Genomic DNA, 113,593 nt, shown 5'->3' on the forward strand with positions numbered 1-113,593 from the left:
TCCTTGCTTGGAAAAGAGCCCAGGAGGCCACCCCTAATTAATTCTGATTTCTAAAAGAAAAGCAGACAGAAGCCAATGAAGGGAGCTTTCAGGGTAAGGACCTGCTGGGCCGCGGTGCTCAGCCCCTGCCTTATCCCAGCTGGTGCTGGGAGAGGGCAGCCTGGCAGCCTGTGAGACCCAGGGTGGCAATGACCTTGTCAAGGATGAGGGAGTTCCTGGCAGGGAGCTGAGATGTTTCTCACTTGACTGTGGCCACGTTACCAGGAAGCAGGCACCCATGAACAGGCATGCTGTAACAAATCCCCAAAGAGCCTTGGCAACCGAGAGCTTTTATTTTAGAAGCAAAGGCTTATCAGGATTCTTGGTTGTTGGCTAGGATTGAAGCATTGAGCAACTTCCTTAAACTCTTTGCAGTCTCACCGTCGTATCTTTCATGTTGCAAAATGGAACAAGAATGACCTACGTGAATCAAAAAGATGTGTGAGGATTAAAACAACTCTCTGTTTTAAAAATTCACAATTACAGGAAAAGAATTATTTTAAGATTTATTTTAAAGGCAGAGTTAACAGAGACAGAGAGAGGGAGAGACAGAGAGAGAGATGATTCACTACCCAAATGGCTGCAATGGCCAAGGCTGCGCTGGGCCAAAGCCAAGAGCCTGGCACTCCATCCGAGTCTCCCATGTGGTACAGAGGCCAAGGACTTGGGCCATCTTCTGCTGCTTTCTCATGTGCATTAGTAGGAGGCTGGATTGGAAGCGGAACATGGGGAACTGAACAAGCTCTCATATGGGATGTGGGCACCAGCTTAACCAGCAGCTCTGCAACACTGGCCCCTTAAGAGAAAGAATTAAATATTTAAGATACCTTCCCAGTGGGGAATGATGCTTACAGTAACTGTATACGAAGGCAGTCCAAGAAGTTTGTGGAAAAATGGGATTTTTTAACTCCAAGTTTATTCGGGTACAAAATTTTAAAATTCATGCATACTTTTTTTCATAAAATGCATGTTCCTTTTTTTTTAAAAGGTTTATTTGAAAGGCAGACTTACAGAGAGAAAGGAAGACACCCACCTCTGTGGGAGACCAGGATGGGTTCCTGGCTTTGGTCTGGCTCAGATCTGGCTGTTGCAGGAATTTGGGAAGTTAACCAGCAGATGTGGGTGTTGCTGTAAAGGTGTTACACATGTAAAGGTCATTATCAGTTGACTTTAAGTAAGGAAGGTTATCCAGCCAGAGCGGGCTAATTCAGTCCATGGAAAGGTTTAAAAGCAAAGCTGGGCTTTCCGGAGAAGAAATGCTGCCTGTGGATGGTAGCATCAGTCTCTGCCAGAGGGTTCCAGGCTGCCCCTCCTGGTGGCCGCATCAACCTCACAAACACAAAAGCCAATTCCTGGCCGGCGCCGCGGCTCAATAGGCCATTCCTCCACCTAGCGGCGCCGGCATTCTTTCCCGGTTGCCCCTCTTCCAGGCCAGCTCTCTGCTGTGGCCAGGGAGTGCAGTGGAGGATGGCCCAAGAGCTTGGGCCCTGCACCCCCATGGGAGACCAGGATAAGCACCTGGCTCCTGCCTTCAGATCAGCGCGGTGCACCCGCCGCAGCGCGGCAAAAGGAAGACCTTTCTCTCTGTCTCTCTCTCTCTCACTGTCCACTCTGCCTGTAAAAAAAAAAAAAAAGCTAGAAAAGCCTAGTTTACCTTAAACAGACTATTGGTTGAAATATGGATGTCAAAAACCCAGAGGGAAGTGAGGAGTGTGGTAGAGAAGATATCTATTGCCTTAGCGAATACCTAAATCATTAAACCAGACGGTCAGAAAAATGCATCTGGAAGGCTCATTCTGAGTCCTTACCTCCCAATGGGACATGTTATTGGAAGCTAGCAGAAAGGCAATGTCTGTCCTATAGTGACAGAAAGTGGTAAAATCATGGTTACTGTCACATGGAAAACAAATGATGAATTTGGATATTTAGCGGAGGAAATTTCTAAGCGAAGTGTTGAGATGTGGCCTGGCTTCTTTCTGCTTACAGTAAAATTTGAGAGAAAAGAGAAAATTGGGAAAAAGAATTGTTAAGCAGAAAGGTGCTAGGATTTGATAATCTGGAGAATTATCAGTGTAGCTCCAGGGCAAAAGAGGCCAAAATTAAGAGAATCATGGTCAGGAAAGCATAATGTAAACAAAAAGCAGTATAGCCTATCATAATAGCTTAGAAAGGTCAAAAGGTCATTGTGCCCCCCCCATACCCCCTGTGCTGTGACATAGCAGGTAAAGCCGCTGCCTGCCCAGTCAGCACCCCATATGGGCGTCGGTTCAAATCTCGGCTGCTCCACTTCCTATCCAGCTCCCTGCTAATGCGCCTGGGAAAACAGCGGAAGATGCTCCAAGTCCTTGGGCCCCTGCACCCATGTGAGAGATCCAGAAGAAGCTCCTGGCTTCTGGTTAGCTTAGCTCCAGCCTCTGTGGCCATTTGGGGAGTGAACCAGCAGATGGAAGATTCTCCCTCCCTGCCTCTGCCTCTCCCTCTCCATAACTCCACCTTTCAAATAAATAAATAAATCTTTAAAAAAGGAAAAAGGTCATTGGGGTGCAGCTGGTCAGGCTGCCATTTCGGATGCCCACAGCCCACCTTGGAGTGCCAGGTCCCAGCTGTTCTGCTTACAATTAAGCTTCTTATGCACCTGGTAGCAGGTGATTTCTTGGGTGCCTGGGTCTTTTTCCACCCACATGGGAGACCCAGAAGGAGTTCCAGGCTCCCGACTTTGACCCAGCCAAGCCCTTGCCATTGCAGGCATTTGGGGAATGAACCAAAGGATAGAGGGTTTCTTTCTCTCTCTCCCCACCATGCTCAGCCTTTCAGATAAATAAATAAACTTTTATAAAAAAAGGTCAGAGCATTCATTCACACAAAACACACTCTGTAGAGATTAAGAGTTTGGCAGAGGGGCCGGCATTGTAGCATAAGCTACCACTTGTGAAGCAAGTTTGGGTGCTGGTTTGTGTCCCAGCTGTTCCACTTCTGATCCAGCTCCCTGCTAACAGCCTGGGAAAGTAATAGAAGATGATCCTTGGCTGGTGCCATGGCTCAATAAGCTAATCCTCCGCCTGTGGCACACCAGGTTCTAGTCCCTGTCAGGGTGCCGGATTCTGTCCCGGTTGCCCCTCTTCCAGGCCAGCTCTCTGCTGTGGCCAGGGAGTGCAGTGGAGGATGGCCCAAGTGCTTGGGCCCTGCACCCCATGGGAGACCAGGAGAAGTACCTGGCTCCTGCCATCGGATCAGCGCAGTGCGCCGGCTGCAGCATGCTGGCTGGGTGGCCATTGGAGGGTGAACCAACGGCAAAAAGGAAGACCTTTCTCTCTCTCTCTCTCTCACTATCCACTCTGCCTTTCAAAAAAAAAAAAAAAAAAAAAAGAAAAGAAAAGAAAAGAAAATGATCCTAGTGTTTGGGCCCTTGATAACCACAGAAAGACCTGGAAGAGGCTCCTGACTCCTGGCTTCAGCTTGGTCCAGTGCTGGCCATTGCAGCCATCTGGGGAGCAAACTAGTGAATGGAAAATCTCTCTCTGTCTCTAACTCTGACTTTCACCCTCCAATGGCCGGTGCACCGCACTGATCCGAAGACAGGAAACAGGTACTTATCCTGGTCTCCCATGGGGTGCAGGGCCCAAGCACTTGGGCCATCCTCCACTGCACTCCCTGGCCACAGCAGAGAGCTGGCCTGGAAGAGGGGCAACCGGGACAGAATCCGGCACCCCGACCGGGACTAGAACCCGGTGTGCCAGCACCGCAGGCGGAGGATTAGCCTATTGAGCCGCAGCGCCAGCCTAACTCTGACTTTCAAAATAAATAAATCTTAAAAAAAAAAAAATTTGACTGGGGCCTGCACTGTGGCGTAGCAGGTAAAGCTGCCACCTGCAGTGTCAGCATCCCATATGAGCGCCAGTTCAAGACCCAGCTGCTCCACTTCCAATCCAGCTCCCTGTTGGTGGCCTGGGAAAAGGTGGCCCAAATGCTTGGGCCCCTGCACCCATGTGGGAGACATGGAAGAAGCTCCAGGCTCCTGGCCTTTGTGTCCATTTGGGGAGTGAACCAGCAGATAGATGACCTCTCTCTCTCTCTCTCTCTCTCTCTCTGCCTCTGCCTCTGCCTCTGCTTCTCTGTAACTCTGCCTTTCAAATAAATGAATAAATCTTAAAGAATTTGGCTGATGGATTTCCTCCACTGTCTCCGCAGAAGTGAAAAACAGTGATGGGATAGCCTGGGAAAGAAAGACATGAGGAAGAGCCTTTTGTCTGCTGGACACGATATGTACAGGAGATTCACAAGGGCCTGAGAACTTTATTGCTGTACTTATTTAAAAGATTTATTTATGTTATTAATTTATGTATTTGAATGGCAGAGTTACAGAGAGAAAGGGAGAGAGAGAGAGAGAGAGAGAGAGAGATCTTCCATCTGCAGTTCACTCCCCAATGGCCACAGTGGACGAGCGTAGACCAGACTGAAGCTAAGGGCCTAGAACTCCATTTAGGGTCCAGGCACTCTGCCGCTTTCCCAGGCACACGAACAGGGAGTTGGGTCAGAACTGGAGCGGCTGGGACTTGAGCTGGCGCTCATGTGGGATGTCAGCTTTACAGGCGATGGCTAACCCCCTGTGCCATAATGTTGGCCCCTAATTTTTTGCTTTTTTGGAGAGACTTATTTGAAAGGTAGAGTTACAGAGAAAGAAGGAGAAACAGAAAAAGAGGAAGGTCTTCCGTCTGCTGGTTTACGCCCCAAATGGCCACAACAGCTAGGACTGGGCCAGGCCAAAGCCAAGAACGAGGAACCCCTTTCTGGTTCTCCCATGAAGGCGGTAGAGGCCCAAGTACTTGGGCCATCTTCTGCTGCTTTCCCAGGTGCATTAGCAGAGAGCTTGATAGGAAGTGGAGCAGCCTGGACTAAAAACTGGTGCTTACATGGGCTGCCCGAGTCACAGGTGGCAGCTGGACCTGTAGCCAATGCTGAACAGTGCTGGCCCTTATTTGAAATGCAGACGGAAACAGAGCTCTCCTATCTGCTGATTTACTCTCCAAATGCTCCCAACAGCCAATACTGGACTAGGCCGAAGCCAGCAGTCAGGAACTCAATTCCATCTGGGTGGCTGGATCCCATCATTGAGCCACTATCCGCTGCATCTCAGGGTACACATTAGCAAGCCGCTGGAATTGGAAGCAGAGCTCAGACTTAAACCCTGCTACCTGGACATGGGACATGGATATCCCAAGCAGCCTCTTTTTTTTTTTTTTTTTTTTTTTTTTTTTGACAGGCAGAGTTAGACAGTGAATGACAGAGAGACAGAGAGAAAGGTCTTCCTTCCCAAATGGTTGCTACGGCCAGCGTGCTGCGCCAATCCAAAGCCAGGAGCCAGGTGCTTCCTCCTGGTCTCCCATGCGGGTGCAGGGCCCAAGCACTTGGACCATCCTCCACTGCCTTCCTGGGCCACAGCAGAGAGCTGGACTGGAAAAGGAGCAACCAGGACAGAATCCGACACCGCGACCAGGACTAGAACCCGGGGTGCCGGTGCCGCAGGCGGAGGATTAGCCTAGTGAGCCACGGCGCCGGCCCCAAGCAGCCTCTTAATCACTGCACCAAACGCCTGTGCCCTGAGACTGTGCTAGCAGAACCCCCGACACCTTGGACTGAAAAGCATAGGCAGAAGATGACGTGAGAGAAGCCTGTCAGATCCCCAAAGAGGCAGGCTGATGAGAAAACTACTCAGCCACAAACATGTGCACCTCTCTTCTAGCCTCATGCTAAGACTCTGATTAGCACACCCTTACCCCGCATCAGGGTATCTGGTTTGGTTCCCAGCTCCGGCTACTGACTGCAGCCTCCTGCGGATGCAGATGTGGGAGGCATGGTGACGACTCAAGTAATATTGAGTTCCTTTCTGCCACCCATGTGGGAGACCTGGATTCTGACTTTGACCTGGTCCAGCCCTGGGTATCGCAGGCATTTCGGGAGTAAACCAGCAAATGGGAGATTTGTGTCTGTCTGTCTGCCTCTCTGCTTTTCAAATTAAACAAAAGGGGTGTGTGTGTGAAGGGGGTGACCAAGGAAGACAGATTTTTGTGTTACATCAGCACCATAATTTTCTGGGAGGCTCATTAAGAATGCAGACCCTCAGGCCCCCACAGACCAACTCAATGGAACCTTCATGAGCCAGCCCAGGAAGCTGCATTTCAATGAGGTATCTGGGATCTTGTAAGCATGAAAATTCCAAATTATTGCTTGAAAAAAGAAAAGACCCTAACAGAAGGGCCTAGTACAAAGTTCATGGACTAGGCACTAATAAGAGATTGTTGTAAACAGAAAACTTCAATTTCAAGTCAGTGTTTAAGCAAGGTTCCAAAAAGCATGATATAGACAAAAATTATTTCATCAGTTCGTTTAAACCTCAGCTCTCCCTGGGGTCCAATTATTTTTGTTTCTTCAAACTATCTCTCCAGAGAGAAGCCTAACTGAGAATAAGAAACAGAACATTGAAAAACAAAGGCAGATGGAGAGAGTATCATGGGAGGGAGTTGTAGGCAGGGACCTGCAAAAATCAGATTCCCACTGTGTGAATGTCAATAAGAAAAAATAGATATAACCAAGTAAGTCATTTAAATCTTTCTCAGTCAGCCAAAAGAAGGTGGATTTCAAGGTGCATTTTGGCACTGAGAGAGAACAGCTAGACAGACTCCTTCCTGGCCATGTCAAGTTCTTAGTCACCAACAGGCAGTCACTGCACTTGTTGTTCTGCTGTGTCCGTGGGGATTACCTAAAAGAAAGAGGCCCCTGGGGTTGCATTCCTGCCCCTAGAGAACCAGCAATATTTGCAGAAAAGTGTGTGTCACTTTATATTCCTGTTTTGTGTGTGTGTGTTTTACAAATTTATTTATTTACTTGAGAGGCAGAGTTACAGACAGAGAGAGATACAGAAAAAGGGGTCTCCCATCTGCAGGTTCATTCCCCAAGTGGCTGCAACGGCCAGAGCTGGGCCAATCTGAAGCCAGGAGCCAGGAGCTTCTTCTGGGTCTCCCATGTGGGTGCAGGGGCCAGGGACTTGGGCCATCTTCTACTGCTTTCCCAGGCCACAGCAGAGTTGGATTGGAAGTGGAGCAGCCAGGACATGAACCAGTATCCGTATGGGATGCCGGCACCACAGGCAGATGCTTAACCTACCACGCCACAGTGTCGGTCTCTGCCCCTTGTGTTTTACATTCTCCTTCCAGGATATGAGATTCCTCTTTAAAAAACAAAAAGATTGAAAATTAGAGAGAGAGAGAGAGAGAGAGAGAAATCCCATCCACTGATTCACTCCTCAAAATCAACATCTAGGAATGTAATCCAGTTCTCCTGTGGGAGGGGCAGGAGACCAACTCCTTGAGCCATTGCTGCTGCCTCCCAGGGTTAGCTTTAGCAGGGAGCTGGGAGCTGGAGTCGGAAGTCAGAGCCAGATATCAAACTGGTGTCTTTTTTTTTTTTTTTACTTGAAAGTCAGAGTTAGAGAGAGAGAGAGAGAGAGAGAGAGATTCTCCATCCAATGGTTCATTCCCCAATTGGCCGCAATGGCCAGAGCTGCGCTGATCCAAAGCCAGGAGCTTCTTCCGGGTCTCCCACACAGGCACAGGGGCCCAAGGACTTGGGCCATCTTCTGCTACTTTCCCAGGAGAGAGCTGGATAGGAAGTGGAACAGCCAGGTCTCGAACCAGTGCCCATATGGGATGCCAGCACTTCAGGTCAGGGTATTAACCCACTGCACCACAGCACCGGCCCCTGAACTGGTGTCTTAATCAGTAGACCAAATGCTCACTCCTTGAGAGTCTCAAAAAGGAGATGTTTTACTATAGATGATCAGGAAATATGATAGGGGTCTTTCTCAAACATGTGGCTTCTCTTGGTTTTCTGTGGGCTTTGTGTTTCATTTAGATAATAAACAACAAATGAGGATATGTGGGATAAGGAAGACCAAAAGATGGGGCGGCGTCCTGGTACGGGAGGTTAGGCCATGATGCCAGCATCCCATGTCAGAATGCTGATTTAATGGGGTTCCTCCACTTCCATTCCAGCTCCCTGCTAATGCACCTGAGAGAGCAGCAGAAGATGGCCCCAGTACCTGGGCCCCTGCCACCCATGTGAGGCCTGAACAGAATTCTGGGCACTTGAACAGAGATCTGGACTCCCAGCTTTCTCCTGGCCCAGCTTTGGCCGTTGTGGTCACTTGGGGAGTGAACTAACTAGGAGAGAGAGATCTCTCCCTGTTCCTCTGCCTTTCTAATAAATAAGTAAATAAGTCTAATCTTTTTAAAGGCCCAGAGGATGGTAGGAGGTAATTAGATTAATTAAGCAGTTAAGGGGAGCCATGTGGGCGATTGCCAACTTCATTGCTGGTGACATTAGGCACAAGTACGTGTCTTGTTGTTGTTAATATTTACAAATGCCTCCTACCCATTGCTCTTCCAAAGCCACAGAATCTTCCCATTTCCCCCCAGAAATTCCTCTGTGTCACGCTGAAGAGGAAAGAGGCCTGCCTTATCTGCTTTCTTGCAAAATGATTCTCTTTCCTTCCCAGGACATCACACAGTCTTAGATTCAGCCCTAAATGGGTCCCTGTGTTCCCAGTGTCCCCAGCACCGGGTCAGGAACAGTCACTGAGGGTCTTCATCACCAGGGTTTGCTTTTCTCCTCTGCCTTACCCCATTTAGGGAACTAAATCTTCACTGTCTTGACTTAGGGAAGATTTATTTTGTTTATCTTAAGATTTATTTGTGGGGCTGGCGCTGGGGTGTAGTAGGTTAAGCCCCATCTGCAGTGCTGGCATCCCATATGGGCATTGGTTCGAGTCTGGACTGCTCTACTTCTGATCCAGCTCTCTGCTGTGGCCTGGGAAAGCAGTAGAAGATGGCCCAAGTCCCTGGGCCCCTGCACCTATGTGGGAGACCAGGAAAAAGCTCCAGGTTCCTTGATTCAGATTGGCCCAGCTCCAGCTGTTGTGGCCATTTGGGGAGTAAACCAGTGGATGGAAGACCCCCCCACACACCCCCTCTCTCCCTCTCTTTGTTAGTAATTCTACCTCTCAAATAAATAAATAAATCTTTTTTTAAAAAAGATTTTTTTTAGGCCAGCGCCGCAGCTCACTAGGCTAATCCTCCGCCTTGCGGCGCCGGCACACCGGGTTCTAGTCCCGGTCGGGGCGCCGGATTCTGTCCCTCTTCCAGGCCAGCTCTCTGCTGTGGCCAGGGAGTGCAGTGGAGGATGGCCCAAGTGCTTGGGCCCTGCACCCCATGGGAGACCAGGATAAGCACCTGGCTCCTGCCATCGGATCAGCACAGTGCGCCGGCCGCGGCGCGGCGGCCATTGGAGGGTGAACCAACGGCAAAGGAAGACCTTTCTCTCTGTCTCTCTCTCTCACTGTCCACTCTGCCTGTCAAATAAATAAATAAAAATAAAAAATAAAGATTTTTTTTTGTTTATTTGAAAGTCTGAGTTACACAGAGAGAGGAGAGGCAGAGAGAGAGAGAGAGAGAGAGAGAGAGAGAGAGAGAAACATCTTCCATCCGATGGTTCACTCCCCAGATGGCCACACTCATCAGGCCTGGGCCAGGCTAAAGCCAGGAGCCAGGAGCTTCCTCCAGGTCTCCCATGTGGGTGCAGGGGACCAAGGACCTGGGCCATCTTCTACTGCTTTTCCAGGCCACAGCAGAGAGCAGGATCGGAAGAGGAGCATCCAGGACTAGAACTGGCGCCCATATGGGATGCCGTTGGTTCAGGCCAGGGCGTTAACCTGCTGTGCCACAGAGCTGGCCCCAATATATAAATCGTTTTAAAACTTTTATTTTATTGGGACTGGCTCTGTGGCGTAGCGGGTAAAGCCGCCTCCTGCAGTGCCAGCATTCTATATGGGCATCGGTTTGAGACCTGGCTGCTCCATTTCCGATCCAGCTCTTTGCTGTGGCCTGGGAAATCAGTAGAAGATTGCCCAAGTCCTTGGGCCCCTGCACCCGCGTGGGATCCCTGGAAGAAGCTCCTGACTCCTAGCTTCAGATCAGTGCAGCTCCGGCCATTGCAGCCATCTGGGAAGTGAACCAGCAGGTGGAAGATCTCTCTCTCTCTCTCTCTCTCTCTCTCTCTTTCTCTCTCTCTCCCTCTCCCTCTCCCTCCCCTTCTCTCTCTGTATAATTGTGACTTTCAAGTAAAATAAATAATAAATCTTAAAAAATATTTTATTTATTATTTGAAAGGTGGAGTTACAGACAGAGGAGGAGAGACACAGAGATCTTTCAGCCTTTGGTTCACTTCCCAAACACTGCAATGGCTGGGGCTGGGGCTGGGTCAGGCTGAGGTCGGGACCCAGAAGCTTCATCCGAGTCTCCCATGTTAGTACAGAGGACCAAGCACTCTGGCCATCTTCTGCTGCTTTCCTAGGCACATATTAGCAGGGAAGTGGATTGGAAATGGAGCAGCTGGAACTTGAACCTGCACCCAAATGGGATGCCAGCATTGCAGGTGGCAGCTTTACCCGTGTCACCAGAATGCCGGCCCCTTATTGAACCATGATACTGCACCACACAGAAAGGAAGCACACGCAGAGACAGGTGTGCACAGTTCAGGAGAGCCCACTGTACCTCCACTTGAGATCAGGACCTCAAACTGAGAACTCAGAAGCTCGTGCTTTTTTGTTTTTGTTTTTTAAGGTTTATTTATTTATTGAAAGGCAGAGTTACAGTGAGAGAGAGAGCGAGAGAGCGCTTCCATCTGCTGGTTCACTCCCCAAAACTGTCTGCAACTGTCGGGGCTGGGCTGGTCTGAAGCCAGGAGCCAGGAGCCTCCTCTGGGTCTCTTATGTGGATGCAGAGGCCCAAGCACTTGGGCCATCCTCTGCTGCTTTCCCGGGTGCATTAGCAGGGAGCTAGGTGGGAAGTGGAGTAGTGGGGACTCGAGCAACCACCCATATGGGTTACCAGCAGTGGCCTAACCCCCTATGCACAGCGCCGGCCCCCAGAAGCTTGTGTTCTCCAGGCCCTGTGCTCTGTCCCCTACACTGGCCCAAGCTTTACGGGAGTGGGAATTAGAAATGTAGATCAGAGGAGCTTCTTATCCACTCTGGTGTATTCTGGGGTTGCTAGGTGGAATTTCGTACAAAGAGGCCAGCCTACCCTTCATCATGTGCAATGATCGCTTTTGACAGCATCTGGAAAAACACAGAGAAAGCCTTAGAGCCGTGAGGAGAATGAAGAGGGTGATGGGATCAGGTGCCGCCAGTGGGCAGGGGGCGGGTGAGCTCCCAGCGCAGGTGGGTCGCGTCAGCGTGACAGATGACACCGGGGAGCAGGAAGTCCCTCCCCCAAGCCTTGCTGTCACAGCAGTCCCTGGAAATGAGACCAGCCCAGGGGAAGAGCCGGGTGCAGCACGACTCCACATCTCATTGCACGCTGGGGGAATTGGCAGGGCAAGGCTTGCAGACGGGGCTCGGGGACAGGGAAGGGCTCCCCCAGCGCAAACCTGAAGAGGGAGGTGGCCAAAACTGGGCGTTGGGGAGGGTGGAAAGGAAATCCTGGCCCTGCACTGGCAATTACCCAGCAAGCCACCCGGAGCTGTTTACAAAGCGTTGTCGGGAAGAAGATGGCAAGGAGACGTGGTTCTTCGAGAAGCCACTGCTCAGGGCAGCAAACGCCACAGAGGTGCCAAGGCCTCCCACCCCCCAGAATAAGAAAAGCCCGTTGGATTAAACAATGTTTTCAAAACGTATTTATTTTATTTGAAAGACAGAGTTACCAAGAGAGAGGGAGAGACAGAGAGAACTTTCATGTGCTATTCACTCCCCAAATAGCCACAACAGCAGGGCTGGGCCAGGCTGAAGCCAAGAGCCTGGAAATCCATTTGGGTCTCTCACATGGGTGAGCCATCATCTGCTACTTTCCCAGATGCATCAGCAGAGAGCTGGATCAAAAGTGGAGCAGGGGCCAGCGCTGTGGCATAGCAGGTAAAGCCACTGCCTGCAGTGCCGCCATCCCATATGGGTGCCATTTGGAGTCCTGGCTGCTCCACTTCCGATCTAGCTTTCTGCTATGGCCTGGGAAAGCAGTAGAAGATGACCCAAGTCCTTGGGCCTCTGCACCCTCATGGGAGACTCGGAAGAAGCTCCTGGCTCCTGGCCTTGGGTCAGCACAGCTCCAGCCATTGCACCATCTGGGAAGTAAGCCAGTAGATGGAAGACCTCTCTCTCTCTCTCTCTCTCTCTCTCTCTCTTTCTCTCTCTCTCTCTGCCTTTCTAATAGATAAATAAATCTTAAAAAAAAAAAAAAGTGGAGTACCTGGGACTCGAACTGGTGCCCATATGGGATGTTGGCATTGCAGGCAGTGGCTTATCCATCGCACCTGGATTAAATAATATTAAGCAATTAAAGTCCACTGAATGGGAGGACATTGCTGCTAACTTTGACAAGAATAGTTTAAGCCAGGTTGTGGGAAGAAAGCAAAATTGCAGGAGATTGAGACACAGAAAATACAGACAGCTAGATGGAAAATGGAGACAACTCTTTCGAGAAATGTGGTTGTGAAGGAAATGGGAGATGGCACTTGTGGGGGCTGGACATGGGGGTCACAGGAAGAGACTAAAACAGAGAGGCTTTGGAGAAGTATCCACGCCGGTGAGCAGCACCAAACACGGAGCAGGCACTTGGCCTAGCAGTGAAGACTCTGGTAAAGGCAGGGTGTCTGTGTGCCTTTCTTCCACGCCCACCTCTGGTGCCTGACTCCAGCTTCCTGCTACCGCAGACCTGGAAGGCAATGGTGATGGCTTAAGTAGATGGGCTGTTGCCACCCAATGGGAGACCTGGATGGAGTTCCTGGCTCTTGGTTTTGGCCTCTGCCCAGCCAGCGTTTGGGGAGTGAACCAGTAGATGAGTTCTTCTCTCTGTCTCTATCTCCGTCTAATCAATTAAAGGAGCAAAAGAGGAAGGCTGCACCAGAGAGACCAGGTGAGAGAGAAAGGATGGGGACCCCTAAAGAGCCAGAAAGCACCATAGGAAATTGGCCTAAACATGGGGACTGAGCCTGAGGGTGGACGCGGATGCCTATAATTTGGTGGCAGAAGGTGAGAAAACACTCTGAGGCCCCGCCTCTGTGTGAAGTGCGAGGTTGTAGAATCTGCTGATTGGTGGCACTGGGGCAGCAGTGGCCAGGGGCTGGGGGTGGGGTGGTGGGTGGGGGGAGGGTAGACAAAATCAAAGAATTAAAGAAGGTAAAAAAGACTTGAAGTAGCCACTAGAGTAGGTACAAATTCCAGGGTGCAAGAGCACCTTGACATTGAACACTTTTATTTCTGTTTCAAGCTCTCATTCCCCCAGGGGTCTGATGTTGCATCCCCAGCAATTCATGAAGAAGGGACAGAGAGGCAGGTGGATACCTGGGTCTGGAGCTCAGAGGAAGGGTATGGGCTGGAAACACCCATTAGGAATTCATCAGAAAAGAGTTTGTCCCTGGACTTCCAGAAAGTATTCATTCATTTATTTATTTATAATTCAGAGAGAGAGAGAGAGAGACATAGAGAGAGAGAGACACATAGAGAGAGAGATCTTCCATCTGCTGGTTCACTCCCCAGATAGGCTGCACCGGCTTATCCCGCTGCACCTCAGCGCTGGCCCCTCCGGGAAGTACTTCTGCTTGGTTCGAGAGGCAGAAGAGACCAAAGAGCCAAAAGTGGAAAAACCGTAGCCTGAAAGGCCCAGTGGAGGAAGAAGAATCCGTAAAGAAGAGTCCCAAGGTGGGGAAAAAAAAAGCGGGCCAGCGTCTTCTCTCAGAACCTAGGCCAGCGAATGTTTCATGCGAAGTGGACATAAGCCAGCTAGCGTGGGGATTATCAGACACCCGTGGGACGTCACGGATTCTTTCTTTGGGTTGAGGTACAAAGAACCCTGAGAAGATGCAGTCATGAGAATAATCCTGTCTTCTATTGATTGATTGTCCTGTGCGGCTGGCGCCTCAGGCAGCCCATCACGCATGCGCTAAAATCCCTGCACCTTAGGTGAAGCTCCAGGCTTCTTTGTGGTGCCCGAGGGGACCCCCTCAATTTTTTCTTTTTTTTTTTTTTTTGCTGTCGCACATAAAAAATGATAATATTTGTACATCTGCTGGGGTGAGTGGATGATGAGGCCACTGGAGGTTGCCTGGCTCCCTTGGCCACTCTGAGGGCTGGGATACTAATGGCTCACCCTCCCCTGTCTCTAGGACCAAAAATCCTTCCGATTCCTACATTGAGCAGGTCTGTGGAGGGCTTTGCTGTGCAGGCAGAGCTGGGGACCATGGCAGGGTAAGAGCTCCTGCTGGTCTTCAGAAGGTTGGTAAAAGCCTCGGAGAAAAGAGACAGTTTTCTTTTTTCTTTTTCTTTCTTTTTTTTTTTTTTTTTTGACAGGCAGAGTGGATAGTGAGAGAGAGAGAGACAGAGAGAAAGGTCTTCCTTGCCATTGGTTCACCCTCCAATGGCTGCCACGGCTGGCACGCTGCGGCCGGCGCACCGCGCTGATCTGAAGGCAGGAGCCAGGTGCTTCTCCTGGTCTCCCATGGGGTGCAGGGCCCAAGCACTTGGGCCATCCTCCACTGCACTCCCTGGCCACAGCAGAGAGCTGGCCTGGAAGAGGGGCAACCAGGACAGAATCCGGCGCCCCGACCGGGACTAGAACCCGGTGTGCCGGCGCCACAAGGCGGAGGATTAGCCTATTGAGTCGCGGTGCCGGCCAGAGACAGTTTTCAAAAGCTTGCTGCTTGAAAGAGAGACAGACAGAAGAAAAAAAGTCTACATTAGGTTGTTCAACTTTGGATAACGAGTGGAGAGAGGGAACATAGAACAACATAGGAAAAGGAAGAAGTTCTAAAAAGTTGGATTACACTGAAGACCTTGAAGTTGTCTGAAATTCAACACTGAGAGTTAGGAGCTAGGAAACACTGAATTTCTGTGCTGCACATACAGACCGCGTTGGAAACGCCCTGAGAGCATCTTGTCCTACAACTGAGTGTGATTGAAGACAGGACTGCGGCGATCCAGTCAGATTGACAGTGGATAATGGAGCTCACCGTGACAAAAGTCTTCTTTTAGGCAAGATTCTTATGTGTGTCTCCATTAATGAAAAATCATACGGTCCTTTCCAAAAATAAAAATAAAAAGGCTGAGGCTGTTCTGTCTTGATATGGAAGACTCTCCAAGATATGTTTTTCAGCAAAAAATAACAAAGGGTTGGGTTGGCTGGTTGGGCACTAGCTCCTGTCCCAGCTGTTCCTCTTCCAATCCAGCTCTCTGCTATGATCTGGGAAAGTAGTGGAAGATGGCCTACGTGCTTGGGCCCCTGCACCCATGTGGGAGACCAGGAAGAAGCTCCTGGCTTCGGATTGGCCCAGCTCCGGCCATTGCAGCCGTTTGGGGAGTGAACCAGCAGATGGAAGACATTTCTGTCTCTCCCTCTCAAATAAATAAAATCTTTTTTTTTTTTTTTTTTTTTTGATAGGCAGAGTGGACAGTGAGAGAGAGAGACAGAGAGAGAAAGGTCTTCCTTTGCCGTTGGTTCACCCTCCAATGGCCGCCGCTGCAGCCGGCGCACCGCGCTGATCCGATGGCAGGAGCCAGGATCCAGGTGCTTTTCCTGGTCTCCCATGGGGTGCAGGGCCCAAGCACCTGGGCCATCCTCCACTGCACTCCCTGGCCATAGCAGAGAGCTGGCCTGGAAGAGGGGCAACCGGGACAGAATCCGGCGCCCCGACCGGGACTAGAACCCGGTGTGCCGGCGCCGCAAGGTGGAGGATTAGCCTATTGAGCCACAGCGCCGGCTAATAAATAAAATCTTAAAAAAAAATAACAAAGGGCAAAGACAGGACTTTAGAGTGCTGTTTTTGTAAAAGGATATATGTGGATCTGTTTGCATATGCAAAGGCTATGGATGGATACTGGTTGTTGCCCTGCCCACGGGGAGTGGGGTCCTGCGGGCGCTGGGGACCAAGGTGGAGCATTTTCATTGTACATGCTTTTCAATTTTGTACCAAGCATAAGTATTATTTATTAAATAAATAAACATATGTAAATACATTCTCAAAAAGCCTTTGGTGAATCATTTTTACAAGGTTCATTTGTAATGCAAACAACCGCTCCCACATTTGCTTTGGAAATGTTGACATTTGTGTACTGGCTCTTCTTAAGGCGTGAAATACCAGCGTCTGTAAACCACACCCTGAGTGCTCAAATTTGAGGTCACTGACAAAACCAGCCGTGCAAGTGCGACTTTCCAAAAAACCCAAACGGCAGGGGTCTGGATGAGTCCCAGCCTCGGAGGATGTGGGAGGGGAGGACTCCGGGAGAGAGATGGTGTGGTTCCCTCTATTCACCAATCAGGAAAAAGGCCCAATAGGCAAGGACCTAATAAAAACCGTATCATTTTGTATAAGACAAAGGAAGAGAAATAAATCTCCTTATCCACATCTGCTTCCATTTGCATAAAGAACTCCTGAAGGGGCCACAAAATGCTAATTAATACAAATGGCTAACTTGGAGGGGGAAGGAGTCATAGGCAGGAAGGAGATTTTCACTTTGAATTTTTTTTATTATCCTTGGCCTATTCTTTAAAACATACACAGTTTTTAGGACAGTGCCATCCACATGACCTACAGCTCAGTTTCAAGCAGGTTGTAGGTTCAGAGGTAAATCAAGAATCCAAGGCCAGCGCCATGGCTCAATAGGCTAATCCTCCACCTTGCGGCGCCAGCACACCAGGTTCTAGTCCCGGTCGGGGCACTAGATTCTGTCCTGGTTGCCCCTCTTCCAGGCCAGCTCTCTGCTGTGGCCTGGGAGTGCAGTGGAGGATGGCCCAAGTGCTTGGGCCCTGCACCCCATAGGAGACCAGGAGAAGCACCTGGCTCCTGGCTTCGGATCAGCGCGATGTGCAGGCTGCAGCTCGCCGGCCACAGCGGCCATTGGAGGGTGAACCAACTGCAAAAGGAAGACCTTTCTCTCTGTCTCTCTCTCTCTCTCACTGTCCACTCTGCCTGTCCAAAAAAAAAAAAAAAAAAAAAAGAATCCAGTGGTGGGTGTTTGGCACAAGGGTAACCAGATGCCATTGAGATGCCCACATCACAGTGTCTGGGTTCAAATCCTGGCTCCACTTCCAATTCCAGCTTCCTGCTAATGTGCGCCCCAGGAGGCAGCCGATGGTGGCTCAAGTAGTTGGTTCCTGCTGCCCATATGAGAGACCTGGATTTAGCTTCTGGCTCTCAGCTTCAGTCTGGCCCAGCCTTGACTGTTGCAGGCATTTAGGGAATGAACCAGCAGAAGGGAATTCTCTCTTTCTCTGTCTTTCAAATAAATTTAAAAATTTTAAAAAAGGAATCCAGGAGCCAGCATTGTAGCATAGCAGGTTAAACCTCTGCCAGTGACGTTGGCATCCAATATGAACGCCAGTTTGAGACCCAGCTGCTCCACTTCTGATCCAGCTTCCTGCTAATGCTCCTGGGAAAACAGTAGAACAGGGCCCCAAGTCCTTGGGCCCCTGCACCCACTTGGGAGACCCAGAAGAAGCTCTGGGCACATGGCTTTGACCTAGTCCAGTCCTGGTCATTGTGGCAGTTTGGGGGGGGGGGTGAACCACCAGATGGAAGATCTCTCTTTCTCTCTCTCTCTCTCTCTCTCTCTCTGTCTCTCTCTTCCTCTCTGTAACTGACTTTCAAATAAATAAAAAATAAAATCTAAAAATGAAAAAAGTAATCCACTGTTGAAATAACAGATCATATCTTGCTTCAAGCTCCAATGACTGAATTATTTTACCTTATGGAAATTTTGTCCTATGGAGATGTGTTTGGGATGACGTGGGCCGTCAGTCAGGCTCATTTTTGACTATAGGCAGACGTGTCAAAATCACACTAGTGCTAGTCAGTGAATTCAGCCATCTGGGAAGGTACTGTGGCAGTGGACAGGGAATTCTACAATTTAATTACAGGGATCTCAATGTTCCCTGTGAGCTCTGATGTTACTGGATTCTGAGACGGTTAGCCACAATTCGGCGTGAAAAGGGAATTTATGAAGTCGTCTTTCGCTTCCAGGGGATGGCAATGGGCTAACAGGCCTCCTTGGGCTCCTTTGGCCTGAAGCTGCCCGGGAGCTAGCCAGTGATCTTCTGGACCCCTATCTCGTGCTCACCTCAATGGTGACCATCCAGACCTGTGTTCCGTGAGCTAGGAAAATGTTAATTAGTGCTCCACAAAGCATCTCAAATAACTGTGAGAAATCCGATAAAATTAATGTTTCAGATGGAGAGTAAAAATGCTATTAAAGGGGGCCGTTGGTGTGGTGCAGCGGGTTAAGCCCTGGCCTGCAGCACCAGCATCCCATATGGCCACCGGTTCGAGTCCTGGCTGGTCCACTTCCTATCCAGCTCCCGGCTAATATGCCTGGGAAAGCAACGAAGGATGGCCCAAGTCCTTGGGCCCCTGCACACGTGTGGGAAACGCAGAAAAAGCTCCTGGCTACAGGTTGGCTTAGCTCCAGCTGTTGCTGCCATTTGGGGAGTGAATCAGTGGTTGGAAGACCTTTAGCTCTGTGTGTGTCTCTTCCTTTCTCTCTAACTCTGTCTTTCAGGTAAATAAAATAAATCTTTTAAAAAACGCTATTAAAGGTACTGAGAAGTCCTGAAATAAATAAGACCACATAACTTTACTTAATCCGACATTTTCCAGATTTATGGATATGGAACACTTTTTTTTGGAGGGGGAGGTTTGTCCTATTATCTCTATTTGGAAGAAATGGGGCAGGCATTGTGGCACAGCGGGTTAAGGCCATGCTTGGGACACTGGCATCCCACGTAAGAATGCTGGCTTGTCTGTGCTTCCGATCCAGTTTCCTGCTAATGCACCTGGGAGGTAGCAGATGATGGCTCAAATACTTGGTTTCCTGCCACCCATCTGGGAGACCCGGATGAAGTTCCTGGCTCCTGGCTTTGACTTGGCCCAGCCTTGGCTGTTGTGGCGATTTGGGGAGTGAACCAGTGGGTAAAAATGTCTCTCTCTCTCTCTCTCTCTCTCTCTCTCTCTCTCTGCTTTTCAAATAAATAAATACATACATCTTTTTCACAAATGGGATTTAGAGAATTTCTGAGACGGCCTCTCAGTTGGCAGTTCCAGGACCTTTGCAAATAGCAGATCAGCCCCAAGGAGGGGCCTTAGCTTCTGGGGATCTGCGTAGCCCTGTGCCGGCAGCCAAAGGAAAACTTTTCAACCATGGCGGTGTGGCAGCTCCCTTATTTTCCAAGAGGTTCCCATCTACACTGGGTGAGGTCAGTGCACACCTTCTCGCTTTCGCTTCTAGATTTCAGATTTGTTTTTGCTTTGAGGAAAAGGTTTCCTGCATTCTTTTTGTTTGGAAATCCTGGTTCCCCTCCTCTCCTTCTCCCAGGAGACCTCAGGCCACAGTTGCTTGCATGTTCCTCTCCACTCCCATATGGGCAGGCGGGAAAAGTTTATCCATTGGTTGGATGTGAAGTGTGTGGCACTGGACTTGCCACACCTCGCATTCTTCACTGGTTTCTGAGATTTTTCACCCTCATTTCCCAAAGAAACATTGACTCATCATGACACACACCCACAGTCATTTGGAAAAAATTAAAGTCTGTATCTCCAAAGACTTCTCAATTATTTTGACTGGTTTATTAAGCATGCACTTGAAAGTAAAAAAAAAAAAAAAAAATCTCCAAGCAGGAAAAAGCATACAATCAAAACATCTCATTGCTTCACCTGTCCATCTGAGTCCAAGAAACCACATGAAAAGTTACTTTTGCCTTTAGAGCTTTCTTGACTTTGAGGTTTTCAGGTTTGCAATTTAAGCATCAGGATAAAAATGATCAGTGAGGCAGCTGTTGTAGACCCAACTAATCCGACTAATACTGCCCGGAACGACTGGAGCTGTGCATAAATTCTCTTTCTCCTCGCCTGGCTTGGTTATTGGCAGTTACCATGGAGTCCGTGCTGCCCGAGTTCAGCACCCACCCAGCAGCTGGGGGGAGGGGTGCCCTTGAGTCACCTCTTCGCCGTGTGTGTGTGTGTGTGTGTGTGTGTGTGTAACACTTTGTGTACCTTAGCCCAGTTCCCTGATGGCTTGTTTCCATGCACCTGAGAAATATTTGCTGTAGGCTATGGATGGTGTTTAAAGGGAATAGGAGTACTCTAAAGAGAATCATGTATGATTGGGGAGGGATTCTTTGGGGGGTGAGAGGGTGTGATGGTTAATTCTTTGTGTCAGCTTGGCTAGACCATGGTGCCCAGGAGTATTGTTAAAGACCAGTCCAGGGGCTGGTGCTGTGGCATAGCAGGTGGGGAGACCGCCTGCAGTGCCAGTTCGAGTCCCGGCTGCTCCACTTTTTTTTTTCTTTTTTGACAGGCAGAGTGGACAGTGAGAGAGAGAGACAGAGAGAAAGGTCTTCTTTTGCCAATGGTTCACCCTCCAATGGCCGCCGTGGCCAGCACACTGCGGCCGGCGCACCGCGCTGATCCGATGGCAGGAGCCAGGTACTTATCCTGGTCTCCCATGGGGTGCAGGGCCCAAGGACTTGGGCCATCCTCCACTGCACTCTGGGGCCACAGCAGAGAGCTGGCCTGGAAGAGGGGCAACTGGGACAGAATCCAGTGCCCCGACCGGGACTAGAACCCGGTGTGCCGGCGCCACAAGGCGGAGGATTAGCCTAGTGAGCCATGGCGCTGGCCGGCTGCTCCACTTTTGATCCAGCTCTCTGCTATAGCCTGAGAAAGCAGCAGAAGATGGCCCAAGTGCTTGGGCCCCTCCACCCACGTGGGCGATCAGGAAGAAGCTCCTGGCTCCAGATCTACCCAGCTCTGGCCATTGCGGCCATCTGGGGAGTGAACCAGTGGATGGAAGGCCCCCCTTCTCTCTTTCTCTCTCTGCCTCTGCCTCTCTGTAGCTATGCCTTTCAAATAAATAAATAAATCTCTCTAAAAAAAAAAAAAAAGACCAGTCTAGATGTTGCTGATTAGGTCTATTTTAGGTGTGATTAACACGTACAGTCGCTTGACTTGAAGTTAATGAGCCTTCATCATCTAAAATGGCTTCTTCCAATTGGTTGAAGACCATCAGAACAAAACTGAGGTTTTATTTTTCTTAGGATTTATGTACTTATTTTTAAAGATTTATTTGTTTGTTTGAGAAGCAGAGTTACAGAAAGAGAGGGAGAGACAGTGAGAGAGCTTTTCTATCTGCTAGTTCACTCCCCAGATGGCTGCAACGCCACAGCCAGGAGTCAGGAGCTCCGGCAGGCTCTCCCACACAGGTGTGGAGGCTCAGCACTTGGGCCACTAGTAGGGATCAGGAGTGGAGCAGCCAGGACTCGAGCCGGTGCCCATATGGGTTGCTGGCGCTGCAGGCGGAGGGTTCGCCTGCTACTCCACAGTGCCGGCCCCAAGGCTGAAGTTTTCCGAGGAAGAAGGAATGCTGTCTCACGGCAGCAACACAGAGCCCTCAACCGAGTTTCCAGTCTGCAGGTGAGGATTCCGGAGTGTGGACGGCAGCCTGAGTGTCCAGCCTGCCCTGCGAACTCAGACTTTCCATTGCTCAGAATCACACGAGCCAGGTCCCTAACACACGGCTCTGTCTCCACAGTCCTCTGTATAACCCTATGCAGGGGGGCCCCCTTCTCTGCGACTTTGCTTTCCACAGGTTCAGTTATCCATGGTAACCTGCAGTCTGGAAATATTAAATTAAATATCCCATATTTTGACAGAGAAACCACACTCATATAACTTTTATTACAGCATATTGTTATTTTATTGTTGTTAATCTCTTACTGTGCCTCATTTATAAATTAAACTTTATTATGTATATGTAGGTATAGGGAAAAAACATAGCATACACAAGGGGACTTTGAAAAGCTCATGGAATGTGTGTGGTATGAAAAAGTATACATGGGGGGCCGGCGCCGCGGCTCACTAGGCTAATCCTCCGCCTAGCGGCGCCGGCACACCGGGTTCTAGTCCCGGTTGGGGCGCCGGATTCTGTCCCGGTTGCCCCTCTTCCAGGCCAGCCCTCTGCTGTGGCCCGGGAGTGCAGTGGAGGATGGCCCAGGTGCTTGGGCCCTGCACCCCATGGGAGACCAGGAAAAGCACCTGGCTCCTGGCTCCTGCCATCGGATCAGCGCGGTGCGCCGGCCGCAGCGCGCCAACCGCGGCGGCCATTGGAGGGTGAACCAACGGCAAAGGAAGACCTTTCTCTCTGTCTCTCTCTCTCTCACTGTCCACTCTGCCTGTCAAAAATAAAAAAAAAAATAAAAAAAAAAAGTATACATGGGTTTCAAGATTTTTTGCATCCAAATATGCTTGCCTTTTAATTCTATTTTCCACAAATGTTTTGAAGCAGGGTTCAGTACTATACAATATTTCAGGCATCCACTGAGGGTCTTAGAATGTATCTCCCTAGGATAAAGAGGGCAGACTATTGTTGTCGCCTACTGGATCTCAAGAAACTTGACTTTTTTTGTGGCTGGTGCTGTGGCATAGCAGGTAAAACCTCCATTCGCAGTGCCAGCATTTCATATGGGTGCTGGTTCAAATCCTGGCTGCTCCACGTCCAATCCAGATCCCTGCTATGGCCTGGGAAAGCAGTGGAAGATGGTCCAAGTGCTTAAGCCCATGCACCCAAGTGGGAGGCCCAGAAGAAGCTCCTGGCTTCTGGCTTTGGCCTGGCCCAGCAATCTCCAGCTGTTGCGACCATGTAGGGAGTGAACCAGTGGATGGAAGACCTCTCTCTCTCTCTCTCTGCCTCTGCTTCTCTGTAACTCTGCCTTTCAGATAAATAAACAAATCTCAAAGAAGGAGGAGGAGGAGGAAGAGAAACCTGACTTGTACAGAGGGCTCCAGGGAGGGAGACCCTATGGACAAAAAATGCAGCTGATAAATTAATGGCGAGTTTGACCATAAGTGGAGTGTTGGCAGGGAGCTCGCAGCAATACTATTTAACAGAACTGTGCAAGATATAAAACGTCGAGTCAATTCATTCCGCGGCAGGAGAGAGTTGTATAAGAAGGCAAGTTGGCTCAATTGTAAACGCTACCACTGACGTAAGAGGGATGGAGGTGGTGGAAGAAGTTGCGGCATGAGTTAAATGCTCACCTCCACTGAGGAATCTAACAGCTTAAATAACAATGTGCAAGAAAAGGAACCCTTGGAAGCACTGACAGCAGCTGCTTCTGCCGAGTGACTCTGGAAGCATCGGGGGCGGGGGGGGGGGGGGGGGGAGCAGCGTCGGGGGCGGGGCGGGGGGCAGGTAAGTGCTGTTTACCAAGTCCCGTAGCTCACCTGACCTTGTTCAGGTCTATACAGGTGCTGCTCTGATAAAAATAAGAATGAAATTGGAAAGTTGTGTAGGGCCAATGTGGACAATTTGGCTTTACCCACTATGTCACAGTGCCGGTTCCTTAGTGTGGACAATCTGGAAAACACAGGAAAATATAAAGAAGATAGACCACTCACAATTCCTGCACTCAGAGAAAACCATGTGTGCATTTCGGAGGACCAGGATTAGTAAATGAATTTGCAAGATTCAGGATTTAAAATTTTGTAACTGGGGCGGGCGTTTTGGTGCAGTGTGATAAGCTACCACTTGGGATGCTCATATCCAATACTGGAGTGGCCAGGTCTGAAGCCCATCTCTGCCTCTGATCCAGCTTCCTGCTATTATGCACCCTAGGAGGGCAGGTGATGGCTCAAGGAGTTAAATTGTCGCCATCCACATAAGAGACTCACATGGACTTCCTGGATGCTGGCTTCAGCCTGACCTAGCTCCAACTGTTGCAGGTATCTGGGGGGAGTGAACCAGCAGATAAAAGATCTCTCCTTCTCTGTCTCTATCTCTCTGCCTTTAAAATAGAATAAATAAATACAAATAAAAAAAATTAAGCATTGCAACTTAGATATAAATGAGCAAATAAGTACAGCATAATAGGGGCCGGTGCTGTGGCACAGTAAGTTGAGCTTCTGCCCGCAGTGCTGTATCCCACGTGGGTGCCGGTTCGAGTCCTGGCTGCTCTATTTCTGATCCAGCTCCCTGCTGATGGCCTGGGAGGGCAGTGAAAGATGGTCCAGGTGCTTGGACCCCTGTACCCACGTGGGAGACCCGGAGAAGGCTCCTCTCTTGGGATCGGCTCAGCTTTGGTCATTGTAGCCATTTGGGGAGTGAACCATGGATGGAAGATCTCTCTATCTGTCTCTCCCTCTCTCAGTCTGTTACTCTGCCTTTCAAGCAAATACGTAAATCTTTTAAAAAGTACATAATATTGTGTGTGTAATCTTGTAGGTATTCTTATATACAATATAATCACATACAGTAGGATTCCATATGTGTTCATCAATGTTATTAGAAAGTAGTGTGGAGGGATACTCACCAAATGCCCCTCAGTGGATGGTTTGTCAGAACTAGAAGATTTTCAGTACAAGGATGCCCTCACTCTCAGGGTTATTCAAGTGCAGGGAACATGATAGCGAGTGTCTCCTTAATTGTGCCCTTGGGGCCCCCATGGGTCCCTCTAGTCTTGGCCATAGAAGAGACTGAGGGTTCCCGGCCCATGGGCAGGTTCTCCTTCTCATTTTCCACTCAGTTATCTGGTGGAGTTCCTTGCAACTCCAAGAGTGGTATGTGGACCAGGAGAGTTAGCACCTCTAGGGACTTGTTTGAAATGCAGAATCTCTGGGCTCTGCCCCAGACCTTCTGAACCAGAATTTGCATTTTAACCAAATCCCAGGAGATCTGTGTGCACATTAAAGCTTGAAAAACACTGGGTTAGCAGGCACCAAGCATAGTTCCTGCTCTTTAAAAAAAAAAAAAAGATTTTATTTTGTTTACTTGGAAGGCAGTTACAGAGAGAGAGGGGGAAAAAAAGACAGAGAAACAGAGAGAGAAATCGTCCATCAGCTGATTCACTCTCCAAATGGCCACAATGGCAGCCAGGCCTGGGCCGAGTCAAAGCCAGGAAACTGGAACCCTACCCGGGTCTCCCACGTGAGTGGCAGGGGTCCAGGACTTGGGCCATCTTCTGCTGCTTTCCCTGGCACATCAGCAGAGAGCTGGATCACCAGGTCTGGGACTCAGACCTGTGCTCATATGGGATGCCAGCATTGCAGGCAGCGGCTTACTCTGTTACACAACAGTGCCAGCCCTCCTGCTCTCCTGTGGAAGGAATAGTCAGAGGTAACTGATGTCATTACCCTTTTTTAAATGAAAGATTTTATTTTTATTATTTATTTTTTATAGGTAGAGTTACAGTGAGAGGGAAAGACAGAAAGAAAGGTCTCCCATCCACTGGTTCACTCCCCAGATGGCTGCAATGGCCACAGCGACTCGATCTGAAGCCAGGAGCCAGGAGCTTCTCATGGGTCTCTGAGAGGGGTACAGGGGCCCAAGCATTCAGGTCATCTTCCGCTGCTTTCCCAGGCCACAGCAGAGATCTGGATCAGAAGAGGAGCAGCAGGGACTAGAACCAGCACTGTTACGGGATGCCGGAGTCACAGGCGGAGGATTAACCTATTGCGCCACAGCGCGGAAGGCGCACACACTGCCTGTGTCCAGGATGGTTGCACTTCTTGCCAAGAGGTTGAGTTCCAGTTGGTGGAGGAATCACAGCTCAGCCTGAGGGAAGGAAGCAACTAATTCCCTTGGGACAAAGAATAATTTAGGGCAACACTTAAAGAGAAGGGAAACATTATTTATTGTGTTTGAAACTGGGGAAATAAACAAAAAAGCTAACAGGGCCTGGTGTTGTGGTGTAGCAGGTAAAGCCACCACCTATAACACTGGCATCCCAAATGGGCGCCGGTTCGTGTCCCACCTGTTCCACTTCCGATTCAGCTCTCTGCTAATGACCTGGGAAAGCAGCAGAAGATGGTCCAAGTGCTTGGACCCCTGCCACCCACGTGGGAGACCCAGAAGAAGCTCCTGCCTCCTGGCTTTGACTTGGCCCAGGCCCCGCTGCCATTGTGGCCATCTGGGGAATGAACCAGCTCACTTGCTCTCTGTCTCTAACTGCCTCTGACTTTCAAATAAATAAATAAATATTTTAAAGATGCTAATCAAGTAACTCAATCCCCTGCAGATGAGTAAAAATTTAGTAGGCTATGCCTTTTTCTTCTCCCCGGGAGTTTTAGAGAAACCTGTTAGCAAACTGAGAAGCTTGATGGAGTGAACTATGTTATGATAGCCATTATTGCGAGGGCAGAGGCAATACAACATGAAGAGGTTGCTTGAGTTCCCAGGCCGATTAATGGTCCTGCCATGTCTCGGTTCTCCATACAGACTGGTGGGTTAGACTAAAAGATTAAAAGTCATAGGAATATACACGATTGTGGTAGACATTACTGGCTGGCTAACCTAGCATCCATGCCTGACTCTTCTCTCCCTATCCCGGTCACAGGGCCTACGCAAGCACAGTGCTCGTTTTCCCAGGAATGGTGGCCTCATGAGAGCCTGAAGCCTGCTGGCACCCGCGGAGAAGCCTCTTGCTCTCTTGATGAAAGGGACAGACACAGCTGATGGTGCTCTAGCTTCCTTGGTCCCTTTTTGAATGTAGACAAGATGCCTGGAGCTACGGCTGTCAACTCCGGTCCACGAGGCTAAAGCTAAGAAAATTAGAAGAGACAGTCCTGACACCATGGAGCCGCATACCTCCAGGATTCTTTGCACGTGAGGAAAGCAAAGCCTATTTGCTGCAGTCACTGGGAATCTAGTTAGTTGTTACTTCCAGAGGAGTGAGCTTCTCAGAGATCTAACTGCCGATAAATATTAGGCTCTTTCGAAGTTGCTCAAACCTACAGAGATTTTCTATGATATTTGCAGGAATTTTTTTTTTTTGACAGGCAGAGTTAGTGAGAGAGGGAGAGAGAGAGACAGAGAGAAAGGTCTTCCTTTTTCCATTGGTTCACCCCCGCAAGCGGCTGCTACGGTTGGCTGCTGCACCGATCCGAAGCCAGGAGCCAGGTGCCTCCTCCTGGTCTCCCATGCGGGTGCAGGGCCCAAGTACTTGGGCCATCCTCCACTGCCTTCCCGGGCCACAGCAGAGAGCTGGACTGGAAGAGGAGCAACTGGGACAGAATCCGGCACCCCAACCGGGACTAGAACCCGGGGTGCCGGCACCACAGGCGGAGGATTAGCCTAGTGAGCTGCGGCGCCAGCCTGGAATTCTATTTTTTTATTTTTATTTTATTTTTTTTTATTTATTTATTTATTTATTTATTTTTTTTGACAGGCAGAGTGGACAGTGAGAGAGAGAGACAGAGAGAAAGGTCTTCCTTTTGCCGTTGGTTCACCCTCCAATGGCCGCCGCGGCCCGCGCGCTGCAGCCGGCGCACCGCGCTGATCCGATGGCAGGAGCCAGGAGCCAGGTGCTTTTCCTGGTCTCCCATGGGGTGCAGGGCCCAAGCACCTGGGCCATCCTCCACTGCACTCCCTGGCCACAGCAGAGGGCTGGCCTGGAAGAGGGGCAACCGGGACAGAATCCGGCGCCCCGACCGGGACTAGAACCCGGTGTGCCGGCGCCGCAAGGCGGAGGATTAGCCTAGTGAGCCGTGGCGCCGGCCAAGCCTGGAATTCTAAACTGGTGAGAATCTATCCTCAGTTTGGTGGGTCTGTAAATCCTGTGATTCAGCAAGAGACACAAGGTGTGGCTGATATCACCCCACAAACCATGCGGCAGGAAATAAGGCAGTAAAGTGTGATGTTTCCATAAACGTATACAACGTATACTAAGCAAATCAGGGTGATGGACATTTCCTTCTTCTGGTCTTTTTTTTTTTTTTAAGATTAATTTTATTTATTTGAAAGGCAAAGTTAGAGAGAGAGAAAGAAAGAGAGAAAGAGAGAGAGAGAATTCTTCCATCCACTGGTTCGCTCCCCGAAAGGCTGCAACAGCTGGGAGGGGTCAGGCTGAACCCAGGAGCCAGGATTTTCATCCAGGTCTCCCATGTGGGTACAGGGGCCCAAGCTCTTGGTTCCTCCTCTATTGCCTTCCCAGGCACATCAGCAGGGAGCTGAATCGGAAGTGGAGCAGCTGGGACTTGAAGCAGCGCCCATATCGGATGCTGGCGCAGCAGGAGGTGGCCGAACCCACTGCATCCCAACACTGGCCCCTCTCCTTGTTTCTTTTTGTTTGAAGCATTCATGGTCAGAGTTTTTGTTGTTTTATTTTTTGAAGATTTATTTATTCAGAAGGCAGAGTGACAGAGAGAGAGAGAGAGAGTCTTCCATCCACTGGTTCACTCACCAAATGCCTGCAACAGCCAAGGCTGGGCCCGGCTGAAGCTAGGAACCAGGAACTCTACCCTTGTCTCCCACATGCTCAACCATTTTTGGGCCATCATCTGCTGCCTTCCCAGGCGCATTAGCAGAGAGCTGGATTAGAAGTGGAGCAGCTGAAAGGGCTGGCGCTGTGGAGCAGCAGGTTAAAGACCTGGCCTGTAGCGCCGGCATCCCATATAAGCGCCAATTTGAGTTCAGGCTGCTCCACTTCCAATCCAGCTCTCTGCTATGGCCTGGGAAAACAGTAGAAGATGGCCCAGGTCCTTGGGCCCCTGCACCACTCCAGGTGGGAGACCCAGAAAAAGCTCCTGGCATCAGATCAGCTCAGCTCTGGCCTTTGTGATCATCTGGAGAGTGAACCAGTGGATGGAAGACCTCTCTCTCTCTCTCTCTGGCTCTACTTTTCTCTGTAACTCTGTCTTTCAAATAAATAAAATAAACCTTAAAAAAAAAAGTGGAGCAGCTGGGCCTGGAACGGGCTCTCAGCTGTGGGATGCCAGCGCCACAAGTGGCGGCTTAACCTGCTGCCCCACAACACCAGCCCTGGCACTTGGAATTTTTAAGTGCAAATCATAGAGCCTAACTCTGGCCAATGGATGCAGCAAAAGTCTTTACTAACAAGATATTGAAAAAGGAAAAAAAAAGCTGAGTGGTGTAAAGAATTCTGGGGATAGGCAGAGAGGCAGGATTAGCAACAAACTGTGCAAAGAGGCAGCTTAAAATCACACTGAAGGGGGCCAGTGCTGTGGCGTAGCAGGTAAAGCATATGGGGTGCCGGTCCTAGCGCTGGCTGTTCCACTTCTGATTGAGCTCCCTGCTCACGGCCTGGGAAAAGCAGCGGAAGACTGCTCAAGTGTTTGGGCCCCTGCTACCCATGTGGGAGAACTGATAAAGCTCCTGGCTCTTGGCTTCAGCTTGGCCTGGCCCAGCTCTGCCCATCTGGGCAGTGAAGGAGTGGATGGAGGCCCGTGTGCGCTCGCTCGCTCTCTGGGTTTCCATCTCTCAGACTGTCAAATAAATTAATTAATCTTAAAAAAGAATCACACTGAACACCTGATCTATTCCCATTGCTGGGCCAGATCTTGATGCTGGTGTGGCTGACACTACTGATGATGAATTCTTACCAGAACGGATTTAGAATGATCTTTCCAGGGCCTGGACTAAGGTGAGGTGAACAGGTAAGCAAGAACCTCACCTTGGGTACAAGATTTAAGAGGGCAGCAAAAAGCTTAATAATCAAGATGAATATTTTAATGTAATACATATTTTAAAGATTATTTATTTGAAAGGCAGAATAACAGAGATCTTCCATCTGCTGGTTCACTTCCCAAATAGCCTCAACGGCCAGAGCTGGGTAAGGCAGAAGCCAGGAGCCTAGAACTCCATCCACGTCCCGGCCCAAGCACTAGGGCTGTTCTCTGCTGCAGCTTGGGCCCTGCCACCCATGTGGGAGACCTGGATGAAGTTCCTGGCTCCTGCCTTTGGCCTGGCCCAGCCCTGACCACTGTGACTATTTGGGGAGTGGACCAGTAGATAGAAGATCTCTCTAGCTCTCTCTCCCTCTTTAACTCTGCCTTTCAAATATCAACATGAGTAAAAAAATTTGTTAAAGAAAACACAAACAGGCTGGCGCTGCAGCTCAATAGGCTAATCCTCCACCTGCAGCGCCGGCACACTGGGTTCTAGTCCCGGTCGGGGCACTGGATTCTGTCCCGGTTGCTCCTCTTCCAGTCCAGCTCTTTGCTGTGGCCTGGGAGTGCAGTGGAGGATGGCCCAGGTCCTTGGGCCCTGCACCCGCATGGGAGACCTGGAGAAGCACCTGGCTCCTGGCTTTGGATCAGCGCAGTGCACCGGCCCCAGCGCACCGGCCACAGCAGCCATTGGAGGGTGAACCAACGGCAAAGGAAGACCTTTCTCTCTCTCTCTCTCACTGTCCACTCTGCCTGTAAAAAAAAAAATAAATAAAAAATAAAATAAAATAAATAAAGAAAACACAAACAAGAAAGTGAATGAGTAGGAGCATGTTTCTTTGGTTCCCTAGGAAGCCCCTTGGAAGGCAGGCAGGAACAATGTCTTATGCATCTAATTCCAGGGACCTGACACTTTGTAGTTGGGAGCAATTTGCTCCATTTTGAAGCAATAAGGGCCCAAGGGCTAGTAAACTTGGGACCTCTACCCGAAAAGTGGAATAGGCTAAGTGGTTGGGCAGCTTTGGAAAACAGATTCTCTGTTTGCATTGGGATGCCCTCCAGGTAGCCAATGCCCAAACCTAGCAGTGCTCACCTGGTCCCAGGTTAGAAGTGTTAATCCTGGGGCCAGCTCTGTGACATAGTGGGCTAAGCCTCCACCTACAGCACTGGCATCTCATGTGGGTGCTAGTTCAAGTCCTGGCTGCTCCTCCTCCTATCCATCTCTCTGCTTATGGCCTGAGAAAGCAGTGGAAGATGGCCCAATTGCTTGGGACTCTGCATCCACATAGGAGACCTGGAAGCAGCTCCTGGCTCCTGCCTTTGGATTGGCTGAGCTCCAGCTGTTGTGGCCATTTGGTGAGTGAATCAGCGAATGGAAGACCTTTCTCTCTGTAACTCTACCTCTCGAACTAATAAATAACATCTTTAAAAGAAAATAAAAAAGAAGCATTAATCCTTACTGGAACAAAGAGTAGGTGGGGTGGAGGGCTCCATCAAACCTATGACTACAATGATGGAAAATCAGAAAGGGTGGAGAAACCATACAAATGATTCAATTTCATAGAACACACACACACCCGAAAACAGTGCACGCCAAACTGGTTAAATCCGAGCAAAGTCTGTAATCTAATTAACCGCATTGCTTCAGTTAACTGATTTGTGCTAATGTCAATTTCCTGGTTTTGATAACGCTGAAGCTTATATAAAGACCTAAGGGGGGCAAATGGGCATGGGTATAGGGCACTTCTCTGTACTAATTTTGCAACAGCTTGTGAGTCCATAATTATTTCAAAATAATCTGTAAAAACAAAGCAAGGGGAACTTCCCCCTAGCCCAGCCCCGCCCCAGGCCCGGCCCACCTCGACACCGCCCCACAGCTCAGCAGCCCGGCCCCACCCGCTCCTCGATCGCCCGGGGCCCGAGGGGAGGGGCGTGGCGCATGGGGGCGGGGCTACGCACGCGCAGTTCCGCCGTCTCGGCGCCGCCGCTGGGGAGTCGCGCACGCGCAGTCCCGGCCCCGGGCCGCCACTCCAGCCCCTCTCCGCTGCCGGGGGGACCCGGTTACCTTGGCCCCTTCGCGCTGCCGTCTTTTCCGGCAGTTGGGGAGTTTCCTGTAGTCCTCACCCGCAACCGCTTCTCGGCCGCTACCTCAGAGCCCCTCACGCGTCCGCGTCCCTCTGCTGGCAGCTGGCTGCCGCCGCCGGGGCTTCGCCTGTCTGCACGTCGAGACCGCTGACCGGGCGGGCGTCTGCGGCTGTCCGCCGCCCACAGCCCTGCCTCCCCCGGGGCTCTGGTGAGTGTCTCGCTGCCGCTGTCTCCACTCCGTCCCCGGTTTCCCCCTCATCTCTTGTTTCCCCGACTCCTGGGGCTGCCCCTCTCTCTGGTTGGCGCCCCCCTCCTAGCCTTGTCCCCTCTCGGCCCTCGGCCCCTCTCCCCAGCCTCCTGTCAGCCCCCTGGGGCCCCGGCTCCCAGGCTCCGGGTTGGCCCTCTCCCACATTCCCCCGGTGCCAGCCTCCCCGCCCCGTCCTTTCTCTGTGTGTGTGCAGCTGGGGCGGGGAGCCAGGCTCTCCTCTCCGTGTCGCCAGCTTTGTCTGCTCGCTGCCAGCAGGCAGTCCCCGTCGGGATCCTGGTCATCGTCCGTTTTCCTTTATCTGGGTCTGAGAACGCGAGGGCCGTTGTCTGAGGGTCGGAGGTGCCCGCAGCCCAGCGTGGGGTGTGTGCTACGTTTGCGTCTCCCCTTCCCCGCCGTGGTGGCCGGGCTTAGGGTCCTGGGCTGCAGGTCGTCTTAAACTCACAGGAGTGGGAAAGACATAGAGCGGGGGTGGGGGGTAGGAAAAAGTCGCTCAGGACCAGGAGGCAAGCTGGCACAAAGCCTGCAGGACGTCTGGGAACGCGTCCCAGCGGCACAACAGAACGACTCAAAGAAGCGTTCTTTTTGCCATCCCCAGAGGAAGACTGGGGGCGAAGTAGGCCCTGTGCCTCCTCTCCCTAGCAGCCCGCCTTGGCTCCAAGCTAGCCAGCCGTTAGGTGCGGGTTTCCTGAAACATAAAATAATCACCGCCGCAGTAACAGGCTGCCCTCCCCGCCCAAACGGTAGACAGCAGCTTCCTGGTGAGGGAGAACTCTACCCTCCCGGGCGGTACAGAGGGCCAGGGCACGGCCCGACCCTGCCCCCATCGCACCGGGGAGGACGCCAACCAGGAGCGTTGTCTTGGTTAATCTTTCCCAGGAAGAACATTAGAGCGGGTTGTAAGACGTGCTGCCTGCTTCCAGTGGCTTGCAGTTGAGTGGGAGAGATGTGGCTCTTACGGAGTAGACTAGGTCTCAAGGTTGAATTGCCCAAATGGAAGATAGCTGGGTTGGCAGTCACAAAGGCATGAGCTATTGGTGAGAGACAAGAGGATTTTTTTTTTTTTTTTTTTTTTTTTTTAGACAGAGTACCGTTGTAAAGTCAGTCATCCAGGCCTGACTGTCTAGATGAATAAAATAATGGTTTTCCTTTGCGATCCTTAGCCCTGACTTTTTGGAGTATCACATCCTTTTGTTAATTTAAAAAAACCTTCTAAGAAGGTCTCACCTACCTATTGTTTCTAATTCTGCAGGATTTAAGGAGAATGAAACAGGGCAGTGGGCCTCCAACGGCTTGTAGGTCAGAACAGGAAAGCTTGAATTATCAAAAGCACGAGAGAAAATCTTGTCTCACAAAAGCACATGGGTGTCGCAGTGAACCCATGAATTGCTAGAGGGCCGTGTTAACCGTGTCTTTTGATGAAAGGTCATTAGGGTTTGAGGAAAGGTCAAAGGGGAGGGCAGTGCGACCTTTACCATTGCGTTAGAGACCGCGTGTGGAAGCCAAGAGCCTGGCCCATTGTGGCATCTTTAGTGCGCTTACTGCCCTGTTGATCTTTTTAAGCAGCAGCTTGGAAGGTAATGCTTGTGATTTTAAACGAGTCAAAACTTCTTTTTCCCCCAAGTTTTTTATATGCCCATCGGTGTAAATGTACTCTGTACTTTAGCTTTGTTGACAACTAAAAATCACGAACTTACCCAGCTTGCATTTATCAGTCGCCTATCATAAGGCCTGTGTTGTCTGTCTAAATACTCTGGAATTGTGTGTTTATGCTGAAGTGACTTCAGCTGTTAAAATGAGACTACATGTGTGAAGAGCCTCCAGAAATATTCAGTCTCTCCCTTGCTTTTGTCTTGTTTTTAGGTCTGGTTTTCAGATTTCTTCAGACACACTTGGAGTGCATGTGGTTTTCATTGTGGGTGGAGGGGGTACAGACTGACAAATAAGGAACCACACCCAAGCTTCATAAATGAAACAGAGGTTTTAAAAACATTCCTCTGCTGATATATGAAAAACATTTGGGTTTGCTTTGGTAGTCGTAGAAACTTCCTTGTAAAACATAACATATTTTGTAATAAGATGGCTCTGAGTGTAGTGTCTTGAATTTGTGATTTTGGCACATCATGAATCAAAATGTTTGCCTCTTAAGTAGACCCCTGATTTTTTTTCCCCTGAAATTTATTTAATTGAAAGGCAGAGTTAGAGAGAGAGAGAGAGAGAGAGATATTCTGTCTGCTGGTTACTCTGCCCCCGCCCCATGGCTGCAGTGGCCAGGGTTAGTGTCAGGAGCCTGGGAATGCTATCTGGGTCTCCCACGTGGGTGGCAGGGGCCCAAGCACTTTGGCCATCTTCTGCCACTTACTCAGGCACATTAGCTGGGAGCTGGATCTAAGTAGAGCCTCCAGGACTCGAACTGTTTTGGTTGGTTTTTTAAAGATTTATTTATTTACTTGAGAGGCAGTTATAGACAGACAGAGGTCTTCCATCCACTGGTTCACTCCCCAAATGGCTGCAATGGCTGGAGCCGCGCCGATCCGAAGCCAGGAGCTTTTTCCAGGTCTCTCCCCAAGACACTTGGGGTATCTTCTACTGCTTTCCCAGGGCATTAGCAGAGAGCTGGATTGGAAGAGGAGGAGGCCAGGACATGAACTGGCGCCCATATGGGATGCCTATGCCACAGCACTGGCCTCCAAGAGCCTGGGTTTTGAATCTCTCCACTGAAGGGATTATGTGATTTATGCCTGGGGATTTTTTTAAATTTCTATTTTATGATTTATTTATTTATTTGAAAGTCAGAGTTACACAGAGGGAAGGAGACATAGAGAGGGGGAGAGATCTTGTATCTGCTGGTTCACTCCCCGATGGCTCCAATAGCCAGGGTTGGACCAATCCAAAGCCAGCAGCCAGGAGCTTCTTCAGGGTCTTCCACGTGGATGCAGGGGCCCAAGCATTTGGGCCATCTTCTGCTGTTTTCTCAGGCCTTTAGCAGGGAGCTGGATCAAAGTGGAGCAGCCAGGACTTGAACCAGTGCCCACATGGAATGCCAGTATTGCAACCTGCATGCAGCCTTGCCTGATATGCTACCATGCCAGCTCCCTAAAAATTTCTTTTTCTTTTTTTTTTTAAGATTTATTTATGTATTTGAGAGGCAGAGTTACAGACACAGAGAGGGAGAGACAGAGAGAGAGAGGTCTTCCATCTGCTGGTTCACTCCCCAGATGGCTACAGTGGCTGAAGATGGGCCGATCTGAAGCCAGGAGCATCTTCAGGGGCTCCCACATGGGTGCAGGGGCCCAAGGACTTGGGCCATCTTCTACTTTCCCAGGCCATCAACAGAGAGCAGGATCAGAAGTGGAGCAGCCGGGACTTGAACCTGTGCCCATATGGGATGCCAGTGCCTCTGGTGGATACTTAACCTACTGCACCACAGCGCCTCCCCGCCCCCCAGTTTCTTAATGTTAAACCTTGTTTGTTAACAGTAACAAATGTTTATATATTAATTTAATCCACAAACAGTTAAAAAGCTGTTAAGTACTAAGAAGGGAAAAAACTTAAGAAAACTTCATAAAATACACTATCTTTGAAAATGGCCCTTAACCCCTCCTGCATTTTACTCTGTTTTTTTGTGGAGATGAACAGTCAGAAGCATATGGAAGGAAAGTATAAATAGAAAACACTGAGCGCTATTGCCAGTGCTGGAGCTGTCAGTTTTGGTGAACAGTTTGGCCAAGTGTGATAATATAAGTTAGCTAAAATATCGAGGGCAAAATGAGATTTCAATCTTAGGAAAAGACTGTTCTATAAACGATCTAAACCTTTTTGAATTTTTTTTTTTGTTCTGCAAAATGAGGAAGTTAGGATCCTGTGTGTGTGTGTGTGTTTAAAGATTTACTTATTTTTTTTGAAAGTCAGAATTACAGAGAGATAGGTAGAGAAAGAGAAAGAGACGAAGAGAGAGAGAGACAGAGAGATCTTCCATCCACTGGTTCACTCCCCATATGGGTGCAAAGGCTGGGGCTGGAGCCTCCTCTGGGTTTCCCAGGTGGGTGCAGGGGCCCAGGGACTTGGGCCATCCTCTGCTGCTTTCCCAGGTGCATTAGTAGGGAGGTGGATTGGAAGTGGAGCTGCTGGGACTCGAACAGTACCCACATAGGGTGCTAGCACCACAGGCAGAGGCTTAACCTTCTCTGCCACAGTGTCAGCCCCAGGACCCCTTGTTTTTGAGGTATTTACCATCACTAGAAATGTGATTAAGGTTTTCTTCTTTGACATATTGTTTCCTTTATAGATCCTTATTGTAACTTGAAAATTCAGTTAATCTGAAAAAATTTATTAAACACCTTAATGCACATATATACCTAAAGATCAACATTTTAGTCATAGATTTTTATTTATTTACTTAAAGATTTATTTGTTTATTGGAAAGGCAGAGTTAGAGAGGGGAGGGAGATCATCTCCCAAGTGGCTGGCCAAGCCAAAGCCAGAAGCCAGGAACTCCATCCAGGTCTCCAACGTGGGTGGCAGTACTTAGGCCTTCGTCCTCTGATTTCTGAGGAGTGTTAGCAGGGAGCTGGATTGGAAGTAGAACATCTGGGACTTGAATTGGCGCTCTTATGGGATGCATGTGTTGCAGGTGGCAGCTTAAGCTTCTGTGTCCCAGTGCCAGCCCCTGGATTTTCTTTTTTTTGGCAGGCAGAGTGGACAGTGAGAGAGACAGAGAGAAAGGTCTTCCTTTTCTGTTGGTTCACCCCCCACAATGGCTGCTGCAGCTGGCACGCTGCGGCCGGCGCACCATGCTGATCCGAAGCCAGGAGCCAGGTGCTTCTCCTGGTCTCCCATGCAGGTGCAGGGCCCAAGCACTTGGGCCATCCTCCACTGCACTCCCTGGCCACAGCAGAGAGCTGGCCTGGAAGAGGAGCTACTGGGACAGAATCCGGCGTCCCAAACGGGACTAGAACCTGGTGTGCCGGCACTGCAGGTGGATTAGCCTAGTGAGCCGCGGTGCCGGCTGGATTTTCTTTTCACTGTGGAAATAAGCCCACAAGTTCCTGGGGGCCAAACACTGATTAAGATGCCCATGTCTGGCATCCCAGAGTGTGAGTTCAACCCAGAGTGTGAGTTCAACTCCTGACTCTTGCTTTTTTTTTTTGGACAGGCAGAGTGGACAGTGAGAGAGAGAGACAGAAAGAAAAGTCTTCCTTTGCCGTTGGTTCACCATCCAATGGCCGCCACGGCTGGCTGTGCTGCGGCCGGCGCACCGCGCTGATCCGATGGCAGGAGGAGCCAGGTACTTCTCCTGGTCTCCCATGGGGTGCAGGGCCCAAGCACTTGGGACATCCTCCACTGCACTCCCTGGCCACAGCAGAGAGCTGGCCTGGAAGAGGGGCAACCGGGACAGAATCTGGCGCCCCGACCGGGACTAGAACCCGGTGTGCTGGCGCCGCAAGGCGGAGGATTAGCCTAGTGAGCCACGGCGCCGGCCCTGACTCTTGCTCTTGATCCCAGCTTCTTGCAGATGCAGACCCTGGAAACCAGTGATGATGGCTCAGGTGATTAGGTTTCTGCCACCCATTTATGAGACCTGAATTGAGTTCCCAGCTCCTGGTTTTGGTGCTTGCCTAGCCCTAGCTGTTGTGAGCATTTGAGGAATGAACCAGTGGGTGGGAGCTGTCTTTCTCTCCCTGCCTCTCAAATATATAAATAAATAAAATTTTTTTGTTTTTGTTATTTTTTTATTTCAAAGACAGAATTACAGAGAGAGGCAGAGAGAGAGGTCTTCCATCTGCTGGTTCACTCCCCAGATGGCCACAACAGCTGGAGCTGCACCGATCAGGAGCCAGGAGCTTCTTCCTGGTCTCCCACGTGGGTGCAGGGGCCCAAGGACTTGGGCCACCTTCCACTGCTTTTCCAGATTATAGCAGAGAGCTAGATTGGAAGAGGAGCAGCCGGGACTAGAACTGGCGGCCATACGGGATGCCAGCATTTCAGGCCAGGGCGTTAACCCACTGTACCACAGCACTGGCCCCAATAAATAAATTTTGAAAGTTACTAGTAATAGTACATGTTCATTAAAGAAAATATAGAAAAACATGGAAAAGCAGAAGCCAGAATGAAACTATTATATTCTGACTGCTAAACTAATAACATTTTGATTATCTATTTCTAGTATTTCTGTACACATGTAGTAAATACATAAACAAAATTGAGATTGTAATATTTACTCTTTTTTTTTAAAGATTTATTTTATTTATTTGAAAGGCAGTTACAGAGACAGGGGAGATAGAGAGAGATTGTCCATCTGCTGGTTCTCTCCCCAAATGGCTGTGATGACCAGGGCTGGGCCAGGCCAGAGCCAGGAGCCAGGAGCTTCATCCAGGTCTCTCACGTGGGTATTGAGGCTCAAGGACTTGGACCATCCTCCACTGTTTTCCCAGGTGCATTAGCAGGGAGCTGGATCAGAAGTGGAGCAGCCGGGACTTCAACCAGCTGCAGCTTAACTCATGCCACAACGCTGGCCTTGTGTGTGTGTGTGTTTTAAGATTTATTTATTTATTTGAAAGAGTTACACAGAGAGAGAAGGAGAGAGAAAGGGAGAGAGAGAAGGGGAGAGAGAGAGAAAGAAAGAGAGAGGTCTTCCATCCACTGGTTCACTCCCCAGTTGGCTGCCATGGCCGGAGCTGGGCCGATCTGAAGCCAGGAGCTTCTTACTGGTCTCCCACACGGGTGCAGGGACATAAGGACTTGGGCCATCTTCCACTGCTTTCACAGGCCATAGCAGAGAGCTGTGGGTTGGAAGTGGAGCAGCCGGGACTTGAATCGGTGCCCATGTGGGATGCCGGCACTGCAGGTGGCAGCTTTACTTGTATGCCACAGCACCTTGCCTGTGTTTTATAATCTGTTCTTTTTACTTAGATTAGAAACATTTTCCCATGACATCAAATATTTGAACATATTTTCATTGTTTCAATGTCTGTACATTTTTTTTAAGATTTATTTATTTATTTGAAATCAGAGTTAAACACAGAGAGGAGAGGCAGAGAAAGAGAGGTCTTCCATCCGCTGGTTCACTCCTCAATTGGCCATAATGGCTGGAGCTATGTCGATCCAAAGCCAGGAGCCAGGAGCTTCCTCCAGGTCTTCCCATGCGGGTGCAGGGGCCCAAGCACTTGGGCCATCCTCCACTGCTTTTGCAGGGCATAGCAGAGAGCTAGATCGGAAGTGGTGCATCTGGGACTTGATCTGGTGCGATATGGGATGCCAGCACTGCAGGTGGCAGCTTTTATCCACAATGCCATAGCACCAGCCCCACATTATTTTTTTATAGAGCTTTTTCACACTTAATTGGATCTGTTGTATATTCAAGCTATTTCTAGTTTTCCTTGGTCATTACAATGCTGTATTTAACCTCCTCAAGTGTGACTCTGTATGGGTTTTTGATTTCTTTAAGGAAGATTCCTAGATGGCAAAGAATTCTACTGTGTTTTTATTTTTGGTTTAAGGAAATTTCAGTTTATTTTCTTTAAGGTTTAATTATTTATTTGAAAAACAGAGTTACAGAGAGAGGTAGAGACAGAGAGAGAGGTCCTCCATCCACTTGTTCACTCCCCAGATGGCCGCAATGACCAGAGCTGTGCTGATCCAAAGCTAGGAGCCAGGTGCTTCTTCCAGGTCTCCCACCTGGGTGCAGGGGCCCAAGGATTTGAACCATCTTTACTGCTTTCTCAGGCCACAGCAGAGAGCTGGATGGGAGGTGGAGCAGCCAGGACTTGAATCGTCGCCCATACGGGGTGCCGGCACTGCAGGCAGTGGCTTTACCCACCATGCCACAGCTCTGGCTCCTCTACTGTGTGTTCTTAATTTACACATATGGTATTGTGATCTTGTTCTTTTTTAAAAACTTCAACACTATGCTTTTTTTTTTTTTAATATTTTTATTTGTTTATTTGAGAGTTAGAGTTAACAGGGGTAGAGGCTGAGAGAAAGGTCTTCCATCTGCTGGTTCACCTCCTAAATGGCCACAGTGGTTGGAGCTGGGCTGATCAGAAGCCAGGAGCTTTTTCCTGGTCTCCTACAACAGTTGCAGGTGGCCAAGCACTTAGGCCATCTTTCTTTTTTTTTTAATGATTTATTTTATTTATTATTTGAAAGTAGAGTTACAGAGATGCAGAGAGAGAGAGAGAGAGAGAGAGAGAGTGAGAGTGAGTCTTCCATCTCTTGGTTCATTCCCCAAATGACCGCAATGGCTAGAGTTTTGCCAGTCCGAAGCCAGGAGCCAGGACCTTCTTCCGGGTCTCCCATGTGAGTGCAGGGGCCCAAGGACTTGGGCCATCTTCTACTGCTTTCCTAGGCCATAGCGGAGAGCTGGATCGGAAGTGGAGCAGCCAGACATGATCTGGCATCATATGGGATGCCAGCTCTGCAGGTGGTGGCTTTACCCACTACCCATAGCATTGGCCCTAATGGACCATCTTCTGGTTTCCCAGGCTGTAGTAGAGAACTGGATCAGAAGAGGAGCAGCCAGGACTAGAACTAGTGCCCATATAGGATGCCAGTGCCACAGGTAGAGATTTTGCCCACTGCCACAATGCTGGCCCCAACACTATGGTTTTTTTTTGTTTGTTTGTTTGTTTTTGACAGGCAGAGTGGACAGTGAGAGAGAGAGAGACAGAGAAAGGTCTTCTTTTGCCGTTGGTTCACCCTCCAATGGCCGCCACGGCCTGTGCACTGCGGCCGGCGCACCGCGCTGATCCGATGGCAGGAGCCAGGTGCTTCTCCTGGTCTCCCATGGGGTGCAGGGCCCAAGTACTTGGGCCATCCTCCACTGCACTCCCTGGCCACAGCAGAGAGCTGGCCTGGAAGAGGGGCAACTGGGACAGAATCCGGCGCCCCGACCGGGACTAGAACCCGGTGTGCGGGTGCCACAAGGCGGAGGATTAGCCTAGTGAGCCGCGGCGCCGGCCCCCCAACACTATGTTAAAGATACATTCCTGTGAAGTTGCTTCTGACTACTACATGGTGACTTCTTGTTTGCACTCAAAGTATTTTACTTATTTATTTCCTTACTGAATTGCTTCAACTTCCCATAACACAAATGATGGCAAAATGAACATTCTGAATAGACTGCACATCCTATATGTGCTCCCTTTAAAAGCCTGTATGATAATTTCTCTAGTGTTTATACTTGGAAGTGGGATTTCTGGGTCAAAGGACATTAATATACTCCTATACTATTTTCACCCAGTATTCTGTTTGTGTGGCCTTTGTTGTGTATTATGTGTGTCCTCTAGAATTTTTTTTTTTTTTTTTTTTAAGATTTATTTGTTTATTTGAGAGGCAGCGTTAAAGAGGGAGAGACAGAAAGAGGTCTTCCATCCTCTGGTTTACTCCTCAAATGGCTGCAGTGATGGGGGCTGGACCAGGCTGAAGCCAGGAGCTTCTTCTGTGTACAGGGGCCCATGCCCATGGACCATTCTCCACTGCTTTCCCAGGTGTGTTAGCAGGGAGCTATACGGAAGTGAGGCAGCTGGGACTTGAACCAGACCCCAGATAGGATGCTGGCACTGCAGGTCACAGCTTTAATCCACTGAGCCACAGTGGATTAAACCCTTCCAGGATTCTTATACCAATATACATTCCTATCTGAAGGGAAGGAGAAGGCATAATTGGTGGATTCTAACTCTAAAACTAATACCTCCTCTTGTCTTTGTTTTTAGCAGCCATGGCAATGACAGGCTCAACACCTTGCTCGTCTATGAGTAATCACACAAAGGAAAGGGTGACGATGACCAAAGTGACATTGGAGAATTTTTATAGTAACCTTATCGCTCAACATGAAGAACGAGAAATGAGGTAAATAATTTTGCTTGAAAAAATTATCATGGCTATGGCATTCATGTCTGGTGTAATAAAACATATTGATAATATTGCTGAAAAAAGACAAGAATAGTAGTAACTATGTAATAGACTGTCCCATTGCAGTGGAATGACGGTATAACAAATTCCCAAAGTCCCTGTTATTAACCATTTATTTCTGTTAGTCAATAACGTAAGGTTCTGTTGAAATATATTTAAAAAATGGAGCTAGATAATTGAAGTTCATTTTACAAATTATTTATTTATTTATTCTTTGAGAGACAAAGACCAAGAGAACTCCATTCTGCTGGAGCAGTCCCAGCAGCTTGGACTGGGCCTGGTAGAAACCAGGAGCCAGGAACTCAGTCTAAGTCTCCAGGTCAGTGGCAGGGGCCCAGTTACTTGAGCCATCACTTGCTGTTTCCCTGTGTGAGCAGGAAGCTGGAGTCAAGAGCCAGAGCTGGGACTCAAACATAAGCACTCTGATAGAGGATGCAGCAACTTGACTGCAGGCCCAGCCCTTGCCCTGGGAGTTCATTTTTAAAGCCGTGTGATAGTGCGGAAAGATCAGCTCCTTTGGCGTCAGACCTGGGCTTGGAATTCTGCTTGTACCATTTAGTAGCTCTATGAACCTGGCACAAGTTCCGTAGTCTTTTCTCAGTTTCCCCATCCAGAAAATAGGCATAATTCTCCTTGCCTTGCAGGATTGTTGTGGGGATTAGATATAACATATGTAGGTACCCACTGTAAGCTTCATGGATAGCGAGCACTTAGTTAATGGTGATGCTAGCAGCTATTGTTATTACTGATCTGGTATACACTTTTTTTTTTTTTTAATTTTTGACAGGTAGAGTGGACAGTGAGAGAGATAGAGAGAAAGGTCTTCCTTTTGCCGTTGGTTCACCCTCCAATGGCCGCTGTGGCCGGCGCACCGCGCTGATCCGAAGGCAGAAGCCAGGTGCTTCTCCTGGTCTCCCATGCGGGTGCAGGGCCCAAGCACTTGGGCCATCCTCCACTGCACTCCCTGGCCACAGCAGAGAGCTGGCCTGGAAGAGGGGCAACTGGGACAGAATCCGGCGCCCCGACCGGGACTAGAACCCGGTGTGCGGCGCTGCAGGCGGAGGATTAGCCTAGTGAGCCACGGCGCCAGCCTGGTATACACTTTTTATGTAGTAATTAATAATTAAAATTTTTTTTCAAACACTCTGTTGTGAAAGTACTCAGAAGTATAGAAAGGTTAAAAGAATTATACAGTAAATACATGTATACGTGTTATCTAGAGTCTACAATTATGATTTATTGTATTTGTGTTACCCATCTCTATGTCTATTCATTAATCTAAATTTTTTAAAAGTTTATTTATTTTTTATTTATTTGGAAGGCAGAGAGAAAGAAAAAATTTTCCATCCACTGGTTCACTCCCAAATACCTGCAACAGCCAGAGCTGCAGCAGGCTGAAGCCAGGAGCTTGGAACTCAGTCTCAATCTCTCATGTGGGTGGCAGGGACTCAACTACTTGAGCCATTACCAATTGCCTCCCAAGGTGTGCATTAGCAGGAAGCTGGAAGGGGAAGCGGAGCTGGGACTCAAACCCAGATACTGCAAGATGCAGTGGAGGCATCCCTAGCAGGTTCTTAACCTCTGTGCCAGTTGCCTGCCCTGCCTCCATCTTAGATTTTTGCTGTGCTTACAAGTTTGCTGCAGATGTCAGGGTACTTTTGAGTATTTCTGCTTATATAACATTAAGTAGAAGGGTGGACCTTTGGTGCCTTGGCTGAAGTTGCTGCTTGGGTTGCCTGTATCCCATCTGGTGTCTGGTTTGAGTCCTAGCTACTGTGCATCCCATCCAGCTTCCTGCTGATGTGAATCTGAGAGGCAGTAGAAGGTGGCTCAGGTGGTTGGGTCCCTGCCACCCATATGGGAGCCCAGGATAGAGCTCTGGGCTCCCAGCTTTGCCCTGATCCAGCCCTGGCTGTTGCATGCATGAGGGGAGTGGACAGTGAATGAATGCTTACTCTCTGTCTTTGTCTCTCTGCCTTACAAATAAAATGAAAATAAAATTTTAAAATATTAACTAGAGTCGAACATTTATATTTTTAGGAGAGTGTAAAATTTGTGCGTTTTAACAGATGAGTATAGCTGTATAAGTGAAACTTGTTTGATGAGTTTTAACAAACACACATATCTGTATAAGTTAAAACCCAAATCAAGATGTAGAACATTACAGTCCTTCCAGAAAGTTCTTTCATGCCTCTTGCTCCTTCAGCCTTGGGAATTCCACTGTTGTGATTTTTTTTCTAGTGTAGATTCATCTTGTCTATTCCATACAAGTAGAACATATAATTGAAATCATAGAGTAAATAATTCATTTGAGGACAACATCTTTCATTCAGCATGTTTTTGAGGTTGATCCATTTTTTGTTGTTGTCATTGTTGTTAAAGATTTATTTATTGGAAAGGCAAAATGACAAGAGAGTGAAGGGTGGTGAGAGAAAGAGAAATAGATCTTTGATCCACTGGTTAACTCTCCAAATGCCTACAACAGGCAGGCCTGGGCCAGGCCGAAGCCAGACTTCAGGAACTCCTCCATCCACGTCTCTCGAGGCTGTGTCAGAAGCAGGGGAGCTGGGGCTTGAACCAGGCCCTGTCACATGGGATGCGCGGACATCCCTAGGGGCGCTGTGCCGAAGCTGCCCCTGTGCTCTGACCCTTCTTACTGTTCCCTACTTTAATTATCCAGCCATTGAAATGGAATTCATTTACACCCTTGAAATTTTCGACAGCGGAATCTTCTCCTTCTAATACTTGTGAACACATGGGTGAATATCCCAAAGTATTCTGGGAATTTAAAGAAGAAAATTGGGGAAGTTGGGTAGGTGACCCATTAAGATTAGAGTAAATCCTCCCAAGTTTGGATGCAAATTCTTATTTTTTGTTTCATCCTGTGGATTTCTAATAAAATTCCTCAACAAAACATTCACTTTAACTTAATACTGTTACTGAAATAAATATTCATTGACCAAAATCAAACTAATTTTCTTTCTGTGTTCCTCTCTCTCTGTTTCTTTGTTCATACATCATTGTCTATCCCCCACCCACCAGACAAGACATTTTAAGATGTTTCCTTTGATTCCTACTTACAATTGGTTTTCTTTGCAATGACAAGGCACTTCATTGCAGTAGGAGATCTTTGCTGTGTGACTGAATTAGGACAGTAGCTGTCAATGGCCTCAGTCTCTTCTCAGTTGATTTGCCTGCCTGCCAGTCTGTTAGATCTTTTTTTTTTTTTTCTTTTTTTGACAGGCAGAGTGGACAGTGAGAGAGAGAGAGAGAGACAGAGAGAAAGGTCTTCCTTTTGCCGTTGGTTCACCCTCCAATGGCCGCCGCGGCCAGTGCACTGTGGCCGGCGCATCGCGCTGATCCGAAGCTAGGAGCCAGGTGTTTCTCCTGGTCTCCCATGGGGTGCAGGGCCCAAGCACTTGGGCCATCCTCCACTGCACTCCCAGCCCATAGCAGAGAGCTGGCCTGGAAGAGGGGCAACCGGGACTAGAACCTGGTGTGCCGGCGCGCAAGGAAGAGGATTAGCCTAGTGAGCCATGGCACCGGCCTAGTCTGTTAGATCTTCATTATTGCTGGTTACCATTCTGAAAGAAAAGTCTTGTCGCATCATTCTGCTTAAAAGCCTCTATGAGTTCTCATTGTCCTCAGAGTGAGACCTACACTTCTTGGTTCTATGTGTATCAGCCTTACTAGACTCCAAGCTGTTTCTTCTTCAGTGTACCCTGTGCTTTGATTTTTTTCCCACCCTGCTCAGGTCGCCTATTTATCTGGAAAGCCGATAAGTAGTGGAGGAGAGGTTCTAGCCCGTGTGTTTTCTTTTATTATGATGAATAAATAAAGATTTGCTCTTCAGGGTGTTTTACTTGTTCTTTTTAGTTGTATCAAATCAGTGTGAGATTGTCGATCAGAAGTATCCAGTTTCTAAACTGAAGTTTGGTATTCCAGGGGTTTGGCGTCTTAAGTTTTGATAGTGGTGCCACTCCCCTTTCTCATCACTCCCCCCACCCTTGAATCTCTAAATTCTTCCTGTACCTTTGCCATGCGTCACTCTGCTCATAGCAGGGAGGAGGAAGAAGATGTGAAAATAAAGGGTGTATATTTTGGTCAGAGAGGGAGAGAAACATCCTGATATAAGAGGTCATCAAATACCAGCTGTTTTGTGGTTAGGTAAGGAGGAAATAGCTGGGAGAGAGGGGGGAGGAAGGGAAGGAACGAGAGAAAACATTTAATTTTGAAACAAGATTCACTGTTAACATTAAAATCTTATACAGTCTTTACATAAATATAGACCTAAGGATAGGAATATTTTCATTTGTCTTAGCCATTGCAAAATTTTTTTTTGTTTTTATGAGGTATTTTTGATTTACTTTTATCATTTTTCAAAAACCAACTGTATGTGTGTATGGAGTTTTCAGAAAGTCTACCATTCTATATATTTTTTGTTGTTTGTTTTAGACAAAAGAAGTTAGAAAAAGTGATGGAAGAAGAGGGCCTAAAAGATGAAGAGGTAATTAATGCTGGGAATCTCCCTTGAATTCCAGCACGGCAGGCTGAGTCTTGCCCGTGGAGTTAACCTGGGTGCGTAGGGGAAGGGTATTGGCTCAGAAACAGGAACTTGAGAGGTGGCATGTTTCTGCGTTTGGGTTTTATTTGGAGGGAGAAGTTATTTGTTAAATATCCAGCAGAGAAAGGCCTCTTGGCACATTTCAATAATTAATTAGATTTAAAATTGCAAGAAAAAGGATGAAATCATATTAAAATTTAAGAGAAGAAAGGTGTAGCATTCTTACAGCATTCAGTGAAACAAAATTCAGTGGGACAAATTTCTGAAATCATTATTAAGGTGAAATAGATCTTAAGTCAGCCCTTCAGCCTAATGTGCACAGATATGGTAGGGGGTGGAAATAATCCCGGGCAACAAACTGAATGAAGTGGAAATGCCTTGAAAAAAAGAAACGAACCACAGCAGAACCCAGGACCATGGTGAAAAAGACCCAGTACTTACATCAGTGATAGTTGGAGGGATACAGTGAGCTGCAAGGAGTAAAAAAACTAGAAGGAAATTTAAAAAAAAAAAAACAAAGAACACTTTTATTTGATAAGAAATGTGAAAGGAGCATGTTGTTGATTGTTTGTCCCCCTTCAGTGGAAGTGTTAGGGTACTGGACTGCTCCAGGGAGCACCCACCTGTCCCGGATGGGTGCTGTGTGTGCCTTGGTTGTTACATCTGAAAGTCAAGGATAGGAGAGGTGACCTCGTATGCATCCTTTTGCTGTGATTACCCAGAGTCCAGTGCAGTCCTGTTTTCCAGCTCAGTGAGTCAGAAATACGATATATTACAGAGTTTCAGAATTTCAGCTCCTTCTCTTCCTGCTCTGTATTTGGACATTAGAAACGGCTCAGGAGATCAGCGCATGCTCGGAAGGAGACTGAGTTTCTGCGTTTGAAGAGAACAAGACTTGGATTGGAAGATTTTGAGTCCTTAAAAGTCATAGGCAGAGGAGCATTTGGTGAGGTAAGAACCACAGCTACTTGTCAAGAACAAAAGTACTGTAGAACTTTGAAAATTATAACATAGCATGAGCTCATGATTGTGAATATAAGCAAAATGTTTGGAGTTAGATGGATCAGGCATGCCAGCCCCACATCCTAACTACCTTGTCTGTCCTGTTTCCTCTTTCCTCCTCTTTCCGCTGTCCCAGTTATCAATTTTGGCAGAAATGATATTGGTGCGTTAAATATTGATCTAGAGGGAGAATTGAAAATTGGGAGGGAATCAATATTAATTATTTACTCCGTGCTTTTCTCCTGTAATCGTGACAATAGCCTGTTTTGTAGATGATGCAGTTAAGATTCCACAGGTATATGTAAAGTCCCAGTGTCACGTAGCCATTGAGCATTAGATCAGAGATGTTTTTTTTTAAGATTTATTTTTTATTTGTTTGAAAGGCAGAGTTAGAGTGAGAGTGAGAGTGAGAGTGAGAGAGAGAGAGAGAGAGAGGGAGATTTTCCATCTGCTGATCCTCTCCCCAAATGGCCACAACAGCCAAGGCTGGACCAGGCTGAAGCCAGGAGCCTGGAGCTTCTTCCGGGTCTCCCACATGGGCCCAAGTACTTGGGCCATATTCTGCTGCTTTCTCAGGCATATTAGCGGGGAGCTGAATTGAAAGTGGAGCAGCCAGTTCTTGAATCGACACCCATATGGGATGCCAGCATCGCAGGCGGAGGCTTACCATGCTACACCACAGTGCAGACCCCCTGGATCAGAAGTTGAACCCAAATCTTCCTGACCTTAAAGTTCTTGATTTTTCTTCTTCTTCTTCTCCTCCTCCCCCTCTTTCCTTCCTCCTCCTCCTCCTCCTCTTCTTCTTCTTCTTCTTTTTTTTTTTTTTTTAAGATTTATTTTATTTGTTTGAAAGGTAGCGTTACAGAGAGAGGGAGAGATAGAGAGATCTACCATCTGCTGGTTCACTCCCCACATGGCCACAATGGCCAGCGCTGGGCCAGGAGCCAAGAGCTTCATCCAGGTCTCCCACCTAGGTGCAGGGGTCCAAGAACTTGGGCCATCTTCTGCTGCTTTCCTAGGTACATTAGCAGTGAGCTGGATCAGAAGTGGAACAGCCAGGACTCCCAACTGGTACCCACATGGTATGCCAGTGTAATAGGCTGCAGCGTAACTCATTACATCACAATACTGGTCCCAAGTTCTTATCATGTCTACACCCTTTATTTCTGCCAGATTGGTATCACTCTGAAAAAATGGCCTCGGAGCCAGAACTTCCAGAAAGGAGCTCTGAGAGATTAGTAGTAGAGAGTGGAAAGCTTTGGCAGCTTTATCCCTTCTGTTCTCACAAACGACTTGTGCTTGGCAGTGAGCAATCTGATGGAGGCAATTTGAATGAGCCTTTGCAAGGTCATTTGCATTGCTGCAAAATGCCCAAAGTGCACAAAAAGCACACTGCAGTAGTTATATTACCTTTGTACAGAGGGGGCAGCATATTGCTACAGATGAGTACCTGGGGAGTAGAATGCTCAAAGTACAATTGAATGACAAGCCTGATCCTCTGTGCTCAGAGTCACTGTTGGGGTCTGTGAGGGAGGGAAAGGTACAGCACTGCCGCTACTTTCTGTTCGGGGAGGACTCGCTGTGGGGCTCCATTAGGAAAGATATGAGGTGAGGCACAGAGAGAAGAAAATGCATTTACCTGGAGAGAGGAGAGGAGGATGTATAAGAACTGGCCAGGAAGTTTTCCTTTTGGTTTACATGTAGGCCATCAACTTTGTTTTCATTGTCAAATTATTTGTTCTCTTCAAAAACATTGAAAATATATATGAAAAAGGAGAACTGTATTAAATCCCATTTTCCTGATTTCTCTGTGCATAAACTTATTTTCAACCTGTAATCGTGTACTTAGGTTTTCTGAGCTGACTGGCTTACAGATGTCAGAGGGTTAACGAGTCCTGAAAGCTTTCATTAGATTGGTTTGTTCACTTACAGAGCTAAAGCTGCTCAGATATAGAGTATTTGAGGATGTTTCCAGCCTGAATTCACTGTGTTAATATATTTATTTTTTATCATTCTTCTGCTTTGTCACTGCTACTTGATTACATTAAAATTATCGTGCTTCAGTTTAAATATTTCTGTGCCACATGAAAGTGTTGCTCGACAGTGTTAATATTTGATTTGGCATTTCTTGATAACTTCTTAGGTGCGGCTTGTTCAAAAGAAAGATACGGGGCACGTGTATGCCATGAAAATACTCCGTAAAGCAGATATGCTTGAAAAAGAGCAGGTAAGGCACAGTTGGAGTGGTACTTTCAGTCAGCTTGTGAAGTTGTGTCTCCTAAAGCCATTCTTTTTGCTTAGTTAAAAATGCGTATTTTTGTTAGTTTTCCTTAGTTCTGTTGTGTGTGTACATGTATTATTGCCTCCCCCCCCCAGAAGGAAGCACATATTGAAAAGCGCAAATAATGCATGTAGGTTATATGTCATCTTTGAAAAGCTGAAAACCTGTTAGAGCAGCAGCTGCAGCTGGAGTCTCCCAGTTGGTCACAAGATGTCCTCGTCGTGACAGCCTTTCTGGGAGGACAACATACTCAGTGTGGCAGTGTGTTTTTAGTAGTCAACCTTGGACCGGAAGCCCAGAATTAGAATTTAGAATTTACAATCTAAAACGTGTTTTAATATGTTTCATTCTGCACACTTATCTCAAAGTTGGGTCTTCTGAGGGACTCGTTGCTATCTGAGAGACCAGTGCTCCATTTTCTGAGTGGATTTGTTCAATATAATGCAAATGAAAGGAGAATGCTAATTCTCCTTTAATGATTAAGAATATGTTTTAATAACCAAACCAACTTTTCAAATAGATCTGCAAAATGCATAAGTACTTTATGCAGAGTAAATAAGGTTTTAAATATTGCAGCATATTTTAAAAAGCAAGAATGCAGGCTTTTTGTAAATCTAATTTAGCAGGGTGCTTAAGAGCAGATTGCAGTGGGTGACAACTGCAGATGTCCTGTGACAGATCCGATGTTACAGGGGCGAGTTTAAGAACAAGGGTGGAAGTTAGCCCCAAAGCTAGCTCTTGCTGCTGCTCAGGGGAGGCGTAGGCACTGAGCCTTCTCCGCCTTCATTTAAGTGCCAGCTCAAGTGTGGGTCGCCGTCCCCTCCTTAGTTTTCACGTGTGACCCAGAGGATAGAGACTCAGAGGAGTTTCAGTGGAGAGGGTCAGACCCCGGTGCAGTGAATCTTCAGATGCTATAGGTCATGCTGACACTAACTTGGTTCAGATTCAGTAGTCCTGCTTTTTGTATGGACGTGTAGGCACCAACAGAGTTTGAGTTCATCTTGAGGAGGAAAATAAAAAGCTGTATTGATTGGTCAGTATATTTGCGTTTCATGATTAAGTTTTATTTTTACAAGACACATTTCCTACAGTTTCAACCGAGGCTTAAAACCTCTCTTAAGGTAATTAGCAGTCAGAGTAAGATTATAAAGCTAGTACATATTATGACTTTCAGGTTATTAATTCTACATAGTCTATGCCAGGTACCCACTGTGGTGACAGAGGATGTTCCCAGCATGTTGTGTAAAAACCTCTTCTCAAAATGTGCCTTCTTCAAAATCAGCGTCTAAATTTTTCCAAAGAAAAATGTCTGTTAGGACTTTAATGGATTAACTTATGCATTAAAGGGTACGTTAGCTTAATTGTTTAGCTCACCTTTGGTGCTAGATTTAATTCACTGGGTTTAATCTCATAATGGGGCCGCCCACTGCCTGGGTCAGCCATCCTGAAGAAGCGTGCGGCGTTTGTGCTAGGTGAAGATCAGAAGCAGGAGCATGCAAGCCCATCACTTTTGGGTAGAGCTGATAGAGTTCACATCCTGAGCCTGACGTTTTGTAGTTACGGGTGCCTTTATCCAGAGGAATGCTTATCTTTTTTGTTTGCTTTTTCTGAACTGAGCAAGAATTAAAGCTACCTACTGCAGAATGGTTAATTTCCAAAGGGTAGAAATTTCTGATCCCTGGAAATACTTAAAAAATAAGATGCCAGCATTTAGCTGGTTTCTGACATTTCTCCTCCGCCGCAAAAGGAAAACCTTGCATTGTGATGCCAGGATACAGTTTTGATGGGACAAAAGACTGGCTTTTATCTTTACTTTCTAAATGCCTGGGTTAGCTAGCACCCGCACCTCATTAAATATTTATGGAATGAGAAAGACTTTTGGTATGAGTTGTACCCTTGGCTCTTCCTTCGTTTACCCAAAACTCAGTTGAGCTCACTCTTAGATCTTGAGGTTGTTCCTAGTTGCTGTTTCAGTCTCAGGAGAAGGGCAAGTTGTATTCAGACTGTTTGTAGTCTTCCAGTTGACAAACAGGAAGTATTGCAGTCATCACACTGTCCTCTGAGGTGAGGACAGCTGGTAATAGTGGTACCTTCCCTTTTCTCTGGCTCCCTGCACTTGGCAGGGCTTCAACAGGAGCCAGGGGCAACCTGCAGGTGAAAGCTGCCTCCTTGGGTCTAGTGTTTGATAGCAACTGAGTCTTGGCCACTACTGAAGGTGAGCAAGTAGTGTCAGTTTCCTCAGAGCTTTGCTTCTGTTTTAAGGTCAAGCATGCCTTCCTCGGCTTTTTGTGGTTTCATAGCCCTGTTCCTTATCACCCTACTGTCCATCCCCCCGCCCCATACCATTAGTACTGATGTAAAAATGTAAGTTTTCCGCAATATTGAAGTTACTTAAAAGTTCCCCAAAGAACACTTTTAGTAGAGACTGGAAACTCAGATCTGTAAACTGGAATGCCTGCAGGGCCCTGAGAGTTGCAGGGAAGGATGAGGCAGGGGAGGTGAGAGACCGGCGAGAGCGAGGGGTCTGTGTCCCACTGGAAGAGTGGCAGAAGAGCGTCTTCCTGTGAAACAAGCAAGCATCTGAAAGGTGTCTCAAACAGAACAGCAGCCACGGGCTGAATTTGCCAGCAGACATGCCATTTCTTCACTCTCGGTACACACTTTACTTGAGAACATGTTGTAAAAACTCAAGATCTGTAGCATGTATGAAGACCAAAACTTCTATTCAAGGATTGGACTTGGTTTTAATGGATTTAGATCTGATTCAACTCAACTTTGGATCTTGTGACACTTAATAAAGAGGGGAGGGGTAGAAGTTGATAATGTGCAGTGATGTTTACTATTATATATTTAAAGAAAATAAGGTAAATTTGATAGTAAAGCTTTATTTTAACAAAGTTCTTTTACCAGTTCTTCTAAACCTTATGCAATTGGGTCTCCTTAGCTATGTATTTTAGTAAAAGTAAGAATTGGAAGTGTCATTAATTTGAGTCTATTAATTTTCTTAGGTGTTCTTATATTTCAATTTGGTAAGAATTGAGTGAGCACACTGTGTGCACAATAGTGAACTGAATGCTGTGGCATCACAGTGTTCTAGAATTGTCCACTGGAGCACTGTCGTTGCAGACCCCAGGGTAGGACTTGTTCAGAGAATCTTACCTTGGCGGCTTATTTTCTGTCATAAATGATTATTAGAACAAAAATGGGTGCCAAAGAGTGGTGATTTTAACTAATCAGAGATTCAGTTTATAACACTGGTAAAGTTGCTGTTTCCATAAAGCCATTCATTTTGCCACATTTGAAAGCCTTTCATCACTCAAGTTTTCATCACCAAGTACCATCTAGTCGAATGTCAATTTTGAATTAATAGGTTTATCTAAGTAGAAATTAGATCTTATGCATCATTACAATTAAATACTCAAAACAGTATTTAAATTGTTTAAACAAATATACAGTAGAAGCAGAGCAAGGCTTGTCATTAATCCAATGCGTATACCTCCAGGTTGGCCACATTCGTGCGGAGCGCGACATTCTAGTGGAGGCAGACAGTTTGTGGGTTGTGAAAATGTTCTATAGTTTTCAGGATAAGCTAAACCTCTACCTAATCATGGAGTTCCTGCCTGGAGGTAATTACTGACGATGAAAGGTCATTTTTCCTTTTTGTTCTATGGTTTCTCTCTCTCACCTCGACAGTTAACCCTCCTTTCTACTTGATTGTGCTTACAGAGTTGCTTTCTATATCTCTCTTCAGGTCTGTAAAGAAAGTCAGTAACCTGTCTTGTGCTGGGGTGCATTTCTACAGTCTTAGTGCCAAAAAAGTAACCGTTTTGTTCATTCTCAAGATTGCAGATGGAGATTTCTCTATTTTCTTTTTCTTCTAAAAATATGTAGGAATAAACCAGGTAGCTCTGCCTGTTCTCTTACCCGTGGAAATCATGTATAAGAAGTTACCTAACTGATAAAATTGAAGCTGTAACATTCTTTGCTTCAACTTTTTGTTTCTTTCTCCCTGCTTGTGTTAGTAGTCAGAATCAGTTTTCACACTCAAGATAGCAAGTTTTACAGAACTCAGCATGTGCATCTCTTAAGACATGAGACAGTTCCCGAGTCAACCCAGAACAGACCATACGTCCGTTCTGAGGAACTCCGGCTGTTTCCCAGTGAGCACATGAACGCTAAACAAACTGTTGGTGAAATTTTTTTCTTTTAATTTCCATTTTGGTTCTTAGCAAAGCAAATATAACTGTGGCATAAGATTTTGATCTTGTGGCAACCCTTAATTTAGATTTAGGGTCGCCAGTACTTTTTATTCACTGTTGATCAAAGTTAAGAAACAGTGTGGTAGAATGAGGAGAAACTTTTTTTCTTTTTCTTTTTTTTTAAACCTGAGAGAGAGATAAAGAGATAGCTTGCTCCCATCTGCTGGTTCACTCACTAAAGACCTACAACAGCTGAAGCTGTGCTGGGCAGAAACCGGAAGCTTGAAACGCATTCCAGGTCCCCCTTGTGGGTGGCCAGAACCCAATTACTTGAGCCCTTGCCGTAGGAAGCTGCAGTCAGGAGGTGGAGCTGGGTGTTGAACCTAGGTACTCTGGTGTTGGATGCTGGTGTCTTAACTGCTAGGCTAAACACCTGCCGGTGGGATAAATTTTTAAACATTTGGATGCTAGTTCTTGAGTAGGAGTAAGAACCAGCTTGATCACCAGTCCCTTGACATGCATCTCCTCATTCCTTACCCGCATTTTCTTCATGGCTTCTCACATCTCCTGGACTCTGCCCTTTGCACTCCGTGGAGCTGGCCTGAGCTGTCTGATCATTTGGGCATACTTGCACAGGTGACGCCATTGGCTGCTCTCCTGGGCCACACAGCTACCTTAGAATTGGCCTGAGTGCACTGTCCCCACGTCTGCACTGTGCTTGCACACTGAATGGCTGCCAGGAGTGATTAGGGAATCATGTTTTTCAAGTCTTGGACCAAAAAAAGAGCTTTTAATAAGTGGTGTAATTTTTGCCTGAGGTAAAAATAATCCAATTTTGTCCAAGAATACAAAAAATAAAATTATAAGTGAAATGAAATTTATAAAAAGTATGATACTCTATTAAAATCAGAGGTTTTCTTTTCCCTGTTTTCTAACAAGTGGCTTTATGTGGGGTCTAAACTGAATCTTTCCTATTTCTCTTGGCTTTAAACTACTTGTACATGTTTTCTTTGCTTTTGTCTAACTGTTGAATTAGGATCTGAATCTTTTTCTGCTATTTGATGTTGCTGATATTAAGCAGAAATGAAGTTTGCTGAAAACTAAGGCGGTTACCCTTTAACTGCTAAAATCCTGATAATTGTGTTTTAAAAGTTACGTAAAGACTTGGCACACATTTAAATACTTGTGGTAAAACACTAAAGAGAAACAAAATCACTGATTGTGAGAGGTGTTCAGTGTGCACTTCTGGGAGGCGGTTCTCACACGTTCTAGTACAGTATTTTGTTTACTTTTAGTTTTTTGTTGACTGATATTTTGCTACCTAAATCCCGCCTTTTTGTTTATGTGTCTTCTAGTGTTTTATGACTAGAAGTTGGGAAGTTTACATTCCCAATGTTTGCATTTTTATTTGCTATTTCAGCCACTCTCTATAGCAATGGTAGTGTAGCCAATGTGGAGGTACCATTTGAGTCTAGATGGAGAGAAGTCTGCAAGTACTTATGCAGATAACGTGAAAAGGAAAGTAGCTTTTTGTCCTACAGCCAAAAAAGTGTCTTAAGCATATGTGTGTGTGTATATATGTAGATTTTTTAAAGTATGGGAGAAATTTCCTTTTTCTCTCACAAATAAAATAGAAAGAACAGATTGTGTTCAGCATCAGCTAACTTAGGTGTGAGAACGTCTCATTCTCTGTGGCTGTGATTTTTACCTGTAAAGTACTAGAAACAACTGCTCCCCATTTCCCCTGAGGTGAGAATGTGGGTCGGTCTCTGGGACTCAGCACAGGTCTGCTTAGCTGCCTTATGTTGGCATGTAGGGATGACGTGTCTGAGAACTAATGCTTACTCATGTGCTTGTGTGTGTGCACGCACGTGTGTGTGTGTGTGTGTTTGTGTGTGGTGGCTTTGTATTCTGTTTCCAGGAGACATGATGACCTTGTTAATGAAAAAAGACACTCTGACAGAAGAGGAGACTCAGTTTTATATAGCAGAAACAGTGCTAGCCATAGACTCCATTCACCAGCTTGGATTCATCCACAGAGACATAAAGCCGGACAACCTTCTCCTGGACAGCAAGGTATGCGGGTGGGGAGCAGCCTGAGTAGTGTGTTCGTGCTGATGGAGCAGGCTTTGCTGTAACAGACCTGTACCAGGTGTAATTACAGTGCAAGAGCAGTGAGCGACCCGTGTGTTTGCTCTTTTTTAACAAATAAGTTTGGTGTTACTTCTTTTGCCTGGGATTCAACGCTCCTCCTTAAAGTAAAGGACATTGTTGAAAATGATGAAAAACAAAGTTAATATAGAGAGTTATTGTCTAATGAAGCCAAAGATAATCATCTTCTAGCATAAAATTAACTAGAGTACTGATGCATTCCTGTCCAGAACCCCTCTGTGGGGCAACCTCATCAGTTAATGAGGAACCCAGCCAAGAACCAGGAAGCAGGGCAAAAAAATAAATAAAAGACAACAAAAATCTGTCACAAAGTTTGGGTCCCAAATCATACACTCTGCTTTTTAAAAAACCCATGTAATTGTTTCATTATACACATCTTTTTTTTTTTTTTTTTTTTTTTTTAAGATCTATTTACTTGAAAGGCAATATTACAGAGAGAGGGGCAGAGGCAGAGAGAGAGAGATCTCTCTGCTGGTTCACTCCCTAAATGGCCACAGCGGCTGGACCTGGCTAGTCTGAAGCCAGGAGCCCAGAGCTTCTGAGTCTCCCGTGTGGATGCAGGGACCCAAGTACTTGGGCCATCCTCCGTTGCTTTCTCCAGCAGGGAGCTGGATCCGAAGTGGAACAGTTGGGACTTGAACCAGTGCCCATATAGGATGCCACAGATGGAGGCTTAACCTATGCCACAGTGCTAGCCCCCCAGAATTGTTATCTTGACTGAATTTTTCTTTAAAGTAGAAAAGTAAATCTAATTCCTAGGGTATTTTTCTTTGTTGCTGTCTTTCGATGACTTTGCTGCTGTCTTTGGAAAATCTGAAACTTTTTATTTTTTCTTGAAACCTCTATCTTTCTGTTTCAAGAGAGCCAAAGACTTGTCAGATAATTTCTTCTGGTGAATAGCTTTTTTTTTTCCATTGTAAGAATAATGCATATTTATGGTAGATAATTTGAACAACACAATTATAAAGAATAAAATTTTCCTATAAAATTATCATCACTGAAATGTAACTGCTATTTTGTTATAAAGCTTGATGCCTTTCTGTTTGTGTCTATAATTTATATGAAGTTAGCATCCTGAAAGTAAATTCTGCTTTTAAAATGTTAATGCTACTTTGATGAATGAATCTCTTACCCCTTACATCATAATAGACTCTTCTTTCCTCATTTTATGATCTTTGTCATGAATCCTACATTATGTAATAATCATATATCTACCCCTACTTTAAAAGATAATTGTGTATATATGTATAAAATACTCACATATGAGGTAAATATGGCAAAATGTTAAGAATTGCTAAATCTGTGTTTGCTCATTGAACTTTATATATTTTTCTGTATTTGAAATATTTTAAATATTTTAAAAGAAAAATGCTGTAGAATATATTTTTCAATACCATAAGTTCATATATAAAAGACTTTTTAATTTATTTGAAAGTCAGACTTACAGACAGGTAGGGAGAGACAGAGAGAGAGCTATCTATCCTCTGGATGACTCCATAGATAGCTGCAGTGCCTGGGGAATAGACCAGGCCATAGCCTGAAGTTTCACCCAGGTTTCCCACATGAGTGCAGGCGCCCAAAACCCTGGGCCATCTTTTGCTGCTTTTCTAAAGCCATTAGGAGGGAGCTAGATTGGAAGTGGAGCTGCTGGGACTCAAACTAGCAGCCTCATGGGATGCCAGTATTGCAGGCTGTGGCTTAACCCACTATGCCACAACACTAGCCCCAAGTGCATAAATATTTTTAACAAGGCCCTACCCCTACCTTGTGTGTTTTTTAGATTTAGGTGTCCTGGTTTTGGCTTAGTTGTCCTCCTGTAGTCTACATTCAGGCTCAGCAAATGTACTGAAGGCCAAGGTTTTGGGAATGCAGTCTAGCTGAAGAGGAGATGCAGATTTGCCCCCTATAATATGCTAACTCAGACTTAGTGTAAAATGTTGTCATAAGCAAGCTCCTTTATGTATTCAGTGATGTAGATTGTAATAGTGAAAATGCAGAAGTATTGCGGTCCTGCTGTATACTCAGAATAGCTAAAGAAGTCCCTGAAAGTCTAGACTTGAATACCATTTGCTTTAGGTACTGCCTTTTTTTTTTTTTTTTTTTTTTTTTTTGGACAGGCAGAGTGGACAGTGAGAGAGAGACAAAGGTCTTCCTTTGCCGTTGGTTCACCTTCCAATGGCTGCTGCAGCTGGCGCACTGCGGCCGGTGTACCGCGCTGATCTGATGGCAGGAGCCAGGTACTTATCCTGGTCTCCCATGGGGTGCAGGGCCCAAGTACTTGGGCCATCCTCCACTGCACTCCGGGGCCACAACAGAGAGCTGGCCTGGAAGAGGGGCAACTGGGACAGAATCTGGCGCCCCGACCGGGACTAGAACCCGGTGTGCTGGCACCGCAAGGCGGAGGATTAGCCTAGTGAGCCGCGGCGCCGGCCTAGGTACTGCTTTTTAAGATATCTCTTCTCTTAGGGTTCTTAGGCAAAACGTATAATCCTGAGAACTATAAATTAAATTTTTTCCTGACTGGTAGAACACGTTTTTTGCAAATCAGAAAAAAACATACTAACTTAGTAGGCTCAAAGCTGTTCTTGTTTGGCAGTTTACCTTGCTGTACGTACACATACACACACAACCCAAAGGTAATGGGAGAAACATAATGAAGCCTGACCGTCTGAGCAGGCTTCCTGTGGCCTCGTGCTCTGGGATGTGTGTATGTTCAAGCCTGAGAATGTCCTGGAAAAGGTGGCGTCAAGGCAGGACCACTAAAGTCACTGGGCTTAAACCTAGGCCACCTGCTGCTGCTGGCGTGACCTCGAGCAGGGATTTCCCTGAACACCAGGATTCCCTCTTCTGCTTTTGATTTCACCTTCCCGTCTACAACCACAAGAACACCTACTGCTTTCTTAGAGCTGGTTATGTGCCAGACGCTATGTGAGGAGCCCTGTGTACATTAATTCTTATTTCTGCCGGAAGATGTCATCATTTTCACTTTCCAGAAGAGATTAGAGAGAGGGTTTAGAGAAGAAAAACCGTTCTGGCTTGAGGGGAAGAGCATGGGCTGATTTCTGCCTTGGGTTCTGCTGCTTTTCCAGCAAGCCAGTGAATGCTTGAATCTGTGATGTGCGGCTTAAGAGCTACAAATGAGCCAGCACAATAAATCCCCTGATCGTGGCGCATGGCTCATGGGAGGTCTGAGTTTTCCTTGATAAAAATTCATAGTCAGAGACTTATGGCTGGAATATGGTATGGCAAAACTTAGTAAGAACTATTCAGTAATATTCATTTGCTTTGTCTTTGAAATAGTTTAGTCCTTGGGATTCATCTCAGTGAAATAATTTAAGAGGAGAAAAAGCTACAAGAACAGATTTGTTCATTTACTCATCATTTAACCACCATTTATTAAGCTCATCCTCTGTATCTTACACAGTTAAGGATGGGAATATAGACCCTCTCTGTCATAGAATACTTTATCCATGTTACTTGAGAGCAAAGAATTTAAAATGCAGCAAGGTAGTTAGTATTAGGCAGATGGTTAGGTAAACAACGATGTGCTAAGTCGATTGACTGTTGTGTGGACATTAAAAATGGTAATATGGAGTCCTGTGTAGAAACAAGAATATTTGAGTTCAGTTAAGGAAGTAGTAAAATTGTCTGTAGATGTTATGGAGTATTCAACTATGTTTACAAGTTTCTATTTGGATAAAAAGAAAGATGTACATAAAAATGAAAATAATTTCCCTTGTATAGTAGGATTTGGATGATCTTTTAAAAATTTATTTGCTGTCCCATGTTTTTGGCTTCTAGTAGAATTTTTTAAGAGTAGTATGGCAATAGAAATGTAATGAATACTGACTGAAAGGATCAGAAGATAATGTTCTGTTCTACATCTAAGAATGTTCACCCATCACCTCGCTGCTTCCTCCCCACAGGGCCATGTGAAACTCTCTGACTTTGGTCTTTGCACAGGACTGAAAAAAGCACATAGGACAGAATTTTACAGGAATCTGAACCACAGCCTGCCCAGTGATTTCAGTAAGTGTGAACCTAATGCTGGCCTCTTTTCCTTAACTGAGCCTAGAAGAGCCATTTCCTTGGTAACTGCATTACGTAGGACAGATAGGAGATTCTCACAACCAGACTTTTTAGAGAATAAAAATACCTTCCAAGATTTGCCTGTGGTTGTATTGTCAGGGGGGCAAGATGAGTGCTATCAGATGTGTTAAGGCAGCTGTTGAAAAGCGCGTTTCTTTCAATCCCTCCTGGGAAAGTTACTGGAGACGGATGTGGGGGAGGCAAGCAGAAGCAGTCAAGAAAAAAGTCCTGGAAACAGCTCCAGACTAGATTTATCCTCAGTGCCTCCCTTCTTCCTTCCTTCCTTCCTTCAGAGAGAGCAAGAGAGAGAGAGAGAGAGAGAGAGAAAGATTGATCTTAGCTGCTAGTTTACTTCCCAAATGCTTACATCACAATAGCTGAGTAGGGCCAGAATGAAGCAGGGAGCTGGAAACTCAATTCACGTCTCGTCTCCCATGTGGGTGACAGGGACCCAAACACTTGAGCCTCTAGCAAGCCCTGCCTCCCAAGGGTGTGCATTAGCAGAAAGTTAGGCTCTTGTGTGGAGCCAGGCCTCCAAGCCAGGCACTCCCAAATGGACTGAGAGCATCCTAACCGGGGTCTTAACCCCTGAGCCGATGCCTGTCCCCTCCGTGCTTCCTTCTGCTCGAGCACTTTCACATCACTGAGAACTATGAAGAACAACTGACAGTTCATCCCAGAGGAGTTTATGTCAACGGGCCATACATTCAGAAGTCCCTGAGTATATAACAACTGACTGCTCTTGGAAATTTGATGATGCTTTTGAGAAATTGTGAATGTTTTAGGTTCACTTCAGGCCCGTGTCCCCTTAGCCCACTCAGTCCTCATAGAGGCGCTGTATGCCACTCTCACTGTGTTGATTCTTGTAGTTAATGGTTTAGAACCTCTGATTGGACTTAAAGACTTGCAAGGAAATGAGTCATTCAGAGTTTTTGAAATATGGGTAGAAAAGCAAGACTTTAGAATTTCATTATGACTTGAACTGGAGCCCAAGAAAGCAGTAAACATTCCTGCCTGAACTTTATTTAGAACTTGTTTTCTCTATTTTTAGCATTCCAGAATATGAATTCCAAGAGGAAAGCAGAAACCTGGAAAAGAAATAGACGTCAACTAGTAAGTAATATCTGTGGGTTTTGAAGTGCTACAAGCCAAGTATGAATATGTTTTTTAAAATGCACATAAATTTGTATTTGATGAATACTTGCATCATATCCCTTGCTTTTAAGATTACCTTAATAGGATGCTGTGTTTATGTTGATAACACCAAAAGGGTAGATCATGTTAGGTTGTTTGATTGTGATATTCTCAATGGGAGATCTCATTCTGAGCTCTCAGGCTGGTAACAGTACCTTTCTTTCATATTTTACCTGTTCCCCGTGTTTGTGGTGGTGAAGGGGTAACATTTAAGTTGGAGGTCCCACAATGAAACTGACTGCAAATACTTACCTGGGACTTTCAGCATTGCTTCTTACAATTTTTTAAAAATATTTTACTTATTTATTTATTTGAGAGGTAAAATTACAGACAGAGGGAGAGGCAGAGAGAAAGGTCTTTCATCCATTGGTTCACTCCCCAAATGGCCTCAATGGCTGGAGCTGGGCCAGCAGGAGCCAGGAGCTTATTCCAGGTCTCCCACATGGGTGCAGGGGCCCAAGTGCTTCTTCTGCTGTTTTCCCAGGCCATAGAAGGGAGCTGGATTGGAAGTGGAGCAGCCGGGACTCAAACCAGCGCCCATATGGGTGCCAGCATTGCAGGCAGAGGCTTAGCCTACTATGCCACAGCACCGGCCCTGCCTCTTTGATCCACTTCAGGAAGTCTAGACTCTTCATTTCATCTGTCCCACCCTGTCTCTCTGCGATGAGAAAAAGTACTTAGTAATAAAAATTGGAGAAAAATATGCTGAAGTATAACATGCATGTTGTATGTCAGAATGATGACCATGCACACTTGTATTGTCTAGAAATAGTACTTCTGCATGTCCGCATGTACAGTCTAATTTGGCAGGTTTGCCCAGTGTTATATTTCAGCAAGGCCTCTTAGTAAAATACTGATTTATAGTTCTCCGTTAACTCACCTAGTAGGTCAATAGGAAGTAGATGTCAATGTTAAGTGAAGATGGAAGCCTGTGGGACTGTTTAAGTAAGACATTTTTTAAAAAATTTGCTTGAAGCTTGTCATTGGGTCTCAGACTTTGAGTATTACGGTTTTTTATATTAAACCTGGGCCCTAGGAGAGGCATTCAGTAAATGCCTTCAGGGTGCGGTGATGGAAATGAATCTTTGATGTGTTTTATAACATGAACTTGGGGGTACTGCAGTTTCGGATGATTAGTCCCAACAGTCTCCTTTCCCTTGGAGCTCGGACAGTCTTTTAAACTGCTAACTGCTGCTTGTGGTTCACAGACTGTTTCCGTAGATCACTGAGGGCTAGAGGCATCAGGAACATTTGTGGTCACATGCTTCTGCTACGTCTCCCTTGGAGCAGTAGTTCTTAATGTGACTACACATGAGAATCACTTGGGGAGCTTGGGACCAGCCTGATGTCCGGGTCCCACCCACAGCGATTCCGGTTCGGTTGGTCTGAGGTACCGTCTGGATAGCTGAGTTTTTAGACTCCAGGTGATTCTCCTGTGGAGATTGGGATCCTCCACTGAGGAGACTGTCGGGAGTGAGAGCTCCCGCAGTGTTGGGAAACTGTGCTTTGGAAGCTAAGGCAAGGGAAGAAAGCTTCTGTGACGCTTTGTCCTTTTTAAAGCAGTCCTGGGTTTCACCTCTCGTTCCTGTGCTGCCACTTGTTTGGAGAGTGTTTCAGTTCCTCACCTTGTCCTTAGACTTCGACAGAAGCTCTGTGCTCAGGGGGCGGGGCCAGGTTTGCTAGGAACCATAATGAAGGAGGTGTCACTATGTCCATATTTGGAGTTAAGTGACATTTCGTAGTTTAAGTGAAATCTTTGAGAATTTGAATAAACTTGAAAACCCTGGTGCTGTGACTAGGGTTCTTAACTTTTTGTCCTAGCCACAGTAGAAACAGAAAACTGAGTGTTAACTTAAAGAAAATAGTCACTTTTCTGTCTTCTACATGTAATTTCCACGTTACTTTGACCTTCTGTGAGTGATCAGGTTTGGCTGGTACCCAGTAGAAGATGGGCACTAGTTAATGTGTAGCATAAATGTGCTGGTCTTGGGTAAGCCTGAGATGTGTAGTTGCCTACCCAGCATACTACTTGTTAGTTCATGGAGAATCCCTGGAAGAAGTGAGGACTTCGGTTTCACTCCTTGGCTACGTACCACTGCATTGCAAAGTTTGAACTTAAGAGGTGCTGGTCGCCCTGAGCCTCAGTGACTGATCAGGTGATAGATACGCCTCAGCTTGAAGTTATTAGACCAGGAAAGTGAGAGATGGTGTACATATAGGCATCTGATCTTTGTCAGTTTGCTTTATCTTTAAGGTAGAATTTATAGGAGTGATAAAGTAGTAAGCTAGGTTACTTTATTTCCTCTAAAACTCTAAAACGAAATCATACGGCTAGAACACGTCCTGTGGTTGAAATGACCATTAGCCAACAGACCCCTTCCCAATTGCAGCTCTAAGTGACACTATAAACACTCAGCCCACAGAAGGAAAAAGAAGGGGACAGGTGGCGGAGTTGGACTTGGAGGCCGCTGCCGTGAGAAGGGGCAGCCCCGGCGTGGAAAGGCTGCAGCTGGTGCAGGCAGTGCAGAGCGTGGGCGGTGAGGCGAGAGTGAGCGCCCAGGCGGTACTCGGGTCCCGAGTGGCTACGGTGCTCTCCCTCGGGCTCGAGCCTGCGCTCCGCCATGCTGTGTAAATCCAAGAGGTTTTGTTTTAAACGCTCAGGTGTCTTGCAGGAACTCTTCCTGCGGCAGTTGACCTCTGGTTTTGTAATAGAAGTTCTGAACAAATGAGATTTACTTAGTATTCATCTTTGCTGGAATAGATCTCTCTAATTTAAAGAGGATCTATAGCTTTTTACCTGTGTGATAAGAATAAAACTACGTATGCCTCTTGGGACGATCCAATCCATAGGTCAGACTTGAAAGTTAAAAAAAGCCCTGATATTTATGTTATTTAATATTTGTATTTAATAAAACAGCTATGAGTATCTGTATGGAAAAAATGGATCCCTACATTATAGCATATACAAAAGTCAATTTTATCTGGAGAACAGAACTTTAAAAATTTTAGAAGGAAAATATAAGGCTATGTTTTTATGATGTTTGAGTAAGAAAAGGATTTTTTAAATAAGACACAAGTACAAATCATGAAAGAAAAACTTGGCTTGTATTTCTACTTTAATGGAAAAATAACTTTCTGTATATCAAAAGACAAACAAAGGCAAGCCACGTGGTACAACTCCTTCAAAATTGCCCTGCAGGATCTATGTGAACACCCGTCAGTCGCGCAATTCTCCCCTTACTCATAGGCCTTGAAGAACCTCCTTGCACATGTGAACCAGGAAACATGGAGGAGTATTGATTGCATTTTCATAATAGCAAAAACACTGGAAATCACCCAGGGTCCATCTACAGGGAAATGGTTACATTCTGAAATAAAATACAGAAGTGACAGTTACCGAACTTGCAGCTACCAGTGACAACATGGATGAGTTCTAGAAACATAACATTGAGACGAAACATTAGATGTTGTGAAACTGCATAGAACAATACCATTTTACAAAGTGCAAAAATAAAAACTAAGGTTTCATCGAGAGATACTTGTGGCAAAATTAAATTTACTTTTTAAAGGAGTAAAAGGTACAGATGAAATTGAGCGTAGCCACAAGTGGGAGGGCTGGGTGGGGGTGGGCTGGGGAGAGGCGCACGCGGCGTTCCCAGCACTGGTGTGGCTCTTCACTTGAACTCATGGGTGCTCCTTTTCATTGCTGTGCTTCAGAATGTGATCATCCCACATGCATGTGTGTGATAGAATTTTTGTTGCTAGGTGACAAATCTTACTTCATTTAAAAAGGTCACGATACAAATAGTAAGCCTCAGACTGGGAGAAGGTATTTGCAGTATGTAAAATGTTAAAGAATGAATGTCCTCAGTTCATAAAGCATTTCTGTGAGTCAATAAGAAAAAAAACACAACTGAAAAAAACGAATGGGCAAAGGATCTGAACAGGGATTCACAGAAAAAGGCCAGAACAGCCTACTGACCTATTGGTAGGAGTAAGCGACATGCAAATTCAAACAGAGCGATCCCATTTCATGTTCCTCAGATTGGTAAACTCTAAAATCGGACAGGTCCAGGTGTTAGTGCGATGTGGAGCACCTGGAGCTCATCCCTGAAGGGCTAGTTAATAGGCACAAGCACTTGGGAGGACAGTTGGAAGATGGCTCATCCAGTTGAGCTGCCCATGACCCAAGAGGCAGCAGTGCTACTACAGAGCGTCCCCAGTGTACGCCGAGGTGCAGGTACCGGCAGTGTCAAGGAGGCGTTAGGCGTGCTTGCTCAGGTGCACACTGGAAGCAACGGAAGTGGACAAGAACAATCGTGATTCATTGAGCAGAATGGTATACAGCAGAAAAGTGACTGAGTCTTAAAACCTTAATGATGAATTTAAAAAAGTGAAACAGAATAAGAAGTCCTTTATTTATATAAATGTATAAGAAGAAAGACGTTATTTTTGAGTGTATTCATACAAGAACCACACAGCCACTTGAGGACAGTTGTTATTTTCAGTTGGGAGGGCAGGGGGGTTAGATGGGTCAGACCTTTCATAGGTTCAGTGGTTTTGTTTCTTTTTAAAAGACAAATGATCTGAAATAAACACAGGAGATTGTTAACTCTTCACTGTGAGTAACGGGCACAAGTATGTTGTACCGTCTGTGCTTTTCTCTGTGTGCTTGTGACGGGTCATAATAAACGCTTTAAAAAGACTGCCCAGCTGTGGTGTTTAGTTGTAGAAGTTGTGTAAAATGTAAAGCACCTAGGTTGGAGCCTTGCACATGGCCACAGTGTTACGTGCATTGGAAGGCCTTGGCTGCACTTCCTCTCGGTGCATTAGCGTAGAATACGAGAATTTGGAATATGCCCCTTTAATAAGTGTTCACAGAAATGACCAAGTTTGGTATATAAATGTTTGACCTGTAGGATGTAGGTAGCTTTTAAAAGTAAACGATTCCTTTTATGATTTTCTTAGAGCACATACATGGTGGGAAGAGGGGTTATTTGGAGTGAGATACTTAATTTACCACTGGGCTCTGCCACTCAGCTGGGCCTGAGGCCTGCAGCAGAGCCTTTTTGATGGTCATGTTCTTTTATCTGCAAAGTTGAGCTACAAGTCCTCCTTGTGGAAGTTTTGTTACAGAACCTGGTACTTAAAGGATGTTCAATAAATCATGAATACCTTCCTAGATCACTTGAGCTTTAGATAGATGGAGGAAGTGTCTCTTACCTCACTAACAAAGCTTTAGTGTTCATTTTGGAAAGTGCTCTGACAAATCAAGCGTGCCACGAGGCTGCTGGGCAGTCCTGCTGCTTAGTGTGGGGCTAGCTGCAGGTGGCGTTTGCAGCGTCGGTCTCTAGGACAGGACTCTGGGCACCCTCCTGCCTGGCTGGGCCTCCCTGACGTGTGGTACATGTTTCAGGCCTTCTCCACAGTAGGCACTCCTGACTACATTGCTCCCGAGGTGTTCATGCAGACCGGGTACAACAAGCTCTGTGATTGGTGGTCGCTTGGGGTGATCATGTATGAGATGCTCATCGGTAAGTCGCATGCTTTCAGAGGACTCTCTCTGTGCACCCAGGAAGGACTGCTATGCTGAAGCTAGACTGTCTCAGCGGGGCTGATCTGAACACTTCTCCCTTGTCTTTCAAAGTGAAGTTTCCCAGGTAGACCACTCTGAATCGCATGCATCCATGGTGTCCTCAGCTTGCTGGCGCCCTGTGGCTGCTTTGCTGATCCTTTGTTGTGTTTTCCTTTCTCCGTGTTTTCCTCCTCTCCGCCTAGCAGCTCTTTTAGTCACTGGCACGTAGCAGACAGCCGCTGTGTGCAGAGAGCTTTAACTGGGTGTTTCCCCGCTCTTCTAACTTGCTCCCCTCTTTCTCTCTCCAAGCCATTGAAGCATGGAACCCTGTGGCCTCTCTCTCGCTTGGATGGTGTGTCTCTGTAGATGGGGGTAGCCATGCACCACTGAAAGCTAGGAGAGTGTGTATTGGAGTCCCATGCATGGCTGGCTGTGCAGTCTGGCTGGCTGTGTTGTCGTGGCCGGGTATTGGACTGATGGCTGTGTAGGTAGACATACCCTGTGTGGAGGGCAGGTGGGGTGACAGGGTATGTAGTGTTTATCCTCTTCCCTGTAGTTTTCAAAAAAACCTATGCTTGTTTCTTGTTTAGCTTGCTTGGCACTCTCGGCATTTAAGGATAGTCCTAGAATGGAGTCATTAGTTTGTCCTCATTTTTCCTTTGGGCGTGGTGATGACCACATCTGCAACCCTCCCTAAGTCTTCCTTTTTCCAGCTCCAGCTGTTGGCTGGCTTCCTAGTGGCACCAGGAGCATTTAGGAGTTTGGGGGGGGAGGAGAAGCTGACTCGGCATTTTCTGGGACGAGTGGAACTCATGCCACGTCCTGGAGGAATGGCCATAGAGAAGCTGGCTCGGCGTTTTCTGGGACGAGTGGAACTCATGCCACGTCCTGGAGGAATGGCCATAGAGTGCAACCCAGGAGTCATTAAAGACACAGACTCGTGCTTGAGAGGCCTCTCAGCCAGATTTTGGAAAGTGCTGGGGCGTAAAATCTCCCAAGTTCCTTTTTTATTACAGGCTACCCACCTTTCTGTTCTGAGACCCCTCAGGAGACGTACAAGAAGGTGATGAACTGGAAAGAAACTTTGACTTTTCCTCCGGAAGTTCCCATCTCTGAGAAAGCCAAGGATCTAATTTTGAGGTATCTGAGGACATCCTTAGTGCCCCTACCAAGACTCTTTGGCATTGAACTTTATCTCCTGAATGGACCTTTGCTTCTTCCCTTTCCTCTCAAAAAAAAAAAAAAAAAGAGAGAGAGAGAAAGAGAAAGGTTATTTTTTTTCTCTTTCTGAAGGTAAGGCCTCTGTCTCTTCCAGATTCTGCTGTGAGTGGGAACACAGAATTGGAGCGCCAGGAGTTGAGGAAATCAAATGTAATTCTTTTTTTGAAGGCGTTGACTGGGAACACATCAGGTACACCCATGTAGAAACTGCCTGGGTTGTTTCAGAGTCTAGTTTGCTTGCTACCAATTTGGAAAGACCAGCATTCGCTTCTTAGACATGTAGTGTCTGTTCCTGGTTCTCGCTCATGGTACAGATTTGGTGTCCAGCGTCCTGCTCACGTACCATGAGGTGTTGCACACAGTGAGGCGACCTCTGGTGTCCCGGCGAAGGGAGCATCTAAGAAGCACACTGCCCTCTTTCTCTACAGAGAACTCGGCGGCCTCTGCAACCCCGAGGGTCCCGGCAGGACTGCCCCTGCCTCCACGGCAGAGGCTCTCACTGGGAGACAGGGGAGGGAGGAGCGGAAGGAGGACTGGGGAGAAGGTGGTCCGGGAGCTGGGAAGGGGCAGTGCAGGTTATTACGGCGGGGGTGGCAGGGTGCGGCCCTGGCCCGGAGCACCTGGCCCCCGTCATAGCCCGGCTGCCTTCCTCAGCGTTCATTGGTTGCTAACCAGAAGGTGAAGAATTCGTCCTCTCTTTTCTCGTTGTGTTCGACTTACACCCTTGTGATTTCTGCCTGGCCTCTCTACTGATGGTAACTCCCGTGGGAGGAGCGCGGAGCCCCACACAAGGGGATCCCGCAGGGTTTGGCTTCCCTGCCCGCGCAGTAGTCAGGCAGGCCTCAGGGGAGGGGGAGCGCGTTAAGGTTGAGTTTTAGCTCCTCAGTATCACTTCTTCCAGTTGTGAATGACTGGTTGCAGTTCCACCTTTGCCATGTATTTGGTTTGGAGACAGTCGGCTGACTTGGTTGGTCAGCATTCAGAGAAAAGCAACGCCTCCCGCCAGTGAGAGGCCTTCCCCGCGTCGGACCAGGGATCTTTGTGGAAGCAACGCAGTTATTAACCATAGTAACTGTGGCGTGTCTGTTCTTGGCAGGGAGAGACCTGCTGCGATATCTATTGAAATCAAAAGCATTGATGATACCTCAAATTTCGACGAGTTTCCAGAATCTGATATCCTTAAACCAACAGGTAATACCGCTGCTGCCTCTTAAGCACGTTCGTCGCCCCTCCGCTCGGGGTGATGCTCACAAGTCCGGGCGGAGGAGGTGGCGAGGCGCTCCGTTCTCCAGATCCCTCCTAAGTGGATTCCCAGTGCTGCTGGGGGGAGCGGGGGGCCCTGGCTGAAGGAAAGTGAGCACACGCCCTGCCTTTGGAGCACTCCGCCGCTGGTGGGAGCCGCACGGCTCCGTGCCTGTGTTGTTAAATTCAAAGAGTCAGAATGTGAAACGGCAGGAATGCAAAGGTAAAACTTGAAAAGCATTTGAGAATAAATGTGATGTTCAAAGGACACAGGCAAGCAAACGTAGAGAAGCCACAGAGAGAACGAGAGCCCTTCCACATAGAGTCTGGCGAGTGCGCAGGATGTCCTGTGCGCTGGGCCCAGTGGTTTGTTGAGTAAGGCAGTGAAATCCGCTCTCACGTCTGTTTCTTCCCCAGTGGCCACCAGTAACCACCCTGAGACCGACTACAAGAACAAAGACTGGGTCTTCATCAATTACACCTACAAGCGCTTCGAGGGCCTGACTGCAAGGGGGGCCATCCCTTCCTACATGAAAGCAGCCAAGTAGCCCTGGGCCCGGGGTCCTGGATGGCCAGAGCTCTCGGTACAACGTCGTGGTCTCCTCCCACACTCTAGAAAGAGCTTCCGCGAAGCGGCGAAGCCCATCGGTGTACATAGTAAAGTTCCTGCGATGTGATCCTCCCGCGTGCCTCTGAGAACAAAGACAGAACGTCCTGCCGCGTCAGCCGCACACAGCTGTCCTGCTTCAGCGCCGCCTCCGGGCCCCGCCGAGCGGTGCGGAGGAGCCTGGAGTTCCCTGAGCGCGTCAGGATGCGGGGGAGGCATCGTCCTCCACCACGATCAGTGTCGTGGGTTCTCACAGGGTATCAGCCAGTCCTGGGACGCTGCGACAACGCTGTTTGCCAAGCCCGCGAGTATTGCTCTGTGTATAGCCAAAGTTCCGCAGTTCCGCGACAATAAAGCAATAGTCAGAGTCTCAGCAGCCGGCACCCTGGCTGAAGGTGGCCCGCCAGCCTCAGGCTGATGGCGGTGGCTTCTCCCCCGCGTCGGCCGTGGGCGAGTGCTGGTTCAGCCTGCGTTCATGGTGCACTTTATTTATGGTACTAGGATCAAGACAGTCCACCGTGTAGCTCCCAGCTCCTGTCCGTCTGAGACACTCGTGCTTTTCTGAATGTCAGGTCGGGGGGCACCAGCCCCATCCGCCGTTGCTCTTCCAAGGCCCTGCTGCCAGTGGCGTTGTCAAGGAGCCTGCATCCCACGGGAACTCGCGCTTCCAGAAAATCCCCGTGGCAGGTGTTGCCCTGGCGCGGCAGTGCCTGCAGGTGCTACCCACAGGAGCCCGGTCGGTCCCCGGGCACACGGCCAGGACAGCCCGGGCAGGGCACAGGTGCTGCTCCTGCTCCCGTGACGTCCTCAGAGGGAACAGCCCGTGGGAAGTCAGAGCCGGCCGGCGGGTCCCGCAGAGTTCACGCCTCGAGCCCCAGGCAGCCCACTGTCTGTCTCTCCCGCTCTCAGTGTTTCTCCTCTCCCAACTTGAAGTAGCCATTTTGCCTTGGAATCACGACCACAGAATTCTCCTTTGCAGGTGCCTTCCTGGGGACAGCCCTCCATGACGGTCGCCCGCAGCCGTGCTGTTCTCTCCGGAGAGGCCCCCTGGATGTAACACGAAGTGCCTTCTCTCACAGCTGCCACCGCCTTCAGAGGAATTCTGCGTCAGGAGCACGTGCAGGCTCCTTACTGACGCATGACTACTTTTTTACAAAAAGTTTGCTAACCGAAAGCATCGTTTGCACCTGTGTGGTCGCTTTGCCCGTCGCGAGCTGTAAGCAGGTGACCGCCTTCTGCCAGCCTTGAGGGTATGAAAGTCAGCTTTGAAGGGAAAGCATGTCCAGCCCAGCCACTCGGAAGAGAAATGGAGGAGCAGCAGTTCGAGTGGTGAGTGAACCGGCTTCAGGTTTTCACGTTGGAGGAGGAAGAACGAACGCTGGGAAGTTGGCTTTGGACGAAGGGAACGTGCTCGCCCCTTCACCTTGCATCCACGGCCTGTGGTGAGAGGAAGAAGTGAGACTGCTGTGTTCCTCTGCCGCCTCTTGGTCTTAGCGGACGGCGGGGCTTTGACCCCGATGTCTCGCAGGAACGTGTGGTGAGCACGGAAACGGGAAGCAGCAACGAGGGTGTGGTAGTGCGCATGCGGGAGCGGCCCTAGGGGAGATACCCACGTTTAACTTGGAAACTTCTCAATAAACGGTGTGCAACAGCGGGAAAGTCTGGTGTTCTAAGCAAACGCAGCCTGTGACCTGCGGCGGGTCCTTTGGCCGCAGGCCATCACTAGCCACGGTGCCACACCAAGTGCTTCTGTGTCCCAGAGAAGCCGGAGCTGGCCTTGTCGTCAGGGACTCTGTCCTCTGAGCTGCTGTCCCCACACACGCCCCCTCAGCTGGGGGCTCGGCTGTCAGGTCACCTGCTGACAGAAGTGCTGCCAGCTGGCGGGCCTTTGTTCCACTCTCTACAGCCCGGCCCCATCCCCAGGGGTCTCGCAGGCTCGGGGTGGACGCCTGCGCCCTCCATGGCCACCAGGGCACGGGTGTCTCTGAGATGTTGTGGACCAAGGTGCCACCTCTCAGCCCCTTTCTGGGGAAGCCTCAGGGAGAGGCCAGGAGAGGCAGCGTTCATCAGAGTAGAAGCCGCGGGCAGAGGGAGGCCAGGTGCAGCCTGGGCGGGTAGGGCTCAGGGTCCCGACACTCAGTGTTGATCCTATCACTGGGGGAGCTAGAAAATAATAGAACTTGTACATTTCAAAAAAAAAAAAGTTGAAAAAGATTTACTTATTTATTTTGAAAGTCAGAGTTGGGGCGGGGGAGGGTGGGGAAAGGGATTGATCTTCTACCCGCCGGTTCACTCCCCAGATGTCTGCAAGTCCCAGGCTGGGCCAGGCTGCAGCTAGGAGCCAGGAGCCTCCTCCGGTCTCCCACATGGGTGGCAGGGTCCCTCTGCTTTCCCCAGGCCATTAGCGGAGCTGGCCTGTAAGCAGAGCAGCTGGGACACATCCCCTGTGGGATGCTGCTGTCGCAGGTGGCGGTGTCACCGCTACACCACACACGGGCCCCAAAAACCAGAATGTTAACCATTCTATTAATAGAGCGTCAGTGCTTGTGAAAGTGAAACAGTACTTAGGTCCTGCAGCACATTCTTGACTTGAGTGCATCAGAATTCTCTTCAGTACCTCACTTTTGTTAGAACTGCTTTCAAAAGAGAGATTCGGGTGAGTTCCTTCAGGGTTAATATCCGGGTTCTAAACAGCTGATTGCTAACTGGAAGACTTACCTGTGGCATCATACGAGTCCTGTGCATAACACAGCACAGAGCTACTCTATATCCTTTGTCTCTCTGGGTGTCCCTGTAACTCAAAAGATTTTTTCTTTTTAACATTTTTCTTTGAAAGGCAGAGTTACAGAGATGTAGAGGCAGAGAGAGAGAGAGACAGAGAGAGTCTTCCATCCACTGGTTCACTCCCGACATGGCCACAACAGCCAGGCTAGGCCTATCTGAAGCCAGGAGCCAGGAGCTTCTTCCTGGTCTCCCACGCGGGTGCAGGGGCCCAAGGACTTGGGCCATCCTCTGCTGCCTTCCCCGGCCACAGCAGAGAGCTGGGTTGGAAGTGAAGCAGCCGGGACTGGAACCAGCGCCCATATGGGATGCGGGTGCTGCAGGAGGCAGCTTTTCCTGCCCCACCACAGTGCCAGCCCCCAAATGATGTTTTGATTGAACGTGGTCCAGTGAATGCTACTTTGATTTCCTTCATGTTTCCCTGGAATGGTCTATCAAGGTCAGTCTTGACTTAAAAAAAAAAAAAGCCTCCATGATGCTTTTCACTCCTATTTTCAGGAAAACAAACACCAAATTGTCCAAAACTTTCAGCTCGGCCCCGGGCTGTGGGTGTGCAGTGGGGAGACCGCCAGGCAGGCAGCCGTGCTGACCAGCCGCCACAGGTGTGAGTGGCTTATTTAGTAGGGATCTGCAGAGGGGAAAGAGGGCTGGCAGCTGGGGCCTGCGCTGTGGTGAAGGCATGGAGCTGTAGTAAATACCACTTTGGGGAGAGTGGCGTGACACTGCCACCACTTGGTACGTACGTCCTCAGTTCCCTCTCCCCTCCAACCTGACCCGTGGGCAAGCGTGTTAGTATTAACGTGAGCATTCACTTCTATGGAAGTTACTCTTCTGGCCGCTGGTGTTCTGCCCTCTCCAGTGGAGTCTGCATTCTCAATCTTAGTGGATACCTGCTGCACTCCTCCCATGGGGAACTTTTCTTTAAACTCTCCCACCCTGACTGCCTTCTTGGCAGCTCCTCTGCCTGCCACTTAAATGCTGGTGCCCCTCACTCCTCACCTCTTGCTGATCTCCCCAACACCGTGGCTTCAACTCATTACTTCTGTAATGAAGCCTTCAAAGACCCTTTTTGGAAACATTTATTTATTTAGAATCATCTGCTGGTTCATTCCCTAAATGGTTGCGACAGCTGGGACTGGGCCAGGCCAAAGCCAGGAGCCTGGGACTTTCTCTGGGTCAGACAGAGGTTCAAGCATTTGGGTCAACTTCCATTACTCTCCCCAACACTTTCAACGGAGCTGGATTGGAAGTGGAGCAGCTGGGACTCAAATGGGCTGTCATAAGGGATGCTGGTGTCAAAGGTGTCACGTTGACCACCACTCCACAACACTTGCCCCTCCTCACTTGCTTTCTCTACAGATTGATTGATTGATTTGAAAGGCAGAGCTGGAGAGAGAGGAGACGGGGTCTTCCATCTGCTGGTTCACTCCCCAGTTGTCTACAACAGCCAGAGCTGTGCTGATCAGGAGACAGTTCCAGGTCTCCCACGTGGGTGCAGGGGACCCAAGGACTTGGGCCATCCTCTGCTGCTTTCCCAGGCCACAGCAGAGAGCTGGATCAGAAGTGGAGCAGCCGGGACATGGACCAGAGCCCCTATGGGAAGCTGGTGCTGCGGGTGGTGGCTTAACCCACTACGCTGGCCCCATAGTGTGTGGATCCCTTTATCGTTCAAGTTTTCATTTAGCTTTGTGGGGTTCTGCTTAGTTGAATCTGTGTTCAAATGGTCTTGAGTGCAAATCAACCAGGACCTCGGAAGGCAGCCCATTAAGGGCTCTGGAACCTCTGGGTTGTAAATACCAGAGCGGCAAGACCTGCAGGCCCCCAGCGAGGCCCCGTCTCCTCCTGGAAAGGAGCACGCGCTTCTGGCCACTGGGCAGTACCCTGTCAGTCCCTTTTAACATCCCCACACCTGGTTTCATTTCTGCTAAGAACGACACGGACACACAAATGATAATATTTTATTATAGAAAAGAATCCCAAATGCAGGATTTCGTAAACACTGGTAGGTGAACAAGTGCAACTTTCGAAATGGATACAACGTAGAGAGAAAACCTACAGGCATTTTGCCTTTAGGAGAAAATGCTCCCCTGCAGGGGGCCGCCCAGAGCACAGCTGTGCTCCCGCTCCCCGTTTGAACAGTTCCAAAATGAGGCAAGAAGTAGCACTGAACAGACTGCCAAAGTCCCTTGGTTTGTAACGTTCTATTGACACTTGATAAAACAAAACTTTATGATTGTTGAAGCCTTGCTCTGGGTACTGGATTTCAGACGCTTTGGAGCACTATTTCCAAGTACATCTCCGCCCACGCTTGATCCCACAGTTACGTGCATAGACCCGTATCCATCCTCTATCACTCTGGACTCTTGGAATTTAGTTTAAAATTAGTACTGGCTGTCGCCTACCACACAGTAAATCTAGCAGCTGCTTTCTGTCGTCCTTACACATTTTGCTGTCATTGTTCTCTTTTCCTGGACTTTGGAGAAATCCTGAAATAACCCGACACGTGTTAACACTGCTTCCTCTCCTGTGCCCCACAACACGATTCCTCACTGGCACTACATGATGTGGTGAGACTCTCAACCCGACTCAGATGTGCTCTGAGCGACAGCCTGGGTAGAACCATTTTCTCATCAAAGTGTTTCTGGATGAACAACCTAGCTCGCTTATTTAGGCACTTAGAAAGAACACCAAACCCAATCCCACCTCTGAGTGGAGAGAAATGCCTCTTGCCCATCTGGCTAGGAACTGGCTCGTACGGGGATGACTGCAGCCCACTGAGGCCTCGCCATTATGGGATGTCCTGACCCCAGGAACGGGGAAGGCATGGCTGAGGGCGCCTCCAAGTTACAGTGATGCTGAGCTCTAGGTCGGTGCAGAAATTTTCCTCCTTTAGAAAGAACCTGTGGCCCCAGCTATTCCTGCAGGCGCCACCACTGGGTGGCGCCAGGAGACACACGTCACCTCAAGGGTTGGGGCCAAAAGCCTGTTAACCCAATTCGGGGGGTAAAGTCCTAGAAAGCTTGAGGAAACTGACACAGAGCAAGGGTTCAAGCCCATTTCACCAAGTAAGCACTAACCGAGGTGTCGGCTGTGTGTGCGGACACGCAGAGTTTAACAAGACCTAAGCCGGCACCGAAGTCACACGTGTCACAGGGCACACAAACATGACAGCTCGGCGTCCTCTGTGGTGGTAATGAAAATCCACCGAGAGGCTCACCGGAAGCACCGTGAAGCGCTGGCCGAGGCTGCCCAGCTGCCCCCGGCGGGAACGCGGGGCCGGCGAGGACAACGGCCGAATCTGACCCCAAACGTGAGCCAGCTGCTTTCTGGTACACACACCCCGAGCCTTCCCCCAGCCTCGATGGCCGTGCGGCGCGGCTGCCAGGGGACAACAGCAGAGTCCACCCTGACCTGCTCACACCCGCAGAGCAGCCCTGAAACCCCCCCTCCCCCGGGCCTGGGAGGGGCTTTCCCAGCTGCCTTGGGGCCTGGGGCCAGGCCATTCAAGGAGCTTGTCCTCCAGTATCCTGGAAGAATGGAATTTACTCCAAGAACTCCAGGTAACTGTCTCTTCACAGTGAGGGGTGCAGCTGAGGCGGGTGACTGGAGGGTCAGCTTCTCCCACGGGGTGGGAGATACTCCCCGGAGTCTCTGGAGCCCCGGGCTGAGGCTTAGCTCTGCTGTTCACAGCCATGGAGAGCTCGAGGCACGGCGGCCAGGGAGTGCCCGGGCTGCCTACACCCGCAGTCACCACAGCTGGTCAGTCTGCTCCCAGCCCACCCTTCCCGTGGCGTGAGTGCTGGTTTCTTACCAGGTGAGTGGCTAACTGGCTAGTTCCCCAGGTGAAACACACCGCTGCGGGGAAGCCTCCCCTGTTCAAGCCAGCGGCTGGACAGCCTGCTCAGGGGGCTCCCAGCCCCTGGAACTCCTGATAAAACAAAACTGCTGCACTCATCTTGAAAGCTTTTAAGTCCTAGCTCAGCTCTCCGAGCCACACCCACGGCACCGGGCCGCCCTTGGGTGTCCAGACCTGCGGCTTCGCACCAGCTTCCGAGCCAGAATGACCCAGCTGGCCCGATGTGGGGCCGCGCTGCTGTAGCTGAGCTGCTTTCCAAATGATCACCCGTAGACTGAGTCTGAAAAACTGAATCTAAAAGTTTCATAAACAGTTGCACCCTTACTCTTCCTGCCGGAGAGCCCGTTGTGTGGCTCTGGACTGTTGGCGGCACTCACGAGGACTCCAGCTCGGAAGAATCCCCTCTGGGACGTCGTGATTAAGAGCCACGTTCTCCGCGGACGCAGCCGGGGGCGTCCTCCGTGGCTCCGCTGAGCACCCCACGAGCGCCTGCCTTTAGAAGGCAGAGGCTGTCATCTTTAAGTTTGGTCCCCTTGCTGCTAGGCAGTGTGCCCGGCGTGGAACACGACCAGCAGAAGCCAAGACCAGAGCAGAAAGGGGAGGACTGCGCACAGTCCCGACTCCTCTGCTTCTGTGGTTACGCAGACCCAGTGAGCAGCGCCAGGCCCCATTGTTTTACATCAGCCGGGCGGCTGCCAAGCTGGCCAGTAGCTATGTGAGTGCTCCTTCATCTCCGCCGGGGACGGGAGAGGCCAGGAGAAGCGGGTCTCTGCCCAGGGCAGGCCGGGAGCTCAGGCGGCGGTGGGCCCACAGCTGGCTCAGTCCTGAAAGTCACTGGAAGCCATGTGAGAGAGTGGGGCATTCAGCCGGTCGAGCTCGTCCACCTGGGGCGGGTGGTGCATCAGGACCTCCTGGTCCTCCAGGACGTCCTCTCCCGCCGCCACCAGGTTCGTGAGGGACTTGCTCCGGACACACTGGAAGTCCACGTGGCGGCTCTTCCCCTCCTCCTTCTCCCAGGACATCTGGATGAAGGGGCGCTGCACGTAATTGTAGATCACCTCGGACCGCCCCCCGGGTCGTCTCTTGATTTTCTCTTTACAGGTAGGGTAGCCTGAAACACAGAAGGAGGCCGCTCTCAGGACTCTGGCAACTGGGAACACTCTTGCAGCCATACTTTCTGCTTCCTAACACATTCATTTCCAAACCCAAAGACAGCCAGAAGAACCATGTGGGGAGTGACCTGTCACTGCTCCAGGCCCCCTGCCCAGCCTCCTGCATGCGCTGTCCCCGCCTGCTCAGGTGAGCAGCTCTGGTGCCCCGAAGGACAAACAGAAGGAGAGTGACGAGACTTCGGCCCTTGTGATGGGAGGAGGAGAGAAGCCTCTTAAATGAAGTTTCAGGAGACTTTAGTTGCTGGTAGAAGCACCACAGAGAAATCCTGCCAGGGCAAGGCTACCCCAGTCCTCTGGTTCTGTTGCTTGGAAGGCATGCTGTGTGAGAGAGTCAAGCACATGTGTCGTGCTGGCCTACAAAACAGGGATGTGGCCAAAAATACCTAGAAGGCTGTCCCATGCTGCAAATGAGCAGAGCCAGAAGGCAGGGTTTCAGATGAGCGGAAACATTTTCTTTCTTTTATTTATTTATTTATTTGACAGGCAGAGTGGACAGTGAGAGAGAGAGACAGAGAGAAAGGTCTTCCTTTGCCGTTGGTTCACCCTCCAATGGCCACCACGGCCGGTGCACAACGCTGTTCCGAAGGCAGGAGCCAGGTGCTTCTCCTGGTCTCCCATGGGGTGCAGGGCCCAAGCACTTGGGCCATCCTCCACTGCACTCCCTGGCCACAGCAGAGAGCTGGCCTGGAAGAGGGGCAACCGGGACAGAATCTGGTGCCCCGACTGGGACTAGAACCCGGTGTGCCAGTGCCGCAAGGCGGAGGATTAGCCTAGTGAGCCGCGGTGCTGGCCGGGCGGAAACATTTTCAATGGGTGGTTAGGCGGGCCACCCTGGGAGACGACGTGGTCCCTATCACTGTGCCCCTAGGCTTTCCCAAGGGATGAAAGACACCATGGAGGGGCCGGCGCTGTGGCACAGGGGGTCAAGTAGCCGCCTGCAGTGCCGGCATCCCATATGGGCGCTGGTTGGAGTCTCAGCTACTCCTCTTCCGATCCAGCTCTCTGCTATGGCCTGGGAAAGCAGTACAAGATGACCCAAGTCCTTGGGCCCCTGCACCCATGTGGGAGACCCAAAGGAAGCTCCTGGCGCCTGGCTTCGGATTGGCACAGCTGTGGCCATTGCGGCCAACTGGAGAGTGAAACAACGGATGGAAGATCTCTCTCTCTGCCGCTCCTTCTCTATGTAACTCTGACTTTCAAGAAAATAAATAAGTGTTAAAACAAAACAAAACAAAAAAAAAAAAAAAAAGAAACAGATGATCTCAAAACTTTCTTCCCACTTCAAATCCCTCCAACATCAGACACAGTGGAGATGCGATGTGCTGGGTGTGCAAAAGCAAGGCAGCGGCAGGGGCAAGCGCTGTGGTGCCGTGGGCAAGCGCTGCCTGTGACACTGGCATCCCATATCCCATACTGCAGCGCCAGCTCAAGTCCAGCCGCCCGCTCAGGCCTGGGAGCCATGCTCAGGGTCCCGGAGAGCTCTGTCGGTAAACCCAGACGCCCCTCTGAGGACTGCAGTCATCCTGAGGTGCTGGGCTCCTCGCCAGGCCCGAGACGCGCTCGGAGCCCGCTCGTGACGCGCTCTTCCCGCCTCCTGTGCTTTGCCCCTGCTGCTCCTGATCCGGAACGTGCGAGTGAGCCCCACCTGCTCCCGGGGCTGTTTCAAAGCGTTCTCCACGGGAGAGAGACTGAAACATGAGGACAAACCGAAACAACACCGCACTCCTTTAGCCCGGTCTCTGAATGCCAGGACTGGGCTGGGGCCCGAGGTGCAGCCTAGCCCCGGGCCCATGCAGTGCCTGCACGCTGACTGGGCTGGTTGTTGGCTGGTTGGTCTTACCTTCAATTCCAATGCGAATATTTTTCAGGCCTCGTTCCTTTAACACTGTTTTAGCAACATCCCGATTCTCAATATATTTGAAGAATCTGTACAGCTTGGAGCTATAAAGAACTGGGGAAAAGAAAAAGTGGTGTTAGTCAAGGAGTGAAGGCCTCTGGAGGGGAAAGGAGACGAGGTAACAGAATCTAAGGACCAACAGTGTACTTGACCACTGATGCCCAAAAACCCAGGTGGGTCAAAGGGCAAATGTTAAATCACACATATACCACAAGAGAAATTTTTATAGGTTCAGGGTAGGGAAGGTCTTTCTGAGTATGAAGCAAAACCTAGAGGCCATAAAAGAAAAATTAATGTAAAAATATAACATCTCTGCCAAAACCATCACCACAAAGCTAAAAAGACAATCACATGGGAAAAATATCTGCAACGCATACTACTGAGCACTAATTTTCTTATTCTATAGAAAGCACAACCACAAATGGGGGCTTCTACAAACCGCTAAGACCAGCTCCTATTTTGTGACGGGTAAAGGCTGGCTCTTACGAAATTCGGGGGTGACTACTTGGTGTCGTGATTAAACTGCCTGCATCCCCTTACAAAGTGCCTGGGTCCGAGTCCGGGCTCTACTTCTGATCCCAACCTCCTGCTGATGCACACCCTGGGAGGCAGCAGTGATGGCCCAAATTCTTAGGTCCCCGCCACATGCATAAGACCAGGACTGAGTTCAGGCTCCTGGCTTCCACCTGACCCCAGCTGCTGCAGGCCTTTGGGGAGTGAATCAGTGGGCGGACGCTCTACCCCACCTCCCCACTGCTCCTGCCCTCTCTCTGCCTTTCAAGTAAATGGAAAAAATAAAAGGTTCAGCCTCATTCAAGAGAATGAGGAGTGCAAATTAAAATTCGTGCCAATCATGAGAATTTATCTGCATATTAAGAGAGTGGAGGGGGCCAGCACTGTGGCGCAGGAGCTTAATTAACACCCTGGCCTGAAGCAATGGCATCCCATATGGGTGCTGGTTCAAGTCCCAGCTGCTCTACTTCCGATCTAGCTTTCTGCTATGGCCTGGGAAAGCAGTAGAAGATGGCCCAAATCCTTGGGCCCCTGCACCTGCGTGGTAGACCTGGAAGAAGCTCCTGGCTCCTGGCATTGGATCAGTGCAGTTCCAGCCATTGCAGCCAACTGGGGAGTGAACCAGTGGATGGAAGACTTCTCTCTCTCTCTCTCTGTCTCTCTCTCTCTCTGCCTCTCCTCTCTCTGTGTAACTCTGACTTTCAAATAAATAAGTAAATCTTTAAAAAAAATAAAGAGTGGAAAAGATGAAGGTTTTTAAAACTTTTGGTGAGGATATGGGAAACAAACCTGTCAGTGCAAACTGGTATAGCCTTTATGGAGAATAATCTGATATCTATCAAAATTAGAAAAGCCAAAGCTTTTGCCATTCCATCTCTAGGAACACTCGATAGTGACACGTGTGTGTGAAGATTATGTTTAAAAGGAGATTCACTGCACTCAGCACCACTTACAATTTATACTTAAATGCTTAAACCAAACACAACACATGCATGCATCGAATACTATGCAGCTACAAAAAGAATGTGGAGGTGCTTATGTAAGACACAGTGTCAAACAGTCTGTATAATAGGAAATCATTTTTTAAAACTTTTATTACTCTAGGGGTTAGAGCATGTATTTTATATTGCATTATTATGTACACAGTGTATGAACACTAGTTAATCTTACTATTTTTAAAGATTTATTCATTTGAAAGGCAGAGTTAGAGAGAGACAATGAGAGAGAGAGAGAGAGAGAGAGAGATGTCTTCATCTGCTGGTTCACTCCCCAAACAGCAGCATTGGCCAGGGCTGGGCCAGGCCAGAGCGAGGAACCAGGAGTTCCATCCGGGACTCCCATGTGGGTGCAGGGACCCAAGCACTTGGGCCACCTTCCCAAGTGCATTGGCAGGGAGCTGGATCGGAAGTGAAGCAGCTGGGACTTGAACCAGTGTTCACATGGAATGCCAGCATTGCAGGCCACAGCTTAATCCACTACATAACACTGGCCCCCTAAAACAGTTTGAGAAAAACAAGTATGGATTTGTTCATGTATGTGCCTTCTATCCTTGGAAGTACAGAAAACCAAAGAGGAAAACAGCAGAGGGGCCAGGGTGGGAATAAGATTTTTTAATGTATATTCTTTCACATTTTTTGAATTTTGAATTACTACCAATTCAAAATCTTAAAAAAAAAAAAAAGAGGAGGGGCCGGCGTTAACAGGTTAAAGCCCCAGCCTGCAGTGCCAGCATCCTATATGGGTGCCAGTTTGAGTCCTGGCTGCTCCTCTCCTGATCCAGCTCTCTGCTGTGGCCTGGGAAAGCAGTAGAAGATGGCTCAAGTCCTTGGGCACCTGCACCCACGTAGGAGACCTGGAGGAAGTTCCTGGCTCCTGGCTTCAGATCAGCTTAGCTCTGGCCACTGTGGTCATTTGGGGAGTGAACCAGTGGAAGGAAGACCTCTCTCTCTCTGGCTCTAGCTCTCTCTGTAACTCTTTCAAATAAATAATCCTTTTAAAAGAAGAGGAGAGCAACATCCACATCTGATCTGCTGCCTCAGGGTGGAGTGAGAGGTTATTCCACTTCCCAGCATAACGGGGAGGCCGCACCGGGAGAGGCTTAGCCTGGCTGAGTGCGCTCGTCACCACTCAGCACTGATCTGCACGTGGGCGCTAGGACGGAGCTGCTGAGGGCATCTCCACCACGCACGGTTCTCCTACTTTGGGAATATTCTTCCCCCATGGGCGGGGGGTGGTCTTCGTCCCAGTCCACAGAGTCCTCGTCCGTCAGCACGACGATGTGGCACTCCCGCTCCCCTTTCTTGGCGCAGCCCACCATGATGGGCAGGATCAGTTCTTCGAGGTAGTGGTCAAACTGCTTGTGAGCACCGTCGTTAGACAGCTCGTGCAGCAAAGCACCTGGGGAGAGAAAACGCAGGTGAGCGTGCTTTCTGGTCAAGTGCGAGAGAGAGACAGGTGACAGCTGTTCGCAGAGTGAAAGGCAAGGAGACGCCTCCTGCTCTGAGGTGGAGGCTGACTGGGTCAGACGCGTTCAGATTCTACCAGGCTCCCTCTGCCTCCTCGAGCATGCGCGTCAGCAGAGGCTGTGTCGGACAGACAGTGCTGGGCCACAGCTGAGTTCTGCCAGAGGTGGAGCCGTCAACTGGTCCTCTCCCGAAGATGCTCCGGGCCAGAGCCCACTGAGAGACAGGACCACAATGAAGGCCTCGCTGCAACTTGCAGCCAATGCATTATGGACGTCAAAGGACAATTCTTCCAAAATGTCAGGAAGCCTAGAAGTCTGTGGCCAGGCAATCTGAGTGCTACTCTTAGCTTTCCTAAAGCCTGCAGCTTCAAACAAGCCAAGGTTTCAGGCTTCTCATTTGTCAAACGAAGTTACCACCCTTCCCTCATAGCTAGTGTGCCTAAGACATTAGTGATTCCACAGCTGTAAAGCACTTCGCAAACATTAAGTTAAAACAATGAAAAGGGGCAGGCTTTGAGGCCACTGTGGCAGGCAGTGGTGACGCCACCACTTGGGATGTGCAGATCGCACATCAGAATGCCTGGTTCGAGTTCCAGTTCTCCGTGCTCTCAATCCGGCTTCATGCTAAAGCACTAGGGAGGCAGTGGATATGGGCCCATGAACTGGGTTCCTACCACAGACAGGGGAGACAAAGTTGGAGGGCGGGGTTCCTGGCTCCAGGCTTCAGCTTGGCCCGGCCCTGGCTGGAGGCATTTAGGGCGTAAACCAGCGGATGGAAGACCTCTATCTCTCTGTCTCTCCCTCTTTGTCACTCAACCTTTCAAATAGACAACAAATAAATAAGAGAACTAGCAAGGAAGCCCAATTTGTTGGGCATGTTAAAAAAAAAAAGTGATAAAATTGTAACAAAAAGCCTGGCCAAACTGCTATGTAACAGTGAGCCTTTGCTCATGTTGGACAAGCAGTGTCCTTGTTTGTCAGAGTGGAGAAAGCAGGGCCGCAGGAGGGAAGCAGGCAGCGTGGCGACCTGCCGGCTGGTCCGGCTACGCTGAGACTCACCGCCTGGTTCCCTGTGTCTACCCCGCTGCCCTGCAGTGCTTTGAAGCAGTAGAGGAAACAGGTTACTGATTATCACGCCTCTGCCTCAGCAGATCATGTGCAACCCACACGTGGAGGTCCTTCTGTTCAGTAATGCAGACGTCAGTCTGTTCCAGAGCACACTCAGGCGCAAGCGCTGCTGCCACGGCTCCCGCACTTACTCAGGTCTTGGCAGCGGATGGTGTTGAAGTCAAAGTTGATGCAGAGATAATCGCATGTGTCCCTAAGGTCTGGGATGGAGATGCCATCAGGACAGCTGATGATACCAGTTTTGTAATAATCCTGTAAGCAGACGAGGAGGGAGAACTGTAGGCCGCATTAAGATGGGACACCATTTCTTCAACCCGTCTCCCTCCCGGCCCTGTGAAAGCAGGGGGCTACCGGGGCGATCACCAAGCTGGCCGAACTGGCAGATGGCAAAGCGGCCCCGGCCGTCCTGACGCTTTCCATCAGAACCTGCTGACGACTGAGCTCACACCTGAAGTGCAGGAACAGAACACAGGCGGGAAAGGCAACGATTGGAAGCAGAGACCCTAAAGTCAGGGTCACGGCCGGCCGGGCACGCCTCTGGGGAAGACATGTAAAACAAGGGCAAAACCACACACCAGCACTGTGCGAAACACGGTCGCGCTGATTCCTTCGGCGATCTCATACTCTCCCTTCTCGTTGGGCCGCGTGAAGTTGTACTCTCTTCCGGGTCCAAACATCCTGAAAGACAGCCAGGCAACAGTGTGACCTCCTCCCGATCCCTCCCAGCACGGCCCCTTCTCTACCTCATCCCGCACTGTTCCACTCCGGCCTCTCACTGTGCAAGTCACAAACAGCACTGGGACCCGCCACCCACAAGCTGAGCGCACGTCTTAGGAAACACCCTTCAGAGAGCAGAAGGTAGCAGTTGCTTTAAGCATGTGTGTGCAAGGAGGAATGAGGACGCGAGTCCTCAAGGTTCATGTGCAGCGAGGGAGGGGCTTCTGCAGCAGATACAGAACAGCGCCAGCAGAGACGGCCCGGCCCGTGGGGAGTGCGTGGAGGGTGTGGTGACGGCCTCACCCGGCGCACCCTGCTGCCCAGGCCCCTGCTGATGAGCCACGAGGGCGCGCGCTGCCCCGCCTCGTCCCTGCCTTCCGTTCCCCACCTCCGGCACACCGTCCCCGGCACTCCCGAGTCTGCGTGGGCATCTAATCGCTGATGACTGCAGTAACCGGCGCAGCTAGCTCAGTGGTTTCCCGCCGGATCTCAACAGTGAACACGCCCTCCTTCAGGCAGAGGAGGAGAGGAGGGGGCGCTAGGCCTCATCAGCACTCCCACACGCTTCAGCGGGCTCAGGAACTCCCGAGCCATTGGGCGGGGACAGAGAGCTGCTTCCCTTACCCACCCCTTTGGCCCCTCTCTTAGCTCTCCTCCGTCCAACTGATCTGGTGACTTGTGCTCCTGCCACACACTCGTGTAGAGTTGTGGAACCGGAAGACAGCACCAAGGGCAGGGCAGGGCAGGCACCTGCTGTCTTCAGCCAGCCTGATTCGATTTCCCAATTTCCTTCCTTAACACGCAGGGCAGTGCTGCTACCCCGGTTCACCAGGGCTGTCCACTCTGACGTGGCTGCTTTTCAAAGGTCTGAAAATGACTCCACGTCACATGCTTTCCAAGGCACTCTGCATCATGCACAAGTGCACCCGGGTAACAGCAGTCACCAACGAATGCTGATGTTTTTCTGGAATGCTCTGGTTAAAGCCTAGCTAGGAGAGCCATGGACGGGTACGCACACAGCGGCACACTGCCCGCCCCTCCGCCCTCCAGCAGCCCTCAGGCTCAGCGCTGTTTCTCCAGCAGCGGCAAGGCTCTGCGTTAATCCACCCTCGCCCCCACTCAGCCCCCTCGTGACCAGTGACCCCCACCCGTGTTCCCCCTGGTTAGGCTCACAAGTACCATAGGCAGCCAGAGGACAGAACAAACTTACGTAACTCAGAATTTGTGAGTCTACCCAGCTGAATGAGCCACCTGGACAAAGAACAAGGCTCCTCTCGCGAGGGACAGCCCATCTCTTGATTCGAAGAGCCAAGAATCTGTGACTCAGAAAAGGCTTGCTGAGGCCAGTGCTGGTGTCGTGGGCTAAGCACCGCCTGCAGCGCCGGCGTCCCTTATGGGTGCGGGTTCCTATCCTGGCCGCTCCCCTTCCGATCCAGCTCTCTGCTGTGGCCTGGGACAGCAGTGGAAGATGGCCCAAATCCCTGGGCCCCTGCACCCGCGTGGGAGACCCAGAAGAAGCTCCTGGCTGTTGCGGCCATTTAGGGGAGTAAACCAGTGGATGGGAGACCTTTCTCTCTCTATAACTCTCTCTCAAATAAATAATGATAATAATAAATCTTTTTTTAAATGCTTGCCTCTCTCTCTTATTTGAAAGGAAGAATTTCAGGAAAGGGTGGGGGTGAGGAGGGAGAGATCTTCCATCTGCTGGTTCACTCCCCAAATGGCTGCAAATGGCCAGACCAAAGCCAGGAGCCAGGGGCTTCATTCAGGTCTTCCATGTAGGTGCAGAGGCTCAAGCACTTGGGCCATCCTCTGCTGCTTTCCAAGGGATATTAGCAGGGAGCTGGATTGGAAGTGGGGCATCCAGGACTCAAATGTGCCCAGGTGGGATGCCAGCTCCATCTTTCTCTCTTTTTAAGATTTACTTGAAAGAGACAGAGAGCAAGTTCTCATCCACTGGTTCATTCCCCAAATGTCCACAATGGCTGGGGCTGGAACAGCAACTCAGTCCAGATCTCTCCTTTGTAGGTGGCTGGAACCCAATTACTTGAGCCATCACTGCTGCCTCCAAGGTTTACAATGGTCAGGAGCTGCAGCCAGGAGTCAAGTCCAGATACTCTGACGTGAGACCCAGGCATCTTAAGTGCTAGCATAAATGGCTGCTCACTGCCTTTCTTCTGTTGATCACTACTTTTAGAGGTGACATTCCTCAAACAGCCAACGTGCACTGAGGAATTTTTTTTTTTTTTTTTTTGGGTGGAGTGGGCAGGAGTATACAATGGTGACACTAAATCTGAGACCAAGAAGTTAAGCCTGATAAAATACAGGGCTAAGTAGGGGGCTGGCGCTGTTGCACAGCAGGTTAAAGCCTTGGCCTACAGCACTGGCATCCCATATGGGTGCCAGTTTGAGTCCAGGCTGCTCCACTTCCGATCCAGCTCCCTGCTAATGCAGCTGGGAAAGCAGTGGAGGATGGTGCAAGTCCTTGGGCCCCTGCAGCCATGTGGGAAACCTGGAAGAAAACTCCTGGCTCCTGGCTGTGCATTGGCTCATCTCTGGCCATTGTAGCCATTTGGGGAGTGAACCAACAGATGGAAGACATGTCTCTCCCCTTTTCTGTAACTCTTTCAAATAAATAAATCTTTTTAAAAAAAATAGAGCTAATTAGAAAAATGTTTTAATATTTTGCTTTCATCTTGATTCAGATGTTTAAGAAATATGAGGATATTTGGTTCTATGTAAAATTGTTCACTATGAATTTATATGTTCAAATATACACATGTTTGGATAGCTGGATCTCATTTAGCCTAGAATTCAGCAATTCAGTGTGATCCGTTCTGATTTCTAATTCAGTTCAAGTTAGCTTCAGGTCCTGAGTGAGGTTAGATCTTTAAACAAAACAAAATCTACTTCCTTTTTCATTGTCTTCATTTTTATTGGGGGGGTGGGGAGGATTCTCCCATCCACTGATTGACTTCCCAAATGCCTGCAATATCAGGAGCTAGAAACTCATTCTAGGTCTCGTCTGTGGGTAGCAGGAAACCAAGCACTTTGCTCCATCACCTGCTGCCTCCTAGAGTGTGCGTCTGCAGGAAGCCAGAGGCAGGAGCAGAGCGGGCACAGCCCCAGGCACTCTGCCACAGGATGCCGTCCTAACTGCTGCCCCGCACGCCTGCGCCAAGTCTACTTCTAAGTAGATGAAGACCCCAACAGCAAAGCCTCCACGCACACTGTCGTCAGCACGCTTGTTCATAAACTCTCAGCCTCATCTGTTCTTCCTCCTGGGAAGGCCTGGGCTGTCCAGGAGGGGCTCTGCCAGCACCCTCCTGAGCAGTCTGTTTCCTTCCCTGACCTCTGACCCTGACAGGCGGGGTCGGAGAGGGGGAGAGCAAAGCAATAAACAAGCTAGGCATAAAGAGTGCGTTCCAAAGTTCTGGGCCATCAGACAATGACAGCAGAGCTTCTGTGGCCAAGCCTAGAGCTGGCAGCAGATGGCAGATCAAAGGCATTTGTAAAACGACTTTGTTCTTGTGTCCCGCGGAACGCTGGCCCAATTCTCTTTTTTATTAAAAGCGAAAGAGAGCATGACTTAGGTCTCACCTTGTCCCAGGGTCTTAGCCTGTGAACTGGGAAATGGGACTGCAGCGTGGATGCAGGGGAACAGGGGCCGGCCTCGGCAGGGCACTTCCCAGAGTCCTTGCCCAGAGGCTCATTGGCTACACTGGCTCTGGACGTGGACACACCCCCTCGTCCCCAAGTCACCCACACACGGAAGGCTTTTCCCAGCTTGTCCTCCCTCTCTCCTGGAAGGAGGAAGGTAGAAAAACAGCAATGCAATGCTTTTCACTTTCACAGCCAATGCGAGATAAACAGCAGGTATTTCTATTTAGAGAGAGCAGAGTGAATCTGGACAGAATTTATCATCAGTTACCTTCCCAGCATGGTGTCCGGATGAGCAGTGAAAATTTGTGGATTCACAACAAAGCGAGTGCCATCTACAAGAAGCGTCACTTTCTCTGGCGCTTGGGAATGGGAGTTACTGCCAAAGCCCACACTACTGTTTCCAAATCTCTCTGGAGCAATAAAGGGTTCATGGTTCCGCTTACTCCCACCTTGGCAGCAGGAGCCTTTGGTGTCTTCGGGAAGTGGCATTATGTGAGAGAGCTGCACATTTGCTGGCTGAGAGGCGTGGTCAAGTGAAAGCTCTAAAAGATCACACAAACAAACCAAAGTAACTCAAGAGCCAAAGCCCTGCCTGCTTTAACACAAACAACTAAGCAAACAAAAAACCAAACTTTCAGGTGTCGCCTGGAGCAAATGACAAACACATTGGAAGCACTCTGGGTCTCCCTGAGGTCTCCGTGCGCAGCCACGCACAGCTGTGGGCCGGGGGGATGGAGGCAGGGATGCCCACATTTAAAATGACTGGAACACTTGCAAGTAAATGATGTCCATGTTGCACCAACACTGTGCAGAAGACGCAGCAGTGCCTGGCCCTGCTCCTGACTCCCGCAGCGCCGGTGCGCCCGGACCAGCCCTCACATCCACTGCACGCACTACTCGTGTTTGCTGAAGGAACCTGCTTCTGCTGGGTGCCCCAACTCTGCATTTTCACAGCCTTCCAGACTGCTTTAAATGTTGTTTTCCAGACCAGATCATGAGAATCACTCTCCCTAGAAATCCACAGAAAGTGCCTTGTCATGATGACCAGGCAGGTCTTATTCTGGGCAGAGAAGTGCCAGCGCATTGGGACTTAGGCATGGGAGGGACTTCAATTTGTGTCCGAGTTGTCACCAAAAGGTTGTTTTCTTTACGCAACTGATTTAGCTTTCCTAACCCCGGTCTAACACCTACAAAACGAGGGTTCGCTCCACGTCCCTCCCAGAGTTCTTCTCATTATTGTCTGAAATACAGTGTGCATGAGCACTTACAAATGTACAACGCTGCATGCCACACTTGGGCTTCCAGCTCAGTGTCTCAAATCTGGGTGTGCACAGAGGACAGCCAGGAGTGTTCACAGGAGGACGGCCAGCGGCCAGAGGATGCTTTTAGGGAGGCAGGCTCCTAAGGCATCTTATTATAACGTAAAAAAAACTTTAATGAAAATTTCATACAGAAGCACAGAGTATAAGACATCTCACCTAGATTTACACCTTAGTTAACATTTTCCTGGATTTGGGGCAAACTTTTTTTTTTTTTTTTTGACAGGCAGAGTTAGAGAGAGAGAGAGAGAGACAGAGAGAAAGGTCTTCCTTCCGCTGGTTCACCCTCCAAATGGCCACCACGGCCGGCGCGCTGCGCTGATCCAAGCCAGGAGCCAGGTGCTTCCTCCTGGTCTCCCATGGGGTGCAGGGCCCAAGTACTTGGGCCATCCTCCACTGCACTCCCAGGCCACAGCAGAGAGCTGGCCTGGAAGAGGGGCAACCGGGACAGAATCCGGCGCCCCAACCGGGACTAGAACCCGGTGTGCCGGCACTGCAGGTGGAGGATTAGCCTAGTGAGCCGCGGCGCCGGCTCTTTTTTAAAAAGAAATAAAATGTTAGATACACCTGCACGGCTCGCTGCCCCTCAGCGTTTTAAATCTGCGCGCAGTCACTCATGAACCTGATTACTGTCCATGGCACCTCCTGGCAGTTACTCTGATGTCCTGAAATAAACTGTCAGCTGGAGGACACTCATTTTTTCCTATTTGTTTGTAGATAAAAGCAAACCAAAATCGAGACTGAAAGCCTCCAGCGTTCATTCTTCAGCTTCTGACAAGTTTTCCGCAAGGCCCTGTGTTCGCACAGCAGGAGCAGGAGCCGAGCTTCCACACTATCCACAGGCAGCATCTGCTCACCCTTCACGGGTCCGCACGCCTTCCATGCTGAGACACCACACAGGGGCCTGCATTACTCAGCCAGTTCCTCGGAACGCCTGCTCTCCCCCCAGCAAAAAAGCGATTGTGCTCGCGGGTTCCTGACCCCTGCCTCAGTGGGCGAGCAGGAAAACAGACTCACTGCTCTGTGTCAGTTATGCAGCACAGCCTGCCAGTCTTGCCTACTCGCAGCGTGGACGCAAGCCAGTTACCTAAGCTTTCTAAGGCTTGGTTTCCTCACCTGTGAAATGAGGATCCCAGTCGTGAGGACTATCTAGAACAGGGATCAGCACACTCTGTAAAGGCCAGAAAGAAAACCCTGCAGGTCCTGCAGGTCAGTCTTTGCCATGGTAGCCGGAGAGCAATGTGTAAGCAGATGTACATGACAGTGGTGTTTCAATAAAGCTTAATTATCTTATTAAAAGTGAAAAAGGACTCAGAAATCAGGAGTTTTCACATCAAGCCACCAGCCTTGCGAGATAGGAAATATATTAACGTCCTTATTTTCTAGAGTTAAGATCTTTAAGTGTCTCGTCCATGGTTATAGCTGATGCGTAGCAAAGCTGGAATCTAGATCTGTCAGAATTCTGGCTCCAAATGTGGGGTTGTTTGTCTTACGCCGTTAGCACTAAGTTAGACGTGCTACACTGATTAAAAAAGCAGAGATTTTCTGTGATGGACAGCTTTTGTGACATATAAACTAAACCAATTCATGGGTTACTAGACCAAGATGAACGTTCTATTCTTGCCTTCTGGGTAGAGGACATGCTCACCTATCAGAAAACCCCCAGATGAAGGCAACAGCTAAACACCGTACCTTCATTTCTGGGACCCAAGGGATAAGGAAGACTGTGAAGACCAGGGGAAGCCAGGCTACTTGTTTCTTTTTCTTGGGCAGCAGCTGAGGTGTCATCCGCTAGGCAGCTAGCCTCTTGCCGCAATGACCTGTCGCTGTCACCGCTGCGCTGAACGTTCATCCTTGGACTCGGTATCCGGAACTGTGTGCTCGGCCAGACAGAAATCCTGGAAGACAGGAGATGCATGATTTCCAGCTCGCCGAACAGGTGTCCAAGGACTTCTCTGGACGAAGGCAGCTGGAGAGCGGACAGCTCTCACTGCTGTTCTCAGGAGCAATGGGCTATCTGCACATTTCTGTGTTGTTCTATTGAGAAGAACCTGGCTGATCTAAATAGTCTTTGTCAAATCACTAAGAATGTTAACAGACTGGGTACCAGGGAATAATTTTAATAATTTTAAGTTTTGTACAAAATAAATGTAGAATCCACCACTTTTGGCCACATACACAATCAACTCTACTATTTTATTTTACTTATATGAAAGTCAAGAGTTACACAGAGAAGGAGAGGCAGAGAGAGAGAGAGAGAGATCTTCCATCCACTGGTTCACTCCCCAGTTGGCCTCAATGGCTGGAGACATGCTGATCTGAAGGCAGCAGCTAGGAGCTTCTTCTAGGTCTCCCACATGGGTGCAGCCATCTTCTGCTGCTTTCCCAGGCCATAGCAGAGAGCTGGATCAGAAGTGGGGTAGCGGGACTTGAACAGGTGCCCATATGGGATGCTGACACTGCAGGTAGTCGCCTTACCCATTATGCCACAGCACAGGCCCCAACTCTACATTTTAAATGGCAGTGTGATCATTTGGTTTTGTTTATACCACAGAGACACACACGGGTAGGGAGAGTCCAATTGTTCAAGTAAACAAAACTGACTGTGGCCAGTGCTGTGGCGTAGTAGCTTAAGCCTGGGCTGGCATCCCATACAGGCTCCGGTTTGACCCTGCCGCTCCACTTGGATCCAGCTCTCTGCTATGGCCTGGGAAAGCAGTAGAAGTGGGAGACCCGGAGGAAGCTCCTGGCTCCTGGCTTTGGATCGGCACAGCTCCAGCCATTGCGGCCATCTGGGGAGTAAACCAGCGGATGGAAGACCTCTCTCTCTCTCTCTCTGCCTCTCCTCTCTCTGTGTAACTCTTTCACATAAATAAATAAATCTTTAAAAAAAAAAAAAAAGTAACGCCAACCTGAGCTAAACAAAACACAACCTAGTGCTTGCAGTGTTCAAGTTCTTTAAGAAAGTCAGGCTGACTGCTTGATTTGAAAGCAGAGAGAGGGAGAGATCTTCCATCGAACCACCGTGCCACGTCTGCCCCCGAGGTTCTCCTTTTTAACTTCCCTTTTCTCTCTCTCATTTTCCATACCCTGTGCTCAACCCCAAACCTTACTTACTTCACAATCACACTGGTTGGAAGGCCATGACACCCCTTCCCAAGCAGCGCACAGTTCCCATGAACAACAGTCACTGAGTCACTGCCACACACAGCTTCCTGCTGGTTATCACATCCTGCAACCCTTGCAACTATTCAAAACATGCCCGCGCTCACCCCTGCACTACTTTCCACCTGGCATTCTGGTGGAAGACTATTTTAAATCACCAGTGATTTGTATGCGCATGGCCTGCACACTTCACAATACTGTGTAGGAGGGAAGAAGCTCCCAGGACAGGAACAGGTTTTCCTGCTCTCAATGTTCTGACCTATCAAGCATGTGGCAGGTGTCAATAAATATCTGTAATATGAACCAAAGTCTGAGCCCCTTCATAACCCAGAGGAAAATATTCTGAGCACAGGGCTGGGCACGGCAGCACAACAGGGTAAGCCACCACTTGGGACATCCACGTTCCTTATCAGAGTGCTGGTCCGAGTCCCAGCTCCTCCGCTCACGTGTACCTTGGCAGAGGGCAGATGATGGCTCAACTACTTGTGTCCCCTACCCACGTGAGAGACCCAGATGGCGTTCTGGTCTCCTGGCCTAATTGCGGGTGTTAGGGGACAGGATGGAAGCTCGTGCTCTTGCTCTCCCCACCCCGGCTCTGTCAATATGCCTTTCAAATAAATAAGCCCTTAAAAAAAAAGTTTTGAACATAAAGTTGATTGCTCAGCTTCACCCATGTTTTAACTTGGATGAAATATAAAAATGACTACTTTGAACAGATGGATCAGTGCATGTACCTAAAAATAAATCATTTTAAAGAGACGTTTACAGTTTGATAGAGTATTTTCCGACAATGGCTCTTACAGCATAAAGCAAACTGAAGAAATAAAGTGAATGTATGGATAGAAAACCCAACATGTGGCTATAGCTTCTTCAGGATCACCCTTCTTCAAGGGAACACATTTATATTACAAAAAATGCAGCCGCTTCCTTAGCACTTGGTAAAGTGAAACAGAACCACCAGTCCCCTCAAGTGAGACTCAGAGTGTGGAAATCCAGACAGGGGCCAGCGCCGTGGCTCACTAGGCTAATCCTCTGCCTGCGGCGCCGGCACACCAGGTTCTAGTCCCTGTTGCTCCTCTTCCAGGCCAGCTCTCTGCTGTGGCCCGGGAGTGCAGTAGAGGGTGGCCCAAGTCCTTGGGCCCTGCACCCGCACAGGAGACCAGGAGAAGCACCAGGAGAAGCACCTGGCTCCTGGCTTTGGATCAGCACGGTGCGCCAGCTGCAGTGGCCATTGAGGGGTGAACCAACAGAAAAAAGGAAGACCTTTCTCTCTCTCTCTGTCTACTCTGCCTGGAAAGAAAGAAAGACAGAAAGAAAGACAGAAAGACAGAAAGACAGGAAGACAGGAAGACAGAAAGAAAGACAGAAAGACAGGAAGACAGAAAGACAGAAATCCAGACAGGATAAAGATGGCCATGGAACTGGAAAGAACTCCATCAAGATGAAAGGGGTCTGCTGCTTTCCAGTTGGTTCCGCCCTGCCTCTGCTGCTGCTGCCCACAGCTGCTCAGGAAGGAAGTCACACTGCTCTCCGCTGTTCTCCCAGATGGCCAGGGCCAACCCAGGGAGCTTGAGCAGGCCTCTCTCTCGCGAACTTGCACAGAGGAGACTGTAAATTATTTACTCAACCCTTCCAATGCAGGAAAACCAGTTTTGCTACAGTGGAGTACAGTGAAAACATTTCCTTCCTTGTGTGCAGTACCAGGGCTCAAAGCTGTGTTTAATTTGTATACAGTGGATCGATAAAAAGATGCACTTGGAACTTAGCAGGGGAGAGATCTCTGAGAAGTGAAAAGGTGACTTTCTGAGCACTTAACAGGCATCTGCATTTGATTAATTTATATTAGAGGAATATATGCTCTTCTAAGAAAATGCAAACCTTACAGGTAGGGCAAAAAAGGGTGCTTTGATTATGGTCTCCAATCCTAGCCACTCTTCCAACTGTACTGTCAAACTCTTAGAGAGGATCTAGTTCGCCAGGTGTTTCCTCGTTTTAAGAAACTCTCTCAGGATTAATGTTTAATGACACAGACTAGCATTCTGCCTAATCTCTGCTCAACTGTAATTCCTCTACAACCCCCGACAGAATAAAGATCTCCTGACCTATGAAGCCTAAGAAGTAAACCAACTGACACCAAATTCTTCAGCCTACACCGAGCAGCCAGTTTCAACAAGACAGCAAGGGCTACTCCTCTTCCAGGATGGATGTTTCATTCAACTCTAATATTTTCCTGGCCCACTAGGTCTGTAACCACCTCTAAATGAATCTTGGTCCTCAGAGCAGATCCGATGGGAGAAAAGCAGCAGCAAAGCACTATTTTAATACGGTATTGCTACAATTTGGGTCACCATCACTCTGAGAGTCACAGCAACACATAATTACAAGAACCAAAGATCCACCACATCCTTGCACACCTCAACAATAACTTAAGAGGCTGCTTCAGGAAACACCAGAAATTTTAAAATATAGTCATAGGGTCAGGCGTCGTGTGCAACGGGTTAAGCCGCTGTCTAGGATGCCCACACCCACTATCAGAGCCTGATTCAAGTCCCAGCTACTCCATGCTTTTGATCAAGCTTCCTGCTAACGTGCCTGGGAGGCAGTGGATTATGGTCCAAGTGCTTGGGGTTCCTGCTGCCCATGTGGGAGCCCTGGGTGGGATTCCTGGCTCCTGGTTTCAGGCTGGCCCAGCCCCAGCTGCCGTGAGCTTTTAGGGAGTCAACCAGCAGATGGATGATGTGTCATTCTGCCTTTCAAATAATTACAGATAAATAGGAGGCCAGCATTGTGGCACAGAAGGGCAAGCAGCAGCCTGTGATGCGCATATGGGCACCAGTTCAAGTCCCAGCTGCTCCACTTCTGATCCAGCTCCCTGTTAATGGTCTGGGAAAGCAGCAGAAGATGGCCCAAGTGTTTGGGCCCATGCCCAAACGTGGGAGACCCAGAGGAAACTCCTGGCTCCTGGCTTTGGTCTGGCCCTGCCCTGGCCAAACTGGCGGATGAAAAACCTCTATGTCTCTCCCTTTCTCTCTCTGTAACTCTTTCAAATAAGTAAAAATAAATCTAAGAAAAAAATTACAAATGAATCTTTATATATAAAATAGAACTTAGATAGTACAGCTGTAGAGCAAAGAATACCTACAAGCCAGTTAAACTTCTTCCGTACATTATGTAAAAGCACTGTGTATACTCTAAAGAGCTGCACAAGTATGTATGTATGTTTTCTTTTTAAAGATTTATTTATTTATTTTAAAGGCAGAATTACAGAGAGAGAGAGAGGTATTTTCCATCTGCTAGTTCACTCGCCAAATGACAACAGCCAGGGCTGGCCCAGGCTGACACTAGGGGCTTCTGGGTCTCCCACGTGGGTAGCAGGGCCCAAGCATTTGGGTCATCTTCACTGCTTTTCCAGGTGCATAAGCAGGGAGCCTTATCAGAAGTGGAGCAGCTGGGACTTGAACTGGTACCCATATGGGATGCCAGCACTGCAGCCGGCAGCTTAACCTGTTGTGCCCCAAAATTGGCCCCTAAATCTTGATTTTTCTAATCTGGAACAGTCAGCTATTTAGTGTCATAATCTCTCCATCTTGTAAAATCTACATAAAATATTTGATATAATTATCTCAACACATTCCCTGCACCTAAAGTCACACTGGTTTCTTGCAGGGGCACAAACACCTTGAATATGAATCCAAAACAAGCTCTAGATGATTTTCTTATTTGTAATTTCCCTCAATTATTTCTGAAGAAAACAAGATACTTATAGGATCACATTTTACTAAGTTCAATATCCTGCCATTTTACTCAGATTTCTAAAAACTAGTTGGAATGAGGGTGGAAGCAATCAAACTTAACAAGGTGCTACTCAAAGGCACAATGCAGTCAGACTGATAGGATGAGGGCATGATCTTCTGAAAAGGCAGTATTCTTTTCTATACTTAGGACCATGTCTATGTAAGAGCTGGATTCCGGGGGGAGGGCTGGCACTGTGGCGTGGCAGATAAAGCTGCCACCTGCAATGCCTATATGGGCACTGGTTTAAGTTCCAGCTGCTTTTTTTTAATTTTTATTTTTATTTATTTGAAAGACAGAGTTACAGAGAGAGAAATCTTCCATCTTCTGGTTCACTACCCCAATAGCCAAAACAGCTAGAGCTGAGCCAATCCGAAATCAGGAGCTTCTTCCTGGTCTCTCACACAGGTGCAGGGACCCAAGGACTTGAGCCATACTTCTACTGCTTTCCCAGGCCATCAGTAGGCAGCTGGATTAGAAGAACAGCCAGGACTCGAACCAGTGCCCATATGGGATGCCAGCGCTGCAGGCTGGGGCTTTAACCCATTGTGCCACAGCACCGGCCCCCTACTCCACTTCTGATCCAGCTCCCCACTAATGCGCCTGGGAAATCGGCGGAAGATGGCCCAACTACTTGAGCCCCTACACCCATGTAGGAGACCCAGAAAAAGTTCCTAGCTTCCACCTGGTCTAGCCCTGGCCACTGCAGCCATTTTGGGAGTGAACCAGTGGATGAAAGATCTCTCTTTCTCTGTAACTCTTTCAAATAAATAAATAAATCTTTAAAAAAAAAAAAAAAGGGGGAGCTGGATTTGGGATGCAAGTGTCCCAAATGACAGCTTAACCTGCAGTACCTAACACCGACCCCAAATGACTTCTAAAAATGTTAAGAGCACTCCAGTATCAAGCCTTTAGAAAGCTCTATCCTTAACATTTCTAAATACTTTCCTACAATATGGTCCCAAGCCCAAAATAACTTAGTTGTTTAAATCAGTGAAGAAACTGAGTCTCGTTAAGAAATTATTTCCACTGAGAGTCCCCTCCCACCTCCTTGCTGTTCCCCTCAAAGAATCTGGCAGACTGGTGCAATGGGGATACTTCTTAAAAGCTTTCTGGCTGCTTTGCTCCAAAGCTATACTTTCATGATGGCTCCACCCTTCATCCTGTATGTCTCTGTCTCCACCGCCTCTTTTTTTTTTTAAGATTTATTTATTTGAAAGGCAAAGTTACAGAAGTAGAGAGTGAGAGTGACAGAGAATCTTCCATCTGCTGGTTCAACTCTCCAGATGGCTGCAATGGCCAGAGCTGTGCTGTTCTGGACTCAAACTGGTGCCCATTTGGGATGCTGGCCCGGCAGGCGGCAACTTTACCAGCTAAGCCACAGCACTGGCCCCTCCACCGCCTCACTTCTGAGGGGCTGACCAACCATTAACCACTCAAGATTCACAGAAGGATTAAGCAAGGTAATTCACTTCCAGTGCTTAGAACAATGCCTGGCACACAGAAGACACTCAGTATCTGTTGATTCCCATTATTCCTACCCCACAGACAGCCACCTGAATCTGCAGAGAGCTGTTACAAGCCTAGCCTATTCTATCCTGAAACCAGCTCAGGAGAGATACTTTAATTATTCTCAATTTACTGGGGCAGGGAGAGGAGAGCAAAGCCTCAGAAAAGTTAGCCCCTTGCCCCAATCACCACTCTAGCCAACAGGCAGAGGCGCATTCCAAGTTAGGTCCTTGGATTCCCACCTTCCTCCCACCCCAGCATACTGCTTCCCCAAATCACCTCACATTCACTACTGATTCTAGGAGTTATTATTCTTCCATTGTTAGTCAGAAGTGGAAGAGAAAACCAGTACTTTCTGCTGTAGTTTCACCAAGCAGAAGTTGTAGCAGTAATACAGAAACCCTGTGACTGAATGGCTATTTTCCCCCCATTCAAAAAATTAGCATTATTAGTCTTGCTGCTCATAAATCACTATGTGCTCATTGAAAAAAAAATCTGTCAACATAAAAAGATACAAGTATCATAAAAATCAACAAAACTGTACTGAAATCTTGTACACACCCTTTGGCATCTACACAATGATTTCCTTGGAATAAGCTCCTGGGAGTAAAGTTGCTATGGAAAAGGGTAACCACGTTTTCAGTTTTCATATGCGCTGCCAGACTGTGCTCTATAACCCATCAGTTTACACTCCTTCCAGGAGCACGGAGCAGCCATTCTCCAGAACTGTAAACACTCAGGGTTTCAGTCTTCCTCATCTTTGCTCATCTGAGGAGTAATGTATGAGAGTTCATTTTATTTGCAAGGCAGGAGAGAGAGACAGAGACATCTTCTATCTGCTGGTTTACTCCCCACACAGCTACAAAAGCCAGGGCTGGGCCGGCTGGAGCCAGGGGCCAGGAACTGTGTCTGATCTCCCACTTGGGTGGCAGGGACCCAAGTAGTTGAGCTGAAGTCTCCCAGGGTGCACATTAGCAGGAAGCTGGAAGGGAAGCAGAGAAGAGACTCAAACCAGACTCCAACATGGATGCGGGTATCTGAAGCAACGGCTTAACCTGCACCACAATGTGTAACCTCAAGAGCTCATTTTAATGTGGTTTTTCATCAATATTTCTAAAACTTTTCCTTTATGAATCTTACAGGCTGGCACTGCGGCAGTGTGCTAAGCCTCTGCTTGGGGCATTTACGTCCCATAAGGAGTGCCAGTTCGAGTCCTGGCTCAGCTTCTGATTCAGCTCTTGGGAAGGCAATGGACAATGGCCAAAGTGCTAGAGTTCCCACCACCCACATGGGGACCTGGGTGGAGTTTCTGGCCCCAGCCTCAACGTGGCAGAAGTGCTGAGGGGAAGACGCTAGGCAGTAGCAGTGATTTATCCACATCAAGTGTGCCAGGCTTGACTACAGTCACCATTTCCCATGAGTAGCTCTCATGTCCCTGGAGGTCTACAAAATGAAAGCCCACCCACGCCACTGCAGCTACACAGGTGCTGGCAGCATCAATGAGCCTCAACTGTGACACCACCGTTAACATTTAATCCTAACATCTGTTGATAACAAACATGGTATTTCTGTAAACCAAACCTGTCGGCTTAGAGCTACTAAATGCTATACAGCTTTCCAACCATGTATCCGGATGCTCTGTACTAAGCACTTTCATCAGCTTCTCCTCTCTCAAAACTGGACAGAAGTTTCTGGAGGGGTCCCCACAACTCATGGAAAATGTCTATCACTAAAAGATTACACATCAATTTCAGAAATTCTCTGCACCAATATAAACTTGTCTTTTAATTCCACTTTCCATGAGCTTTTTGAAGCACCCCCTGTGTGGTCAACACTGGGTTTATTGAATGTCTGCTGTGTGGATGGCAGGTGCCAGCGGCGAAAGACAGAGAGGACTGAGCAACACTTTCAAGTGCTGGTGCTCAGTTCCCAAGCTGGTTAGCTGGGGGTATGTAAAAATGATGAGTAACCCTCGGGGATGAGACCAGAGTCAGTGGTACGGACCAGTGGTTCCAGATTCTGATGCCATCCCTTGCAAGTCCGACTCTGTAGGCTTACTGTGAGGACTGGACATTTGTCATCACATACACAGAACGACGGCAAAGGCTATTCTCACATGCACTCAGGTTTGGAAGCCTTTAATATAAATATAAACTTTCTTAAAATTCGTATTAGAAAACCACCTCTAGCTAGTGTTGTTGGAGAAAGGAAATCTTCATAAAAGAGACAAAATCTGGGTTGGGTTCGTAAAGTACAGGTAAGATGTTCTCCCCCAAGTTTTTATTTTGGAACTTTTCAAATCCCTGAGGAAACCACACCCTCCCCTCAGATTCACCAGCGCTCAGTCCGACACTCGTGCCCTCATTGCTGCTCTCTGTATAAACGTGAACATGTATGTACACACGCGGCTCCACATTGCATGTATGTACACATGCGGCTCCACACTGCATGTATGTACACGCGTGGCTCCACATCACTTGAAAATCAGACATCACAACACACCTCCTTCAAAATTCAGCATGCACAGCCTAAGAATTTAAAAAAAACTCTATGGGGGGGGAAGCCATTGTAACCCATGAGTCGTACTTTGGAAATTTATATTCAATAAATAAAAGATTAAAAAAAAAAAAACTCTTGTACAAAACACCACTATTTTCATACCTAAGAAAAATTCACATTTCATAATACCATTAATATATAATCCATAATTCTATCCAAATAGTCTCATATTTTCTCTTAGAGTCTCTTTTGGACCATCTGACCACTAAATGCCCTCGCTGCTGTGTAGGTGCCATTGTGTCTGGGCCACACCAGGTGACAAAGGTTGAAGATTTCTTTTTCAAACAATCCTCAGTTCACACTGATATTTTTCAATTCAAATTGAATACAGCAGTTTTTTCTAACTGTATATTATTACATCTTTTCTCTGAGATTGAAAATCTTGCTTCATAGACTAGTTTCAGTTATAATGCCAATATTAACAATAAACCTACTGAGTTTCAGTGTTTTGGGGGATGTAGCTCTTTTTACCCTTATGAAGTACTTCTCACTAAGGATGTACAGTCCTTGTGCTATGTTCAAAAGTTGTTTTCTCTCTGTATTTAATCACAGCATTTTTTAAATTACTTTTTGAATATGTAAACATCTACGTGGTTCAGAAGTTAAAGTCCCATAAAAAGGAAAGGCCAGAAGGCTCCCTCCCCTTTTCCCTCCAGTCTCCAACTTATTCCCCACAGATACCCAGTTGTCAGTCCATTTGTGCTGCTGTAACAAAACACCGGAGATGGGAGATCGGGAAGTTTATACAGAATAGAAAATTTATCTTTTCACGCCCTAGAGGCTGAGAAGCCCAGGATGAAAGCAGGAGCAGACAGGAGTCTGGTGAGGGCCTGTTCTTCACAGGTGGCGCTGTCCTAATGTACAAAACGCAGGGGGAGCAGCAGAGGACTGGTTGGCTCCTTCAGTCTCCTTTAATGAGGCACTAATCCCACCCACAAGGGCAGAGCTTCACCCCAGGCCCCACCTCTTAATATCATCACTGAGCTGTAGTTCCAGCACAGCACTGGCTTTGTTAGTTTTCAATTATCCTTCATGTTTCTCTTTGCAGAAATAAGTAAATATGTATACAAGTGCATCCTTAATTCCTTTTTACACAAAATATAGAATACTATATCGAGTCTTTTGCACCATGGTATTTTTATTGAACAATATATCCTGGAAATCCCATCAGGAGCTCACAGACATTACTCATCCTTCTTATGGTTATATAATGCCCCAGTGCTATTAGGCAGAACTCTGGTAGAGAAAGGGGGAAAGAACATTCCAGAGAAGGTGACAGCCTGTAACAGCAGGAAAGTAAAATACAGCTTTATTACTATATGAAGGAGCAGGAGAGTAGAGTGAAGGATTAATGAACAGAGGAGGGAAATCAGGGTCCCCATCATAGCACGCAACTCCGGGGAACGCAGTGCACGTCACTGTCTAAGGAGCTGGACAACACATAAGTTAGAGAGCTGTACATGACTGCCCTGTGGAAGCCAAAGTTGCAGAACAGATTTGGGCCAGCCTGGAAAGGCCCTTGAATTACACAGTAAACTAAGGGGACCCTGTCCTGTAGCCGGCGTTTTCTGCGTTGAGAAGTGTCATGTTCAAAACGTTGCATTAAAAAAGGGCTCACATGCTAGAAGCTTGGTGCTCAGAATGGTGATGTTGACAGTGGTGGAATCCTTAAAATGCAGGACCCAAGTGGCCTTGTCCTCCACCCCTCTTGTCAGCCTCAGTGCGGTCTCCACAAACTCGAATACCATGCCTTCAATTAAGCTGCAGAGTTCTGACGGAGAGATTTTTGAGGTTGATGTGGAAATGCCAAACCCTCTGTGACCATCAGGATCATGTTGGATGGTTTGGGAACGGATGATGAAGAAGGTGACCACCAGTGCCTCCACCAGCGTTCGTGCGGCAATAGTAAAACAGGTCGTCAGGAGTGCCCACCCCAGGGATGGCCCTCCTCCTGAAGACCATGAGAACAAAGAAAACCGAGCAGATGCCGTCCCTGGCTGGAACCGAGAATTCCTGGAAACTGACCAAGGAAAACTTTGTGAACTCATGCTGGCTGCAAACAACTTAGACAGCCAAGGCTTGCTTGATGTTAGACGCAAAATCGGGGCTAATATGTGCAAGGGAGTTTCCTGAGGGGACTCGCAAGACCTACAAACAGCGAGTACACTGAAGTGGAGGAAGCCCAGGTGCGCAGAGAGCCAGTAGTGTGAAGAGAAGTGCGACGTTGTGCCTGACCCTATAACCCTGTAAGGAATGTCCATAACGCTAGTCCCACGGCTCTGTGTATACACTGTTAGTATCAGGCAAACAGTGGACAAACGCGACAGCAAACCATTTGTTTTAGCAGAATATTGTCCTCACTGCATGTGTAGTTTGCGTACAGACTCCAAACTGGAGTTTCTTCCAGTATGATGTAAAGTTCCTGTTTTCTTTGTTCTGAATAAAACTGAACTGTGGGTTCTCGATAGAAATTGGCATTCGGGGAGTTCCCTCTTCTTGCAAAGCGACTTCGGTCTAGTTCATTGTCCAGTTAACTTGAGCGATCATTTAAAAGTTGGCATTGTAAATAAAACAACTTTTGGGGCTGGCACTGTGGCTCAGCGGGTTAAAGCCCTGGCCTGCAGCACCAGCATCCCATATGGGCACTGGTTCTAGTCCCAGCTGCTCCTCTTCCGATCCAGCTCTCTGCTATGGCATAGCTCCAGCCATATTAGCCATCTGGGGCGTGAACTAGTGGATGGAGGACCCCTCTCTCTGTCTCTACCTGTCTAATTCTTTCAAATAAATAAAATAAATCTCTAAAAAAAAAAATAAAACAACTTTCAGAAAGTTTTCTGAAGTAGAACTGAGAAAATACCATCTTCATTCATGAGTTGGAACCTGGAAAGAGGCTTCCTGAAGTGAATGTTCTGGGTGGGGCTGCAGGGATGTCTTCAGCCAGTAGTCAGTACACAGATATCGATCAGTCTGTCCACAGCAGGACTTGTTCTGGTTTTGAATCTTCTCAGCTCTGAAAATCCTGCCTAGAAGACTCGGTTACTACCTACCTGGTATCTGCTTTTTTGGGGGAAGAGAAACCTAACTAGACAGTTTATTAGCTTTTCAATTAAAAGACACTTAAGTGGTATGCCATTTTTTATAGTCAGTGTTCCCATATGGGGAACAGTCTTCATGATACACGCATGTCATAAATAACCTTGAACATTAAAATACGTGGTAAAACCCAGAAAACGTCCATTATGAATGTGAGATACTTCCAGTAAAAGTTATAATACAAAAAATAAAATAATAAAATAAAAGGTAGGCCCCAGTGTGAGGTGATTAGGCCCCTGGAGAGGATTCATGCAGTTTGCAGGGGCCCCAGCTAGCCCTGCAACAGTGTGCTTTTATAGAGCAAGGCACCCCACATACTCCGTCTCTTCTGCATGCAGCTGGTCCCCTTTCGCATCGGTCAGTTTTTCAGCCTTATAACAAAATACCGAGGCAACTGATTTAATCAAGAGAAAAGGTTTATAAATAAACCTCACAGTTTTGGATGTTCAAAGTCTGAAACATATGGTGCAGGCTTAGGTCTGGTGAGAGGCCCATGCAGATGGCAGAGCATGTGCCTGGAAGAGGTGTCACATGGTGAACGAGGAGAGACAGAGACTGGGCCCAACTCAGGCTTTTATTCATAACACACCTGTAACCATAACTGCCCTCTGAGAGCATGCCCCCAGCGACCTTCCCACCTCCTAACAGGTTCCATCATGTCCCAGAGTGCCACCCCGGGGACCCAGCCTTCAAAACATGGAGGGACATTCAACATCCAAACTATATCCAAAATGTAGCACCTTCCCGCTTCTCTACCAAGTTGTGGTACAGCCAAGAAGGCCCTCACCAGAGACTGAACCAATGGGGTTGCCCAATAATCTTATATTAAGTCAATGTAACTGTGAAGAACAGTTTCTGTGTATATAAAAATTCTATCAGTTACTTGGGGTGGGTGTATGGCCTAGTTTTTAAAACAACATTTCAAAGTGCCTTGGGGCCAACGCTGTGCCATAGTTATGGGTAAAGCCACCGCCTGCAGTGCCAGCATCCCATATAGGCGCCAGTTCTAGTCCCAGCTACTCCTCTTCCGATCCAGTTCTCTGCTGTGGCCTGGGAAAGCAATATAACATGGCCCAGGTCTTTGGGCCCCTGCACCCGCATGGGAGACCGGTAGAAGCTCCTGGCTCCTGGCTTCGCATTGATTCAGCTCCGGCCGTTTTGGCCAACTAGGGAGTGAACCAGCGGATGAAAGACTTCTCTCTCTGTGTAACTCTGCCTTTCAGATAAAATAAATAAATCTTTAAAATAAAATAAAAGTGCCTGAATCAATGTCCACCTCTGGCGCATGACTCCCGTGTCCTACTAATGCAGATCCTAGGAGGCAGTGGTGATGGCTCAAGCCCTCAGGTTCCTGCCACCTGTGTGAAAGACCTGGACTGAGTTCCAGGCTCCTGGCTTCAGGCCACCCAGCCCTACCCATTGTAGGCATTGGGGAGTGAACCAACAGGTGGGAGGTCTCTCCTTCTCTCTACACAGGTGCTGGTTCCAGTCCCAGCTCCCTGCTAATGTGCCTGGGAAAGCAGCAGAAAATAGCTCAAGTACTTCGGCCTCTGCCACCCATGTGGGAGACCCAGATAGGAGTTCCTGGTTTCAGCTTGGCCAAGCCCTGGACATTGCGGCCACTGGGGGAGTGAATCAGGGGATAGATCTCTCTCTCTCTCTCTCTCTAATGTGGCCTTTCAAATAAATAAATCATTTTTTAAAAAGTTTTCAAAATCTGTGTTACTTGGATTTATATTAGGACTTAAGATCTTCAGTTATATTTACAGTTAAAGAGACTAAAGGCCTTAAACAGTGTCTTTTTTATATAAGGATTTTTTTTTTATTTTAAAGATTTATTTTATTTGAAAGTCAGAGTAGGCTGGCGCTGTGGCTCACTTGGCTAATACTCCGCCTGTGGCGCCAGCACTCCGGGTTCTAGTCCCGTTCAGTTGCCCCTCTTCCAGTCCAGCTCTCTGCTGTGGCCTGGGAAGGTAGTAGAGGATGGCCCAAGTGCTTGGGCCCTGCACCCACAAGGAAGACCAGGAAGAAGCACTTGGCTCCTGGCTCCTGTGATGGCCGCAGCGGCCACTGCAGGCTGAACCAACAGAAAAAGGAAGACTTTTTTCTCTCTCTTTCACTGTCTAACTTTGCCTGTCAAAAAAAAAGTCAGAGTTGAGGGAGAGGGGAAGGGGGAGGGGGAGGGGGAGAAGGGGAGGGGGAGGGGGAGAAGGGGAGGGGGAGGGGGAGAGGGGGAGGGAAAGCTGTGCTGATCCAAAGCCAGGAGCCAGGAGCTTCTTCCAGGTCTCCCACACAGGTGCAGGGGCCCAAGGACTTGGGCCATCTTCTGCTGCTTTCCCAGGCCACAGCAGAGAGCTGAATCAGAAGTGGAGCGGCTGGGACTAGAACCAGCACCCATATGGGATGCCAGCACCGCAGGCAGAGGATTAACCTACTGTGCCTAGGCGCTGCCCACCCCCCCAGTTTTAAATATAAACCACCTTATCCTAAATTTGACATTTCCATGAAAAAAAATTAAACTACATTTGCAATCTTAACTTTTTTCTTATTTTAGCACTTCAATTGCCTACAAAGCAAACCTTTTTAAGTACTCAAAAAAACTCTAGTAAATCTTAAAAAACAAACTTAAACATTAAAAGTTCCCAAATATGACAAACTTAGAAAAGTTTTCTTGCATTCTTTTTTTTTTTTTTTTTGACAGGCAGAGTGGACAGTGAGAGAGAGAGACAGAAAGGTCTTCCTTTGCCGTTGGTTCACCCTCCAATGGCCGGCGCACCGCGCTGATCTGATGGCAGGAGCCAGGTACTTATCCTGGTCTCCCATGGGGTGCAGGGCCCAAGCACTTGGGCCACCCTCCACTGCCTTCCCGGGCCACAGCAGAGAGCTGGCCTGGAAGAGGGACAACCGGGACAGAATCTGGCGCCCCGACCGGGACTAGAACCCGGTGTGCCGGCGCCACAAGGCGGAGGATTAGCCTACTGAGCCACAGCGCCGGCCCTGGTTTACATTTAAACACTGTTTCCAGACCTCTTAACATTTTGACCAGAAGTTCAAACCTTAAAAATAGCAAAGCTGCCTTTAAATTCTCAGCATTAGTAAAATGATAAACAACCATCTCGATTCTAAATTCCACAGTATGACAGATGTAAATAATACGGGACTCTAAAAGAGCATGCATAGGTGGTACAAAGGATTACAAAGTATCTTTGTTAACCCAATAGCATACTACAATACTACTTTTTGCTCATTCAATGGACAGACTGAAATATACTGTTTGGCAGGATTATGGGAAATGGGCACTCTGTTGAATTTATAATTTTTCTGAAGGATAACTTAGCAACGTATTTCATTAGCCCTGAAAAAATGTGCCTGTATCCTTAGGTCGAAAAGCCACTTCTACAACTTTGTAGAATGGGAATAATAATAATGAATAGATGCTTTAATAAAGATATTCATCGCAACAATTTGTAATAGGGTATCACACTGTGAAAATACACATTTGGTCTTGTCTCCACTTCCTGGCACAGAACTCCTGAACTCTTTGTAAGCCTCCAAGTGCTAAGTGTCTTTCTGATGATAATAAGATGACCCGAGGTTGGCAGCCCTAAGTAGTTTCAGGATGGGTGTCAGACACAGAAAAGACCAAGGAATATTTCAGCCCTAGTCCCCAGCTTTCAGGGAGGGAAGTGGGTTTACCTGTAAGCTGAGCACTGACATGATTTAATCAATCATCTGACGAAGCTTCCCCCAAATGCACAAGGGCAGAGTTGGGATGAGCCTCCGGCTAGGTGCATACGCACAGGTTCCTAGAGGGAGCCCCAGAGAGCACAGAAGCCATACACTCCTTTTCCCATACCCCCACCATGCATTGCTTCACCTACATCCTTTATCATATTCTCTATAAGGAACCCATAAATGGGAAGGTTTGCCTAAGTTCTATGTGCCCCTCTAGCAAATTAATGGAAGCCAAGGAAGGGGTCAGGGGAAGCCAGATTTATGGCCAGCTGGTCAGAACTACAGGTAAAACAACCCGGGCCATGATTCTTTCCATGACATCACACTGCTTGGCCAGGCTAGCCCGATTAAGTAAGAACAGAGATGTGGTTTACCTAACATTTATTACTTATCATAAAACTTACTATTAGTGATAATTACAACCTGAACAGCAGCATTTCCTGAGAATTTACAGTTTGTCAGGCATGGTTCTAAGCACTTGATGAATTAACTAAAAGCCCTCAGAGGTAGCACTATTACTGTTTTTGGAGACACAGAAAACGAGGAGTACCTTATCCAGGCTAATAAATGAAGAAGCCAAGATTTGAACCGCTGCAAGAGTGACTTCAGTCACTATCCAGAGAAGTATAAGTAGGCCACTATTGAGCATAAATTTTAATGGCTTTGAAGTGAGATGAACTTAAATTTGAATACAGGCTCAGCCTCTTATGAGGTGTTAAGACTTTGGGTAAATAATCTCTTTATCCATAAAACGGATAATTAAATGGGACAATGATGTGAAACCATTTAGTGTCTGGTGCATAATGAACACTAATCATTCAGCCCTTACTATTTCTATTACTTTCATAAACATACAAGAACAATCTAACCATGCCTAATTTGGGGACTCTAAACCAAAATATCCAAAGGCCCTCTTCTTTCAACCATACTTTCAGTCCTGTTATTCCAGAAATGCATGTATGATTCCAATAATCTCATTTTCCATACAACATTAAGAAATTTACTGACTCAGATTAGCAGTTAGATTAACCTTACATTGTATCACAGAGATACCTATTAACCTTGGTAAGAACAACAATATACCTAAGACTACAACTTCAAAAGATTTAGGACACGGCTCAAGCATCTAACACGTAATAAAAGTTCACTGAAGTGTTTGTCTAAACCTATATTAAATCATTTTTAAAAACACGGAGTTCCTGACATCTTGCGGGTTCTACATAACTACCTGCTTGCTCTTATTTGTCCTTCCACTGCTTATTTCAAGCTTCACAGGGTTCCTGTCTCAATATTGCCACTCTTGATGATCTAGACAGCTGGATCCTATTCTCCTTCAACCTCTAATCCTCCCAGATAATACTGCCTTTGTAGCCACAGGGGAAGTCTCTCCATTTCCTTCATCTACTTATAATTTAATCTCTCTGGATCTTTTCTATTTTTGAAAATATTTTTCTTGGTGTGAGTGCTAAGAGTATTGGGCTTGGGGCCAGGAGTCCTCAACTCTGCCAACTCATTTCTCAAGACTCGACCTGAAAGCTGAGAGAACTGCACTAGATACATTTCTAGTAGGTTCCCTTATATCGCTAAGCCTCAAATTTCCAGGACTCTAGGTCTTCCAACTGGAAACCATTTGGTAAATTCCCCCAAACTTTTTGCCCCAGTTAGCCAAAGGACAGAGGAAGACACAGTCATCAGGACACCCCAACTACACAAGGAAAGACATGACAGTGTGCAAATCAATAGAAAAAGCTCAGAGTAAGAACTCAGATGCCGAGGACTGGAAAAAAGAACACAAGGCCTACCACTAACCTCGTCTCTCCTTGAAGGGGGACTAAGAAACAGAAAAAGCTTCAGGCAGCAGCAGTGGTCACTCAGCCCTCACTTCTGCCTCACGGGCCCAGTGCGGCCATGTGCCCTACCACAGTATTGTCAACAAAATGGCCCACCACAGTACTTGCACAAACAGGCACTACTCAGATTTTTGGCTGAATTCATACAAAGCTGCAAGCCCTCCTGAACGCTGTGGTGCTATCCTCACATACCAGACTCGGAGAGCTCAAGACCACGGGAGTTACATGGCGCAGGCTGCCCTGCTTCTATCTCTAGGGAGAGACAGAGCTGCGGGCAGGCTGATTTGGCCTAATGGCATTGCTGAAGCCCGGCTGATGGTGGAAGCTGCCTCCATCAGCAAAATGAACAGTTCAGTCAGGCAGAGGCGCCGGATCTCTGAGCCACCGAGGCAGTATGGGCATATGTACAAAAGTCACTTCCTTCCCTAGTGTCGGAGTCCAGGACAGCACTAGCTTCTCCCACTGCCTTCCTGAGCCTGACTGGGGGCAGGGGAGGAGCAAGTCAACAGTCTTCAAACCTGCAAACGCAGCAGCAGCTGGGGTGTTGTGGCACCCTGGGATAATCTGTGGTCTGGGACACTCACACCTCCTTTCAGAGTCCCACCTCCGCATGCAACCCAGCATTCCTGCCAATACTCCTGGGAGGCCACACGGAGTTCAAGGCTCCTGGCTTTGGCCTGGCCCAGCCCCAGCCGTTGTGGATATCTTGGAGTGAAGGGAAGGTATCTCCCCACCCTCCCCCCTCCCCTGGCCTTTTAAGTAAATAAACTTTAAAAAACATAATAAAAATAAATAAATGCTTAACACCCCAAGCCTAGCCCCATGTGATGTTTTTCTAAGTGGGGTCCAGCAAGAGACCATTTTTAAAATGCACACTCCGAGACCCCCTTCCCATCCCCCCAGATCTCCAGACTCAAATTTCTGGGAGGGGCGCTAGGGTTGGCTGGGCAACTGTGACCTGACCAAGGAGCAAGTCTGCACCCTGGGACTGGGGGTGGGCGGGTGTTAAGGGTGAAGTCCTTTCACAAACCCTCAGTCCCCCAGCTAACAGTTGCAGATAAATGGTTTAACAAGGTCGGAGCACCAGGGACTGGGAACCGTATTTTCGTGAGCGAGTTAAACAGTTCCCTCACAGCTTTGTTTACCCAGCTTAGTCCCACCCCACCCCACCCCCCCCAAAAAAAAACCAACAAAGAAAAACAAACCTGGGTTCTCGTTTAAAAATAAAGCGGTTCGACCCGGGAATTCTGGGGCAGAACCGCAGGCCGCGGCAGAAGGCGGCTCCTGGTCGGCAGGGCCAGGCTGGCGGGCCCGAGGCGGCTCTGCCCTGCAAGGCAGGCTCGGTCAGGGGCACGCGTGGGGCAGCGGGGCGCGAAGGCCGAGCAAAACCGCTCCGCTCCACGCAGCTGAGGAGGAAGTCCCACCAACTACTCGCTTGGCAGCGGAGTCCATGACTCGCCGGAATTAGCCCAAGCGTCCGGCCCGCGAGCACCCCCGGCTCTCGGGACCCCCCAGGCCCGCACGCGGCCGCCGCCGCACGGGGTTCACCGCCTCCACACGCCCAGACCCCCGCTCCCCGCCCGTGCGTCCCGCAGCGGCCCGGCCCTGCCCTGCCCTGCACGGGGCCCCGCGGCGTCCTCCCGAGACGCCGCCGGGACACAAAGGCCAAGCCCCGGGCCACGCCCGCCGCGCCGGGTCTCGGCCCCCGAACCCTCGCCGCGCCGCCACTTACTCGTCGCTCGCCGCCGCGCTCCGGCGCTCGGGGCCCGAATCCGCCCGGGAGGCGCGCGCAGCGCCGCGGGGACCGGCAGTGCCGCAGGGCGCGCCCCCCGCCCCGGCCCGCGCGGCCACGCGGCTGAGTCACCCGCCGCTTCACGTTAAGAGTCCCCTCGCGCGGGGCACGCCGGGAGTCCCCCGCGCGGGTGGCGGGGCGCGAACCGCCTCCTCCCTCGGCCGGCGCCCGCGGCTCTCGCCCGCACAGGGCCTGGGAGGTTGGGTTTCCGAGCTGCGGGTATTCGGAGGCAGTGAGGTCAGCTCGCGCCGCACCCGCTTGCGGGGACCGGGCGGGAAGTAACCGGGTCGGAGCTCCTTAAACGCGCCGCGCTCCGAGGCTCCTGTCCGGGGAAAGCATCCCGGCCAGAACAAGGAGGGGGAAAGCCGCGTTCTCCTCAAGCCTTGGGCTTCATCTAAATGCCCGCAGTATTAACAAACTTTAAAGCAACCAGAAGCAGAGGACTGGAAAACTGGTCGTGGGTTATGAATAAAATACCTAAACACTCAAAAACTTCACATATGTGGTCCGTGTGCTCTAAGACGACTGCTGGGGAAAAAAAAAAAAAAAAAAACAGCGCCGGTTCTTTCTAGTGGCTTTGTGTACTTAAAAATACTATCATACTAATTAAATTGTCCTGATGATGCAAATTATTGTCTTTTTAAAAGACCAAAAGCCATTATACACTAGTAATAGCGTGACTTCTAAGCTCCGAGTCAATTTTCTTTTCCCTTACAAGAGAGTCCCTGAAAACGAATCTGGGACTAAGGGTTAGGACTGGGGTCGAAGTGGAGGCCACGCGAGAAAATAGTTGGAGTCTCCATTCCAGCAGATTGCAAGTGGCTGAGGCGCTTGAACGGCAAAATGGCTTTATTGGGACAACGACTGGAGCTTTCCAAGCCAAGGGCGGCGATGTTTTCACCTCGGATTTGGGCGTGGAGGCCCGGCGGACCGCTCCCACCTTCCTTCCCTGTGTTGTCACTGGAGACGCGGCCCTGGCAGCCCTCCACCGCCCTGCCTTCCCAGCTGCGTCCGGCTCTGGCCCTCTGCCCGGCCGCGGACTGGGCGCCCTGCCGGGCTGGGCTCCGGCCGGAGGTGGCCGCCCACTGCTGCGCACACTTCATTGGCCTCAACTTGTCACCAGGCCCACGGAGGCTGTGAGGCGGAATTTCCTGTGCGCCTGGGGAAAAGCAACCGTGGCCTTGGTGAGCACTTGACACTGTCTCTGGCACAGTGTTCAAGAACAAAAAGAAACGTAAACCACTATGACTCGGCGGTATAGGATCCAGACTTCAAGAGCAAAGCAGCATAACAGATCTCCCGAACTATGCCTGCATTTGCATTTCCATAAAGTCCAGTGCTACGGCTTTCCTCTCAAAAAAAGAAAAAAAAAACAACCTTTGATGGTCCTGTAAGACATGCCTTGGACCAGATTTTTCTTTTCTGGGAAGATTTTTCTATGTTTATGACTTAGAAAATCCTGGCCCAAAGTTTGGAGAATCAGGCTTACACAATGTCTTCTATTATTATTATTACTTTGTATTTTGGACATTAAGGACACAGAAAGACATATTAAACACCTGTTACCCATCATCCAAAAGGAGTAAATGATAATATGCTTTTAATTAATAGCTAAGTCCACATAGTTCAGTTTTTGGCCTAAGCTTCATATAATCAATAGCTCATCAGATCTGATACTGTTTCGAGGTAAACATCCAGAAATTATAAATGGATATTCACAGAAAGCACAAGTATATGCCAATTTTTGTTTCATTTTATTTCTAATTTAATTCGTCTCAAAATCCTGAGTCTCTGAGATGTATTGTATCTGAAGCTGAAAAACCCCTTCTTCTTTTTTTTTTTTTTTAATTTTGACAGAATTAGAGAGAGACAGAGAGAAAGGTCTTCTTTCCCTTGGCTCACCCCCCAAATGGCTACTGAGGCCAGAGCTACGCCAATCCGAAGCCAGGTGCTTTATCCTGGTCTCCCACGCGGGTCCATGGGCCCAAGCACTTGGGGCCATCCTCTACTGCCCTCCCGGGCCACAGCAGAGAGCTGGACTGGAAGAGGAGCAACCGGGACTAGAACCCGTCACCCATGGGATGCCAGCACTGCAGGTGGAGGATTAGCCAAGTGAGCCACGGCGCCGGCCAGAGAAACCCCTTATAATATCAAATTTGCAGTCCTGGAATTGTTGGCTGTTGTAATGGCCAATTTAATACACAATATAATTCATCTCATTAACTGGGTTATTTAAGTCTCCTTAAAAATAGTATCTGCTTACTAGTAAATATTGCAAAACAGTCTTCCCAATATCTTATTTCACTTAGACTTCACAACCACCATGGGAGATGGATTTTACACTTGGATTTACAATGAGGAAAACAAGACATAAGTACAGAAATCAAGGCTATAACACTAAATGGTGCTTTAGGCTGAGAACCCAGGGCATCGGCCCCCAAGCTTCTTCCTCACTGCGCACTGAACACAGGACAGTTCCACCCAAATGCTCCCGGGGGAACTCCCCAGCAGTTCCCGGAGGCTCAATGCCTTCAGCCATTAACACCAAACAACTGTTTTAAGGTTGACGCTATCTTAAGAATGAAAATATTTAGGGGCCAGCACTGTGGCGCAGCGGGTAAAGCCTCCGCCTGCAGTGGCGGCATCCCATATGG

The 113,593-nt window shown here is 48.4% G+C and overlaps 2 protein-coding genes and 1 pseudogene across 23 annotated transcripts; 2 read left to right on the forward strand and 1 right to left on the reverse strand.

Moving 5' to 3' along the window:
- Positions 1-31,473: 31,473 nt before the first annotated feature.
- STK38 (serine/threonine kinase 38) lies at positions 31,474-71,593 on the forward strand. Of its 10 annotated transcripts, none has more exons than XM_070074143.2 (15): positions 31,474-31,819; positions 37,032-37,163; positions 41,590-41,725; positions 46,244-46,295; positions 47,181-47,303; positions 49,498-49,581; positions 53,138-53,261; positions 55,756-55,910; positions 59,933-60,035; positions 61,147-61,208; positions 66,706-66,823; positions 67,881-68,004; positions 68,180-68,275; positions 69,182-69,276; positions 69,745-71,593. In XM_070074143.2, the coding sequence occupies exons 3-15, from the start codon at positions 41,595-41,597 to the stop codon at positions 69,873-69,875; spliced, it is 1,398 nt and encodes a 465-aa protein (XP_069930244.1). In that variant the 5' UTR covers positions 31,474-31,819; positions 37,032-37,163; positions 41,590-41,594; the 3' UTR covers positions 69,876-71,593. The 10 variants fall into 10 exon arrangements, 8 of the variants coding, with proteins under 8 accessions (XP_069930244.1, XP_008261063.1, XP_002714711.1 ...); XM_089333995.1 differs by having other exon boundaries at positions 31,584-31,819; positions 41,593-41,725; XR_016234631.1 differs by lacking the exons at positions 37,032-37,163; positions 66,706-66,823 and adding an exon at positions 66,865-66,949 and having other exon boundaries at positions 31,496-31,819.
- Positions 71,594-74,659: 3,066 nt separating this feature from the next.
- Positions 74,660-111,017, reverse strand: KCTD20 (potassium channel tetramerization domain containing 20). Of its 13 annotated transcripts, none has more exons than XM_051855729.3 (10): positions 110,880-110,992; positions 98,472-98,892; positions 91,137-91,342; positions 88,575-88,667; positions 84,321-84,423; positions 84,097-84,193; positions 83,877-83,997; positions 82,353-82,550; positions 79,584-79,694; positions 74,660-77,682 (listed from the first exon to the last, which is right to left on the reverse strand). In XM_051855729.3, exons 2-10 carry the CDS (start codon positions 98,558-98,560, stop codon positions 77,390-77,392), a joined length of 1,311 nt encoding a protein of 436 aa, XP_051711689.2. In that variant the 5' UTR covers positions 98,561-98,892; positions 110,880-110,992; the 3' UTR covers positions 74,660-77,389. The 13 variants fall into 13 exon arrangements, with proteins under 13 accessions (XP_051711689.2, XP_089190126.1, XP_069930246.1 ...); XM_089334000.1 differs by having other exon boundaries at positions 83,877-84,021; XM_070074145.2 differs by lacking the exon at positions 98,472-98,892 and having other exon boundaries at positions 110,880-111,017.
- LOC149126675 (S-phase kinase-associated protein 1 pseudogene) lies at positions 101,981-102,810 on the forward strand (annotated as a pseudogene).
- Positions 111,018-113,593: the final 2,576 nt, after the last annotated feature.

This window comes from Oryctolagus cuniculus, chromosome 5, assembly GCF_051225735.1.
Source record: "Oryctolagus cuniculus isolate XC-2025 breed Fujian yellow rabbit chromosome 5, ASM5122573v1, whole genome shotgun sequence".
Classification (NCBI taxonomy): domain Eukaryota; kingdom Metazoa; phylum Chordata; class Mammalia; order Lagomorpha; family Leporidae; genus Oryctolagus; species Oryctolagus cuniculus.

Coding starts and splice junctions, on each gene's coding strand:
- STK38 (XM_070074143.2), top strand. CDS start 41,595: ATGGCAATGACAGGCTCAACACCTTGCTCGTCTATGAGTAATCACACA. Junction 41,726..46,243: donor CATGAAGAACGAGAAATGAG/GTAAATAATTTT, acceptor TGTTTGTTTTAG/ACAAAAGAAGTTAGAAAAAG. Junction 60,036..61,146: donor CAGCCTGCCCAGTGATTTCA/GTAAGTGTGAAC, acceptor CTCTATTTTTAG/CATTCCAGAATATGAATTCC.
- KCTD20 (XM_070074144.2), bottom strand. CDS start 98,560: ATGAAAACTGAAAACGTGGTTACCCTTTTCCATAGCAACTTTACTCCC. Junction 91,343..98,471: donor CATTGTGTAGATGCCAAAGG/GTGTGTACAAGA, acceptor CCTGTCTTCCAG/GATTTCTGTCTGGCCGAGCA. Junction 88,668..91,136: donor CTTGGGTCCCAGAAATGAAG/GTACGGTGTTTA, acceptor GTGATCTTTTAG/AGCTTTCACTTGACCACGCC.